Raw genomic sequence first — 144179 nt, 5'->3', positions numbered from 1 at the left:
TTATTCAATCTAAAGCAGGTGCCATATTATTATTTGCAAGTGTACTTTTCTTTCCTGGATAAGGAATTCAGCTAAGAGCATTAAATTCATTAAAATAGTTCTCTGTCACCGTGACATACTACTGATGGGTAAAACAAGCTGGTCTTTCCAACTAAAAGGAACTTTGTATAGAACACTGCATTATCATGCTAAATTATGGATTTGATGGGAAACAATAGGACAAACTCTGATCTCAGTTATGCTGCTGTAAATCCAGAGTCATTCCATTGATTTCAGTGGATTTTTCATTTTTTTTAAATCTGTAAGTTTAATTAAGAGCAGACTTTGGTGCTGAGGTGATAATCCTGTTCTTGGACCAGGAGCAACACAAAGTCAGCGCAGTTATACAGGTCTAAAACAGTGCTAAGGAAGAGTTAGTTACAAGGTAATTATTACTGCCAGGAATTCTTAATGCTTAAAGAAGGAGGTATAGTCACTTCTTTCAAAATAGCTTCAACCCAGCCCTCAGTAAAGTTAAGGAGAAGGCATGGGCATGATGATTATACATTCCATTCTTGTGTGTGTATGGTCTAAAACAGCTTGGGATTTGTACTGATGCAAACTTCAAACACATGGGGTTATTTTTTTCTTTGAGAGGGCATAAGGATGCAGATAGATCTTGAGTACAGTAAGATCTGAGACATCTCACTGCCTTCTAAATCTCAGTACACAAGAGAACCGAGTCTGCAGTCAGAAGCAGTTTGTGCTCCTGGATGGGTTATAACATGCTAAACTGAGCCACAGCTCCTGAAGGAGTGCAAGACAGGCTGCTCCTTTCTATGGGTTTTATGTTTTAAACAGCTTGGCTAATGGTTTTGCCAGGTTGAGCCATACATAGTTAATTACCTCACTGCTAATTTTCTGTTTCTTTTGCACACAAGCATCTTATCAAATGATTCAGACTCATATTGTCCTAACAGGATAATTAAATATTGGTGTCACTTGGTCTTTAAAATACAGTTCATGACAATTAAGGCTGTATGTGGACAGCAGGATTCTGGGGCCCTGTCCTGGTGCCTGTCCAGCCAAGTCACAACTTCAAGTCAGGACAAGACCTGGGTGCCTGTTACTATCCCCATTCCTTTTCCCCAGCACCCTTGTTCCTGTGAACGGAAACACATTCTGAACACCTCCCGGATCGGGGCCACAGGGGCCGCAGCCGTGGGCACACCATGATCCACACTTGCTACATATTTTAGCCATAACCTCCCCCAAGGCAGCGTTGTTTCCTCGTTTAACCGTTAGAAAAAAACTCTGTCATTTAATATGGTCTAATCTAATCTTACTGTATGTCAGGGAGTTTATATATGTGCATGTCAATAGCCATTATACTAGCAAGAGAGCTGCCCCTATGTATGGCCAGTTGCCAGCCTGGCGTTAATAGAAACTGCCCTTTCATTTTTGGATGCTGTTCTGCCAGTGTCCTTGTTAAGCTGTTTGCTTTTGATAGCTGGAAAGATGCATCCCTTCCTGTTAAGTGGTCAGTTTAGTCCCTGCAGCATAATAATGTATTCAAATTAATGTGCTGTCGTGCAAGAGACATATGTTAGAGAGCAGACTCTATACTGTCACAACATTGACTGTTGAGATTTGAGAATGAAATAGCAGCCCTCGTGATGGCCTTCGGGGAAAAGAAGAACACATCTGGTAGCCAGCTCATGAACCGGCATTTGAAGCACTCTGGAAGCAGACAGACACTCTTTGCATTAACTGCTCATAGATTTTGTATCACCATTACGTGAAGTTTCTGAGCATGCTTAAGATGGGGTTAGATCATCTGCTGGCACACACACTGGAAGCACATTGATTTCTTACATTAATCTTTAAATAGAGAAGCTTTTTACTTGATAGGCGTGACTTAGGGCTGGTTTACCTGTGCTATTCATGCTGCCACGGCTGACGTAACTGAAGAGCCCACACCACCAGAACGGGCAAGCGAGATTCGATGCTCATGGCGATACCTTCCCAAGGCCTCTGGAGCAGCGTAACTGCATCTGGGGCAGAAGGGCTTTTGGGACTTTTAACTAATTTGACTTCTAATACCAAACTACACGTCTCAGCCCCGATCAGATGGGAATTACCCCCTTCTCCGTTCAGCCCGCAGAAGGGAAGACGCGAGCAGTTCCTAGTCTGCTCTAAGGCTACAGCTTGAGCCTTCCTGGCAGGTGAACCCTGCCGACTTCTTGCTGAAGTGAGAGAGTAACACGCTGCCCCTTCCCCCTGCGCTGCTCTGAGAGCAGCAACATGCAGCTGGTGGGAAAGGGTAACTTTTGCTGTTTGTAAAGCAGATTCACGCCCATCCCTAAAGCTGCGCGGCCTCATTCGAGCGGACCCTTGGCTTAGCTGCGTCAGTGAAAGAGGCTGGCAGTCCCAGCCGCTTGTCATTGCCTTTTCCCGGGAATTAATGCCCTCTCGTGATGTGTTTGCAGAGATGCTTGTGTGAGTGCCCCTTAACCCACTTCAATCAAAGTGGGTTAGCAAAAACCTCCTACTTAATCCATTTAAGCTAAGTCTGGCTCAGGTTGACCAAAGTAGGTTAGGGGGTGTCCAGACGAGCCACTCTGCAGGCAGATCTGAAGAGGTGGTAATTTCCACAAGAAGAAGTAGGACGGGCTGAGCTGGGGGAGTGGATCTGATTCAGCAACTTCTCCCATCCCCTCAGCTGCGGGCAGAAGAGGACGCCAAGCCGCTGCCCCACGCTGCGCAGACACGCGGGCGTGTTGGGCAGCTCAGCTGGCAGGCAGAACGGGGGAAGCTGCAGCGGTGCAGCTGTTCTCCCGTATACCCCTTCCCGTAGTTACAACAGCAGAAAAACTTTGTGTGGAGCAGCTGTTGCCGAGAATGCAGAGCAGACTGAAGCCTCTGCAGGCTCCTCAAGATCTCCCGTTCGAACGTTTGTCCTTGGCCAAGGGTCGGTGCAGGTAGAGGTCCAAATTATGGTCAGATTGGATTCTCAGCATTTGCATCGCCAGTTCCTGAAATAACTGCAAGCAAACACGTTCCTTTGATGTCTACAGTATGGCAGCTTTCTACGAAAGATGTCTGACACAGAGCTTGTGTAGATTTTGGGCTCGCAGGCCCACATAACGCATACGTAAGAGCTGGGATCTGTGCTGGTGAGGGCTTCCTTACGTCCAGCACGGTGCTGCTGTTACGATCCTTGTCATGGAGGTTGCAAGTATTTACCTGGCCCTTTGGTTGGCTTGAGTCTGCAGAGAAATTTTAACCTCGTATCTCTAAGTTTAGCGTTTTCATAAGATTTGGAGTACATGAAAAATATGGGAGGAGATGTAGGTAGTGTGTAGGAGTGGGGGCAGGGAGAATATCTGTATAAATTACATGCCAGGGCTGTGACTTTATGTTGAAGGGATAACTACTAACGAGATTTGAAATGTGTCCTAACAATTGCATTCTTGCTGAGGTGTTTTTCTCTCTCCATTAGCAACTTCTACTGATCTCGTTATTTTTTTTAACGCGTATGAAGTAAGTTAAAGGTTCAAGAGTTCTTGCTACTTCAGGAAGAAATGACAAAGTTCCCCCTTCTTTCAGATGAGGCAGAAGTTTAGAGGTCGCACAGATACCAGAAACACAGATGCAAGGAGGAAATATTCACTGCTCTCATTGGTTTAGGGTCTGGAGAAAGATGAGGGGCCTTCAGGAAACTCCCAGCCTGATGCTGACCCTTCTTTCCTTGTCTCACTCCCTCTCACCCGCTCCTGGCTGGGAGGGAGAGGAACCCGGAACGGTAGCTGCATGTTTTCTGAGGAAAAACTCTGTACCAGATCTCTATTTATAAGGATTCAGCCAATCTGTGTCCCCCTTATGCAGCACAAAGACATGAGGCAGGGCAGTGCGTCTGCTCATACATATTTCAAATCCTTTTTATTTTTTTTTGCCTTTCTTAAGGTTGTTTTCACTTTTATTTTAAAACAGTTAGGGTAAATCTGAGTGCCCTAAAGCTGGCTCCTTTTCTATATAGTTTACCCCTATTGATTTAAAAACAAGAATCATGAGGAAGATTTGCCAGTGTAGAATTTGCTATGCAAAATTTACATGCAGCTGCTTTGAACTAGATTCCCAGCAGAAGTGAAAGGATTTTGAGGCTTTCAGATCTTAGCAGACTACTGTTTTTTGCAGACAGAAATCTGTATGATATGTACTTCTCCAGAGATCCCTTCCAGCCAGCTAGGACTGTACTATCCTTCTTCTCCCCCACTGAGACATATTATCAGCTTTTGGGAGGGAATCCTTCTGGACCTAGAAAGTTAATTAGCTTTGCTTGCAAATGTCTGCCACTGAAGTGACTGATTACTTTTTGGAGGGAAGGAAAACTCTTGTCTCTCGAGTTGAAAACAGCAAAACCACACAGATTTGTTTAAATCTTGATGGTTATTTCTCTTCTGTGAGGCAACACTCTTCTCCATATGTGGGGCAAATTTTCCAGCAGTTCTTTTTTCAGTTTCTGGAGTTGCGGGTTCAATCATAAACCTAGTCTTACAGATCCAGAATATGATCAGGAGTGTTTGGAGGCTGTTTGCAAACCAGATGCTGGTAATTTAGAGTAAGATAGTCTTACCCTGCCTGACTCCAGCCTGACCAGTTTCACAGAAGCTGAGAATCCGTTGACACTGATAGTTTTTTTGGGTAGTGAAACCATGATCTAATCCAGGGCCAGAGCGGTAAACAAGTGGTTTGCTGTTTAGACATGTAAGGTAACTAACGCAATTAAGGTAATGCAGGCCACTTACAGGTGAGGTGAAGATGTCTCCTGTGTTGACACAGGAACCTCCTCACTCCTTGGTGGCAATGCTAACTTTGGCATGTGGACACTTTTCTCCTCAGGAGCAGGATCAATTTGATGCCCCATAAATCTTATTAGGTATTCTGTTCATTCCTCGGAGAAGTATCATGAGGGTTAATTATTTCTCTGCTGTGACTCAGACGGTGATTTTGTGCCAGAGGATTCTGGCAGTAAGTATAATCCTAGTGATACCCTCAGTGAGGAAACCATTGTTAATGATGTTGATGAGGAAGCGCTAATGGAAGCTGAACCAGAGCCTGATATAGAAATTGAGAGACCTAAGGCAAACAAAGGAAAGAGGTTGGGAACCTTGCTGTTTGCTGCCTTCCGCAGCAGATCTTAGAAAAGTAACTCTTTGTCTTCTTCCCCCTTCCCTCCCATCCAAACGCAGGCTGCAGAATGGCTCTCCTGAGGCCGAGCTGCACTGGAGGGAGGGAGGAGATGCGCTGCTGAAGTGCTGGTGCTGATCGTCACTCCCTTGGGAAGACGTGCAGCAAGGAGCACGTTTCAAATAGAGTAAGTGTCTCTTCAGCAAACCTGGGCTGCCAGATGGGGGCTGAGGCCTGAGCTCTGCCCAGGCTCCAGCAAGGCATCGCTCCAGAGCTGGTCGGCACTGTGAATTATAAATGCATTGGCCATGTTACTCTATTTAGGACCGGTGCTCTGGAGTTAGATGTGGCATGAATAAAACATGTTTTCCATACTGTTTTTCTCTATCAGTATTTTATAAACCCATGATGAGAGACCAGTGATATCGACCTGCTGTGTAACTATGCTGTAAAGGGCTCCCCGTGCCAGCACACAGAGCTAAGCACAACTTAGCCCTTAAAAAGTTTCCCTTGTCCCAAAGAGATTATTTTGCTCTCCTAGTCTCGTGTGGTTTCCAAGGCCCAGTTTAAACACATACAATGACATAGGATAGATAGCTATTTTCCATACATGGCATTGGTTGTTCGGCAGGAAGCATTCATTCCTTTAAGACAGTACTGAAAGGGATTCTGTTCTGCACTCCAAAAGAGAATCGGGCAGGATTATCTTGGGTCACATCCTTCTTCTATTAGTCAAACGGTGAAACCAGACATCTGAGTTGTTTCAGTCTGTGACCTTACCCTGTGCTTCCTGACAGATCTCACAGCTTTTCAGTTGTCCCTAGTTTATATGCAGGATTCTTCAGTCCCCCTGGCAATCTGCATTCTTTCTCGAGCGTTTTCCTGGTATCTTGGGCCCTTGGGAGATCACAGCCTCGCCTTGGTTTCTATGTGGCTGCATAGCTAACCACTCCAGTAATTCGCTGCCTTCCTCTGGACCCCTCTGCTGAACAGGCTTAAAGGTATTCATGGCCTTCTCCAGTGTTTCGTGACGCTGTTCAACCTATACAGTGTTCTTTCAACTTGCATTTTTCCTGGATGCCTCCAGAAGCAGAACAGCAGGCTCCAACATTTCCTGACACTGTGGCCCTTTATAGCAACCGGCAGTTTACACATTTGTCATTCAACTCACAATCTGCTTCGCTGTTTCTGGCATCTTACGGTTGCTCTCTCATTCCCTAACATGCTATAGCCTTCTTCAGGCTCAGCAGCTGCTCCAAGAAGGTTCCTAAGGCTGGGGAGCTTTTTGCTGAAAACATTTTTCAGATTCTCCCTCATGCTCTCTAGCAATGATTTTTTTTTTTTCCTATTTCATGATATAATACGGTTTTCCTTGGCATATTTCTAATTGCTTCTTCATGGACTTTTATTGGTCCCTGATCTCCAGCAGCATGTGTTATTCCCCATAAAATCTGGACACTCTGTGACTCTATTATTTCAAACATCTTTGTAGCTGTAGCCAGCAGTTGCCTTTCTTGATGCGACTGAATTCAGTAACATTCCCTTGTGTTAGCTGACTGTCTTTTGTGTCCCCAGCAATTCTCAGCCCTCTCTGGTTTTCATCGTCATCCTGAGGCTTTCTCAGACAGCTCTGTCATGATGATGTCTCCTCTGGTTTTCTGCATCACCCTGGGACCTTTCTTGACACACATATCTTATTCAACTTCCCTTATGTCCCACAGCACTACACAGGCTTTTCCTACATCCTCAGCAACTTTCGTGGTACTCCGATGTCCCCTGGCTGTTATCTGGCTCTCTTTGATCTTTCCCAGCTGAATCGTAGCGTTCTCTTAATATCCCTCTCTATATCCTCTATGATCTTCACAGGCACCTCTGGCTCAATAATGGTTATTTCCATATTGTTTTTTAAGTTCGACTCAAAACATTTTCGCTCATCTAGAAATGTTGACAATCATGGAGCCAAAAAGAAATTTCTGGTAAAGTAGCAGTTCAAGCGTTCACTTTGGTTCTCTGACCACATTTTTTAAAATTAATTTTGAGAACAGGAGATGGTTACAGCAGTTGCAGAAATGTATATGAGCAGTCTGAGGCTCTTTTACTAAGTGACTAAAGTAAGGTCAAATTTTTGCTCTCAAAAATTTGATCCATAATAGCAGTGCCTTTGTGTCTCTTTAATAAGATGCATATCACTGTTCAATGCAAATTCACCCAGTAGTATTTGTAAAGTACTTGAAATATTTGGGTAATGGATACTGTGGAAGTTTAGACTGTTGCTGTTCTTACATTAGACATCTTTACCCATAATGATTAATAAGAAAATCCTGAGTTATCCTCATATGATAAAGCAATTTTTTACTTGCCTGCTAGCTGGCCTCAAAACCTGTTCGAGGCTTGAAATTTTCAAACAGAAAAAAGAAACAGACACTGAAGTTTACGAAGCTGTAGAATTGGCTTCATTCTAGTATCACCTCTTTTGAAAATATAGAAGCATGAAATAATGCAAGTTACATTTCTTACAAGCTATTCATGTTGTAGCATCATCATCATCAGACTCATCTCTGCTGGTAGAATGTAAGCCAACTGCATCCATTCTGCGTGGATATCATTATAGAGTGAATATTTCTTCTTCATAAAAATTCCAACTCTGAAGCATGTTTGTATACTTTGACTCTCTCCTTGTCCCCAGTGCTTTGATTGCAGTAAGAATCCTAAAATAAGTTTGTTCCTGTGGTTTGCCTTGTGCAAACTTGCGCACCCGTTCCTGACTTCCACTTGCAAAGATTGCAAAAAAAAATCCATGTGATATAAATCATACAGTAGCGCACTACAGCTTTATTTAGTTCCTTAGTCAACCATGCTTTTAGTTATACCCAGCAGTAGACGCCATGTTTAACTGTGCAGGGACTACATGCTTATGTGCTTACTTTATTTCCTTTACTGCTGAAGTTCTAAAGCAGTCAACAGCACTTTAAATACAGATTTATTACTGCTTACGTATCGCTGAACTGCAGGGGAGGGAGCATAAAAATGTTACCGAGTACAGTGGGGTCAGTTTCTTTTTGCATGAGAAGACTGTTTAGCAGAAGAGGAAGAGGCTGAACCTGGTGCCAGCTATTTTTGCACTAGCCAAGTCCTGTCATCAAAACTGCACGGGGGCTGTGCTAACTTAACTCGGCAGTAGGGTGAGGTTAACTTAAACTTCCAGATGTACGCTTCCGCAGAGCCCTGGTCCTTCCGTTCCCTCTCTTTGCTTCACTCCCTGCAGCCCCTGCTGGGCCAAGTGCAGAAGCCATCTCAGCCAGGTGGACATCATCAGGTGAAGTCTGGGACGGTTGCGACCGCTCTGGAGAACCTAATTCTGGAAGTGAGCCAAGTTCAGTCATGGCCTAACTGGGTATACTTTTTTTTAACATGAAAGCTGAACTAGACCTGGCAGCATTTAAAACCTAGAAGATATGAGGGGAAAGGAAAAACAAAAAAATATTGAATATAGTCTATATTACTTTTGCATCAGATAGATGTTTCTTTTATTCTTTTGTAGTAATTTCCCGGGTGTGAAGGATTCCCCTGTGGATGCAGAGCGGGCACGACCGCCTTCTTTCCAGATACACGCTATTGTCATGGAGGCTGGAGAATAACTATAGAGTAATTTAGGCTTGAATGGACCTTTGGAGGTAATTTGGTCCAATTCCATTCCAAGCAGGGCCAAATAGATGAGGCTACTCTCTGATAATCCTTCTCTGATAGATGGCCCATGGCGAAAGTAAAACTTTCAAGTTTAGTTTAGAAAAGCATTTTTTTAAACTTCTTGTGAGCATAGACCTCTCCTGAATCATTTGTCCTCCCAAGATTTTCCTGAGTGCCGCACTTCTGCCCAGGCTAGGGAACAGCTAACTTCCACTAGCTGATAGCAACAGCTCAAATCCCTCCAAGGTGAGGGAGTGAGAATTGATGATAATTTACTCATTTGAAGTGTGAAGATCCATTTCTTTGCCTTGGAAGAGCTGCACTGTGACGAGCAGTTAGATGAGCTTGCGTAAGTACTCATGCCCATATCCTGCAGGAAATGAGCAGCATCTAGTAAGTAGATAAATTGCTGTTCTCTATCTTGGTTTTTACTATATATATTTTTTTTTCTGTAATTTACCTAGATTTGTGGTTCATACTTCTTAGTTAAGAAGGAAAATATTTCTTCTCTCTCTCTTAAATGTTTCAGACTCCTTGTGATTCTGTTTGAATCCTTTTTCTTTGGAAAGGATACTCTGAGCTGTCTTTGGCCTAGCGCTGGGTAAGTACCAGAATCAGAGAACTGCTGGTTAGCAAGCAGATTGAACATGGGCATTGCAAAATTATGTTTTCTTTTGCTTTTGCCTTGTAGTTTGCCTCATGGTTGATGTAGCAGTGTTACCTCTAACAATGCTCATTCTCTCTTTAGCCTCTATATTGATATTTCTCCCAATAAGTGAGAAATCTATTTTTGTGAGCATCTTGTGACAACCGGCTCAAGTGACATAAGCCACTGAGCAGCTATTGAACAAATCTAGGCTAGATTCAGAATACTAAATTAGAGGGAGAAGTCTCCACATTCAAATAGCAACAAGAGATTAATCTGGACCAAATTTTTGTCCTTCAGCTTCTACTTTGTGTGACAACCATCCACTTAAAATAGCATTGAAATGAAAAAGAAAGGAAGCAACAGTACTTTCAGTCCCCCTGCGGAAGGTGTTGGTTTACCCCTAATGCATAATGCACAGCCTCTCCGAACCCATCAGTTCTCAGCATCTGCAATGTTATGAAGCGGTTCGGAAAAGAAAGGGAAGAATAACTTCTCCAAATGCAGCTAGAGAGGAGAAGTTTGAGAGAGCCCTGGATATAATTACCTGCGCTGGAGTCCAGCCAAGAGAATGCTGAGCGAAGGAACAGTAAAGTCCTGACTCTGCACAAGGGATCCAGACAAATTTAAAAGAAACTGCAATAACAGAAGTGGGATTTGAGCATCTGGGAAGACGTTTGAGAGAGTGAATGAATACAAACTAAGGCCTCTAGGGAGTCTGATAGGAAACAAAAGGAGCAAAATCAAGAACGGAGGAGTGTAATGGTAATATATGTGGCACTGACTGGCTTATAGTCCTCAGTCAGGGCTACCTGGTAAAACTGTATCTTGTACACGATCTAAGAGAACTAACTTCTCTGAGTTCATTTAAACCTCTACCCAAGACAAACTACATGAACAAGGATGAAAATAAGACAAGTTATCTCTGTTGAGTTCTTAAATAGCGATGAATAAGAACTGAGTCAGACCTGATAAATGTGGTAAACCTTTAACGTAACACCAGGTTAATTAGCCACCATGAAAGGAAAGCTTGTGCAGGAAGAAGGAGTTCTCTCTCCCCAGCTAAGGAGACCTGGTCTCAGCCTGGAAGGATTTTTACCTTTAATCCCAAATTCCTTAAAGGGTAGTTGTTCTAACACTTGGCCGCTGTTTCTTGCCAGCACCGGTGTCAAACAAGCGTTTCAATTTTCCTTCACTCATACTCTTTCACAAAGTCTTCACAACTCCAGAATCAGCAAACTGCTATACCCAACAGAAGGATGATAAGGGATCTACTATTGACTACCTTTTATTTTAAAATCCTATTCTATTTTCCTTTGTATTTGCTGGGAGCTAAAATCCTACTGAGGCAGCTACCATTGATCAGACCATGCACAAAGCTTTTGGTGCTTCTGAACTGTTGTCATTCAGGCACTCTAAATGGTTTATACGGTTTGTCAAAGAGAAGTGGTTTAAAAGAGAATGCAAATGAAAAAGCGGAGAGCTGATGGATGAGAGCAGGGAAGCTGGTCCAGAAGGCAATGTTAAAAAAGGGGAAAAAAAGGAAAAAAAAACCCCAAATGGAGGGGCTGGAGTGAAGGTGGAACATGAGGAAATCCAAGTGGGGTAGCGTCTGAGATTTGAAACTCTGCATTCTTCCCACTGGCAGGTTTTTTCTTACTTTCCCTTAGCTCTTTCTTTTTTCACATTCCTTTTCCCCCAGCTCATTTGTTTTATGCCAAGAGTCTTATTTGTCTTTCCTGGCTTATTTGTAGCGCATCTGGATTTAGGCATCCTGATAAATCAGTTCCTCTGCAGACTGTGATCTAAAAATGAATGTTGGGATGGATTTTGAGCTAATTTAAACTGATATACATATGATGAAGTGAAGTTTAGCCATGTAAAATTCCACTGCTTGAGCAAATGCATAAACAATGAACATTATTCCCCTTCAGTGTTTTCAGAAAAAGAAATTGTCTGCTCCTTCCGAAGAGATTATTTTAGATTTGAAACACATACCTATAAATGTCTGTATTTTGCAGTTTTGAAAATCTAAGCATGGAAATGTATTATGTTAACACATACCACACTTCAAGAGACTGTCTTCTACTGAACACATTATTTGCGAGAAGTGATAAACCTTTCATTAGTTTTATGTGCCTGAATGTATTGGTTTAATTGTGTTTCATTTGTTTCTATAATACCACGTGTATTACTGTGGTTTAGCAGACAAATGTAAGCTGGGGTCAAAGTGCAAGCTCAGACAACAGTCTGCAATTTTCAGCACCCTGCAGGATTCGGCATTTCATTAGAATTTTTTTGTTTTATTTTATTATTAAACACAAAATGAGAACACCATAGAACTGATTCATCTTGGTCACTGTTCTTATATGACTGGCTTGAAATCGAAAAAGTATATTTTAGAGACAGCTTTGCTTCTGATTGTAGGGAAAGCACTGATGGGAATTAGTGAGGCACTGCTACTTAAAAAAAAAAAACCAAACAGATAATTAGAATCCAAATTTTAATCATGCTGCCTTTGAAAGCAAAACAAAATCAGTAACAATCTGAAATCATGTCCCTTGCCACTTTTCACTTTAGTCAGAGGATGCCCAATTCCCACTAACGCCAAGAGCGTTACTCCATGTTGAGAGATGAGCCCTGGTGAATTTTGCTGCAGCAGGTACAGAAGTCGCAGCCCCAGGCTTCCCACCCTGCTGCTTTGCTGGAGGTTATCACCACCCGAGCGGTGTGGCAGAAAAAAGTATGTCACATCTCACTTTCTTCATCGAAGAAACTTCATGGTTGTCTACTTACATTCACCTTGACTGGATTTTAAACTGGATTTGCACGGAGGTGGAAGCACAGGCTTCCTGCTGCGCACTTGGCCATCAGGTGGAAACCTCCATGAGAAGGACAGGGCGGCTGAGAGTGGCGGCTCTTGACGCTACTATGGTAATACTCATTGGTGAGAGGTGATGGAGGCATCAGCTCACCAGTGTGTGCCATGACAACTGCAGGGCAACAGCAGATTAGGCAAGAAAAAGATTAGGGACTTGAACAGCAAAATAAACCAACATAGAAATAAGAGAAGGGCAAAATGCTTTAAGATCCAAACATGAATTCATATGATGAGTAAAATGATAATTTATTGCAGAGCTACAACTCAATGTCTTTTTTCTATCAAATATTTTCCTCTCACTTCAAGCTACAGTCTGTGTTCTGCTGATTTGCTTCATTAAAAGGGAAAAAAACCCCAAACCAGATAGCCACTGGATGAGCTGGGGGCTTGGCAGTAGGAAATGGAGACTTTCAGCCATGTGTCAGCAGTTGCAGTGCTGTCTGCATGGGTCTTGATTGGGTTAGCAGCTAATGCTGCTTAGCATCTTCTGTAAAACAACTCACTGATGTCGGACCTGGTCCTAGTGACAGCTGATGCTGCTTTGCCACCAGCTGGGCAGTCAGAGCGGAAGGGACAGAGGATGAGCAACCGATGGACATCGAGTTATAAAACTGCTTTCAAAACGGCACAAGATAACTTAAGTGGGGCCAATAATGAGGATAAGCAGAAAAGGATTTGTGCTTTTATTGTCATATGCACGAGGCCCAAGTGCCACCACACCAGCGGTTCTTAGGCCTTTCGTTCTCCCTGAGGGTATGAGAATTACACTTGGATTAAAAGTGCGAGGGCACTGTGGCCTCTACTGGATCCACCACCTGCCATTAGAGCAAAAAGCTATCATCAACTTCAGACGTTTGGAGTTCAAAGATACAGGCGCACCAGCCCTAACTAACAGATATTAGTTCTCATCCTTTAGTCCAACCAGAGACCCAGTGTTTAGACATCTAATTTCTTAATTCATTATTCACCTTAAGCCTGACTACAAGCAAAATACATTTGTCCAGAAAACTGCGTGCAATCGCTCTGGGAACTGCTGAGCTCCTGCCTTTTTGGTGTGCTGTTGAAAATCAAATTACATAGCTTTAGCAACAGAACTATAATTAGGGTCAATGGAAAACTGTGGGTAGGATAATATTGTGGATTCTGCAATTTTTGTCATGTTGCTCCATAATATGCCAGAACCCGGTAGTTTTATTGCTCTGCAGTGCATTAACACTATCAGCGAAACATCCCCTACCTCCTGACGTGGAACTGGCCCTTCTGTGAGCATGTTGCCAAGGCTGGCCTCAATTTACAGTAATCCGCAAACGGGGCCCGACCGTGCTCCTCCTGAGGGCGATGGCAGAGCTCCTGTTAACTTCTGTCAGAGCTGGGCAGGCCTAGGCAGAGAAAATAGGGATGGATAAGGAAGATGATAGAACAGAGCCAAGGAGAGAAGGCGGCAGGCTATCGTGTTTCATTATAATCTCTCCAGCTATCACTGGATCTCATACTGATATCACCAGGAGGTTTGTTCATAGATTAGAATTATGTTGTAACTAAAATTTAATCAGTACTTATTTTCCTGTTCTCCATCACACTAAGAAAATCTCTCCTCTAGGCTACTGCTGCTTCTGCCTCTGGGCTCTTAAGTTGCTCCTTTTCCTCCTCAGATTTTCTTTTGCTTATCCCTCATCGCCTCTGCACATCTTTCTTCCAGCCATTTCCAGATCTTGCCTCTTGGGGGGCTTCATTCTCTCCCCTGTACTGCTCCAGCCCCCAAAATAATCAGCTGTGATGACTGACTGTGGTGTGCCGTTGCTGGCCCCTTCAGCCAGGAGAATACACCTCTTGAGATCATTCTTTCAGGATGTCAGCAAACTCAGGCAAATGTTACAAGACTGATATCATAGTTGGAAGGCCGCCCAGAATCAGTTTTTATCAAAAAAATAATAAAAAAGCAAGTTTTAACTCTTGTGACTATAGAGGTGGTCTGAAGACGTAATACAGGTTCAAATAATTACAAAGATAGTGCAAGATCCAGGCTTGTGCTTCAATCCTTGTGACAGAAGAGGGAAATAAAATGAAGAAGAAAAAAGTGAGTTAATTGTGGGAAAGAAGCACAAAAACAGAGGAGATGGAAAGGAAAACAGAGATGAAGAAATATAGAATTCTCTCATTTTTCTTGAAAAAATGTGAAACAAACAAAAAAGAAATAAAAGCCTAAGGATTGAAGAAGAAATAAAAGGAGGAAGAGAACAAGACTAGCGAGGTAAGCTGGGGGTTGGTTGAATTCAATTTGAGCACTGCAGCAAAAAGTTCCAGCTATTGAATTACAGTCCAGATTCTTTAGATTGCAAAGTTGTCTGTGAAGAGACTGGCTCTCCCCTGTGCTTACACAACACCCACCGACTTAGGGACTACCGCCATATGAATACTTACTAGTGCTAATAATAAAAGGTTGAAGTAATTCCTGTGCACCAGATGACTTGGAGGAACCTCTGCATGAGGTGGCAGAAATAAAAGTTGTATAAAAATGCAAGTGATAAAAGCGGATGAACAATGGTTGCAAGGTCAACATCAATTCTTGTATTTCCTATTTGCTGAATGCATTGACATTACAAATTCCTTTCAAACTAGTTTATGTGTGTGTATATATATACAAACACACACACACACGTGCATATATATATATATATATATATAAAGAATTTTGTAGCTTTTTAAGGAAGGACAGTTAATCCTTTCACATGTTACCATGTTTAGTTCCCTTTGTTTCATTGGAAGGGTTGGAATTCCAGATCCACAGATTGAAGCAGAGGTCCATGGACGCCTCTTACTATGTAGAAGTGTATCATCCTCTGTGCAGGCTGCAAGGAGACAAGATACTAACTTTTTTTTTTAGTGGATCTCAGTAGGAAAAGGAGAAAAAATACCGCATATCAGAAATCCTGGGTTCTATTCCAGATTCTGGGAGGAACACAGCTAGGCACAGAGTCAGCTCTTAACACAGCTTTGCAGTGTTCAGCTCCTAGTCCCTCTAGCTTTTCCTTCTTACAGGCCCCATTTCTCCCCCTCTTACTGTTACATCTCCTTGTCTCCATCCCTGTTTCTCAGTTTCCCTTCAGCTTCACGTTGTAATCCTCACCACTGCCGTGTTCCAGCTGCCAACAGCAGCAAAAGGTGCCTCCTTGGTATCAGCATTCGCGATCCCTTCCTCCTTCAGAGTAAGGACAGGCTAGGATTTCTACAAAGGATGTGACTTTTTAAGGCAAAACAGTATCCTCCTTTCTTGCCAGGGTTACTTTGGCTAGAATTATCCAAAAGTATTCAGGTGAGGTGGATACCCAGCATGGTAACTTTCAGCTAACGTAGTTAGTACTTGCTAATATTGCAGTACTGTCATTCAGCCAGAACACAGCGACTTAAATGTAGAGCTTAAACCTCAGCTACAGGAAGCCTTATCTTTATTATCCATAATGTCACAACCGACTTTATAAAATAGCTACGTCTACTTTGAAAATTGCAACCGAAGACCTCAGTTCTCCTTAAACACATTTACGGTCTCTCAGCCTTCCTAAGAGGGGGAAGTTATTACCGTGTGCGGCAGAAAATGGAGGCGTCGGAGAGCAGTTTCAGAGTACCACGGGGGGAACAGGAGGGAGGAACAGATCCCGCGTTACCCTGAATCCCCGTCGTATGCTAAATTTCGTAATTCTCTCCCTGCGGTGTCAACTGATTTAATGAATTAACAGTAACTGAAGCATAGCGTGTGCATTACAGGTGTGCCAGGAAAGGCAGTCATCAGCGAGGTCTTCGTGTGTGATACACTGGACAGACACAAACGGTTCTTTTCCCAAAGACATTTACAATCTAGGATGCTGTTTGCTGTTGTATCACTTATGCCAGCAGTTAATTCATGCGTGACAGAGCCCAACCTACTCAAAGATCAGTATGACTTGCAGGATCATGGCTTAAGAAATAAAGTTAAAAATTAACTCATGACAGTTTTTGCTGACTTCACCTCACCGGCTTATTTATCATTTAGCACATGACCACGGCTGTGGCTGACTTTTACATATGAAACATAAGAAAGGGTTTTTTTTTTCTCAGATCCTGACATCCCGAGGCTATGCGTGTGTACATAAAACGTAAGTAAAAGAGAGGAGGTCTGTTTTCCAAGTGTGAAAAGGAAATTGTTCCAACGTGAGACATACGTCATTGGCATCCCTTTCCCTTTGTTCCCAAACATGGTAAAGAGCAGTAAAGCTTTTTGCGGACTATAATGTGACATCATGTAAGAATGCATAGTTCTCATTTTTTTTATGCATATATGTATATAACAGTGTGAGCATCCCAAGAATTAATAGTTATGAAATACTGAGCAACAGCAGTGTATAAAAGGTAAATGACACATAGCAAAGGAATCTCCCTTCAAATCACATAGCACATGAAACCATTCTGGTCTGTGACAACTGCACCACTAGATTTTTTCCATGTTTATCCAAAGTAGCTTAGTAAGCATATCATGCATGCCATTCACTAAGTCTGTGTACCAAAATACAGAGTATGATGACCCTAAGCAATGTCTGCAGTGCTTGTAAGCTTGTCGGAAGCGGGGACTGGCTGATGTTGCTGCTGCTGTAAAGTATTTATTTCAATTAATTTTTTGTGAGAGAAGCGATAGAAATAGCTCCCATTCTACTACAGCTATTCAACTGTTATTTTGGTGGAATTATACCTGTGTAACTTACTTATAAAAAGCGGCAGGAGTTGTGCACGTGTTCTGTGAGCTAATGAGGCTTCAGAAAAGGTTGTCAAGAATGGCACAAGGCGTATCTATTATTTTTGATTCAGAACCAACCCATTTATCTTTTCTGCTTGCTAAAAAGGGCAATTTCAGGGTTTTTCTGGTGACTGAAAAAAAATGTAATGCTAGATGCAGGCTTCCTTCTGTCCCATATGTCTTAAGTGTACAAAGCTTTTTTTTAGAGAATAGCTTTCTTTCAGGGCAAACCAGTTCTTACTAAAAATAATTCTTATGAGATCAGATAAAATGAGAGGAATGTTGCTGGCAGATCCTGGTGCCTTATTTACAAAAAATAAGGCTAAATCAGCCTAATCCGGGCCTGTAATACAAGGAGAGAGCCGAAGAACCTTCCCTGTTCCCCAGGGCCGTAGTTGATGGCCTGAGAGCTATTTTGGTGGTTGTGGTTGGAGGATGCAAAAAAATAAAAACGCATCTCTTAGATTAGTAGGACCTACCTAGATATGCATCTGTTTAATGTTAAAAATTCAGGTCTAGCTATGAGACACCTAGAAATACAGCAAGGCCTGGCTACATGCACAGAGGTGATTCTCCCTCCAGCAGGTCTTGAGGTTGCATCCAGTATGAAAGTAAAACTGAGATGAGTCTTTGGTGTTGACGTCCTCTTGACTTTGAACTTCATAGTTTTTGTCTCCTTTCCTTCATATCAATGTCTTCTCTCAGGCCTTTAGCACTGAATGGCACCAGACTCCTCCCCTAATTTCTGGTGTTGTGTATTATTTTCAGTCTTTTTAGCCCATGATTGAGGTAGACAGCAAGCCCCTGAGCCAGGGGCTTGCATCATCTATTAAAAAAAAAAAAGAAGCTCAGTAATTATTCATGATTCGTCTGTGGGACAAGATTGCAGCACTTGCGTACATTATTTAATAACAGATATGGACCACAACTGTTAAGGAGGCAGAAAGATACATATTGTCAGGAAGGACCGAAGGGGATTTTGCAGATTGCACGTCCTGTCAAATACCGACGTCAGTAGACAAATTTACTGCACATGTACGTTCAAATCAAGGCAAAGCATACGAGTCACCTTTCAGCTGCTTAAATATTTGTTCACACAAAACATTGTGAATCATTTATCCACACAGTTACTCCAAACTGCAATCAAACTAGCTTATGTGTAATTGTGTGCTCTGGTTTTGCATCTAGCTTTCTTTACTCTTCATTTAAGAGGAAAACTGAAAGGTCTGAGAGGGGCTGGGGTCTTTTTCTCCAAATAATGTATTTTCTTATAAAGAATTCATTGACTTACTGTGTTAGAAAACTGTCCCTCGATCAGGTTAATTTTATTTTTGAACTAGAAGAAGAATCCCAAGATCCGGTTGTTCATTTATAATTCAGGACTAAGCTAAAGAAGCAAGAGCAGAAAATGCATAGTTGTAAATCACGCTAGCAGCCACAGAACAACATAATGCCGAGCAGCCATTTTAGGTTTTCGGTTGCTTTCTACCCTTTCCACATAATGAAGCCTGTTAAATGAATCCTTATGGGAGTCGTTCATGAGGTTTGTGTTTTGTACATGAAATTCCAAGTACAAGAGATTAATTTTGCTGAGTAAATGGTCTGTATTCTGCAAAAATTAGTTCAAGGTACTTTTTTTTTTTTTTGGAAAGGCTTCTTGCTTTCTAGGTGTAACGATAGTATTATCCTGTTAATAAAATGTAAACCTATTCTCTCTGGAAAAAAAAAAGAAATTGATTTCAGTGGGATTATTTCAGTCAGAAGGAATAAAGATGGCAAATGCATTTCCTGGTGTATTTTATTCAGAAGGATTCCTAGATAGTCTATAGCTAGCTACATGGACCGGATCCTACCTTCTCTATTACAGAAATCTCTGAAAGAAACAAACTGTTGCTGTTTCATTTTGGTCTTCAAAGTAAAGCCCTAGCAGTGGATGGATAGAGGCTCTACCTAGTAAACGTGTGTAATTCTAGCCTAGTTTCTTTCTAATGCTTTGTTAATGAAATTACCACTCTTTCCAAAATTTGCTTGTGGATAGCTGTATTATTTTTCTCAGTGAGAAATAATCCAGGTTTCCAATCAACCCAAAGGTTGTGCATTCATTATTTCTATTTAAGTCAATTAGAACGGTGCAGATGCCTCTTCTATTTGATGATTTGCTTCCAGAGAAAGATTAGAGAATTAATTAAAATACACAATCGAATTGAACTGAAATCATAAGATTTTGTTTCTAGGAAACAACTTATGAGTACAGATGAATCTAAAGTTGTGCATTTATAGCTAAGTATAGAACGTATCATTTCAAGCTGCTCCACCAAAGTTTGAGTCTGAGGTTAGTTTTCAGACTGCGAGTCTAATTTAGTTTCAGAATGGAGAGTACAGCTTAAGATTCCCAACACCAAGAGACCTGGGTGGGGGCGTGAAACCATGTGATTTTGGTTTCAGTTAATTTTAGATTTATTTCTGTTTATGAGATCAGTTGTCTCTTTCTAAAAGTGTTTTCATTTTGGCAGACTCCTCAAATGAAAAGCTTATTTCGAGACATTTCCTGTTGAGTAACTGATGTTGCTGCTGCTGAGAGGTAAAGGAAGACATACACAATGCTGAAGGGAACGTATGGCAGTGTCATGGTAATGACAGGCATGAAACCAAAGACTGCCAAGGTCTTTCCTTCCATCACAGAGGAGCTTAACAGGCAGCGCAGAGGGAGAACACAGTATATAGCATTATCAGATCCATCCCTCCAACCTAGCCATGTATTCTGGACATAGATTATGATTTGTGTTTCATGTGATCGTCGCTTCTAACCTTTCCCTTTTCTTGTACAAAGATTCCCAGTCAGCTTTGCAAATGATCTGGTTTTGGTGAGCGCAAGGATTCTTCATCGTTTATTACTATTGTTCTAAAGACACCAGAATCCAGCAAAGCAGAATTCTGCATGATACTCTGTCCTGGTTCTGGCAAGGATAGAGTTAATTTCCCAAGGAGCCAGGACAGGTGAGCCAACCAGGACATACTCCCATTTGGACAAAGTCACAGTAAAGTGAAATAGCAGCAAAAATTCTGTCTTTTGAGGTGAATATTCAGAACTCTTGGCATTTTGATGAATTCTGGAAGACTACTGTTCCCAACTAAGCATTCCTTTCTGTCTTCCTCTACTAATGACCACCTCTGTGCAATTACTCTGTAGTTTCTGTACCCATCTAAAACTCTTAACTGATTTCACAGCTGTAGTAATAAATTTAACATTAAACAAAGAGTTTATTTACGTAATAACAGGAGAAGAGAGAATGAAGATGCAATACTGGGGAGTTAAGATGAATCTTTTTTTAATTGCATTGTGGATGTTCTGCTCTTACATTTAAGTCCTTGGAATACATGAGCCTTTCCCTGGTTCTTACAGTCAGTCAGAACTCCTTCATATAGCTGCTGTTCAGAATGCAGTAGCTGGATAGAAATCGTTAAATGAGTGAGGTCAGCATCTCAGGAGAGTACGTCTGCAGAACTGGATAGGTAAAAACTAGGTTATGGAAAGTTCTTAGCTTTTGAGGAAAACCTGTTGCAAAGGATTTACCAAATATACGTAGTGGGATACAGGAACAGAAACACATTTGTGACTGCTTGAGAGCCCTCACAGAAACCAGTCAGATGTGCAAAAGGTGAAAGTCAGAGAACTTGAGGGAGAAATGCTTACGAGCATTGTGCTGGGCAATTTTGTGAATTGCAGCTAGCTTCACAAAATTCTTAGACGGGGAACAAAAACTGCAAGGCAGTCTCATGTGCTTATTTAATGTAATTAATTAATGCATTTCAAACTACTTTTTCGGTGCAAAGGGATCTTAATTACAGCATAAAATTCAGATGTAATTGATGTAAAAGATCTTCATGTAGATGAAAACACGAGCTGCTGTTTGCAAGCAAAGGGAAGAGGAAATGCCCTGTTGTAAGGTCACAGCTTATGTGGGTCAGAGTCTCATCTGATTTACATGTGCTAAAGGTCCAACTCACACAGAAAGCAACATGCTCAGATAGTTGTGTAGCATATAAACCAGCATTATGTCGTCATGGGTGAGACCGTAATGCAGAGATAATGAGGATAATTTGCTTGTTTCTATTAGTTAAAAGATCCATTCCAAAAGCCACTTGAAAATACTACAAATGAAGAGCTTTATGGAGTAAGTGCATTCATTGAGCTGTGCTCAAGCAGAGCTCCTGTGTCCAAGACCTTCCTGCAGTATGTACCAGGCTGATCTTCCCGAAAAAAATCAACCGCTTCTGGCTTTCCTCAGGGATCCATATGTAAATGGAGGCAAGAACATCGCTTTCTTATTTAACGTATGAGTGCAGCCAATTATACTTGTTTACTAGGGTGACATTTTCTACATCTTCGCACAAGTCACAGGCAAGGAGTCCAAAGCAACGCTTTTAGTCTCATTTTGTTCAGGGTTGAAGGCATCACTGCTAGTGATGTGCTTTGACCTAATATGACCTGATTCATGCATAAAATCCCCCTAGGGCCCCTGGGGCTAGTTCATCTTCTGTGCTTTCTCTGGCTCCTCTCCCTTCCCAAGCACGGCTTTCAGCACCTTCCAGTCTGCTCCAAGTTACAGCGAGCGTAGTCAACCCGAAAGGACCGTTACGAAGCAGGAATCCCCGCACTTCGGTGGGATGGGGGCCACAACTCCCCTTTCAGCTGTCCTCTAAACACACCATCTCTTCCAGATTGCAGAGAAGCAGGTGAAATGAATGATGATTTTTGTCAAATGAACCTCTTCATGTGTCCTCTTAAAAACTTCTTTTGAGCTTCCATGATAAAGTTAAGAGGTGGAAGCGTGATGCAGAGCAGCTTTGTCAGAATAAATAGCTGGCCACCTTTGAGTTTAAAACAGAAATTAAAACGATAAATGCAAAGCCCACCTCTACAGAGGCAGACTGACTTTGGTATTATAGTTTCTCTGGGATCAGGCCAAGAATAATGGTCCACGAAACACTATTAATAGTATTTCTTTTAAAAAGAATACATTCCCTGCCTTTGCAGATCCATATATAGTTCTTTTCTCAGGAAAAGTGCTGATCAATTCCTACAGGGTTTTATCATTTTTTTAGCATTAAAACCTTGTCACCTTTTTGCTGAAATAACACTTCTTTTCCTGCTCTTGTTCTCAGCCATTTCTTCAAAGGAGCAGATGAGGATTTCTCTTGCTGCTGGGTCTTAGGAAGAGGCTTGCAATTCTTGCATCACTTCTCATTCAGTTTGGCATTTTTCACCCTATCAGTCACCTCTTGTGGAACGGGACAGGCTTCTCATCGTTCTAGCATTTTTTGCCTGAGCATGTTCTCTTACCATCACATCAGCTTGTATTACCGACGATTGCATGAACTCGCCAACCCTATCAGATGCTAATGGTTATGGTTGCTACCAGCTTAGGGTGGTTCTAAACCATGAACAGGTAAGAGATGGAAGGCTTTTTATTTCTTTGCAGATCTGCCAATATCCTAGTTGTACGGTTGTTTTAATAATAATAATAATTTCAAACATTACAAAGCTGGCACTTCCCCTCCACCCACTGGTGTAGTCACAGCAGAATGAATGGTTCATTGTTGTAAGAGTCATTTCGCTGCACAAGGCAACCTCTATTCACAATTAGAAGGTTAGAAATGTTCAGCCAGTCATGACAATTAAATGAAATGATTGTCTGAGCATCCCTTAGGGTTATAGATCAGTCTGTCTTCACACAGTTGGTGCTACCTGGTTTTTATTATAAATCCGCAAGAATTTTTTAGAGTGACAAAAACCCTAGTGGAAATAGTGTAGTGAAATGTGATTTCTGCTTCCATGTTCAGAAGCAAAGAGCAGTTGGCTGCACCTTAAATAAAGACATGAGTTTTGCACACCCAGCACTGCAAACATTGCAGGGAGCTTAGAACAAAGCCACAAAATGATAGTGGAGGCTTTTGAGAAACCGAGCTATGGGAACATTGAAAAATTTTCTTTAGTGACAGAGCAGTTGATGTTTTAGGGATAGCTGATGTCTGAAGAAGCCAATGATAAAATTTACAGCTATTTAGAAGAGAAAAATATACAGGGAAACTTATCTAAGCATAGTAGGCCTAAGAGAAACAAGGAGAGTTTTACAAAGATGATCTTCCTGACAGTGAAATGGATTCCAGATAGTATAAGGTTGTTTTTTAAACAAAACTCTGGAAACAGTCTAGTGAGGAACATTTCTTTTCCTACTTCGATTTCTTTATGTTCTCCAGAAGAGCAATGCTTTCTTACTAGCCAGTTAGAAACCCCAGCATTCAGCAAGTGTTCAAAAAAGGTCATATTCCTATGAAAACCGTTTGTTTTTGTTTTTTTTTTTTAAAGTAGAATCTCCAGCAGTACTTTTAGTGAGTGGTATGCTCGGAAAGCAGTTGGCTGACAGTAGTACCTAAATTCCTGGCTGCACCATGCCAGTCAGTGGCAAACAATCAGTACGAGTTGTTTAGAAAAAAAACCCCGTGAAATGGGAAATAGGGCACGAGACGGTTCTGTTCTGTCTGAGGCTGGAAGGAGCAGGAGAAAATCCATCACTGTTTATGGGCTTGTATTTGTGAAACATGGGAACTGAACTAACAGAGGAAGTGGAGAATAAATACTCACCAGACAGGGTGATTACTGGCGAGATACAGATCCCTCGTCCTGGAAGTGTGACTTAGGGCCAATTGAAAGGAAATCCTTCTCATTGATTTTGGAGCTTATATCTGAATTTTGAAATTGCTGCTAACTAGTTATAGTAATAATAATGGCATGTGTTAGTGTTGTAATCTCTTAAGAGCTCATTTCTTCACATGTCTTTTTATAGTAACATTAATTCATTTGGCAAACATTTTTGTGATGTTCTTTCTAAAATACTGAAGAAGAATATTTTTGCAACTGCTGCTTTGTATATTTTGGGTCTCATGCATGATTTATCACTTACTAAATTTGAAATCCAAATTATGGAGTTGGCTATAGCTATTGCCAGAAAGCAAAATCTGCAGTGCTGGAAAGGAGTAAAGAGGTTATCATCATCTTACTAAGCTTCTACGTTTATCGGAACAATATTTGTACTGTAAGTTACTTCCAGCTTTGCAGTCCCCAGGCGGTCACTCACAATAGCAAAAGCTTTGTCATTCATCTATAATCGGGACATTATTTTTATTGCAAGTTATTCCAACTTTGCAGTCAGTGGAAACTAACCAGCTATAGTAAAAGTGTTGTCATTCATCTATAACTGGGACAGTACTTTCATCGTAAGTTATTCCAACTTTGCAGTGAATGGAAACTAACCAGCAATAGTAAGCGTGTTGTCAGTCATCTAAAATAGAAGGGAAGAGAAAGGAGAAAGATGGTCAAACGACAGAACATCTTTGCAGTGGAGTCAGAGTAGAATATTCCCAGGCTTTCAAGGTGTCTTGCAATTGTTTTAGTTTGTTGGATTTTGTTTTGGTTTTGCTTTTTTTTTAATCCATTAAAGATAAATTGCAAAGTGCAAGGTAGCTTTAATTGGTGAAATTTGGTACAGGCCTCCAACCGAAAGTCTGCACCACCTCCTTTGGCATCTGCCTACCTTACCTCGGACAGAATGAAGGGGTATGGTACAGTGAACGCGCTCTGGTAAAGTCAAACCTCTGTCGGGGCCACGAAGCTTGATGAGCAGCCGCTTGCAGAGCTCAGTGCGGTTTCAGCTAGAATGTACCAGATAACTGGTACCAACTAAGTATTTTAAAGCTAGCTCAGATATGGGAGACTGCAGCATAGACATCCCCTTAGAGCAATAGTTCTTTTAGGCAAGAAGGCTGCCCTTCTTTATGCTACAAGTGCACTGTAGGCACTTAACAATTATTAATAATAACTAATTACTAATGGCCCAAATCCTTGGCTGTGGTTGAGAAACTTAAAACATAACTCATCTGGAGTTATAAGAAAAGATGGCTCAAAACAATCTTAACCAAATCCTGGGCCAGATTTGTGCCTGGACTTTCCTCCAGCATAAGATAAAGCAGCAGAGTACAATTTGTTCTAAGACATTAGCAAGGGAGAGCAAAGAACATAATGAATAAATTTTATTGGTAATGCATAAGAAGAATGCAGACTGGTGGCAAATAAGACCATTAGGGGATAAGAGTATAAAATTAGATGGAAAGTAAGAGATGAGATTGGTCTATCGCAGTGGTCCTAAATCAACATGTCATCTCAGAAACCACAAAAGTCAGCAACTGAGTGGAGGTGAATGAAAGACAAGGGTCAAAACAACAATCGTAATTTATTTGAGTGTCAGAAAAGTATTTTTACACTTAGTACACAATGCATCGATTTACACTTGATAGACAGTACTCACACAAAAAGAGACTTAAGTCCTCACTGAATAGCCTGCAGCACAATACAAATTGTTTTCCTGATAAATCTAGGGGGAAAAAACAATCCCTTTTTATTCCAGGAATTTTCACTTAAATATTTGAGTCTACTGGGAACAGACTGAAAGACACATACCATACGTCTACAGAGGCTTGTGGTTACATTTGCTGATGCTATTTGACAGTACGAGGGGCACGATTAGGAACCCTGGTGGAAAGACGCAGAGTGGAAAGCTTCAGCTGTGGTTTTCATTCCTCTTCGGAGGTGCATGATGGAAGACCTATGAATTGTTTACTGGTATACCAAGGAGCAGGGTATACTGGTAGGAAGACTGAGCTTCACATTCAGGACTCAAAGGACTGCGTTTGATAGGAAAAGATTTGCTTCCTTTTCTGGTGATGTTGTTTTGCCTTTTTTACAACAAAACAAAAATATTATTCTGTTAAGAAAAGACCTTGCTGGCTATTGTTGTTATCTGCTGAGTCATGCCAATAATTGTGCATTTTAGCTTTCTGAAAGAATTTTAGAGATAGCTTACTCCCCCTCCCGCAGAAGATGGTTGAGAAATACTGCATAATTTCATAAATAAAATAAAGCTAAAGAGTTTTTGGTTGAAAGCATTTCCTTTAATGGTCTGCTATGCAACACTTCAGCAGTCGGCTGACTCATGGCAACCTGAAATTGAAAATGACTTGGGGGTGAGGGAAGGAAAGAAGAGGACAAGAAGAATTATACCAGCCAGTATATTTTAACTATCTATATAGTAGTCTGATCTTCATCTTGTTCAACTAACCATGACCTCATGGAATTGGTTCAGGCATCAGCTCTGTGCCTGGTCCAGAGCAGAAGATGCATTTATAAATTAGATTAACGTAATTAGCGATGAGAATAATATGTTAAATTACTTAATTCACTTCTGTTTTGATAATCTTAGATGCTAACAGGAGTGTGCTGTCAAGAGCCATTTTCTTTTAGCCCACCATTTTTGGAAAGCCCTTCACTATCACCAGAGAGAAAGCTCACGCTTTGGTGTTGCAGTTCTCCCACTTCTATTACACAGTACGTTGCATTTTCTTTCTATACTAGTTCTACAGAAAATAATCCAAAGAAGTGAAATAAAAAAATCTTTTCCTACATACTAAAAAACCAAACTCTAGACACATTAAGTAAAAAGAACAATAGAGTCCAAGAAACCAAAACCACCAGAAAAACCCACTTCCCCCACTCCAGAAACCTCTCTAACTGTGTATCCTGCATTATGCTATTTACAGATCATCAGAGAAGGCCACAGTGATCTAAGTGCTGCTGTTCTAGGACACTAGCTGTTGTAAGAAAGACATATGAAGATCTCAGCTACTTTTTCCTCTTAAATACAAACAGACTTTCCAAAGAAACAAAGTGGGAGATTGTTTCAGAGAAGATTGGGGAAACCTCACTGTGAGGGGAAGGATTACTCTGCTTTTTGAAGCTTTTGGATTCCCCTAATGTCTCCAGAACATTAGTCACGCATCCTCCTCATGACCCTGCATTAAGGGTGATCCATGCTGATGGGATGCTACGGACTGGGCTGGGTTTGCTCAGGAGTAGCCTGCCAAGCCTCTTGCATCTGGCTGATACTAAACAGAAACACATTCTCTTCTGGTTTATGCCTGGGTGAGCCATTTCTCTAGCATTCAAAAAGCCTTCATTAGTCGGGTTGCTTGGAGAGGAGGCACATCATACTGCTCAACCTGGGCTGGGTTAGCCTTCGGAAACATCTGAACTCCGGTCCTTGGTTGCAGCCGAGCAGCAGAAAATGCAAGAGGGAGGGATGCAATGTGGCTTTGGGGTATTCTCAGCTGCTGGGATCCAGAGCAAGGAGGGCATGAACACGGTCCTCGGACACAGATTAGGAAAGCCATTACGTGGCTCTGCCTCTTAAATTGTCAGGGGCCTCAGGTTATTAGCGTGACACCACCAGCTACGAAGGCTTTCTGCCACATTGGTTTTGATACTGCCAGAAGAAGGGAGAGTGGTGGGAGGTGGTGCAGACGGCATTAACACCCATGCTGTGCCGCCAGAGGATCCCGTCAGCAAGAAGGGTAACAGCAGAATCGCACAAAGTGACTTGGACACATCGAACGATTACAGCCCGAGAACGCGCGGGCCCGCTACAAGAGATTACAGATTGCTCAATGCATAATTCAGTATCATAAACATGTACACAACACTAACTCATTCTTCTCCTAGACTACTTTAATTTCTTGACAGTAACATCGCTAAATTGACCTGGAAAGAAAAAGGCATTCAACATTTATAATTGATTTCTGCCCTATGTAATTTTGGCTCCCCTCCTTCTCATATAACTGCTAATATGAGTTACTGCAGATTTAGTATTTCGTTACAGATTAATTCAATGGGATTTTTGACTAAGCTAGCGTCCAGAATGACTTTGCACTTGGTGACATCTGCGGTGCCAGCATGCAAAATGATTCTTCTGGCATTTTTACAAATTCTATTGTACCACAGAGTATGTCTTGAGAAATCCAGCTATGACCATATCTGATTTGGCTAAGAACACCAAGTAATATAACACAAATAATGATAATAGTTACTTTGCGGGACTAACAGCTTCTGGCTATTTTCTTTCCCTCTCGGGCAGACTTGTAACCCAGGGACACTTTCAGTGGTTTTTATATACCTGTCACACTCAAACTTCTTTTAGATTTGACTAATATGACCAAACAGTCATATCAGAACAGTCACATTATATCCTGATTTTTTTTCTGGTATAGAACAACTGGGATCTTAGAACAAAATAATTCTTCTGTCTCTACCATTCCTTTTACTGATGTATCTGCTGAAGCCCATTAGATGTATATCTATAGAGATACTTAGATATTATCAGTTAGATATAGATCTTAACGTTTATGTTTGGCTGCCTTCAAGATACTTTTCACTCCTTTTATTTGGAGAATCTTCTGGTGATAGGAAGCCCAGATCTTAGAAAATTCCTGACTCCTTAAGAACTGAGGTCCACTGTCAGTCATTAGAGTCCTCAGTATTTGCTGAAAGCAATTAAGGTAAATTTATTTAACAGATTCAATTGTGTCCCCTTTTTCAGACTGCATTTACATTGTTGTCAAAGGTACCCACCTAATTTTTAAGAGTATGCTGCTGCTTTTCTTCTGATTACTCATCTGCTTTTTGTGATTCACCTCTATGGCAACATTTTCATTGACATCATCCCTATGCCAGTAAAAACATGTTAATTTTCTTACTAAACTGTTATTCATTAGCTTCAGTTTCAGAGCCTGTCCTTTTTCCTGAATTAGTATTTTCTAACAATTGACCATTTTTTTCATTGACTAGCTCGTCTCTTACTGCGTTACTGACACCATTAATTGATGGTAGATGACCCCGTCTCAGGTACTGTACTGATCAAGGAAGAGGTTGTACGCATAGTGTCAAATAGCTGAGATTCGCAGTAAACCCCCTAAGTTTGTGAAACCTAGATAAAAATATAAAGAAACTATATATATATTTCTAAAATTCTTTACCTTTTTATATCTAAAACTCTAGAAATTTATAAAGAAGGTATATATGGATTTATTTCTCACCTCCAATACATTTTAAATAACTCAAAACTAGAAAGCAATGGTATTTGTTAGAGAAAAATGAAATCAGAGTTGCAGAAGCACTAAGATGCCTTAATGTCATTGGAAATTGCTCATCACTTCTGTTAAGGGAGATGAAAGAGAACAGGTATTTGGTGCTTCACAGGAATGAGCTGAACGGGAGCTGGGTTAAAGTTACGCATGCCGTGTGTTGGCTCCGCTGGGAGTACCCAACGCAAAACGTACATCTGTATTCGGCACAGACGCGGGGCCAGTGAAAAATGCGAAGCTGAAATAGCCTTCCTGTCTTTCTGAAAGCGTGTCTTAGGCCACACGCTGCCGAGGGCACAGAGAGGCACTCGCAGAAACCCACAGCAGCTTACCAGCCGGGCTGACGCAGCGGGCTGCGCGGGTTACGTGATTTCTTTCCTACACCCGCTGTACCGGTTACCTGGGCAGACAGACCCCGGTGCAGAGGGGCCGGGGTGAGGAAGGGGGAGCGGTCTGCTGACGCTCGGAACCGGCCTTGGCGAGCACGAAGTCCCGAGAGGCGCCGAGCTCCGCCGGCCTCATCGGGAGCGCAACCCACCCCTCGCCCGCCCCGCCGCTCCGGGGCGTCTCCCGGGCGTCTCCCGGGCGCCAGGTCACGGTGCGGACCCCCCCGGCGGGGCCCACCCGAGGAGGGCTCGGTTCCGCTTCCCTCAGCCCGAGAGCGGGCCGATAGCAGGGTCTCGCCGCGGTGCCCTGCCTTGCCCTGCTTGTCCCCCGGCCCCGCAGGACAATGGGCCGCCGGGGAAGCAGCTGCCGCGGGCGACCGCTTCTCCTGAGGACGGGCTGAGCAGCGTCCTCCGGGGAGCGGCTGCCTCACCTGAGTAACGACCCGTCCTACCCCCGGCCCGCCCCCGCGCGGGGCCACCGAGCCCCATTCAGCCGCACGGGCGGCAGCACGGCGGTGGGTGCGGCCTCCGCCCCCCGCCCCTTCTTCCCGCCCCCCCGCCGCGCCCCCCGCCCGCCGCCGCTCCCTCAGCCCCGCCGGTGCCTCGGGCCTCCCCCGCGCTCCCCCCTCCCGCCCATTCTCCTCCTCCTGCCCCCCCCCCGCCCTTCCCGCGCGTTGGTTCGCTCCTCCCCGCCCCTTTCCCCCACCTCTCTCGTTCCCTCCCACCCCCCGGCTCCCCGCGGTGGTCTGGCCCGGCCCGGCGGCGGAGGGAGCGGCGGAGACGGGCGGGGAGGCGCTGGCGGTCGGGGGTCTCGCTGTCCGTTGACGCGCCGGCCCCTGCGGAGCGGCGAGGAGCGGGTCGGCGGAGAGAGCGGAGCGAGTGAGGAAGCGGGAGCGGCTCCCCGACCCCGAGCAGCACCATGAGGTGAGGGGCCGGTCCCGGAGCGGGCGGACCGGGTGTGTGTGTGTGTGTGTGTGTGCGTGCGCGCGCGCGCGCGCTCCCCGTGCCCCCCGCCTCTAACGGTCCGCAGCCGTGAGGGGAGGGGGGTGCTTGGCCGGCGCAGGGGGGAGGGGGCCGGGCTGAGGGGAGCCCCGCGGTGGGGGAGGGGCCCATTGTTAGTGGCGGGTGGGGGAGGGGCGGCCCCGCCGTCCCCGTCCCCCGCGGCGGCGGCGAAGTTGCGCTCGGGGGGCGGCAGCGGGGCCCGGGCTGGGGGGGTGGGTGGTGGGGGGTGGTGGTGGGGGTAGCCCCGCACCGGCGCATCCCCCGGGCTGGCCGCGGCAGTACGCGCCGGCACGGCGTGAGTCCCGGTCGGCCGTCTCCTTTCTTTCTCTCCCGGTGTTTTTTTTTTTCCCCCCCCCCCCTCCTTCCTCTCCGCCTTACCCGGCGCGTGTTGCATTGCAGCAGCAGCTGGGCTTTTCCCTGTGTAATCAATAAAGAGGGGGTGGGGGGGGGGATCCCCCTCTCGGCAGCCGGGGAAGTGCCGCGTTCGGAGGTTTCGGATGTAAACACTGAGGTGGACGCGGCTGGGGGCCGGGGGAGGCGGGTGCCTGCCTGCCTGCCTGCCTTCCCGCCGGGGACTCCCGCTCCCCGCCGGCTCATTCATTTGAAGGCGATTTTCTGCCTCCCTGGCCCGTCCCCGTCCGTTTCCCCCCCCCCCCCCCCCCCCCCCCCGGCTCTTTTAGTGCCTGCTCTGTTTCCATAATCTTCTTTCTGGATTGGTGCAGGACCCGGTGAGAAATGCGGCTCGGTAGCCCGAGCGCTGGTCGGTCTGTTCGGGGACGTTGTGCTCCCTGTAGGCCTGTCCCTCGGTTAAACAACTGGGGAACCGAGTTACTCTTCTTTTTTTTCCTTTTTCTTTTTTTTTTCCCTTCTTCCCCTGGAAGATATTGTCTGCTTGGCAGTTGGATTTGAACCTTCTTTGTCTTAAAGATGACCGTAAGTGGTGAGGTTCTTTGGAGCAGAGCTCGGCAAGATTTGTGTGATGAAAATCAGCAAATTCCTCTGCTGCATAAAACTGACAAGCCATTAGAATTCTCTGTAAATTACAGTAAAATCCTAATTACATTTTTTGAACTGTAAGGGTTCCCCCTGGCCGATGTGTGTGCACCTTCAATGGAACGGGTAGCATTGCAGTGGCAAGCATGGGAACAATCTCCCTGCTGTTTTGTTTAGAATTGTGCTCCTATATTTCCCTCTGCTTTTCTTTGTTAACCGTAGGTATTTATGTCCTACGTTATTTTAAGCTTTGTTTTGTCTTGTGATAATTTATTTTCACTTATTCATGTTGCTCATGTAGAAGTCAGATGCCCTGCAAATAAAAAGTTACAACTTAACAAAACTTATAGTTCACATCCTGATCCTTTAAACAAAGGGAGGGGGGTGTTTATTATCTTGCCAGTCTTTAACACAATGACTGCTCTTAATCTAACAAGATTTGGCACAAATATTTCAAGAAGCCCCGTATAAATTTGGTTTTCGTACTGGTGAAAAGTACTTTAATTGTGTGGCTGATGCTGAGCGAAGTAAGCTATACCAGCAAGACTACTCTTTCACTGATGTAACTGTATGTGTGCTAGGACTTCTGCCAGCTCGGAGGGAGCACAAATATTTCTCTTAACCAGCATAACAGGAAGGTGTCTAGGTTGAACCTACCCTTAGGTTGCTTATTTAGATGCTTGAACAGTTGACTTGAAGCAGTTAGTAAATATAGGCAAATGAATATATTACAGGTCTGAATCTTTCTACCTTTTTGTCAGCGCAGAGCGTTAAGGTGGTAAAAGGGAAATGTCGTTGCAAGTTGGATTGTCGCTTGGAGTGGTCGTGGGGTACTTCAAAGAAATCTGTGAGTTCAAGAATGCTGGGTTCCAAGCCTTTTGAAAAAAAGAAGCAAACTGTACCAATTAAACTACACAGGCTAAGAAAATGATGTGGTTATGGAAGTATTTTCTCTCTATAGAGGCACTATTAAATTGACTCAGTTTTGTTTAATTGGTCCGACTCCAGTACAATGGCAAGCTTTCACTGCGTGCTCTCTCTTTGGACTTGTTTAGACTAGGATTGACGGTATATTTCTGAAACGTGTTTAAACAGTATCTTCATGATGTATTTCATTAGGGCAGTGTCTTTTAATGTGTATTTGCTGGTCAAGGCAAGTTGTGATGGGGGAGGAGTGGCAAGGTAGATGGGACAAGTGACCAGCATTTCATATATAGCTCCTCTATGTGCCGGTGGCGTTAAATCTTAGCATTTAATACTAAAAACATACTTTTGACACGATATTGATGGTCTCCTGGAATGCATAAACTGCATTTGGCCACTGCTGTTCTGCAGGTAAGTATGCAGTTGGTGCTCCAAAGAATACAAACAGAAATAAATACTAGAAGTCATTCTGAGATGAGCTGGGGGGAGGACGGACGGGACAGTGCCCAAACACCTCACTTTCTGTTCTGTCCTTTGGCACATACGTGTGCGAGAGCCTATTCTTCAGCTATCGTGAGCCTAAACTAATTCTGATGATTTCGTGTTAAGATCTTGCATCTTGTCTCAGTGGTTAGCTGGTGAGTTACCAAAGAGCAAACTGGTTTTCCTTATGTCAAATAAAATGAAAAGTCATTGTAAAGAGCATCTTCATATTATAAAATAATCAGCAATTTAGTAAGACACAAACATCAGTGATACACAAGAATGAATTCTTGCAGAAGTCTATTTTGTATTCGAATTCACATTATATGCTATTTGAGTAGCATCTGTTAAGGGGTTTAGGTTGCTGATAAACTTTGAATATTAAATATCCCAGTTCAATGGTCTAGCCTAAGTATGAAGTTACTTGGTTCAGGAGCTAGCTTAGGGCTTGTGTGTATCTCTCTCCCCTGATTTAGGTAAACAGTTGATTCCCATGAACACCTGTTGCTTTTATTGTATTGTGGTTAGCTGACTAAGTACTGCTCTTAATATAGTTTCCTGAATGCACTTATAATAGGTATCCAGGAATAGGCATATTCAGTGAGGTTTCCATTTATTAGCTGACTGGAATGTGGTGGTGGGGGAGAAGGTAGTTAAGATCTAGGTAACAGCACAATTTGATGCCCCGGTTCTAGTAATAGCATAACTTCCCCTTGTATTGCTACAAGAAGAACATGTGTGAACAGACTTTTGTTGAAGCGTATGTTGAAATCTGTATTACGGAAGCTGATAAACGTAACTCCACTGCTAGAGTTGGGATTCTACAGTGAAGGTTAACTGACTTCTCTTAAATATTTTTTTTTTTTGGGTATCTAGCTCATTTTGTATGTTAACTCCAATAAAAATAAATGAGCTTTCCAAGATACTGACTTTTTTTTTAATCAAACCGTACAGCCTTCTCTTGGGATTACTACATCCATTTCTTTGTGTGGGAAAGAATTGTTTTTCATTAGTGTGCTAGTCAGAATGCAGACTGCTTAGTCTGGTTTCATTACCCAAGTTGCAGGAACTGGGAAAGAAACAGTATTTTTTTAGAATTTTAAATTCTAGTATTTCCAGAGCCCAGTATATTCATTTGTGTTTACAGTGGGCTACTATGCATATCATATGTGTGAATGTTCATTCTGTATTTAGATAGGGCAAGCAGCTAAATTATTATAGATTTTTGTCTTTAGACAATCGTGTCATATCCTCAGTTGTGTTTTCAAGATAAAAAGATAGCTAAATTTGTAGTCCCTCTAAACCATATTAAAATTTCCACTTATATTCGGCAGTTTTTCTGCTCAAGTATGTTGCTTTAGAATGTAATTCATGTTATCATTTAAAAGTCAGTGTATTTTGTGCCTGGGTTAGTAAGCCTTCGTTATGTTTTAGATGCTGTGCTAGGATATCAGATACCATACTCGCTGTTTTTTTACGTCTTTAATACAGGAGTGGAAGCTCACGACAGAAGTAACAAAACGTGTACCTTCGTTAGGACTAGGAATGCTTGAGGGAACCCACACACGTTTCCCAGGGTTTCCAGAAAAGTGGGTATACAAGAGCATTGTAGTATTAGTGACATTAGTATAGCTCAGCCGACTGCAATAACAGCAGTCATTTAAGGTAGTAAAATATCAGAGTAGCAAAGCCATTAATTTCAATGGTGGCAATAAGTTATTGTGTACAGCAATATGTAGGGTAACACTTTGGAATTGTGCCTTTGCTTTAGTTTTAATACTTGCAGGAATAGCATATTTGAAGTAGAAAGCTTAATTTAGTTGAGAAATATTTGACAAAATGTTGGAAGTGCAAGCAGGCGGCTAAATTAGACTGGATACACGTAACTGCAACCAATACAATTCCTAAAATTGCTCATATCTCAAGAGTAAAATTGGTGGTGTAGGCAGGTTTTTTTTTCAGGTGGATACAAGAATTCAGGTTACTTTCCTTGTTCTTAAGTAAACTAACAGATGGACTGAGTCATCTGTCTGATAGAAGTGCAGTCTTTAGCTAGCACTTTATTTGTGACAGTTGCAAATAATTTTTGGATGGGTTGTTTCTGCCCACCTGGTGTGGAATCTGGCAACTGTTTTGCCCTCAAGGTCTCTGGATAGTTTAGTAAGTTATTTTGATAGTAAAAGTAGAAGTTTTTAAAAGATTATTATATGAATGGAGGGTACGGGAATCAGAATACAAATTTTTTAGAAAAAGCTATTTATGACCATCTTAGCAATTATGTTGTCAGCCTCTAAAAATTAGAAACAGTCTGGGAGTGTGTATAATTCAGGAATGTTCTCTGGAAGGGTACGTACAAGTTTTTTTCTTGACTCTTGATTCAGGGCTTCATGTTGTTTGTTGTTGGAGGTCAGGGAACAAGACCGAGTTATTTAGCGTCCTACTTCAGACCACTACAGCGTGAAAGGCTTTTTTCTACACTACCATAAAAAGGAGAGGAATTATTCTTCCAGCACCTGTTTCAGTGGATGCTTTGCTAGTGCACTTATGCCCTGAGTGACGTATCTCGGCTCTGCCTTAGGCATGTGATTGGAAATACTTAGTAATGAGGACTGCTGCTTGCCATGCCAGTGCATTTCATGCAGAACTATTATAGAAGTAGGTTATTGAGCCACTGGATAGAGTCATTTGCTTTTGTTACTAGAGTGCAAATGTATTTTGTGAAAGAATTATTCCCTTTACTTTGACCTTTCATCTGGAGTTGCTCTTGACAGTTCATGCCTGCTTCCGCTCGGCAGTTTAGAAATACATGTGCCAGCTCTCTAAACACCTAGACATGTTTAGGTTTTAAGAGTGCTGTAGTGCTGAGAGAAAGCAGAAGATATGTGCTTTTTCTGTTTGCTTGAAAAAAACTTTGACTTTTAGTAGGAGCTAAAAGTAAATGTAGCAGAGACAGAAGTCACACAAGCCTTGTTTGAACAGCTTCAATATATTTAAGTAATTTTTGATGGTGCCTACCTCACTCTCTCACCCCACCCCTGCCTTTCCCTGCCAGTCCTTGTGAATTGTATAAAACTACCTTGTGTTCTTGGGCTGTTGACATCTCTCTTGGGATTAACACGGGAGCAAAGCCACTTTTGTATCTTTCAGTATTTAAACCTGCCAGATGAGAAGCCAGTGTTGTGTCCCTACTGTCCCTCCCCTATCCTAACTTCCCATGTGTTCTTGCAAACCTGGAAAAGAACGAGGTTTGTATATAGCTTTTTAGTTGAGTAACATACAGAATCTTTTCTCCCTTTTAGGAATGGCTGCACTACCTTATTTTAATTTTCAAATTTTCTAACTTATAACTAACAAACCTATATCTAAGTAACTGAGTCTGCAGTAGTTTTGCCTTGTTTTAAAATGCGCTATACTAATACAGGTTTTAGGGGAAAACATTGAGTTTTATTTCAGATACTCCTAATTAATTGTTCTAATAATAATTGATAACCCTCTCCCCTAGTATCACTTATTACAAATCCCTTTCACTGTAACTGTTTCATGACTAATGTTTAAAAAGTTCCAAACAAGAATGTGAAAATCATGCTTACCACCTTTTGACAGCCTTACGCATGTGCTGCTCCTAATGTTATAGTTCTGCAGACACTTATGGGTGGCTTATGGAACTGCTCCTTGGGAGGTGAGGCGACGTTTTTCTGGTTTTACTGCCTAAATGCTAGTGACAGCCCCGTGGAGAAAATGGGACTGTTCAATGTGACGTGAGGTGAATTGTCAGTCTACTTTGGATTAGTCTTTCCAGTTGAACTGCCAGTAATAAGCACGTGTTCTGGGAATCAATGCACAAGTTAATGTGAGGAATCGAAGTAAGATTCTCTTGCTCTCCATGAGTAATCTTTAGGCAGGGCTCATTAAAAGAAAACACAATCAGTATTAAGGCAAAAAAAAAAAAAATTAATCTGCTCATAGTTTCACATACTGAAAATTCTCCAGGCAAAGTTGGCTTATATAAGGGAAGACTAGTAAAAACTATTTGTTTAGTCCACAACTAGTATGCTTCTTTGCTAAGTGTGTAGGTTGATGTTGGATTTTTTTTCTTTTTTTGTTTTTTAAACTATGGTAAAGAAAGGTTCTGCCACTCAGTGAAGTATGGGGGAGAGAAGTGGAAACTAATTGCACTCCAGAGGGTGATACAAAAATACTACTTTGCTGGACTGGTGTGCTGCCAGAAATAACTCTCTAAACTCCTAGTTTGCAGCACAAACAGAATTGGAAGGATTTTGTTTCAAATATTCTGTCATTCTTTTGTTATTCTTCACAAATTCGAAACTTCTTTTCAGTTTCCTGAATCAGGTTACAAAGTAATCTATACTTACTGCAAATTCCATGAAGAAGGTGAGTTGTTGTGCGTTCTGGGTATACAAGTCACCTAGTTTAAAAAACAAAAAGTTTTAAAACTTGAATCAAGCAGAATAGTGAAAGAACAAGAGTAATCGTTGGTATAGCTAAAGCTTCTGTTATGCCTTATTTCTCTACCTGCTATAAAACTGCAACTATTTAATTTTCTTTCTAGAGGAAATAAATGTCTATGTATGTGTCATTCTCCTTAAGGCAATTTCCTAAAATATAGTTTAATACTTAAACTGACTGCTGTCACTTTATTGCAGGTTAACTTAACGCTGATACCAGGCTTTTAACTGAAACGCTTTGAAGGTCGTGTAGTTCAGGGAACATTTTATTGTGGTCTCATCACAGTTGAGGAGTTACTGGCAAATGCTTTAATATTTCAATTGTTTAGACCAGTATATGTCTTCATATATGGTCATATCTGCTAGTATTGTATATTTTGTGGAGACTTAGGTTTAAGTGGCATTTTTCTTATTTGTAAATGCAAATACTAAATGGGAAGATGATTAGGTTTCTCTTGTAGTTCATGTATTTCCAACAAAACTTCCAATACTGCTGTATTAGTGGTATTTTTACTGGCATTGGTGGAAAGGGGCGGTTGGTATTTTTAGGTTCCATTCAACTTTCTGGTTGGCTTTGCAAATCTGACTTAAGCATATGCTCTGAGTAAATCTGGGCCTTGAACCCAGTAGTGTTGCTGCTTAAAACCACTAGCTCTTGAAATAGCTTTTGTTCAAGATAAGTGTTTTTCAGGTACCAAGCTTCCAAGTCTAGGCTAGCAAGAATTTTTCTTTTCTAGCTACTGCAGATGTTCATGTCAATAATGCGTTACAATGATCAATATACACTGCTACTTGTTTTGAAAACTTCTTTTTTCTCTATATTTTCCTGTTCTATAAAAATACCTTTCCCCTTCTTTGCTTTCTTTTAAAAGCTTGGAGTCTTTTACAACAGCACATAATGACGTGTACACCTCTTATTTTCTCTCCTGTGTTGAACTCTTGTTGATATTTGAGGAAAGTATATGGTCCTTTTGGCAAACCTCAGTCCATTAAACAATGCTGACTTTTCTATAAAAGTGCTCAGTCTAAGTTATTGGAACAGATTTATTTTTTTTAAAAACTTGTTGGATTTGTACTTAAAATTGAACACAGTGAAGCTTTACTAGAAAACTTGTACAGTGTTCTTGAATGCATTTACAGAGCCCATTTTTAGAAAACTGCAATTGGCTACTGTGGATTAAGTTAAATGGACTTTACAACTTCAGAATAAACATTATTATCTATTGTCTGAAATAGATGGTGTGGCCAGACTGACAAAAGTGAAACCAAATCCAAATGAACCTAATTATGGCAGAGATAATAAATCTAAGTAGTGAATGATTGCACTGTTATGAAAATAATCGGTCCTGAAGCTCAGCATTTGTACGTATAAGTCTAATCACTGAACATTTTACTTAAGAGCAGGTATAGTTTGGTTGTAGTTATGTACTATTCAAGCAAAAATACTGATTTTTTTTTTTGGAAATTACATTTAGAAGTACTTTTTTTTCTAATTCAGAATACTCCTGGTTTTATAGAAGTCTCTGAATATAGTCAGAACTCAAGAAACTACTATTTTAACTTACTGTTTTACACTGGTGTATTAAGTTGAATCACTTTGTGAGTAGAGCAGGTAGATGGTGCAGGAAGTAGCTGATACTTTGTATCTCCATTCAAGGTGTGTATGTACATGAAATGAACATGTTTTGAACACAGGATTGCCTTCCTAGTCAGATATGAACTATCTGGTCTGAAACTGAGTATGGAGACAGTAGTCACTGTATACAGTAATCAGTACTTTTCTCTTGGCTAGAGCCTGCTGTTTGAGGGGTGAGTGAAGATGTGAAAGACCTACCCAGTGCAACGTTCTTCTGACCAAGAGAAGGCTGAGGAGATAGGTTAATCTTAGAAAGCTAGCAGGGAATCCATGTCAAATCAAGGGTAGAAGGAAGAGCCGATGAATGGCTAGAGCACTTGAATAGTAAGTTGTTGGTAATAAACTTAAGCAGAAGTCAAATCCAGTACTCCAGCTGCTTCTTCAGCATTACAGGTTTGGAGAATAATTGAGAATGAGTTTTCATAGCATTTCAGTGGTCTTGTTGGGTTTTTTAGCTGCTGAATAGAAATGCAGCAGTGGGTTTCAGATGAAAATTTTGACTTGAGATGGAAGAAGACGACCAAAGCATCAAATATGTAAAAGAAGTAAATTAAACAAATTTTGCACCCTAAAGATCTTGTGCTGTAATCTCAAAGACTGTGGCAATACTGTTGCTCTAGGTTCCACAATACGGTGTGACGAGTCTAGTAGCCTTTAGTTTAGTGATCAGCTTGGTTAACTGCATCATACATGAGTTATTCTCAGAATTATTACTGCTGAACTTAACATCTGAACTTACAACTAAGTTGTGAGGTGAAAAAATCTGGACTGCTGGGTTCAGAGACTTCATTTTGTATTGTAGCAATATCTTTGAGTAGTCTTTTCATAAAGTTTGGAAGAATAGTACGTCTCAGACTTCTTGGTTTGGCATACTATAAAAGCGACTTTAAAACCAAAGGGTATTCCTGTATGTTTTTTATTTGCTGTACATTTCTTAGTCACTGATAGAACAGTTCTGTGTTCCTGTAACTGCCACTGTTTCCAACAGTAGCTAAATCCGTAGCGGATGGCAGTAAGATAAACATAAAGGTTGCTTTGCAGGTTATGAATACTGTTGCTGTAGCTGTGTTGCTCTAAGGATATAAACAAGACAAAGGATTTATAAGGAGAGGCAATATCTTTTATTAGATCAACTGCTGCATTGGTGGGGAACAGGACACGGGTAAGCTTTCAGACATTCTAGTGTTGAGTTCCTGAGAAAGTTATTCAATTCTTTGGAGACACCATGTGGAGATTTTGTACTGTGTGGATTGTTGCAGACGTGTTGCAGATACAGGTAAATGTTGCTGTGTGTTTTATTTTTTCATAGGTAGCTCATAGTTTTGATGTCTGACCTAGTAGCAGTATTTAGTAGTATTCTTATTTCAAGGAATAAGGAATTAGGTGCTTGAAAAGGTAAGCAGCTGTAGGATATGATTTAAATTGCCATTTGTTTTTGCATTACTATGCAAAGATGATGTCTGCATAAAGGAAGTGGAAATTGCATTGCAGAGAAAAATGTCAAAAAGCAAAACTGTGAAAATACTTTTCAAATGTTACTGTTCCTGTGTAAAGTGAGAGGGTGTATTTTCCTTTGAAGTATCTGACTACTGGGAATCACTGGAAAAAATGCTCAGAGTGCCTTGTTTGAGGAGCCCATCTGTGTTATTTTTGTGGGGACGTGGTCTTGGTCACGGGTGTAACTTGTGTATAGTAAATCTGTAAGATGCAGATAAAAGTGGATTGCATTGCAAGGGTTGCATCTTTAGGCATGACTAATGCTTAATAATACTTAATAGTACGATTTTATTTTTGCCATGTTGAAGTCCTTAGTCATCACAGGATAGAAGAGTGTACAGTTATGCCGGTTCTGAATACTCTGAATATCTTGCCTTCAATTCATATCTATCCTTTTCTTAGGACAGATGGATGCAAAACAACCACTCCTCTTAGCCCCAACAATAAAAAGAAAACCTTGTTCCTGATACGTACTGTTAACCTCTGTGTGCTGCCTGTGTATGAAGGTGTTCGCTTGTTTAGGTTTCCCAATATTTGATGCACAGTCTTCACCTACGATCAGGTATCTGATTTCTCTCTGGTCCGTTCTGTGGCTCACCAGTTGTGAATAAAGAGGGAGAGAAGTGACTTTATGGAATGAGAAATCCTTAGCTGTTTTGAATTGGGAAGTGTTTGTAAGCTTGTTCGTTAATGGTATGCTTTATCTTATCTAGGCCTTATACAGTAAGGCCTTTATAACTTTTTTCCTTAACTTGTTCTAAGTAAATTGCACATATTTTGTAAGTGATGTTAGGATGAAGACTGAGCTGTTAGTGTAATGCTTAGGAATGCTTTCAGGTTTGGTGATTTATATGGTGGCAATCTCAGTATTCAACATCTACATATTTGAAATCTTGGTTTTTTTCCTTCTGAATTGAACTGAGCGCTCTGTCTTCAAGTATGTCTGAAGTTGAGGTGGATGTAGGGAGTGGATTTGTCCCAAAGCCCAGTCATTAGACATTTTGGTTGTAACTCTCGGGGAGCTTACCATGGTCTTGTCTGGGAATGGGGAAGGTGTTTAAAAAAACCCAAAGAAACAAAAAACCGAGAGAGGAATCTTCCCAATTTGGTGTTGCGTATTTACATATACTTTATGATGTATATGATATCATATATCAGTTTCCCAATCAATTGAGTGATCATAAGCTTTGGAGAAGGGTGAGAGATTGTATGCAATTCATAGTGTCTTACAAAAAACTTTCTCTCCTGTGAAGAGGAACACAGTTTAGATGTCCACGCAGTTTAGCTTCAAAACTCGTAACAGATCTTAAATTCGAAGTAGTTTGGGTTGATGCTCATTTTCATTGTTTTGTAAAGCAAAACCAACCCCCCAAACAGACACACAACACGAACAAGACAAAGCAAAACTATTTAGAAATAAAGCCATAGGCTTTTCTTCTAGAATTGGAGAGCTTTAATTTTTTTACACAGTATGACAAAAATCTGATATAAAATGATGAAAGTACTCTACACTTAAGAATGGAAACTTTATGCATCTAAGAACTTTTTCTTGGACATTGCTATAAAATTAAAATGCTGTTGGACATGTACACTGTAGCAATGAATTTTCTCTCAGCAGCACCATACCCTACGAGCATTTAAATGTACAGAATCATTTCAATGTAAAACAGAGTAAGTGTTGGGACCTAGCATCTTTGGTTAGATTGGTGACGAGGGTAATGTTTATGCTGTGGATGTTCTGTTTCTCAGGAAGACTGGGGTTAATTGTGGCTTGGCAAGTAAAAAAAAAAGTTCCATATTGTTTTTGTGCAGTAGATTCCTGTTGCTATGCAACAAACAGAATGTCACTTAGTCCAGGATATATTAAATTTGTATTCACAGCACGTATCTCCGCACGTTCATTTTATACTTTAGCAGGCGGGTATGGTTCTGACTTCCTGTAGGACTGTAGTATGGAGCGTATATTTGAGCTTCTATTCTGGTGCTTGCTGTAGCTGCGGTGACGTCAGCGTACTTGCAGAGCCTTTCTTTGTTTTCGGATGGATGGGACACCTGTGCAATGCAGTCAGGCTTCCAACCAGACAAAAAGGGGTGGTGGTTATCTTCCCCGAGATGGGATGGTATTATTGCCAAGCAACATGTTAAGACTTCCAAAGGGAGAAATTTCTTGTATGGAAAAAATCTTAGGCTATGATTTCTGAAAGCCTTTAAATGTGATGCAGAGAAAGTTAATGCAGATGGCACTATATGAATCTTTAAACCAAAAGATCCAGTTCATTTTTAATGATTAGAATTAATTTTGACATTTGAATATGTTGAAACCTCCCCTCCCTACCTCCCTGCTCTCCCCAGTGCTAAAACCAACCAATCCCAGCATCCAAATTCTTTACATTCGCTTTAGATGGATTCTGGAATAAATGTTTAGGGTGTGTTTGGGAAAATTACATTCTATGGCTCTGGAACCAGTAATTAATGGACAAATGACAGCATCTGGTAAGGCATTATCTTATTATCTAGTTAGACTTCCGTAGTGGAAGAGAAGGCAAAAATAATATTTGAAAGCTGGAAGGATGTTAATTTGATCTTTGCTTCAAAGGCTGTCATGCGATACAGATAACTGAAACACAGAAACTTGAAAGCTGTGGATTTTTAATCTTGTGCTTTTAAGAATAAAACGCATGCATTGTGTCTTATGTGCTATGATGTTTATCCTATATAACAATCGGTCTTATTTTAAGCAGTTCTCTGAATTTTGTTGTGGATTTTGAAAGCCAACTTACAAAATCTAAGCTGAAATTAAGTTAGATACTAAAATTAGCAGGTCAAATACCGTCAGTTTTTCTGCTGTAAGAATTGAAATATGCTGTTGTCTAACAACTCTTTAAAGTGTCAGTCTGAAGCAGATTTGTAAGTAGCTGGGTTTTTTAAAATGTTATTGTAAATTTCCCTATATGTGTGGCTGCTTAATAAAAAAGAAGTCAAAAGGAAGAGTCAAAATGAAGTTAGGAAAGATTTGAAACATCTCTCAGTACTGTTCTCTTGCTCGTTTTGCCAAGGGGATGCCTCTAATATATAAAGCATCGTTAAAGGAGCAAGCAGCCTTTAATAATACCATTTTCTTTCTTGTAGTCTGCTGCTTAATTCAGAGCTCAATGCCAGAGCATTGCATGCCTGTTCCCAGGCAGACCCAATAAAACCCATTTCTCTGTGTACACGAAGAGAACCTGATGCACCCTAAAAAGATTCTTATGACATTCTATATTTGGTGATATCAAACCTGAGCTCTGTTACAGAGAAATGTTTTAAAGATGTGGATGGGGATGCTTGGGGGCTTTTTGCTTTCTGTTTTAGGAAGATGAATCCTCGCTTCTGTTGCAGAACTGTTTGGCGAGAATGAGAGTACTGCCTATGGCTTTCAATGCTATGATGACTTGTTTTAATGGTATCTTTTGGCACAGGAAACAGTAGGAGTTTGTAAAAGTGCCTCCTCTTCTTGGGGGGGGGCGGAGAAAGTAATTTAATTGTGAAGCTAACAGTTTTATCTGTAACTCTAATGAAATGAACATATTTTAATGTGTAGAATGGAGAAGTTCTAGAATATGGATGGGAAATTGGGAAATTTGAGATGTAAGTTCCAAGTAGTGTGTTGGTAGGCTACTTAGGTAAATCTTAAGGAACTCAAAGCAGAAAATGGATGTGCTAAAACCACTCTGGTTGTAGGACAAAGAACATTTAAAATTTAAATACTTTAAAATACTAATCAATTTATTTTTATTTTCAGGTGTCTAAACTACCCCTCCACTTTTGTCTAATTGAACCCTAAATACAATTGTAATGTTGCAAGAGTAATCTCTTAATTTCTGTAACCGTGTAGTCCACCCTCGGCTTTTTCCTCCAAGTCTGGTAACAGCTATGAGTTTGCTAACAACATCTAGGGCTAAAGAAAATCTACACAGAATAAACCATAACTTCAAGATTTGAGAGGCAAACAATTGAGAACAAAAATTAACAGCTAGGAAAAAGCACTATTTAAAATATTATTTTCCTTTTGTTCCCTCCAATCTTTTCTTACCTTTTTTTTTTGAGGAGTTTGTATTGTTGTGCTTCATAGTGTAATGGAGTAGCAATCCAAAATGAGCAAAAATATGCAGCAGGTAAAGCAACAATACATTTCCATGCTAATGGTTGCCAGATGAAAGTAATCAGTGTATGGGTAGTGCATACTATTGTGATTTTTTGTGGGGTTTTTGTAAGCCCAGGTGCACTGCTGCTATAAATAGGGCTATTGCAAAGTAGCTTTTCACATTCATCATCTCCTACCCTCTCCTCAAATTGAAATTAAATTGGGACAAATCCTGTAGATTTGATACAACTAGTCCAAAGTTCTGTTTGGCTGTTGAAGTGAATAAATTCTTTATGTATGTGTGCTCAGTCACACTAGCCTACCAGTTCTTGGTCATTAATTAATAGTGGTGTGCAAAATGATGTAAAAAGGATGTTGAAGTGTGTGAATGATTATATGCTCTTTTTCCTCCCCTACGACAGAGGCTGGATTCTGGTTTGCAGAAAGAATTAAATTGTGGTTTGAAGGCTGCTTGTTTTTTGTTTAGGTTGTCTCTGTTGCAGAGGTTGGAAAATCTCTTAATGAATGAGGTAGGGAACTGCTTGAAGAGAAGATGATTTCATGGTCTCAGCTCAGTGTTTTCTGCAAGAACTGACTGCTCTTTATCTTTCAAAGAGTTTCTGTCCTTTGGTGCTTGTCGAGTTGTTCAGACTTGTCAGGAATGTTTATTAGCTATGTCCTGACTTGTTTTCTTATTGACTAGCTTAAGACTGTGGGCCTGATCTGTCAAAATATTAAATTATTTAGCATATACCTTAATTCTTTGAAGCACAGAGAACATTATATGGCTACTAAAGACAAAGGGCCCTAGCTCATCTTGGATTAAATGATCCACATCAGAAGACTTGGTACGCCAGTTATTGTGCTTCAACTCTCCAATAGAGGAAACAACTTTCCATCCATTTCTCCTTTAATTTCCAACCTTTGCTGATTTCTTAAAAATAGGTGTTCAAGTTTGAAGCTCTCAAGTGCTATATTTTATGACACTGCTGAAACTGCAAATAACTTCTGAATTTGGTATTCAGAACATGTTTTGATTAATGTGCAAAAAACCTCATTACACATTGAATAATGAGGACTCCTACTAGCTGTTCACTTATTCCTCAGTCCATCTATCCTAAGTCAGAGATAGTCTGAGAAAAACGGTGAGAGGATCGAGAGGAGAAAGTATATAACTAAGACTTTGTAATGGTTTTAAAATCACAAATCACTCCTTCCTCTCATATATAATAAGCAACCAGAACTTGTAGTTGTTCTCGTACTTTTTTTTAACTCTGAAAGTTTTGTGGGTTTTTTTTTTAAAAACCCCAATATTACAGTGTAATTTCTCAGGTTCTTTAAAAATTGAAATAGTAAGACAAACACAATGTGACATGATGTTTTAGATTTGAATATTAGGAAAAATTTCTTCACCAAAATGGTTTTCAAGCATTGGAATAGACTGCCTGGGAAGTGGTTGAGTCACCATCCCTGGAGGTATTTAAGGGACTTATAGATGTAGTGCTTAGGGACATGGTTTACTGGTGGACTTGGCAGTGCTAAGTTAATGATTGGGCCTGATGATCTTAAAGGTCTTTTTCCAACCTAAATGATTCTATGATATTTGAAATACATATAGATTTGGAACAGCTAGATTTTCAACCGCATGTGTGCACCTAAAATCAGTAATCTTCTCCTGCTGGTAGAGCATGCACATGAAAGAAACTGAAACTGTGATTATAACAGTGTGTGCTTACCAGAGAGGAACACCATAACTCCAGGAATCTACATTCTGCTCTTACTGTGCTTAATCAGAGTTGCTAACTTCAACCAAACTAAGATCGTCGATATTTATTCTCCACTTTTTATGCTAGGATGAGTAAGAACCTTGACACTTAGCTCATTGTTCTAGTGTTTTATGTGGGTTAGGCCATTTGGCTTTTTCTGAAGATGCCTTGAATTGGCCTGTCTTGATCTCTCCTTTACCATGTAACTAAAAGACAGGTAGTGCTTACCTGTCTTATATAATAGGATAGTCCACTTAGGTGACTCCTTTTAGATACACCTTTTAGAGGTGCAGTTGCTCTATCACGAGTGTTGGAATGGGCCATTTTTATATGTTTTGGCTACTTGGCAGGTGCAGGCCTGGTTATTAAGGAGGGAGGTGTTGTGGTACCCTCAGAGCAGCAAGGAGCAGGTTTTCAAAATATCTGTGCATGCTCTCTGGCTGTATCTTGGGAGGCTCTGGGGAAAAATGATGCCAGGGAGCAGTCTGGGCAGACAGATTTTTTTTTTTTTTTTTTTTTTCAGACTCTGGTCTGTAGACTGCAGTTTGGGCACCTCACTTAAATGTGTCTTTAATCTGAGGTGGTATCACCTCTGTCAGGAAGCTTACTCCCATTCTGAATTATCTTTGGAGTTTTTGTCTCATTACATGATTTAAATCTTTGTTTCTGCATATTAAGGATTCCACTAGCTGCAGACAGTAGAGTACAGTTTTTTCTCCTTTTGGAAGCTACCTCTAGTGTATGTGAGGGTTTATGTTTTTCCTAGGTCTTTTGAAGATTAAAAATTGCCAATTTCATTAATCTTTCATTGTGGGCTGTTTTTTGGACCTCCTGCTGGTTGTTACTCTCCTCTTGGTGTACATCGTTTGGAAGCCGAGGCTGATTGTTGTCTAGTCTGTCATGTACTGATCTATATCTGTTCAATGGAATATATCTAAATGTAGACTTGAACTTTTTTTTTCCTCCAGTCACTTTTCCAGTATGCTAGTGGTATTCAGAATTCTTACCCTATCTTCCTTTCTGTTTGCATCTTCTTCTGGGCCTATCTGATGACAGTAAGCATGCGTGTTTTTCCATCTCTATGGTTCTGCTGCAGGACAGGCATTGCAAAACTGCACTTGATATATTTCCTTTAAGTGTAGCTTTGATAGCTGCTATCTGAATATGGTTTTCAAAACTCCTTTCTGCTCTCCTTACAGTAATTTTTGTGTTTATCTGTCAAGAACCAAGTCATATTACAGCATCTGCTACTTCTCTACGGTAATTAGCACAGGAGTCCAGAAGACCTAGAGGAAATGAAACTTATTTGACATCATTAGTTCTTAAGTAATATTGAAGGTGTGTTTGTCGTCTGTTAGCAAGTTTTTACTAGTAGTTTGTGCTGCTGTTTTTCTTAGGATTCAAGTTAAACACAGGATCTTTATAAACCTGACAGCTTCCTTCCTTCCCCATTCAGAACCTTGCATCCGCTCTAAGAGCTAGCTGCTGGCCCATAGGCTTCTGTAGATCTGATCAACGTCCCTGCGTGGTCTGAGGTTTTGAACAGTAGCTGAAAATACAGTGGTAGTAATTTCAGGGAAAATTTTGCTGAGTCTCTCCTCAGCTTGGAGTGGAATGGAATCTGTTCAGTGTAAGCCCAACAACTGCAGTCTTCTGAAAACTGAAGTGTGTAGCTATGACATTCAGAGTTTTCTTGTGGGGATAAGATCCATAGTAAACGCAGACACAAAGTATACAAAGAAGTCATCTGTCGTGGTTGAAGCTTGCAAATTTTTACACAGTTGAAAACATGAGCTTTGTAAAAAGCAGTGTGGAGCAATCTGTTGCTACCATCACTAGTAGTATCGCAGAGAAAAGGCTAAAATGTTAAGAATAAGAATGGTATGAGATTCCCTGGCAACATTGGAGGCACTGCTTTGAGAAGGATTGCCTTCTTGGGATCCAAGTAAGATGTAACAGTTTATGGGGTAAGCTGTTGGGCTACAACCTACTGATAATAACCTAAAAGAGGAGAGGAGACTGGTTTTGCCAGGAATAACTCTTTTTACCCTAAACTCCTGTCTTGCTATAGTTACACGACTGCAGTATGCTTCAGATTTTGTTCCTTTACCCATGTGTCGCAGGTGCCTGATTAAAATCCTTTCAGTTTGACCCAGGCTGTTATTTGTTGCAGTGGGTAGTAGCCGGGTTCTGTACTGAATCTGAAATACTTGAGCTTGCTCTGACTTTCAGCAGAAACTCCACGTTTTCATCAGAATGAGGTATATTGTCATAATCTACAGTAATCTACATAGTTTTAAAACTTTCAAGGAAGTCTAGTGCATTAGAGAATGTTTTGTGACTTACTGTGTTCTTCTACAGTATATGCTAATTGTTTTTAGAGCAAAATGTTTCATTTGAAAATAAATCTCTGATTGAAACTGTTCTGTATTGTATGGTGAGAGTTAATTTTGCTGAGATGTAATTAGTAGTACTTGTAGCTTCTGCATTTAGCCAAAATACTACCTGGAAAGATAGGTGCTGTGCACCGCCTTTGTATATGGCTTCTTTGTGTTTCATAGCAGTCTGAAAGTGCTGGAAATAGTGCTACACAGTGTTATCAAGTACTGATTTTCTGTGTAGCTGGTTGGTACACTTAGAGGATAAGCCCTTAAACTGGTAATTATGGATTACTTGCTTCTAGAAACTTGCTGAATTTCTGTTAAAAACTGTCAGTATGGCAACTTCTGTCTGCAAAATGACTCAAAAACATGGAAGACTTTTCATTTTGCTTTCCTTTTGTCTTGCAACAAGCTACTACTTGTAGTTACAGTCTTTTCATGGAGTGCTTTTAATCTACTGTACACTGCTGACTATCTTTAGATTGAAGTGAGTAACTTCCTGCTGCTTGTCTCCCTATTGGACGTTAGGCTTAAAACGCTTCATAGATAATATGGAAGAACAGATCAAAAAGGGAACGGAAGTGGAAAGTGTGTCCAGTCTCTTTATCCAGCTCTAGCAAATGCATGTACAGAAAGAATTTAACTTACTGTACTAAGTAAAATCCAGAGGCGTGACGTAAGTGGCTGTTTTTCTTAGCAGTGCCATCATGTTCCTTTCAAAAAAATGAGTGCTACTTTTCACTCCCACCTGTCCATCTTAAGTAGCAGGGGCCAGCAAAGGCACAGATGAAAAATCTGAAATAGATACTTGCATTTTAAACCCCTGCCAGGGGAGTTCTTAACAAAACAAATGCTTTCTCTGTTCACTTGGCAGTCAGTGTCTTTCTGTTAGCTCAACCTGCCAAGTGCACTTTCCAGATGACTACTGTAGGGTTGCAGATACCTGTAGGTGCGATGATCAGGAGAACATCAACAAGGTAATCTTTATAACTTGGGTTTGTAGCCCAGACATCGTGGAGCTGCTACCAAACATGCAGTAGGGTAAAGAGGACTTGATTGGTAGTGGTGTTTTCAAACTTGCATTAATGTGTATAGCCATTCTCCTTGTTTTCAGTGTTTTACCTCAATAACTTAGCTCAGTTCAGGGTTTTGGAGCTTAATTATGCTCGATCAGAAGAAATATTGTTTATGAAGCTTATCTGATCTGTGCTTTGGCTAAACTTCAGTAAATGCTGATGAGCGATGTCTAGCATTTGCTAAAATTGTAGTTCATTGTGAGCTTTGTGGGAATTAGCAGTAGCATCACATTTTTTGTCCAAAACTGTATATCTGCTTTTTTGCTGTTATTCTTATCTTAAAAGTTTTGAAGTTGATTGAACATTAGCATTATAAAAAAAAATAATGTTCAGTAATAATGAAAACTATTTTTAAAAATGCTGGTTTATTCTTACAAAGATTTTTATTTTTTTCTTCCTGTAATTGAGATTGACTGGACAAACTTCAGCTGACCTATCAATCCTAAATTTAGTTTGCGTTTTTTACATTTTTTGATATGTCTTATTTGCAAAACAGGATCTTGTCTAAAACAGGAGCTTTTGTTTCCTAGCTTTAGAATGTCTTTGATCTATAGTTTAGGCAAGGCTTGGTCAGCTCAAACCACTTTAGAATCTACTTGCTTACACTCATCTTCAGAGATTATAATTTAAAAAGCGACTGCAGGCTACAGAAGCTCCAAGACTTCCTCTAGTATTTCCCCAGTTTGGGGAGAACTTCAGTGACACAGCCTGCATGCTCCATGTGACCATGGTGAAAAATGCTGGGATTATTTGCAGCTCTATTTGATCCGTGGAATGCACTACATCTATTGTTAGCTCTCCAGCTGAAGCAAGAGCAGGAGTTGTTTTTCTCTTTTGACATTGTCTAGCCAGACCTGCTGCACTGCTGTATGGGCTTGAGTAGTTAAAGGTGATAGTATTGGCAGACTTCCCATCCTTTTAGTAGCTGTGGGGGAGCTGAGATGCGGGAGATCGTAACTTGCGTGGTTGGTTTTGCTTTTAAATTCTTAAGATGACTGCAGGCAGTATATCTCTAGAAGCCTATGAAGTTCACTGTGTTCAGCTTTCCTGTTTGGTTTAGAGTCTATTGGAAGTACAGCTCTTCCTGGATAATTCCTTACGTGGAGATTCAACTCTGTGTGTTTGTGTGTGTGTGATAGTAATGAGAACAAGATTGTTCACATCTAGCCTGTAAGTACAACAGCATCACTAACCCACGTCTGCGTGCTTCTTTGCTGTTGCCTGTTGCAGAAGAGATAATCATCTCCTGGTTTTTGGGGTTTTTTTTTGGTGTAAAACTTTGATATGGCACTCTCCACAATTTCATCATGGAGCCCAAAGAACTGCTCATTTTCTAAAATTCACTTTGTCCGCATTGTACTTCAGCATGTCATCTTTTTAAATTTCTTACATCTGATAACATGCTGTTAAAGGGGCAAGTAGCAACACTTTTCTGATGCTTGATAACTAGAGAACAGGGCTGTTAGGGACTTGATTTAGGTTGAGTGTTTTGTTATGAAATATTAGATAAGAGTATATCAAAAGTAGTGTAGCAGTAGATTACCTATGAAATAATTCAAATAGGTTTGAAAGCTGTTATATCTAAAATTAATGTAAGATTAAAAATAGAAAGCTCACAAAGATTTCCCTGGTGTTGATCTCTGGGCAGTGTGGCTGTTTATTTAAACTGGGACTTCCTTCTGAATACTTAAAACAATAGAAAATGACTCTTAATCTAAAAGACTTTGCTTCCTATCTTACATCTAAGTTACATCTTAGATGTAACTCCCTTGATAACAAAACAAAGAAAACAGGATGTATAATTCAAACAAGACAGATTTCAGAGTTGCAGGATTCCCTGCCCGTAAAGAGAGTTAGTTTTTGTGTCAACTAGAGAGATTTCAATATTAGAGTAGCATTAAAAAATGAGACAAGTGTCCTGTTGGGGCAGATCAATGGTCAATCTAAGAACCTGTTATCCATGAATTCTTCTAATCCCTTTTTAGCTTGCTGATCTTATCTGCCTCCATAACTTCCTGTTGCAACACAGTCCAGCAATTCACTGTCTTTGTATGTAACTTTTTAACCTTTAGGGTGGCAAGGATTGATGTGAAGTCAAATCAAAAGTTCAAATTTGGCAAATGGCTTCACTTTACCCCCCTCATTGTGAGTTCTGCTTCTATTAAGCAGAAGTGTTTTATGGTATGTAGTACAGTATAGTGAATGTATTTCTTTGCAAGTGAAATGAAAAAGAGGAGCAATCATGTTTCTTTTGCTACTGTAAGGCCAAAAGGGCATTGTTAATGTCCCTTGGTGTGGATTTAAGTGGATATGCAGATGAAGTAGTTTAAACTATCCAAATAGCACCTTCCAATTTATTCCTTTTAGCAAATAAAGGTCTGCACTAGTAAGGAAAGATCTTTCTAAACATTTTGACAATATTTGACAGGTTACTTTAGTGATTGCTCTAGCAGTTTGTAATATTTTTATGAAACCGTTTCTATAAAAGTATTCTTTGTGTATGTAGCACAGAGGCAGTACATGTTGCATAATTTTTATGGCTGGAGGGAAGAGCTTGAAACTTGTACAGCTCCTGGTGTGATTTACACTCTGCAAGAGTAAGGCTTCCTTGCAGCTATTAAGGTCACTGTCCTGCTGCTGTACCTTGTTTGTTACTCATATTACAGGTTAGTGTTGTTTCACTTGTTTTTCTTTCTTTTTTATTTTTTTAAGCTATACCTAGGTGGCTGTATATAGAACAAAACACAGAAAAGTGAAGTAGAAATCCTATGATATAGAGGAATATTAAACTTGCAAGTTTAGACCTGTAATCCAGAAATGTTAGTACAGTCTTTTCAAACTTCAAATTCACAGATCCCTTGTAGGTCAGGAGAAGATTCAGTAGATTTTTATGGTATAGTAGTATCATTTGACTCTTACACATTCCTTTCCTCTATCTCCTTGTTAGGAGAGTTGTAAAACCGAACTGGAGAAAACACGGTGACCTCAGAAGATAGTTATGGTGGCAGCACTCTATAGAGTGTGACTTTTATCAAAGTGTTTTACTTAACACTTGAGGTTTTCAGTGTGTTTATTGCCTGGAAAAACCCCCACCATCTACAATATCACAGTTAAGATCTAGTGAAATGCTTGAAATTACTCCTCTTAAGTTGTATGCTAGCTATTACACTTTTGTTGCTTATATTTGTGGGTTAGTGTAGTTTGTATATTGTGAATGTTAGGGTTACTCTGGGAATTTTAACATAAATTTCTGGATGTTTTAAGTCTTAATCTGACACTAATGAGGGTTTTAGGCTTGATTTCTCTCTTGTATCCTCCATTGTCATGAACAGGAGTAGTACTTCAGTGATGGAAGGTGGCAATTTTGTGGGCTTTGGGTACTGAAGAGGTTAACAGTCTAATAGTGAAGTACAGGCAAGAAACTGATGAGTTACTCTTCCTGCTTTGTTCTGGGGAATCTGAAATGCTCTTTAAAAAAGTTCACATCTAGTGTACCGCACAGAGGGTGTATTTACTTATAGCAAAATTCTTGGGTTTTTTTGGTCTGACGGTTGCTAGCTGTAAAGAATAAAGGTAGCTGTGTGTAAGAAAACATAGTTGTGTTCTAATTCATTCAAAATTCACTTAAGTTTCCATGTCAGGACCAAAAGCTGTCTTTATTTACACTTGTAAAGCTCCTGTTGAAAGAAGTGCAGTTATATAATTTAAATTTGGGCCAAACTATGTTCTTTTCAATGTGTTGGCACAGTGAATGATGCAGAAAAGACCTTGCTTGTCTTGTGTATTAGAATTACGAAGAGCTAGCACCTAGTGAGACAATATCCTGACCGCAATGAGATGCCTTTGTAAATAACTTGCGTAGAACAGCATTTTAAGGTGGATAACTTTTTTTTTTAATACACAAAAGCTCTGCCTTTCCTTTAAAATCTGTTGTGAACTTGATGAATTATGTCTTTGATCCAATTACGATGCCAAACTTTGCATTTAACTGTTTTGTTTCTCTGCAGTATTTTTGCAGACAACTAGCTGCAAAAATTAGAATATACTTAAATGTTTTGAACGTAACTTCCTGTGCTTTTTGTTTGTCCTGGGAAATCAAACTTCTTGACTGAAAAGGTGTTCTAGGTTTGTTTTCTTTTTTAATAAATTAATGTGCTGTAAATGTTTGTTCTGATAATTGTTTTCATATACATATATAATACCATAACCTAGATAAAGATACAAGAAATAATGCAATAAATTGGAATTCTTACTAAAATTGTGGTGACAATAGATTGGTAATGAAATTCTGGTTGTAGCAACTTGCTATTATAATTGAATCATTTGGTCTGAGTTTTATCACTGGAGTACCCCAAATTGAATATTGATGAAGGGTGGACATGATTCTGGCTGGCGTTGCCCCATAAGTCTTGCAGCGAACAGCATTTCTTGGCTGTTGTGATTCTACATTGGTGTCGAGAAAAGAAACAAGAAAAAAAAGTGTTAAGCGAGAAGAAGTATTTTTCCAATAAAAATCAAAATGATGGGATTGTTAGTTAAGTATAGAGATTTCAGGTGAATTAAATCTAGGCTACATCAGGTAAACTAAACCTAGATGACAGTACTAATAATTACAGTACATACTAATTTCTTGCTATAGCTTTCTCTTACAGAGAGAAAGTGTGAGGGGATCTACACTCACAGAGAAAGTGCTGGTGTATTGAAATTCTCATTTTGTAAGCATTTTTAGGAAAAGTTTAAGTGGATTGTGGAATAACTTACTGTTTAAGTAGACGTTACTGAAAATGATATGAAATGTGGTGCGATGATAGAAGTCAATGCTTTGGCTTCTAATCATAAAGAAACTTCAGAGACATCAGAAACTGCGTGCAACTCTTTAAGGTATAGGGCTTTATGGAAAGTTATTTACCCTCAAAATCAAGAATGTGGGGCTTTGTAAGGCAGAGGGTTTTTTCCTGGCAAAGTTATATAGTTTTTGAGACTGGAGACTACATTAGAATAACATGATGTTGTTATATCAAAAAGTATTTGAAGTACTTTTCTAAGAGTTTTGGGAGAGAGAACTTTCTTTGTTTCTTTAAATAAAGATACATTTTTCCATTACAACTATGGTCATGTGAACTTAGACAATGTATTCACTGATTCAAGTTAAAAAATTGGTATGCAAAAAGTGAGGACCTGTTGTCTTTCAGATTGCACTTTGAGTCAAATGATGTGCACAGAGCAGGAATTTGAGCAGGCATTCTGCAGACAGACTTTGTGTATCTTCTGACAGGTTTTTTTTTAATTCAGTTTGTTAAAAATGTAACTTCTCCATATATGCTGAGGTCAAAACTTTCAAAAACATAAATTTGCTGTACATATCCTGATGACTGCAACTATTGCTGATATGTGCAAGTTTTAAGTCTGTCTAAGCTGCTGTTAGCCAATATTTCTAAAACTGTGACGTGGATGGCACCAACCTGACTCTAGGACAAAGAACATCCATGAAAACTTTCCTACGCAAATTTATTTTCTGTTTTCTTGCAGACAGATTCAGACCAGTCTGTTATAAAAAGCAGCAGAGAAGGTTCTGCATTTCCTCTTCATCCTTTATACATATTTATACACCTAGCTTGAAAGGTCATTCACAGTGGCTGGAGCTTTGGAGAGCAAATGGGAGACTTCAGAACCAACACCAAATACCACAAACACAAAATGCTCGAACTTTTTTTAGGAAGGGCAAGTTAATTAGATTCAAACAACTGACCTCTGAAGGTTGAATAACTATTATCAGAGTTGTCCCAAGGTGTTAGAATTTATCCAAATACCATAGGATTTCAGAGGAGGATGGATGCCCAGTGTCTCAGGTATGTTGGTAAGACTGATTGCTCAAGCCTTTGTTGTTACTTATTGCTATGGCAGTAGTAGCAGCTACAGGATAAACATCGGAAGTTATTGGTAACTGAAATTAGACTTAAATATGCAGCATCTGAGAAGCTATTGCATATATGCTTCTGCAGCTGTGACCTCTGGTAAGGTGGGGAACAGATACTAAATTGCCATAGTTGCAATTGCCAGGCACCTGCAGATGTTTGTGCTGGCTAACATCCTTGGGTTTCTACAATTCAAGTACAACAGAGTGTTTTGAGCATTTTGGTAGTAAAGTTGACAGTGCACTACATGTTCAGCAGTTTTGGAACCATCAATACCCTAGAACTTTTAAAACAAACAGACAAAGATCCAGCCTGTTTGAGGGAAAAATGGATTTTCTTACCAGCTGGAACACATACTGTTTGAATAACTAAAGTAGAATGAGTTTCACCAGGCACCTTTGTAATCTGAAACAACTGAAACTTAAGTAGAATAATGCTAAAATCAAAATTATCAGTTTTACTATATTAAAAATTGTTGGTAAGGGCAACTAAGAGTCTATGCCCTACACTGTTTAGGGATTGGTGGTTTCATTTGAAGGAAAATTGTTGCTAATGGGTTCTAGAAATGATAAAGACATAAAACTTGATGTTGATTATTCAGCCTCACTCTTCTCCTTTCCCAATCTCCCATCATTTGTGAGGGCCATCTGTAAGGATATATTATAGTGCTGTGTGGAGTATCTCCTGCTTCTCAGAACAGTAATGGGAATGCCTCCTATGAAGGTAAAGGAAGGATTTCTGTCTGCTTCTTCCCCCCAAAGAAGTTATCTCTACACGTGCTACCTAACATACATAATATTTGAAACTTGGAATGAGAACATCTGCCTCTGGTAACTTGTCTGAAATCTTTAGGACAAATGCTGCTTTTTGACCTTGAGAACATAGAATTTAGTCTCTCCATCAGCATATGGGAAACAATTAGTACTGTTATTATGCAAGTACTACCTCTTTTTTGGGGGGGAGGGATTGTTTGTCAGCAGCCCTGGAAGTCTTTGGTGTATCTTATGGAAATGCTGTATCTAAGGAGGCAGAACATTCTGCTTTAACCATAAAAAGCTCATTCTGTAATTTGTTATCCTGGGACTCAGAATTAATGAGGTGCCAACTCATAATTTAGCAGAAACATTTCTAGACATGACTGCATTTGAGGGACTCTTTATCCCAGGCAGATAAACCAAATACAAATCAATTGGAGAAGGGTGAGAGAAAACAGTAAGAAAATTTCTAAGGATATAAAATTACATCTGACTTGTGTTCATGAGGTATTCTGAATTCAGTGTGTGTTTTTTGAGAAGACTCTCTTCCATTTCCTAAACTACTAACGTAAGTGTGAGTGTTTAGATCCTCATGCAGTTGATTTGTTACATTTAACTTTGAATGTTAAAGGAACTTGAGATATTCTTGGCATCCAGATTTTTTACTGCCGCGGATATTGAGGGTTGTGATGCAGAGGCTCAAATGACACAGCACGGTGTTTTGGGCCACCAGCTGGTGCTGTAATTGCAAATTAGTTGAGCTGTAGCTTCAGATCCTAATAAAGTTATGCATGCTCCTTGGGCATTTCTTAGACATGGGACTGGAGCCATGGTCTGGGAACACCTGAGTCAGATTCATTTGGCTGATTGATTCTTACTCCATACCTTCTGAAACAGCAGCCTGCTGATCTGAAGGTGATAAGATCAGTACCTGGTAAGTGCTGTAATACATTCAGTAACTGCTGGATCTTGGCCTTACTTTGTATAGAGCCAGAGTTGGTCTCTCCTGTGGCAGGTTTCATCTGCAGCAGATAGATACCTGTGAGCCGAGTGTGCTGCGGTGGCGAAGTCACTGACTTGCATCACTGCCTGGGGGATCTGTACAACATGGCTCTGTCCTCCCCACAGACATGTCAAAGGGGTGCTTGTAATTTCTGCCTGGAAGCATGTGCTGGTGGTTGCGAGGCTCGAGGGCTGCCTATGCACAGGTACACTCCTAAAATACTGAATTGAGAAGCAAGAATCAAATAAACTTATCTTGACATGTCTGACTCTTTCAGGATCTTCCGTGAGATTTCATGATATTTCTAAATAGTCTGTTCCAGTATTTCTTTGCTGTTACTGTTAGGGGAATTTTCCTGTTACTCATTCTTGTTTAGGGAGGTGGTTGTTAGTACATTCCCAGGTTTTTTGCTCTGCATCGCACTGTTCGCTCTTTTATTTTGTAACCTGCATATCTTTTTTTGACACATTTCTGCCTTCCCAAGTATGTCTGCTGTAGTCCAAAGCGTACTACTTTGCGCTCATGTTTTTAGAAACCTAACTGAAGTTAATTTTTCCTTATCCTTTAGATTTTACATCTACCTCAATTTTATTAATTATTTATATGGTAATGTTTTAGATATCAAAACCGTATAAAACCATGTACTTATTGTGCAGTGCTTTTTTCTTTTTTTTAACACCCCACCCCCTGCGTAAGTTGGGTAATGATGAAAGGTAGTGCCTATCTCTTCTACGTAATCTCTTGTCCTTCCTGGTAGCAAGGTGGTACTTTGCGTGTAGTCTTGTATGTGCCTGTGTTACCAGAGCCAGATTATTACAAACAGTTCCCAAATGACCGTTATCAGTTACAACTTTTTTTTTTTTGCATGCACTATTTCATGGTAAACTACTCATCAATAGATTTGTCACAGAAAAGGTTGTAAAGTGCTAAATCTTACATTCCACAGATAACTGGGAATCTCAATCTTTTATGAGCATGTTGTTCATACTTTGGGATAGATTTGCCTCTTGATAGGAAGTTCTTGCTCTTGACAGTAATGAAACTATTTGAATTGTTTTGACTAAGCCAGTATTGACATCTCTAGATCTTACAGTATGAATGTTGGTTACTTAATGGCGAAGTGAAAAAACTGTTTTATGCATCTGTGTTTTATACAATTATTTTAACTTTGTGTAAAGGTATTACCTATTGGCTTATGCTGCTATATAAAAGACTTAATTTGTATTTTCATGATTCTGGTCCATAAACTGAATGTCTTTACCTGACGCAGCACTACTTCTCAGTAGTTCAGGATGCTGCTTCACCCATTTGAAGGCTTTTCTAACTGTTTCTTTAGCTGTTGAGGTGAAGGAAACACTGGTGCTCATGGTGGGTCCCTCTGTATGCTGTATTTTGTGAGGAATTGTGGATAGTATTTGGTCCCTGCTCATACCTTTCCAGTTGTTGCTTTGAATGTTCACTTAAAATGTATTGAACTAATTTTCTTTTCTGACCACTGTTAGGCAGGAAGAGATAAGACTGCATGCTGGTGCTTGTTACTATATTTTTTCATTTGGATCTTTTGTTTAAAGTGACTATCAAAGTTTTGGGCTTTTTGTGTTGGTTTTGGGGGGGGGGTTAGGGTTTTCTTGTGGTGGTGGGTTTTTTTTGTTTGGTTTGTTGGTGGTTTTTTTTTTTTAGAATTCTTGCTTCTGTGAAAATCTGTGTGCCTCTACTTAAATTAACAGATACTAGTTTTTAAAGAACACTGCCCAATGTCCCTGCTAGTGGAGGGAGCTGTGTTGCCATATCTAGATTTAAATAAACTTTGTGTCCTGCTTTGAGTGCAGATGATGCTGTTAGTCTGGTCAAGTATCATAAGGGAAACAGCTACTGACATTCGAACTACTGTTTTTAACAAGGCCTGGATGTGATTAGGCTGCCTAGGTCACTGGCAGCCTTTGATAGCTGGAATAAAAGCTGAAGTAACTGGTTTCTAAACCAAACCAGAACTTTGGATTATTCAGTGGATTGTGCTGACGGGGTAGCTAGCCAGTTTGCTGGGGCTTCTTTTCTCCTACGGTCTGAAACAGCCTTTCTGTAGCTTTCTGCTTTGTTCGCTCACTGCTGGCAATCAGAACCTTGAGTCCCCCCTGCTTGTTTTTGCTTCGTATGAGTCCATTTGTCTTAATTTTAATTTTGTAAAAAGCCATGAAGCACTTCTGAAGGAACTTGCATGAGGATGCAGGAGCAGAAGAGCTGCATGGAGTAGCATGTGCTTCTAGTAGTTTATGCTTACATTATCCTAGTTGGCATGCTGATAGATGGATTCAGACATAGTGTGCAGTCTGACAAATATGATTAGTCTGCACTTATTGGTACACGTAGTGTCTGGGAAACCCTGATGTAAGTCGTGAAAGGCTTTATCTCAACAGTCTTGCTTGATAGCCTGTGGGAGCTTTTTTCCAAAACAAATGACTCACAGCCCTTAGGTACTTCATAGATGCAGTGAATGCTGTTCCTTTGTACATAGGAGGAGGGAGAAAAACCATTTTACCCTTTTGCTTTTAAAGATAATTATAAACTTTAAAAATAAAACAAAACCCCTACAACTAATATGCTGATGTAGGGGAGAAAAAAGGACATAATGGAAAAAAGTTTCAAGTATATAATTTTCTAAAGTCTATAATAAACTCATTAGTGTTTTCTGGAACATTATGTTTTCATTTTATGCATACAGATGTGTAAACTATGTTCTGTTGACTTTGTTTCATGTTACATTTCATAGCGTGCTTTTTAAAAAGTGGATTTGGACAATTGACTGTGCATAAATGGAAAATGGATTATACTGTATCGGGCACCAGCCAGCTGAACTCTGGTTGTAGCATATGCCCACGTGTGGATAAAACTGATAATAAAACTACTTCTCTTTTCTCTGCATCTTCTTACAAAATATATATTTACGGTTGGTAGTGCAGTCTGCCTGTTTTTGTTTGCTTGCCTCAAGTTTGCAGCTGATCACATTATATATATATATAATTCCAGAATGTGAATGCTTAGCTAGTCTGAAAATGCATTATTGTCTTCAGCTGCTTGTCTTGTGCAACGCTCACGGAAAAGAGCGCTTTTGTGGGGCAGGTAACAACTGAAGATAACCAAGTCTTGCTAAATATGTAGCTGATTTACCAAACTGATGTGTGCACTACCGCATAGTAGTATATGACTATAGCCTGCGTTAAAAATATACCCTGCCCCAAAAATCAAACTAAAAACTCCACCAAAAAAAAAAAAAGACAGGAAAAACCCAAACTGTCTCAGAATCTTTGTTTGCAGGCAGAACCTGCTAACGTCAGTGATATTGATGGTGAGTAAATGCAAGAAATCTTCTGGAAGACCCTGGTTAGAGAGTAGGATTCCCAAACCTTCTGTGAGAGGGAAGATTAAAGACACAACCTGTGTAGTTTAAGGATTAAACTTCTGAAGCACCTATTAGAAGGGTGTCATGACACTGGAAAAACCTAGCCTGTAGTAAATGCTGTAAATAGCAGAGCTTTGTCCTGTGGCATGAAGCTTAAGATATCTTAGAACTTAAATGACTATCATAGACAGTAGCTTAACAAATCAAAATGCTGATTAAAATAATGCAAGACTGCCTGGAAAACGTGGTTTCTAAAATGAAGTTATAGTTGGAGAGGAAGGGTGATACAATGGTTGGACTGTTGATCTAGAGTAAAGAAAGCCACATTAAATTTCTAGCTCCAAAACAGCCATCTTGTACAATGAAAGAGGCCCGTGGGTTGCCAGCTGGATTGTGCTGCTTTTATACTTTGAAATAGCATTTTCCGATAATTACTGCTGGATTAGCTGAACTAGTGAAAATCCTTGTTCAGATAAAGCTTTCTGGCACTTGCAGTTAGCACAAACCTAAACAATAGATGTGCTGATAAGGAGTCTTGATTTTCTAGTGTGAGCAAAATCGTTCTTCAACTCACCTTTGCATTATAGTTAATCTACTAAATAATTTATTAGCACAAGTAATCAATGAATACATAATTATGCTTTTAAATATTTTTTTTCCAGTTAGAGCTTACAAATGATTTTTTTTTTTGGAGTTGGAAAGTAGTGATTAGTATAGGTCTCTAGCTTTTTATTCCTCTGATGTATTTTTAATACTTTTAATATTAAAAATTGCAGAATAAAAGCCTAAATTGGCTAGAGCTGCTGTTCTGTTTGGGCTGTTTGTATTGGTGCTTTTTGGACTGAATTTATACTTTCAATTTAATGAGAAGTATTTGCTTATGTAATGATTCACTGAAGAAACTTAGGTAAGCAAAGAAACAGAAGAATTAAGTACATAGTAGTAGCAACCTATGTGCTACTTTTGGTTTAAATACTGGGCTTTCAATGTGCAATAATGTTAAGGAGTTACTCTCCTTAAAGAGGAGGAGATAGAACAGCTGACATCTGATTATAACTAATATTAGAAAAAAGTGTCTAAACATCTCTTCCAGTTTTGATAGTAATGTAATAAGTGCACTCTTATTAGAACAGGTTTTGTGATATTACTGCTGTTTTGAAAACTTTATTTTCCTGTTTTTCTAGTAAAGGAAGCCAGTAACTACTTTTCTCCCTGCCCTAAAAGGAAAAAAATATTTTTGTCAGAACTTTAAGGGACTTCCCGAGTAATACTGATAATACCATTGTGTATAAAAGACTTGTACAATGGAATTTTTATATAATGCATTATTTATACAGTATAACATATGAAAATATAAAAATCCATATGCTTTTTTCTTTTGAGTCATGTTGTCCACAGATCTAGCCCACTCTGGAGCAAATCTTGTGCCCAAAACCAAATAGAAATTCAAATGCGGAGGTTTGGATCTGTTGAATAAGTATTTGTGCTTGTTCATGCAGATATACTTGAGAGGTATGAGTTGTCCTGTCTGGGAAAGGTTTAAATTGAAAGGTCTCTGGGGAAATATGATCTTTTTGCGGCTATCACCAGTAGATGTGACGCAGTTTGTTCTAAAACTTGAGGGTAGAGGTAGGTGGTATTGTAAGGGAACAGAAGTTCTTCAGGTGAACATGGATATGTCTCTTTTACTGTAGTAACTCGTTGTTTAATAGATTAACTGATGTAAAATTAATATTATTGTGAAACAGAGTTGACTTCCCAGTCTTAAAATTCAGGTTTTGTATTGAAATGCAAGCATTTGCAAAGCAGAGAGAACAACTGGGGAGGCAGCTGAATCGCCTAGGAATTGAGACCAGGAAACCAAGGCAAATGTAGTTCTTCACCATTTAACTTGGTTTTTAACATTTTAAACATTTAACTGTTTTTCTGCTGTGAAGGTACTTCTTGATGACAGTGTTTAAGAAGCTAACAAACAAAATATTCTAAAAGGGGAGAAATAAAGTATTGCAATCTTAGACCATAATTACATTGCGAAGAGGTTTGAAATACTAGAAGAGCTGCTCTCCGGAAAAACAGTGTGTAATGTCATGATAAAGGTGATCAATTTTATAACTTTTATTAACTTGCATCGTAATTCAGTGATTTTGTGTATATATGTGTGTTGTCTGCTCTGGAGTAAGACTTTGGTTGTTTTTTTTTTCTTTTTTTTTTTTCCCCCACAGGGTAACCATTTTTGTAGAGTTTTGATAATAGACCTATTTCAGAGAGGCAGGATATGTTGAAAAATAGTTTTTGTTTTACTCATTGAGATGACAATTCAAATGTTTGTTTATACTAGCTGCTCTGCATGGATAAAACTCCTTCAAAGAAGTGTTTAGGGCACACATCTACATTGACACGCTTCTCTTCAAGGGCTGTGTGCTTACTGCCACTTTAGCTGCTTAATTTTTATTGCAAGAGATGCAATGAAATAGCTGACATTGTGAGAAAATCAAACAGCTTCTCGATGGTTCATGGTGCATCTGGATCATCCCTTTTTCTAGGACAGAATACTACATGTAATGAATGCACAAATGTTAATGTTAATTATTAACTAGATTGAATTAGTTACTGCAATCATCTGTTGGTGTTAAAAGTGGGTCACTGAGACTCAAAACACTTCTGCAATGAATTTTAGCATTGATTTTTGTATTTCTGCTTACGCTGTTCTTTGGCTACTGGTTTTGCTTATAGCCTCATCAGTGTAAAGGTAACCTCTCCCTTCTGTTAGAGTTACAGGACAGAATCATGTGAATCCCTCCACCAGCTCCTGAGAAAGGATCTTCTTTTTAAATCAAGCATGGCTACCATAGAACAGTGGTAGAATTTTTAGAGCAAATCACATTTACTGTCTTGTCATCAAAATCATTAAATGATGAAGCCAAACTTCAGACTGTGGGAAATGCAAAATTTTTTCCTGGTTGTTAAGTGACACTGTATGAAGGATATTCAGAGGAAAAGTGATCACAAGTCTGAATGATTATAGGTTAATTTAAGCTGCATTTAATATAAGAGTGTATAAAAGTGGGCTTATACCTAAGGGACTAGATTTTAAAAAGATAAAACTTAGTAACTTGAGGGAAGTGTGTTAGTAAAAATTGCTGGAAGAAGTAAGGAACTGGGATTGTGTGTAGGGTGGAGTCAAGACTTTCTTCAAGTTAGAGGCTAAAATCTTGACTGCCTTGAAGTCAAACTTGGAAGAAGGGCTTCTGAAATTCCTGTGTGAGTAATCACTTCAAGAAGGATAATAGTAATAAGTGGGGTATAGGAGGAGTGAAAAAAATAATAAGTTGTTTTAAAAGTTTTATTTAGACATTAAATGGTATGGGAAAGAAATCAGAGTTATTCAAAATAAGGCTGAATTAGACTTGCCAAAAAGTAATTTGGATCAAGGAAGAGAAGAGTGAAAGAAAAATGTGCTATTCAGTGAGTAAATACAGTAGTTTGGCATGAAAGTTGAATTCATATTGTAATATAGGTGATAACTTTGTGTTCAAAGGCAAATGTAAATAAACTGTAATTGAAGTGGAAGCAGAATGCTTCCAGATTGCATCAACTTGATGATTATAACCTCTCCTTGAATTGTGGTGGAACTCGTATGTGGAAACCCTTGTTCAAACAGGAGAGTAGAGGTCTACTGTAGATAGGCGTGTAAGTGGAAATCTAGTATTCCTTTGTTTTACAGATTATCACAAAAGTCTATACTGAATACACAACATGAGAATGCTCATTAGATCTTCCTGTACAAGGAAGCAGTTGTAGCTAGAGTAATTTTTACAGATCAGTGTTTGCTTACTACACCATGACTGGTCTTGGATTGCTTAAGAATTCACTTGTTTAGAGTGGCTTGAATAAGGCCTATAACTTTGCCTGATCCTGGAGCCCGCAGAAATAAGGACAAGATTGCCAAGAGGTGTGCTTGTATTTGAAGTACTTTGTAGTACAGACTTGTTAAGACAGTTCAGAAACTCATGAATCAATTTTACGTGCGTTGTTGGGAGGAGAATATGCAAGAAGCAAGGTTTATTGCACAAAAGGCTGCGTATTTTTGTCTGGTTGACTGACCATAGGTACTCTTACCACAATGTTTTTCACTTTTTGTTGTCTCAGAAATAGTTATTGAAAATAGTATGATACTGTTTAACGTGAATTTAGCCTAATTTTTTCTATTTAAGAGATTTCTACAACTTGTTAATTTAGTATTATTGGTTATTCTTATTTCTAATGTTTCCTGGGTTTTTTAAAGGTGGTTTTTGTGTATAACTGATATAAAATCTAAAAATGTGAAGTGTGTGTATTGAATGTGTGTGTGTATGAGAGAGAGAAGGAACTGGATTTACTGAGGTGCTGTGGTAATGTGCCAGGTTAGGAAACTTATTTGTCTTAAGTCTTTCAAGTAGAGAAAATTGTTGTCTCTTGTATATACTTTAGAATATATGTATTGCTTTCTAAAGAATAAGATGGAGTAGAACAAATATGGCACAAGACTAAGCTTTTAGCAGTACATTTATTTTAGGGAACAGAAAGTATTTCAAGATTGACTTGAGAAAATTGAGGTGTTACTTTGTTGCTGCTGCTTTTTGTGAAGAGTAGAAAATAGCTTTGCGCTAAGTACAGTATACCTTTTCGGAATATTAAGATTACTAACATGATGCATGCTTCTCTGGTTTTGCAGCTGCCTATAAAATGTTAGTAAACTTGTTTTTTCCCCCCAGTAACTTAAAACTACCCTGGGTTTTTTTCTTCTAATTTTACAATGGCTTTAGAAAATGCTAACAGTCTTTAGGAAGGATTCTTGTCATGGTCGTAAGCACATCTGTAATGTTTAGTAAGTGTCATCTAGCATCATTGCTTGGAAACGAAATCATTTGTGTAGAATAGTCTCTAATTTTGAGGTATTCACAGGGCTGGTTGGTTAGGTGGTGGAGACTAGGATGTTTATCAAGCACTGCTGTTCAAGCTGAAAAACTGAGTTTATTTAGTGGAGGGTGGCTTCCTAGGTGAGCAAGGTGCATCTGTGCTGACTTACCAGGCACAATATTTGTGAGCGCTGAGATATTTAGTTGCACAACATGGTGGTGATGAAACTAGGGTTTTTAATTGGAGATGCAGGGTTTTTCTTTATTTTTAAACAAAGTTAGTAACTTTTCGGTATCTCTGTATTGTGAAAAGGTATGCCATCACCTTTCTTCTGCAATGTTTAGTAAATATGTTTTATCTAGAAACTGCCATTTATAAGGCTAGTATAAGTTTGTTCAGTTTTTAATTCTTCCATGGCTTTCTTGTGACCTTAATGATAAATTCTGTGCCTATGAGCTACTTCTATGCAAAACCACAGACTAGTCATCAGTTTTTACAGTTCTTTTTCTGGCAGGCCATAAATCAGGTGAGTGTTTGAAGCATACAGAAAAAGAATACTATTTTATGAAATGGGCCTTTTCTTGTCCAGTGTTTCTAAACCAGGGAGAGGCATCTCTAGTGAATGTCTTCTCCAGGCACGGTCTCCACGTTGTCTGTGCCTCTAAGGCCTGTTGCTGGTTGAGAATAGCAGTATAGGTGTGGCTCATCTTAGTGCTAGTTGGTGGTTGGGGTAATGTGTGATGAGATGGAGAGAAGTGAGATTGGGAAGCAGTGACACTGGTGAGGAGCAGGAGTTAGTACTGGGGTTGGTTATGGGGAGAGGTGGTCTGACATGGAGGAGTGAGAGTGGCACTTGTCTGGGATTAGGGGATTTGAGGAGTCAGTCATGTTAACCGAGGGCTGTGGAGTGAGTGAAATAAGGGGCCGTTGATGGGGCAAGGAAGCATAAAGTACAGGAGAGACGAGGTGAAAGAGTGGAGTGGTTGCAGCAGGTAGCACAGTAGGCATGAAAAGGGAAGGTATTGCATGAGGATAGAAGGAAGGGCCGGATGCAAAGAACTTTGGCATACAGGAAAGCTGGACTGATCAAATCAATTAGTGTTCTCTTGGAGGAAGGAGGTGAGTAATACTGTAATCAGCCTTGACAGGTGTTTGTCTCATCTCTTCTGAAAAAGAATCTCAAATGAAAGGGGATTCTAGCAACTCCTTTGTTAACTGTCCTGGAGCACTGCTACTGTTATAATTAACTTCTAAAATTTGACCGAAATTTATTCATAAAGCTTTTTTTTTTTTCCCTTCCTTTTCCTGTACATGGAAAACAACTTATCACCTGCTTTTTTAAAACCACATTTTACTTCTTCTGCCTTACTCTAGTGGGAGTGCTGATTTTGATTCCTGTCTATGCATCTGCTGGGTGCTTTAAAAAGGGGGGTGAGGGGGCCACATTAGGATTGTGTAAGTATTGCCTATAAGATGTTTGCAGTAATTCTACTTTACTCTGAGCAGTGTCTTGGTTGAAGTAATGTGCTCAAATTTCTCTGTCTCACTTCATTATACCTCTAACAGTTTCATGGGGTGTTTTGGTTTTCTTAATAGTAGAAAGAATTATGACAAGCTTAGGAAGAGCTACACATTGGTTAAGACTGCAAACTTGGTTGGTTTGATCTAGAAAGGAAGATACTGAGGGGTTTGCTTTCTCTTGGATCTTTGCTTGTCAAATCCTCGAGTTCAACGGTTTTTGTTTTGCTCTCACTTGTTCCATCCATAGTTGAGAACTATAGTGTTTTGTTTCCCTTTCACAATCAAATTCATTGAGTTACGCTGCTAATCAGAATAATCTAAAATAGCTTAGTAAGATGTTATTTTAAATATTCAGACATTGATTTAGTAGTACAAGTCAATGATATAAATACTATGTAGTTTATTTAAACCTCTTCAGACATTGAGCATTAGAACTTACTAGTGTTTAAGATCTTTATTTGTAGGGTACGGAAAGAGAGGCTGGTTGAAACTTCACGTGTGAAATACATGATGTTATTTTTGGGAAGAACATTCCAGTAAAATGAGGTGCTAAGGCAGTTATTGTCATAAATAAGGTACTTATGGTATGTCCACAAATCAGTGGGACCTTCTGAAAGGAATTTTATTTCTTCTAGAACCATAGAATGACTTAGTCAAGGTGGGAGTTCTCTGAGTTCATCTGCTCATGTCCCCTGCTTGGAGAGGGCCATCGTCTAAGTTCAGTTGGGTTGCTCGGGGCCTTGTCCAGCTGAATTTTAAAGTCTCCAAGGATGGAGATTGTACAGCTCCTCTGGGGAGCCTGACCCGGTGTTTAACTGCTCTCTTGGTGCAACTTTTTCTTATCTGGTTAAAAACTCCTTTTCTGCAACTCTTGACTGGTACCTCTCATCCTTGTGTACTTCAGAGAAGATTCTGACTCTGTGTTCTCTATAATGACCTATTGAGTAGTTGAGAATGGCAGTTACGTTCCTCCTTAGCTTAAGACTGAACAAGCACAACTGTTTCAGCCTCTCCTCGTGCATCTTTTTCTCTAGCCCCCTTCATGGTTTTCTGTTTGATTTGCTCCAATTGGCCAAAGTCTTTCCTTCTACTGGGGACCCCAAAGCTGGGCACAATATGCCAGATATGGTCTGAATAAAGGGGAATAATCACCTTCTACAGCGCAGTGATTTTGTTCCAGGTCCAAGGTTTTGCTCTTGCCTTTGAATTTCTTGAGGTTTCTGTCAGCTGGTTTGTCCAACCTGCAGTGACTCCTCTGACCAGTAGCTCTACTGTCCAGCGTATCAATCTATGCCAATTTAGGGAGAGCCATCCTCATACTTGCTGAAGTTGCATTCCATCCCATTTTCCTGGTAATTAACAAGGACATTAAACAGTATCAGAGCTGGTATTGACCCCCGAGAAATTCACCAGTAATAGCTTATCAGTTAGATGTCAAACTGCTTACTGCAACCCTTTGGGTCTCCGTCCCCCCAAACCTTGGTTCTTGCACTGCTGGAGGATAGTCATGACATTTGCCTGTTTCCAACTGTCAGGAACTTGTCTTGATCACCTTGTAAAGATGTTAGTGGCCTCATGATGTCACCACCTAGCTACCTCTGCCCTTGTTGGTTGCATACTATTCAATTCATTAGACTTTCTGTATCAAATTTATCTAGCTGGGGCCTATAACTTAAATTTGTTCTACAGCAGGGAGTACTCCAGTACTCATGCAGACCTGGGAAGTCTGAGAACGAAACTTGCCAGCAGAGACAAGGCAAATACATGTAGCCTTCTCTGTGTCCTTTGCTGCTAGATAACCTGCCTCATTTCTGCAAGTAGACCCACATTTTCCTTGATTAATTCATGTTAATGTTGGCTTGGTGTTTAAAAAACAAGTACTCAGTTAACAAAATATGATTTTTAATTTCCTATTTTTTAGGTGAAATTAAGGTTTAGAAAGACACTTCAGATAAGAATCTTTCTTGTAATGAACTGTGTGAATTGCATATTCATATATTGACACTGGGCCTATAATGTCTCAATCAAAGATCAGCTACGTTCCCTTTACACAGCCCTCTACATCAGAGGCAGCCATTTTATTAAATAGGTGGTGTAAAAATGCTACCATCTCGCTATTCCAGGAGGAGTTGGGCATTCTTTATCTGAAAGTAAAATGAGTTACGCGATCTGCAGCGATGGTAATGTAATGACGGATTCTATTGCATTGTGTGTTCGGGAACTCAGATTGCCTGGGGAATCTGGGCTTGGAAAGCTGTGATTTGTACCATGTGTTGAAAGCTTAAGAAATAATGTAATAAGGTCACTTTTTGTTAAAGTGTGTATAGAAGATAGGAACTGTATGTTAAGTGGTTTTTCACAGGAAATTATCAACTGTCAGTCTAGTCGCTGAAGATGATGATGTTTTTCATGCCCACTTAAAAAGGCTTTCCATAGTATGGCTGAACTCCGATTCATGGAACTGTAGCAAGGAAAACAACAAACCATCAAAAATAGACTATTTGTAGGAAAAAATAGCTAGCTTTTGGCCCTGGTCTTTAAGACCTTTAAGTTAAAAGATTTGAACTTTTAAATGTCATGATTGTTCCTATTCAGTAAAGGTATTGATTTTATGACTGTTAGCTATGTTCAATTACAGCGTACCCTGGTGCTTACAAATTGGTTCATTCCCAGATTGCGCTGTAGAGCTTATTTTCCATTAGCTTTGTCAAAAGGTAGACAAACTGAGAAACTGATTTTTTATAAAAATCTGTCTTGAGATGTATGAGAGATCATGGTAGGAATCTTCTGCTCGTGTTTCACTATTGAGTAGAATCGCTATCCAGGCAGTATTAACCTCACTGGTGGCAACACCTGTGGTTTGCAATGCCACTGTAATGAATCTGCACTGAGGAAACATAATCTATTTAAATTACTGCATAGATTCTGCATAACCTTTTAGTATAAGTAAAGTAGTAAATGCCCTTGAGAAATATGTTTGAAGAATCAGTGGAAAAAAGGATTTGATTATAACAATGCAGTATTTTCAGGAAAAATATCTGGATAAATTACCAAAAATGCCATGTCTAAGAGAACACCCTGTGTAAGAGGATAAAAGAAAACAAGAACATGAATGAGTGCGTGGAGGAAGCGTAAACTGAATTATCTTATTTCATGATTCTATGGAGTCTAAATGTAAGACTTTATTATACCAGTATAAAAATAATTGCTAAAAAGATTTCTGTCCCTGCCCCTGAGTGCAAATGCATTATAATGAAATAGCCACTGTGTAGTTCTGGTTTTTTTGTTGTTGGGTTGTTTTTTTTTTTTTTTCTTTCTTAAAACATCTGTTGGAAACATTTATTGAAAAAAAAATCTTCATGATTCTTTGTAGGATGAAAAATCTATAAAATTCTAAAAGAAACTGGGAAAATACTGCTTTTGTCACTTGTGGGTTGTTTCATTGGAAATGTTATCTCAAAGCTAAATAACAAAGGCTTTTAATAAAGTATTTCCATGAAGTTATCACTAGGTTTACATACAAGGCAAGGACTGAATCTTGTGTATAAAATTCTAGTATATCCAAGCTCTTCTCTATCTCATAACTTGGAATTTTAAGTAAACTTGGTATTTTTTTGACAGTAAAGTTCAGACAAATTTCATGATGTCTGACTGTTCAAAGTAAATTCTTCGCTGAGATTTAAAACCTCACATTTTGGTTCAAACATGCAAAGTATTGTCTGTATCAGGGCTGAGAATGTTATACGTGTCCAAAAACCATGCTAGTGCTGCATTTTTTTCAATCCATATTAGTTCTAAGGAAAAACTTGAACCTGAAGTGCAAGCTGTCAGGCTATTCAAAAATCTATGGTTTTCAGTCTGCTATTGTTAATTCCTGTATATCCTTTGTTTTTATTAAGGTTCATCTCTGTAGTGTGGCTATTTCTTGGTTTGACTGTTGTTATATTCTTTTAGATATCCCTGATTGTATTTGAATTTGAATAGATTAGGGATTAGCACTTATTGATGTCAAATTACTATGAAGTCCACCTATCACTTTGTTGCAGTGGACCACCAATACAACACCGGTTAATATGTTGAGATGGTTCAAAACTGTACAATACTCTTCCTCTATTGAAATGTTCATGTAACTTCAGTGGCTTTTGCCACTCTCTGCACTGTTTGTGGCTAGAAGTGTTCTCCTTCCCAATTTCTCAGGTCTCTGTTCCAGATTGTTTCAGGTTGTCTGCTTTCTCTGTTATTGTCCATTTAAAAAACAAATTATACAGAAATTTTAACATGACGAGTGTTTCTAGAATATTATTCTAGATTGTGTTTGTCTGATTCCAGCATGCATTTTCAAACTGAAATAACATTTCTTAATGAAAACAACAGGTGAATTTTTATGTGAATTAACATGTGGCAAACTTAGAGACAATATTGAATTACGAACTCAAAATTACTTTGTCTGTTGTATGAAGTACTCATGTTAAATATGCCATGTGAAACAATGTTGAAAAAACATTCCCGGGGTTATAAATTGGTAATTCTATGTGAAGCTCTTCTAAATAATATTTCTTTTGCTGCCTGAGTGTCCTGCAATGATTTCCTTCACCTCTTTGATACTCACCTGCTGCTATGGAGCAAGGTAAACGGCAAAATTGTGAAGGAACAGATTTATAGCAACAGGAGAAATTTATTCTGTAAATTGCACTTGCTCCAAGAGTAGACTACTCTTAAATCAATGTTAAATGCTTTCATAGATGAGATGAAAAGCAATTTGCAGTGGAACGTGCTCATTGAGCAAAGAAAGTTTAGCTTCAAGAAACTATGTACCAACTAAAATTCTGGAATGGAGTGGTGCAGAATTCTGTATCGAAAGCAAAGCCCCTTTCCTTTGCTAGCTATTAATGCCAGTGTTTAGATTATTTCCCCGGCTCCTCAGCAGTAGTAGTTTTATTTCTAGTTGGGACTTTCCTATACAGGAATTCCTTCTGGTTTCTGGTGTTGCAGCTAATCTGTATTCTCAGTAGCTCATGAGAAGAAAAAGTGGGAGAGATGAATGAATCTCTTGGTTATCCATCAAAAGTTTTCTAGGAATAGGCAAGTACTAACTCATTAGCAGGAGAGCTGTTAGTGAAGGAATCTGGAACTACTCCCTCCACATTCACCTCCCATTTGAACAGCAACTCTTGTTTGAGTTTGACCTGCTGGAAGAAATCAACAATCACTCTTCTTGAGGTTCAGATGTGTCAGAAGAATCTGCATGAAAACCAGTCAGATAAATCAGCTGTCTCACTTGAATCTTATTCTAAAATCTCAATAGCAACTAAATTCTGTACTGGCTGAAGTCTTGGAGCGGCAAGCCACATCATTTGAAGCTGGGTGCAAGTAGCATAGCACGGTGTAGTTCCTTCTGCTGTACCAAGACCATCGTGTTCCCCTGCAGCAGCATATTCAGCTAGGTTTCAGGGCAGAATAAGTTGAGGTTCTTACCTTTCAGCTGAGGATGAGTTACAGAAAAAAATTATTTTAAGAACTACTGTGTTAACTGTTGCTGAGCCCAAATGGATTGTATTTTTTCATGATGTCCTGTTAGTGGCGTGAACGCCGGCCTACTTGGCAGGAGGAGATGGTAACTGTTACACTCAGCTTCCTCTCTGATTTGCTTTTGGCTAAAGTGCTAGCGTTCAAAAGATGAGTGAAATTAAAGCAGTGGATTATGAGTTAAAAACTTAAGTGACCCAAAGTTCTTCCCCTGTACCCATTTGCATCACTGCCCCCAACAAATCCAAACCCCTTCCCCTACTCTCAAAAGTAAATGTTAATCTGTGTAGTTGAGTTCAGTCTGGTTCTCAGCAGACCATGATGTGAGGAGCATATTTGAGGGCATTGGAAACATTTTTATGTTAACTTGTAAGATGCTAACAAGTAGCTTAACTGTTGAGTTGAGCCAAATGAGCAGCTTGGAATACATGACAATTTTCTCTATAAAGGGTCTGTTTTAGTTAATAGAAAGTAATAGTACAGTACACAGTATGTTGTGGGGTTTTTTGTTGTTGTTTGTTTGGTTTTGATTCTTTAATAGTGAAGCAGAGAACTCAACATTTTCACTGTGACATGCCAGTCAGGGTTCAGGAACAAGCAGGGAAAATCGTCTTACAAAACATCACCGCCAAGATATAAAACTTGATATCTGGACCAGCACTTAGCTGCTTTTTAAAAATGTGTATTTTAAGATGTTTGTATTGGAAATGTTTGAAGTTTCTTTCTAGCTTTGTGCCACATGGTTTAAAAAGCTTAAACAGGCGTTTGATGAATCAGCGTCTCTTTCCATTCCTTCTGCCCCACAAAGACTGCACATTTAAGAACATGTTGTTATGTTTCTGTAAATTGAGAACATAGCAAAAAAAAAAAAAAAACAACAAACCACCACAAAACCCTGAATCATCAGAAGAAGCGGTAGTGGGATACGATTTTCAAAAAACCCTTGTTGTTACATCACTGACAAAATTACTAAAGGTTTGAGAATCAGAGGAATCACAGCTTTTCCTTGCTTTTGTTAGTATATTTAAATAATCTTTTCTGTGGCTGCAGTCATGCTGTTTTCCATCTGAGTTTGATCATTTAAGTCTGTTTATCCTTTTTAGTTCTTGAGAGAGGAAAACCAAGCATCCACTTTTTGAGGAGAGAAAGAAAAGGCTTAGGTCAGCAGACTGTGCATTGGTGTCACTGTGCGTTGGGATGTGAAAGAATGAACACATTCCATCTGGGCGAAAGAATGATGTCTGTTAGGGTTCAGTTTGCTATGGTTTTTGAGCTTTCCATATGATCTCATCACTGGAGGAGGAAAGTATATTCTCCCATAAGAATAATCTCATACTTATGATTCATTACTACTGTGTTTTTTTGTGCGAGCCTTTTGAGTGCCAGACCTCCCCCCACTCTTCCACCCCAAATAAAAAACAACCACCCTGTCTTTGGCTTTATATGGTATTGCTGTAGGTGGACTTATCCAGAATAATGGTTGGCTTTAACAATCAGAGCCTTACATCTTTGTCCAGAGAAGAACTCCTCCTAACATATATTTATCCAGCTATTTGTCAAGCTTTACATTTTGGGAAGAGAGCTTTTACACTTTGTTTCCTAAGGTTTGGTAAGCACTGTTTTGCATGAGTGTTCCCTTTTATGAATTTGCCCTTTTCTGCATATAATTTCATATACTTAGTGTAGTAAATTTACTTGGGAACAGACAATTTCTTAATTTTTCTTAGTTAATATTTAGATTGTCACTTTAATTCCCCAAGCCACTGCCCTAATAAGGTAGCAATCAGTTCTTTGAGCAGCTGTGCCTTTGGCAGTAGCATTTGAAGCTGGAGATGGATCCCTTCACTCATTCTCCCACATCCCCTAACGAGCTCTCATGTTGGGAAGGTGAAGGCTAATCCAAGCGTAATGGTTGCTGGGACCATTACGCCAGTATAACACACCAGAAAAAGGAAAATCTGTAGACAGGCAAGTAAACCCTGTAGGATGCTTTTGAAGGCCTAATGACATGGCAAAGAGATGAAAACCCTTTTCCTTTTCTCTTGAGACATGACTGTAGGCAATTTATTTATTTCCCACTAGTGCTAAAGCAATGTTGTTGGTTTTTTTTTTTTTAAATTTAAAAAAAAAAAAAAAGGCATTTGTGATCAGACCAAAGTGATTCTGGTGCAGTAAATGAAGTCAGTCATCTTCTAGCATCTTACGGTCAGTTCCTGCAGTCTAAGGGACACATGTATTGCAGAAAACCCTGTGGACTCTGAAGAGCTCACGTATAAATATTGTCATCACTGAAGACCTGTCTCCTGTTAGAAGTACAGCAGGGAAGTGTAATAAGCTTGAAGAGCAAGAAATATGATAAACAACACTGTTCTGATTCACTTGGCTCCTGTTCCTTTGAATTGAAGTTTAAGTTCATATATAGTAGACGAATACAAAGGGCAGTGGCTCAAGTTCTAGTAACAGCCTGTATGTTAAACTCAGCATTTTTCTAGGAGAAGGTGGATCATGGAAAGAAAACTAAACCTGTTTTTTCATTAGACCTGTCAAAGATAGTCATGAGCTAACAGCATGGGTTTTCGATTTGGTTTGGCCCTTTGAGGTTAGTGCAGTTCAGGTATGCATCTTATTTTTAAAAAATGAAATTTTTCTGGGGGACTTATGGTGGCTAACTGCTGTAATATAGTATATACTGTATTCAAATATGAAACTATCAAAGGGTCACTGAAGAGCAGACATAAAGGTGGTTCTTTGCTAAAGCTCCTGCCTCCATGCTTTTCCTCAAAACAAAAAGTAATCACTTTAGAATGCAGAACTTCTTTCTCAGGGAAAGAAATTAAATTAATCTCCCCTATATCTAGTAATGTGCAATTATTGAACCCTGGAAAAAAAATAGCGCGGTGGGATGGTTTAATTTGTTTCTGATAGTGATAGCTTTATTTTTCTATCTTACTGCTGCAGTCTGATAAACAAAGTGATGGGTGGTGGGAACTGTTGGCAGGAGGGGAGTGTGTCACCTGCAAATTGGTACCTGGATATGAAAATTATAGACCTGGAACATTAAAATTTTAGTTGTAGGATTTGTATGAAATAGAGGTAGAAGGCTTATTGTGTAATGATTGAGTAGGTCAACTGGAAATTGTTTGTATTTGTCTTTTTTTAAAGTATGTGAATCATCTTGTATCTTTATATGGTTAAGAATAATCCCCTGCTATTAAGAAAATTCTTTTACTTTAAATGGAGCATGAAATATTTGAGATCTAGACTTGGGTAATATTTCCAGTTATAAGGCATAGCCTGAGAAGTGGAACTAAAATTAGTTGTTAAAGAAAAGCTAGAAATTCTACTCAAGGTCATCTTATTTGTGCTTATGAATTGTGCCACTTGAATACCAAATAGTTCTAGAATGAGTACAGTTTTATTCTTGTTATGTTAAATAAAATCCTGTAAAACCAGAGGTTTTGTAAAAACTTCGGCCTGTGGGAGGCCATGGCAGGGCAAAGAGTGAGAACGCTCTGAATAAGAACATCTGAACTTGATGGTCTGTACTATTAATTAAGTCTTTTAATCACTGTACCATTACTCAATCACTCTCTGGTTCTGCCTTCATTGTAATTGGAACATATTAGCTTATACTCATAGTCTCAATTTTTAATAGAATCTAAATGATTTTCTTATCTGCCTGACACATGATTGAGATGAAGTTATTTTTTGCCAAGTACCCTGCAAACCACATGGCTTTGCTTCCATATCAGTATCTGGGTCCTGTCACCTGTGGTTTAGCATGCCTGTGATTGATCCAAATTCAAATGTAGCAAAAATTTGTTTTGTGTTCAGAAATTTTACAGAAGTTTTCTGTAATAACTGTTATGCATTTTAGAAAAACCACTACTGTTTGTTCTGTACTTTGTGAACAGTACAGAATGTTTCTAGGTTTGAACTTTAAGATAGTTGTGTACCAAAATAGTCTTTAAAAAAAAAAAAAAAAGAAAAGAAAAATCCAGTAGGTTCTTGCATGGTACTCTTGGTGTGTTTTTAATAGGATTGTGAAACACCTGAAACTTGTAACTAATTTTATTTTCTTTGCATCTAATCTTCATCTTTGATCAGATGTGGTCCTTTTGGTCGAAATTGTAAACTATAAGGTGGACTATGTTTAGAAAAGAAGCACTGTATATATGTATATTATAATTTTACTATCCCTATATTGAACTAATTTCTGGCTAGAAAAAAGGTGGTCTAATTAGAGGTTATCATCTCATTCTGATCTAGTTGTTGAATAGGTGACAAGACTAGAACATGTGCATTTTTAAAATTAAGAATATATTTCCTCATTTTGAGTCTCTCACATGCATAAGAGACATGATGTCAGTATTCTCTCTTCTCCCCTAGCCTTGAAAAGCATCCCAGCATTGAGCACTTTTCTAATTGTTGGAGTGCCATGGAAAGTGTGAGAGAAATTGGTGCTGTGTTTTCTCAAAAGTGTCAGTACTGAAAGTTAACAAAACAGCTGGATACACTGCTGAATTTTCTTGTGGTGGGAGATAGAAATAAGACATTGGGAAATTCAGCATGGTGTTTTTAAAAAATCCCCCAACGAACACACACAACGTCTGTCCGTCTCCCCTCCTCCCCAACCAACCAACCAGTAAAAACCCAAGAAAGGCTGGGGGAGAATTGTCTTCTCTCTTCTTTATAAAATATGAAGAAATATTTCATTACTCTTCTTTTGTAATTCATGGCGAATGCATACCTCTTCAGTCTTCTCAGTTTTCCAAATGGCAGGCCACATTCCTTGCAAGCCAGGCATCATGTGCTTTCTATAATCTTGGATGTGCTGGAGTGGTATGTTCAGAGAATTTGACTTACTGATAAGAAATCATTCCTTTCTATTTTTATTTCCTGTCTACATCTGGACATTTCCCGTAAAGACAACTTGCGTGGTATCACCTGCTCCTCTCCTAGTAAATAGTGTGTTTATGGTATGTTCTGCTTTCTTGTGTTTCTAATATGATGACATTCGTGATACACTCCCTTTCAACTTTAGGCTGTACCTTAGCTTCCAGATGACTGCCGTAATCAGGATTAGCTACTGATGAAATTGCACTTTTCAGTAATCAATAGAACCTTTTCTCAGGGAGAAAATGTTACATCTAGGTGTCAACTGTTGTAAAATATGTCAAAACTAAAAAGCCTTTCATTTATGAGCAGGTGAACTTTTTGTGCTGAACTTTATCATGTGTGTATGTGTGTTTTCTTCTGTGTATGGTTAAAAAAAAACATATCCTCATTTCTTGTAGAAGTAACTGTCACTGGAAAATGTAAACTGTATGAACTAGTGCAACTCCAGATTCTTTGTTCTCCAGTCTTTGCAGAAAACTTTGTATATAGTTAAGGCATTTAATTAAACTTAATAGTTGGTGGTGAGGAGAAAGGGGTGTGGGGGGAACCTGCAAGGGGGGAAAGGTGAGGAAAAAAAAAAAGTAAGTAAATATCTTCTTGATCTCTTTCATTAGTAGTTAGGCCTGTTCGACCACAGTTTTTCAGAACACCTTTAAGCAAAAGTGAAAGTGCTAGCGGTTTTCTGTTTAGAAAGGTGGATGTTTCAGCAAGTTGCAAGGAGTATTACTTTAACATTTTGAGTTTAAAAAAAAAAGTTAACTGAAAAGATGATGATTTGCTATAAGTAATTTTATGTTCTACTCTAAAATACTTGTATTTTAACAGTGAACAGAGTATCTGCCAAGCACGAGCTGCTGTAATGGTCTATGATGATGCCAATAAGAAATGGGTTCCAGCTGGTGGATCAACTGGATTCAGCAGAGTTCATATATATCATCACACAGGCAACAATACCTTCAGAGTAGTGGGCAGGAAGATTCAGGATCATCAGGTAAGCAAATCTCTGAAAATTTGGAATAGGAACCTTAAGCTATTTCTTGTGATTGTTTTTAACATTGAGAAATATGTCTTCAGTAAAATTATGGGAACAGTAAATAATGAACTTTTATTTTTATATAAAGTATCAAAACTGTATTATGGCTTCCCCCCCCCAATAAATCCAGCACTTTACCTACATCCAATGTGATAGTCCTTGTGTGCTCTTTACCATTCCTTCCCGCAGACGGATATGAAGGCTAGTGGTGTGTACAGAAGTCATCTGATTCTCTTTAAGGCAAAGTGTCAGCCTAAGAACTTTTCTTCTTCCCTACTCTCTGCTCTTAGCTGCAGTCTACATCGGTACCAGCAGTTCTGTTGTGGCTCTTCCTATATTATGAAAAGTTGGATGCATTATTTCTCATTTCCCCATATCAGTTCATTCAAAAAATAAAACCATCTCCTGACATTTGGTAATGCTGATCATCTCCCACTTTGAGAGGTTGAAAAGGGAGCAACAAGGATTACATCTTAATTTCCTTGATGAAGAATTTATTAGATCTTGATTAAATGGCAAACTGAGCACTCTGTCTTGAGATATGCTCTGCCTTGTGATACTCGGGGTGGAGTTAAAGATCTAATCTTTTTGTTTGAGGAACGCTTCTACATGTTTTGTTCTCTCCCAGCATTTCATAAAATTCTTTTGGTCTGTTCTTGGTCATTTACCACACAACTGAAGCATAGACTGATAATCTCTTGTGTGATTTGTCATTAAGCACTTACTCCACGAATAAATGATCTCTGTGCATTCATCTGAGAACAAACCAGTGGTTTTTTTTTTCTCCCATTATTCAGTGAAAAAAGGTGAGAGGATATAGTTATCCAAGTGCAATGAGAGCCTCTTAGTGGCTAGCTTGTAATAAACGGTTGTTCTACTAGCTAGAATTTATCATCTTTTGTGTGAGCCATAGGGATCTTGCAAAATGCTACCCTGAGATGCATAGTAGAAGTCCATGTAAACTGCTACTGAAAGCATGGCAAACCAAGGGGTGCAGCAGCCACAGTGAGAAGGTGATAACTTGCTTAAAAAACATAATTCTAACAAGTACTCTGTGAAGTTAATGGAAAACTGAGTTTCTGAAATCCAAACGCATATTTGCATCAAGTATTCTGCTACTAAAAGTCAGAACTGTTGATATTACTACATTGCTGTTCTGAAGCATCATTGCATCATTTGAAATGAGAATGCTTGAGCTACAAAAGTTAATACAAAATATCTCAGTAGTCCCCTTGTGTATTCTCATCACTGATTTCATGTGGTATTGGAATTAAAATTGAAATGGCTATGTGCTTCAACATTGATCTTGTGGATTATGGGGATGGAATTAACCCACATTGCTAAGCAATAAAACCTACACGAAGCTAAAACTTGTGATGAAACAGCAATTTTAAACATCAGTAAATTATTTTTTTTATGATTATAGGTGGTAATAAATTGTGCCATTCCAAAAGGGCTGAAGTACAATCAGGCTACACAGACCTTCCACCAGTGGCGTGATGCTAGGCAGGTGTATGGTCTGAATTTTGGCAGCAAAGAAGATGCCAACGTCTTCGCAAGTGCCATGATGCATGCCTTAGAAGTATTAAATTCACAGGAAGCTGGTAAGAGTCTCTTAACTTTTTTTTTGAAGATGGCTCAAATACAGAGATGGAAAAAATTCAAATGTTTATGCATAAAAGTCCATAAGTCTTGCTTCTAATCATGATTCAGCCTCTAGCCATTTTAATTATCCGAGTGTTTTGTCTGCCTAATTGCTGCTGCTTAATAGTGATTCTCAACTTAACTGCCATCTGTGTAAATGCAATTCCTAACAAGTAAACCTGTTTTCGTGTTATCTATTACATACAGAAACTTGCTGACTTTGCTTTTTTTTTTTTTAGGAAACAAAACCAAAACACCTGACTAAAAAATGTGTAGCTCATAATCAGGGTACTTTTCAGGATTTCTAGAGATACCTAGTGTTCTTAATGTGTATTGGTATTTTTCCTTCTCATTGAATACTGGTTTATTGTGAAAATGTAAATTTTTTTTTTTCTCCTCTGAACTTTGGAATTCAGGTTGTCTTTGGCAGTTCTTACCATACAGAGTTTTCTACCTTGGAGACCTTGGATCCAGGACTAACATTCAAATGAACACATAATTTAGACAACAGATCTATCAATTTGGAGAATAGGATGACATAGAGGGTTTAAAATATTGGTGGAAAACATAGGGGCTTTCAGTCTTCAGCTGGTATCTGTAATATATTCTAACTCTACAGCAAATTGACCAGTATAACACTGGGACACGCACAGAGGGAGTTTTTATTTTAAAAGACTTCAAGAGACTTTTGTGTTCTTATAACCAAATAGAATTCTTTTGTCCTCATTAAACTTTAAAGATTGCCCATGTAACAAGAGATAGTACTTTTGTGCCAGTTTTCTTTCTCTTGTAGAGAGAAAGGCTGTAGATAACCTTACTAGGGCTGTGTCGGCTACAGCAAAAAAGGGTGACTTTCTCCAGCTGCTTTTCATTCTGATAGCTGTTTCAAGACTTAACTTTTGAAACTAAACCATCTAGACAAAGAAGGATGATACATTCTGCAGTGCTTATGCTGTTCTGCAGCATATGAGGCCAAAATATAAAGGGTAGCTAGAGGTATAAGGTGTCTTTTTGCAAGCTAAAATAACCTAGTTGTGTATCCTGTTCTCCTGCCTCTCAGTTAGACGTTTTCTCCTCTAAATCCCTCAGTTCTCCTTTTCCTAAAGGTTACTTGATTGTATGTATGCCTTTCATGTGCTCTGACCGTTTATCACCTCGCCAAACAACATTTGGGAACACGAGTTGGTTTCTACTCATTTGATGTAAAGTCTGAAAAGGCCTGATTTATGGTAATCACCGCAATTTGAAGGGTTTATGTTGTTTCCTGTTACCTGTACTTGAAGAATTTGGTACAGCATGTTTCAAACAAGTGTGTGTGTGTTTATATGCATATATATATATTTTTTATCATTTAATTTAACTCCTCCTCCTGACACTAAAACTGAGCTACTGGAGAGGCTGAAATGATGGGCAGGCATGACAGTGCTCATGTTTTAATTGGTCAGTGTGTCTGATTTTTCATTTCACAGATCATTGTGATTCATCTAACGACTAGTTCTCTTGCTGCTTTATGCAAAGTATATGTGGGCTAACAACTATTATATTCTTCAGTAGTAGAAATTTTATTGAACTAAGATGCCATTTCAGTTCATAAAGACAGATTGTTTAGACTTGAACAAAACTAAAATTGTTTTTAGATGGTTCCTTGAATGTGACTTTAATAATACAAAATGTCATTTAAGCAATAGCTTAGAATCAATGTAATTCCACAGGAGCAAACAATTCAATGAAAGTAACTCTTCTTTCTGTTGTACAACTTCAATAATTTCTTAAATGATGGGGGGGAAGAGGAGGGGAAATTAGCTTTGCAATGAGTCTAAAAGCCACTGTGCTTAGAATTCAGTCCTCTGCTCATCCCAAATTGTGAATTCTTCCAAATCATTCTACCAGAAGCCTCTTCATTGATCTCTGAAGTGGCCCTTCAGTTTGTCTGCTTCATTCAATTTAATACCAGTCAATCCATGATGATTGGAGGTTTGTTTTGGTTTTAGGTGGATTTTTGTGTGGCTCATGAAATGAGTATGACTGTAATATCATGTAATATCATATCCTGGTTCCTGGCTATGGTGCTGTAGTCTACCTAGTTTGTTCTTCATGGCTTTGAGAAATAGATCTGACAAGAAAATGAATTAAGTTGTGTAATTATGTTTGATAGCGACTGGTTGTAACCTTTAAGTTTTCTGAATTGTAAGATTGTCGCTTTGTTTCTCTGTCCTGTGATTTCACTTGGTAGTAGTAGCAGGTATGAGTCAAAATGCATTAGCTGCATCACAAGCTAATGGTGGACACCTTTGGCACAGGAGGAGATAACCGGTCTTCTATAACTTCTGTCAGCCAAGAAATACTGTGGCTGTTTAGATTAGCTGTCACCTATTTCACAGACATAGAGGTGCTCTAGCTCCCATCGAGATGAAATAAAACCAAAGCTTAATGTTAGCAGCATCACTTCAGCAGATGTCTGAAGATGAGTTGTTTTGTACTGCTGCTTGTGAAAAAATTCATAATTATGCAGAATCACTTTATAAGCCTGCTACCATTTCTAGACAGTGTTTAAAGAGAAATGTTCATAATATATCTGTGTTAGAATACTGTCAACAGGTGTTCTTAAGTTTTATCAACTGGGAGGTTTGTCAGTGTATGATCTACTTATTACTTAATTTTTTCTGACCTGTATCAGTGTAAGAAATAAAAAATATCAAGTATTTTTCTGAACGTGCCTATTTCAGTAATGGCAATAGAATACTAAGTAGCTTGCAGTTTAGAAACAAACTAATTGGACTCCTTGCTTAAAGTTAATGCATTTCTTATCTCTGTGGTTGGTATAATTTACTAAAAGTACAGCTAGAATAAATCCTTGGTGTTAAATGTGTTTAGGTTGGTGGGGGTTTTTTTAGCGTCTCTGACATAGGCAAACATTTACTTAGATGGGTCACTGGCTCTGAGGCTCTAATGTTAGTTCTTCATTTTAAGAAATGGTTTGCAACTGCCCCTCCTTCTTATTATACAAATCAGCCTTTTTTTTTTTTTTTTTGAAACAGTCTGTTAAAAGTCCTCAGGGGATATAAGTTACAATAGGAATTTGTGCTAATATGTAAAGATCGATACGTTATATATTGATCATTCTGTTTCTTCTTACTTATCTGCCAGACTTTCAGAAATTTTTAATACGTGCAGTGCTAGTTGCTATTCTGACAATATTGCTTCAAAAATCTCTACCTAAAGAGGACAAGTTGTCTCTAATCTATGTAAATTGCTGTTTCTTGGTATATCTAAACCAGCATATAAAATCTCCATCTCAAGTAAATAAAGAAATCCCATATAGATAACTTCCCTTTTACTCCAGAATTGCTTACAATTGAAGTTTGATTTTTGCAGTAGCCTTATTTTCTGCTGTGTTTTCTCATTTTGGCAATTTCTTTTATTAGCTTGGTTATTTAAGTTGTATTTTATTCATAAAAGGAAGGCAGTTTTAATGCTGGCTGAGCCTACTGTTCAGAAATTCATAAAACTGTAGATGAATTTTAAACTTTATGCAGGGGTTCACAGCAATCTGAATGATTTCTGAGGAATATTAGAGATTACTTTGTGGACATCCTTTTGGTTTGCAAGTCAGCTGTTACGGCTCTTTCTCACTCTTTATAAAGAAAAAAATCCTATAGTCTCCTTCTCTTGCATATATTTGAAAAATGTCATTGATCTTGCTTGCAGTTGGCACCTCCACCTGTTGTATTGCTGGCATAAGTTGGGGTTGTTTAATTTAGGATCTCCCTCTAGTGGATCTACAGAAGTAGAGGCGAAGACACCGGGTGCCTGTACCACTGAAAGTGTCTGAAGTTGGAATAGCGTAAAGGCTTTACCGCAACTGGCAATTTTCTTCTGAAAAATGGTACAGGTTTGTCTCGAAGGGCTCTGAACTGATGGCTTGACTTGTCAGTGAAATTGTCTGAAATATGTTGTCTCTGGCCTTTTTTTTTTTGTTCTCTCCCTGATTTGCAGTGCCAATCATGCAATCGTCCTAATTTCTCTTATGCTGGAACTCTGTTTATTTAAATCAATGTAAAAGTCAAAGTGTTTTCAGTCTGTTCTGGTTTGAATGATTGTATTAGCTAGTAGCTATTCAGCCAGACCCTATTTTCCTGCTGGCTGGTTGAGCAGATTGTAGGCCACCTGCAAATCTAAAGGGAAAGACAACAATGCAGGACTGCGCTTTCTCCTGAATTTTTAAGTTAGGCTACTAACGCTACAAGTTCCTGCCCCATACTGTTTAGAAGATGTATTAAAAATGAACCAGGATTTGTTTCTGTCAGTCATTTGGGAAAACGTTGAAAGACTTACTCATTTCATTAATTGTCTGAGGTGGTCAAAAGTTACACCTTCATTAAATGACAAGTATATATCATCAGTTTGAGGTAATTTGAAGAGGATTTCTGGCTTAAGGCTGTGCACAGTGTGTTCAGATATTCAGTAATTGGTCTTAATTGTCTAGAGCGAAGACGACTGCTTTCTGTGAAGTTTTTGCATTGCATTACAAAGAAAATTTTCATATCCGCATTAAGTAGAGCTCAGTCTTGCAATCAAAGTGACTCTGGAATGAGAGAAAGGCCTCAACGAAGGGAAATTATATGGCTGAGCAAATTCTCTGATGTGTGGGAAAACAGATTATTCCTTTGAAGGAATATGGGCAAGTAAGGGAATTGTGCAATGGAGATGGGAGGACTAAAGGGGTATCACACTCAGTTTTGCTGCAAAAAGCACCTTCCAGTTCAGCTGGAATTGGCGCTGTTTTGTGTGGCATCTGTCTTCAATCCCAGCAAAGCCTCACTAAGAGAATAAGAAACTAAGTATGAGGTTTATATATGTGTAATTTGCATTTGAGGAGGTATTTTGAGTTGTTCATTGCAGAGGATGACAGCAGCAAAAGACAAACTGAAGGATGTCATACAACCATAAATAACTGTATTCTGATTCTAATAAAATTATATATATGTAAGATTAATGATGATTTTTGTACTAATCTTTAACAGTTATATATTGCTTTGTGAAAAGATTTTTGAATATTCTGGATCTAAAGACAAGGATAAGAATGGCTTCAGTGAAGCTCTTCTAATAGTGCCTTAGATAACACTTTAATTCATAGGAAAACGTGGAGGAGGAGGAGGAAGGATCTCTTTATTTTGTTAGTCTAATCTTGGGAAAAAAAACCTTGAGGTTAAATTTCTTTGAAATTATTTGTAATCTTAGAAGTGAGGTTGTCCAGTTATTAAATAATCAAGCATTTATGGGGAAAAGCATGCTTTTTCCACAGCTGTATACTGATGTGCAGTCCTTTATCTTACAGTGAAGATAGTTCATTAAATCCTTGCTGAGAGGGGAATGTACTTACTCATATAATAGATTGAATAATTCAGTATCTCTGGGAAATGCAAACTGAAACAAAACCTGGGGTTAACTAATTGGAATATGTGTAGAGGCTATAGGAGACTGAAATGAGAAATTTATATACAGGGCAGGAGGAGATTCAAATGCTTCTCCTTGTACTGTTGTGCTTCATGTCATGCTAAAACTTGTTTTGAGGGAAAAAAAAAAGATTCTACTGCAATGAAATAATTATGCTATACCTGTACTCATGGCAAGCCTCTGGAGCAGTGCTGTTAGCACTCCCTGTCAGAATGGGAGTAACATGATGGGGTATTACCTCTGTTGTCAGAAGTCAGATAATATCTCTATTTTTGCTAGTAAGCTTTTTTCTTTTCCTTTTAAATGTAGGATTGATTAAAGAAATTTTTTTTAATTACTAGATTCTAGAATGGCTAATCCTCATTAACTAATCCTGATTTATATGCCAAAATATTAACCTAAAGGAAGTTTTAACTGTTTATTGGACAAAATACTTCTGTTTTAATTGCGCGTAAGAGTATTGAAAGCATCGTTAGTTTTAGTTGTGGTATTTGGAGGTGAAGGGAGAGTTGCTAAGTTTTCAGAGTTATACTCACTTTTAAGTGTTGCCTGTGTGGTGTTTCTGCTTTGTGTGATTCTTCAGGATTAGTGTTGTATCAGGTGAAAGCATTAAAATTTGGGTGGGCAACACAAAGAATGTCATTAAAATTTAGTCGTTGGTCTTAACTGCATGGGAAACATACAGAGAAGTATATTGATTTTGTGGATAAAGTTTTGTTTAATAAACATTGGGGAATGTTAATTTATTTTTCTCTTGAGCGTTCATATTGTTGTTTTAAAAATATTACCAGTAGAAGTTGTAGCTATATTAAATCTGCTGTCTTTAAGAAACAGGGTGTTGTCATAGAATCATGAGCACAGTTTTGGAAATACAGCTTTATTAGGCTCATTTCTTCAGTGTGATGTGCAAAAGGTGACAGTCATCATCTATAACATTGCTATTTAAACAAATTTTTACAGAACTGGAAAAAAATAAATAACCTGTAGTAGATGATATTGATATATTTAACTTCCAATACTTGCCTTTTTAAGATTGTGATATTCTAGTTTCATTAAGCAACTGTAGTAATCTACTGTTGAAGCTTTGTCTGTGTCTCCCCCTGCATAAAAGGACGGCAGAGGGGGAAACCACAAGCCTGCTCGAGATCACCCGGCAAGCTAGTGCTGAGCTGAGCCTAGCACCAGGTTATCAGCACCCGCTTTCCAAGGCCCTGCTGGCACTGATAGGAGGCTCTGCTGGCACTGATAGGAGGCTTATCTCAAATTCAAATGCATTTTAATGAATATTTTTGTTATTCTTTGTTCCCTTTTATACCTTGATCAGGTAGAAGTGCTTGTGAAGGGAAATGGAAAGTGTTTACTTTTAGTATAGAAAATGCAACATAGTTACCACTCTGCTAAAATAAATGGGAGTGATGAGTAAACTAACTCAGCTGAAGGTACTTAAAAAATGGTAGCTGTGTATGAGGAAGTAGATATTTGAAGGAAAGAGAAGTTTTAGCTGGAAGATGATTTGCCTGAATAGAAGTATTAGAGAACAGTTTTGTCACTTGTTAATGCCCTAATTTTTGACCATTGTAGTCCTGCTTATAAATCCATAATACAAGTCCAGGTCTTGGAGGAGTGGTGCTGTTTTGCTTCTGCTGAAGGCAAGTCTCCTCAGACTGTGTTCTGTAATGTTGTAGAGTGGGACAGGCTCTGAATGGGAGAAGGAGCTAGAGGTAAGTGGAAGAGCTTCCTTCACCATAGTCATTTTTCTTATTACTTCCTAGCATAGATCTCTGAAAAAGCCTGCTTTCCACGCATTTGGCAAACCACTCTTTTTAAGTTCTTATATTCTATAACAGAAATACATCTTTTTACTGTGGTTTTAAACTCATACCTGGGGTGTGTTCTTTGCTTACTAGGTATACTCAAGCTGTCCTTAATGAGAATCTTTTCTAAAGATTGTAGTTAGTTAGTACACTTATCTTTATAGCATATGCTTATATAAATTAACTTGCTGTCTGCTTTCAATCCATTCTTCCTTTGAAAAGTCAGTCATACTTTGATTTGACTGTCAGACTATATAATTGGAATGTTGCTTAGTTCTGGTAGTAATATACTGAGATATGAAAGAGTGGGCATTCTTAATTACTGACTTGTTTATATAAACTGTTTCTCGGGGGAAAACTACAATTCTTATGTGTGATAATTGACCAACTTTTTCTAAAAGTACTAGATTTTTTAAAAATCAGATTTTGTCTTTTAATGCTGTACTCTGAACAGTACAGTAATTGCAGGAGTGGGTTTTGTGTGTGTTTTGGGCTTTCTTGAACCCTAGGGCACGTGGGGTTCTGAGGCAGACTTCACACGAACTGACTGCCAGCAGTCCCCCCAAAAAACCACTTTATAAATCCTTACATTACCAGCTCCCGAACAAGCTTCTCTGGCTAAATGAACATACACATTGTAGCTCATTATATAACCTATAGTATGTGTATTGTTTCCATCTTGAACAGTAGATTATAAGGATGTTTTAGGGCTATTACCTCATAAGAATGTGATGTCTTTGGTGTCAGCCAGGTGCTATGTCATCACTGCTAGCGTAAAGCAGGTGACATTAAAAGGAACGGAGCTGAGAGTTTGGTGTGAAACCCCGAAGCAGACAATGTAATTGCAAAGATTGAAGGAACTGATGAACCAAATAACATTGAGGGAGGAGAAGCCATGTGTTTCCATCTCCAGCTTGCTAATTATACTTTCATAGGGTTGTGCAGCTGGAATTAATTCAGCTCTTGAATGGAGACAGGGAGTTAAGAAGTCAATTAGAGGTGAAAATGGAGTTAAGGAGTTTGATAAACTACAACTCTGGTTGTGGTTTAAAAAGGTGATGTTAGGGGTGCTTAATTTGGCTCAAGCAGACCCCAGCAGTCTGATGTCATTCTCTGAGCTATGCCAGCATAGTGGTCTGTGTGACTGCATGAAGAACCAGAACTGGTCCTGATCTTCTTGTAGGGCTTTTTCCCCTGGGATTTTTAAGGCATTGGATTTCCAGTCCATCTCTCACTACACAGTTGCCTGAACTGTCATAGAGGAAGGGTGATGCAAAGGTGAGAATAAGCTGAAAAACAGAAAGCATTTAAACTGGAATGGCTGCTGAACAAATTAGTATGAAATAATATCCTCTGTCTGTCAGAGTGCGCCACAGAGTGCACCATCTGTGCTTTCTTTAGAAAAAGAAAGATGCTAGGCTTTCCTTAAAACTCAGAATGAATAGACCATTCAGCCTTGTCTCTTACTTGGCTTGTACCAGTCTCTGAAGATAAAGTGATCCTGTAGGATCAGACTTTTTTTCCGGGCAGTGTCTGTGAATATTTCTCTTGGGGCTTGATGTTTCTGAAGTATCTTGAAGTGTTCAAAAGCCTCTGAGAGAGCTCTTTATTAGCTACCTCCTGCTTGCTTATTTATTATACCATCAGCCCCACTATCCAGACAGTTATATTTTAACAATGAAGTGGTGGTCTTAGCTTGCTGTAATAACTTTATTTTATAGAATGAAACATACTTTTCCACCTGGTATGTACCTCTAACTTGCCAGTGTGGTTATTAAGAGTCTGTGCTTGCAGAGAGGGATTTGTCGGAGAACAGGCCAAATGACTCGGTAGCTGAACTTTACTTGAAAGTTTCTGGTATACTCAGGTTGCGTTTCCTAATGGCAAAAAAATATAAGAAATACTAGGACCATATTGTTAGCAGGGGATTGTGTTCGGCTCTCTTGCACGTACAGCTATGAAAGAAGCACGTAACTTACTGGAGTAGGTTGGCCAGTTTATGCTGGCTTGGCTTGCTGATGGTTATGTTCTGCAGAATTTACAGACAACATGATTATTTTTTTTCTGATAGCTGGGCTGGTTTGAATAGCCAGTGTGAGTGAAGCTAGATGGTTGGTTTCCAGTGGTGCTACCAAAAGTAAGAGTTGGGGGGACACTGGCAGAAGGATTATAGAGTGGCAGTCCAAACTCAAGTACAGCGTGATAATACCTTGTTCAAAAAGACTGTTAAATGTGCTTGAAGATTAAATGGGTGGAAGTTTGAAGTTTTTGTTTCTACTATACTTTCAGTACGATATAGTTCCAGTTGGTAAATGGCCACAGTATGACCATTTCTTTTTGGTTTTGTTCTCTGTTATTAATTTTTAGGTCAATGTTTTTCATACTGAGAAACAGCAGATCTGAGGGAAGGGAGTATATGAGATATGGCAAGCAGTAATGGTGTATAACACCTTTAAGCAGCAACACAGCTGCTGCTGGATTGTGTCTACTTCTAGAAGTCCATGAAAGGTTGCAGCATGGTGCAGACAGCAAACAGCCCAGCTGCTGGGGAGCTGCAGTCATGGCTTAACAGGCATAAAAGCCTACCTACCACCTGTCACGCAGGGGAGATGACAGAGGAGGACGTGTGACTTCGGAAGTTTTAAAGCAGAAAAGTTTTCCAGATGAGCGATATGAGAGATGTTTCTACTTACTGATAATTATTAATTATTACAGTTAAATCTTTTGCATTAAAAATGATATAAATTTGTATCTGTGGGTATGTCTTGGAGATACTCCAAGCAAAAATAGTACATCCAGGGCAACATCCTGTACTTAGGTATGAAGACCTGACGCTTGTTGAAAAGAATAAATAAGGAAGACACAACCTCTGCTTTTATCTTCTAGAAGTAAGTTCTTACATTACTTTTTAACTGTAGGGTACAGCAGCTAGTATACACTTCTATAATTCTCAGGATTTGTCGTCTTAATGATCACAGCATGACCACTGTGCTGTTTTGAGTAAATGAGCCTTTGTGTGTAGTCTTTAAACAGGGCACTTTGCTTGCTGAGTCTGAGGCAGATCGCCTGTCCTTGATGTCTCAATATATCACACATGGTGTCTTCATGTTTTTGGATGACTTTCACAAGTTCAGATGGCAAACAACGTTTACATTTTGATATTTGAGATGGGGGAGATCTCAGTACAACTCCATCACTCTAACTACTGTGGTGGACTATCAGCAAGAAATTACTGTTTTGCTTCGGGACCTTTTCAGAACTGGATACGTTGTTTTTAATTGTACTTGCTTATAAATTCCATAATTTCAAGTGTAGCTATGGTCTAAATAATTTCACAGTTTACTGTTCATTTTTACAGAAACAGTGCATTCATGATCTACTGTATTCTATTCCACACTTCTCATTCTTCCCTTCTGTTAATTATTTTTTAATAATTTTGTGCTGTAAATATATTCATGAGGAAAGTGGAAAAGCCTTTTTGTTTTTAGAAGACAGATCTAGCATATACAATTATTTGAAAGATGTATGACTCAGAATTGCCCATCAGCAAAAGTCAAAGATGAATTTGCATGTCCTTCTCTTTTGCATTTCTTGTGCTTAGCAGAATGCACAGTTCGTACATTCACTGTATGCCTCTGTTCCTTTGGACACAACGCTTGCCTGTCCACAAAGGATGGTCTTTGATCCAAGTCAATGAGCTAAAATCTGAGTAAATTTTGGTGTCACCTGTAGAAACATACTTTATCTTCCTTCTCCTGATATGGTGATAAGGTTCTGATGTTTGTTTTTTTTTTCTCCTCTTCTTTTTTTCTTTTTTTTTTCTTTTCCAGTGTTCTATTTAGGTGAGTGTTTTAATTTTCTGAGCCTTTTCTGTTTCTGCAAAAGTACTTGTTCATTGTTTTAAGAAAATCTCAGACTTGGAGTGCTTTTCAAAGTTTTTGCTAAGTCCCATTATATATAAAATTTATTTTGCATTTCTGTGAACTTTTTTCATCCATGTGAAATAATTCCATTCTGCCAATATATAAGGTAACATCTGTTGCAGTTTTTATTTGCTGTATTATGTTGTGGAGCTTGTTTGGCTTAAAAAGCAGAAGTAAACAGTTCCTATAATATCATGTGATGGCTGGCCTTTTTCCTTGATTTTGTTCTTTTTTGCAAAGTGAAAGTTCAAATCATTAATTCATGGTCTGTCTTCACTTTTAGGTCCTACATTGCCTCGACAGAATTCACAGCTTCCGTCTCAAGTACAAAATGGTCCATCACAAGAAGAATTGGAAATCCAGAGAAGGTACAATATTATAAGTGAACAGCTGTTCAATTAAAGAATGTAGTAACTCCTCACTAATGAGAAATTAAATGTTAAGGACTTACAATTACTCTCTTGCAATAGGGCAGCATTTGTATGCTTGCAGTTTTCCTGTGTAAATACTTTGATTGTAGCTAGATCCCTTGTTCGTGATTTCCACCCATTCGAACAACGCAAATGCTATTGTCCTGTCATGAAAGAGCTGAAGATCAGATGGGAAGCCTTGGAAGATTTCACTGCTGTCATTTTCAACCAGACTAATTAATTTTCCAGTGATTGTTGTCTCTTCAGTTTTTGACACGCTTATAAAGAAGAAAGCAGGAAGCAAGGAAGGAAGTTTTAACCTTTAGAAGTAAAGAATTAAATCATCATGGAAAATGACAATTTTTCTTCCTGAATGTGGATGCACTAGATCAAAATATTGTATTGGAGAGCTATTTCACCTTTATGCTGTATCTTTAGCAAAGAAACCTTCATTTTCTGCTTTTACTGTATACATTTATGGAACCTTTAGTAGTTTAACTTCCAGCTGTAGCAATACTGGTTATATCTGTGCTGTCCTCAAGTAGTTGCTGATCCCCTGACCAGTCGACACTCGTCCTAGCTAAGCTGTTCTCTTCCATGTGAAGCCACAGTACTCTGTCCCATGCCCTGTGGGATATTTTTCAGACCCATAGCATTTTTAACATATGGGTTTTTTTTTTTTTCAGGTCCTTTTAATAATTGGTATGTATCAATGATGCGCCCAAGGTCTGGGAACAAACTTTCTAGCTGCCATATTCCTGCTTTTGTTGCATGGCAAAATATGGGTTAGTGCTGTAGGTTGAGTGTCTGGGATATGGGTATATGAAATGGCAAAGTCTTCTAGGACAGTGCTATCAGACTGGGTTAAGTGAAAAAAGCAAGGCCTTGGGCTGTCTCAAGCAATCCTGGATTATTTTATTATCAAAATATTCCCAGGAGATTAGCTGTTCCCTTCCAGAAGGGATGCTGGAAGCAATTTAGGTCACATGCACTACAGATGCAGGGAACAGGATCCTTGAATAAATAGGAAGTGGTCCAGATTAATGGTGTAAATGCACTTCATAGCTTTCAGTGGTCACTGGAAAAATAATTTAATGTTGGGTCTAATTGTCACCAAAATTTTTTTTCTATTTTGATATTTTTCATTTAGTTTGTTTAAGTAAAGGTGAGCAGAACCAGATTGCTAATTTGGGAATAAGTCATATGTTTCACAAACTAGTTAGATGTATTGAACAAAGTATTGACATTAAAATTGGTCATATTTGTCCCATCTCTTTTCTGCAGTATTTTCTTAAATCTGAGCAGGGAGCACTGGATCTGAAAACTTTCCTTTTTTAAAAACAAATAGCAGGAAGCTCATTACAAATCTGTTTGTTTGATGTGTTTACGTGCAAGTCTGCTGTCATGATAAAGGTCTTTTATATCACTTCCTTTTTGACAGACTTTTTAAAATCTTTTTTCTTTTGGTATTTTTTCTGTTCTACAGTAATGGCTTTTAATATTCTTATTTTCTGTCTGTTCCTTTAGAAGGCTGTATGAATTGAAATTTATAATGCTGAAATACTTTTCAGGGAAGCATTGTAGATAGACGTCTCTAGGAAAAAAGTTCTGCCCCATATTAAGAGTTCTGAAAGTCCCTCTTGAAATTTTTTGTGTGTAAAGGACATATTATCAGATGGCATTCTTATGGCTTCACTTTCTCATTCAATCAGTGTGCTCTGCTTGTTTTCATCTAATATAATGTCCTCTTTGAAGTCTGGTCTTGGTTTTGATTTGTTTTTCCCATAAAAAAGGATAGAGAACTGGAATGAGTGTTTACTTGTGTTGCTAGCCAGATTGTCTGTGGAAAGACTATTGCTGTTGTGTCATTAAGCCTAAGAAGAACATGTAATTTTGTTAAAACACTTCACAAATGCTTCTCCAGTCTCTTTGCTACTGTAACTATATGGCTATAATACAGTTCAATTAACTCTAAGCTAGAACTTCACTTCTGTAGTAGCTGTCTTTAAGCTTTCAGACTGTAATAACAGTAGTCTTACCTACCATAATGTAGATAGTATATAGTTGGGAAGAAAAGGTTTAGGTATATCTTTTAACATATCTACAAATGACATTTCCAGTCTCAGTAAAGGGTAAAGGCAGTGTGGGCAGAACTGAATTCTGTGGGGAGCAGTAAGAATGCTACAGGGAATGCGAGAGAAGGGACTAAATGTTACTGTGTAGGAAGGAACACGGGGTTTGTGATGGATCAGTAGAAAGGCAGGCTTGGCTAAGTCTGTTGCTTGTGAAACGTGTGTCTGTGGGGTGGAGGTTTAGTTTAAGATGTGGCTTGATACTAGTTGTCTTTAAGTGGTGGTCTCATATCCCTCCCTTTAAGTGTACCCAATTCAGTAATGTTTGACTGACTCTCCTGTTAAAGTAGTTCAGGAAAATATTTTTTAAATTATTTTAAGCCTGAGGGGAAAAAAAAAAATCTGCTTACATAAAAATAAAATGTGAGAAAGGGACCCTGTGGAGGTCATCTAGTCCAACCCTCTGCTCAAAGGAGGACCAATTTCAAAGTTAAATTATGTGGCTTGTAGCTTCAGGGTTTTCCTGGGCACAAATAGAAACATTTCCTCAGAAATGTTTTACCAAAGGAGTGACTGGTGAAGAATGGCATATTAAAGAGAGCTTTTCAACTGACCTGATGTTTTCCTTTACTTTTATAACTGGTGTTCAAGAATCTTGGGGAAATTGGGAACTGAGATCATTGTCAACAAAAGTGTATTATTTTGGTTCAGAGATTTTTCTCTATTTTAGAAAGGATTTAGATGCCTTACATTTTGAGTAAAAGTGCTCAAGTAGTAATATTACTTTGTTTTGCTGCAGAGCTTGTTACTTGAATATTTGCATTGTTCACTGTGCAGTGATGACAATCTGTAAAGTCACTAAGACCAGATGTACAATCTAAAACACTGAGGTTTTCATGAGGCCAAGATTACACATAAGGCAGACAATGAAATCATTTTGTCTGGTGAATTGATAACTTTGTTACTTTCTTTTAAGAAACCTTAACATATGGTGTATGTTTTCCCTTTCAGGGAGTACTTGAAGATAACTAATTTTCATTAACCTGCACTCATTTAAGTACAGTAATAACAAGCTTTTAAACACTCTAGCTTCCATTTTCGATCCTCAGAAATGAAGGGATTTTTTTCTTATATGGGTTATTTTTCACTTTGTCAGAGTGGTAGTCAGGCAGTGTTTATAAAATCCACTGTTTGATAATGAGCCAACTTCAGTTGACATACATATTTGTTAATAACTTCAGAGTTACTTAATGTCAAATACCATTTTAAAATATAAGATTAGTTCATTGCGTGCCTCTGTGTGCTACTCGTGCATGTAAATTTACCTTCTCTTCCAGCCACGATAAATATATTGTCAGGAATATGAGTCACTGAGTTGGTATCTAATATGACACTAGGGAATTTAATGAGTTAATGTTTATAAATAACTTCAAAATCATCGCTGCTTCATAAATAAAGAGACCAGGAACCCCAGAAATAGAGAAAGCGTATAGATTGTAAGGAATAATGAAGGTATACAAGCCACCTGCCGTCCTTCAGGGGCGTAATGGACCGAAACTTGACCGACTCCTGTCGTAAGTACTCAATGTTAGAAGTTCGCAAAATACAACAGTAGAATATTAGGGAGTTTTGTAATTGTTAAATACTTCGAGTTTGTTTATAGTTTTAGTTTATATCATTGATTGGGATGATAGCGTTAAAGAAAACTTGATGCGTGACTGTGCTAGAAAATAGTAGTGATATTGTAGATTTTTCATAACATCTTTTGGGAGGCTTCTTAGTTTTAGATAGTCCAAGTTCAGAGGCTGACAAGGGTAGCAGTTTCTTATTTACCGATAGACTTTAAGAAATGCTTTTTATTTTACAGATTAATTTTTTTTTTCTGAGACATTGCTAATCTTAACTAGGGCTAAAGAATTTATGTTTTTTCCCCTGTAATTATTGCATAGTAATTCCTGAGCTGTTTTGAAAACGTGGAAATAGAGAGAAAAAAACCTGCATCCCACAATTCCGTAGCAATGCAGCTAAAATAATTTAAAAGAAAGTTTGCCTGTCTTTGTGTCCCTAGTAGCCTGGTTTCTACTGATTTCCCACAGCCTGTGACCTTTCCCTAGTTAGTAGTCAGATCTACTGTTTGCAGTTTTCCTTGGCTTTTGAAATTGTGCCATTTATCCAACAGCTTATTTTGAGGAAGCAGCATTTCTTTAAAGGCATATGAATTGAGTAGATCATAACTAAGCAAACAGTTCTAATCTGAGATAAGCATATGAATATAATGTAAGAGTTGGCTTTTTGGGTTAGGATGTAAGAGTGGTCAGTAGAATAATGTCATAAGATTGTATTGTGTGCTGTGCGTGTTACAAAATCTGGGTGAAGTTTGTATCCCAGAGACGTGGTTTAGATGGAATCCAAGGGGGTTTTTTAATGCCTAAGATAAGGATTTCCAACAGGTCAAAGTTACATCAGTCTAAACTTTTCAAGTTGAGCTTGCTGAGGTAGTTTCATGGGACAACCTGTGGCCATTTGGATCTTTCCTGCCTCTGCTTCACATAGCAGGACGGGAGACAAAAGGAGACAGAAGCAAAAAGGCCCATCAGTGTTGTTTATCTCATCCTAAAGACTCAGGTTTTTTTCTTGCCCTCAGAGTTTCTGGAAAACAGAGTTCTAGTATAATAATGACTTTGTTTTTTTAGTGTTTCATATTTTCTTTCCATTCACAGTTTCTTCCCATTCACAGTAAAGTTTTCCTTAGTTCTGTCAAGTCTAGCTTTCAGAGACTTAATAACTGACTTTATGGAGAGGTAATGGGTGCTGTCTGGTTACAATACTGAATAGCTATAGATGTTGGGTAACACTGGTGTGTTTAGCAGACTGAGAAGAGCACTCTTCCATTAAGCAGTCTTTTGACTACATTGGCAAAATTGCTGCCTTAATTGCTGCAATTGAATATGGATGTTGTTTGAAGGATGGTTCTGACAAGTATCTTAGCTAACACTTTTTCAAATGTCTCTTTGAAATCTTACCCTTTCTGCAAAATTTTCAGCTCTGTGGGGTTTTTTCTGTTTAATGTAAAACATGAAATTGGTATTAGAAACTGTTTTACATTTTCCCAGATTTTTGATTAATGTTGTTCCCTTTTATGAAATTAGTTCTGTCCTGACCATACTCACTAGAATACCGCTAACGGAGTTGCCATTGGAAGTAGATTTTTCTACTATTGAGAATCTTATTTTTTTCTAAAATTTGGTGTGCACAGATGACTTCCTGCAATCTGGCTTCTGCCAGATACGTAAACTAACAGAACACTTGAATTTAATAAGTTGAAAAGATGAAGGTGAGGAAAACTAGGCTTGATGAGGTTTGATCAAAGAGCATTAATAGATAGATCCCTTTCTCTACTGGAAATCTTGTATCTAATAACCTTTAGGTTTATAGTTGCCTCTTCATGTCTTTGTCGTGGTGGGTGGTTACAAGTTTTTGCTTGACTGATAAAACCTAGTTCTTTCTCTTACTTTCTTATTTCCAACTAATGCGGTTTGAGCTTTTAACATAAAAGCTTGTTGTTAGACCTTAAATCCCTTTTGATCGAGGAAATGAAAGCCTGTTAGTTTGGTCTTGCTAGTGTGAAAGGCTTTAGAACTACTTTTGAAGAAAAGAATAATTAACCACATAAAACACAGCACAGTAAACTGTACCCAGATAATATTTTCTTTTGGAAAAGCAGAGAGGCTGTTCATGCGGTGTTCCTGGGCTTTACTAAAGTATTTGACAGATACCAAGAGGGAAGTTCCTAGTTAAGTTGGGAGAGAGGAGGATTGCTGTGGAAGTGTGAGGAGTGTAGGAACAGGCAGTTTCTCCTGCGTCATTGGGATTGGGAATGATCAAATTTTATTTGGTGTTTTGCTGAACAAAGCAAGTCCCTTGCTGCTGATGCGAGTTGAGATACATGAGTACAAAGAACAGTTGGATGATGTTGCAGATCTTAATGATCAGAATGGAATGAGAAGTAATACATAGCTGATGTCCTGGTTTTAGACATTTTTAGAGGGGGGAAAAACCCAACCTGTAGATGAAATACTAGTCTTTAGGATGTCTTAATACTAGTGTACAGGGAAAATCAAATTGACAGTGGAAGTGTTACGTGCAATGGTGATCAGTCAGGGGAAAGCTGTTTGAACATTGGAGATGGCTGTAATGATTTCTAGATTTGCGTAGTGTTTCATAATCATGATACACACAGTTAAATGCCTTTATAATTTTGCATTAAATTAAGTGTAAAGTGTTCTTTGATACAAACTTAAAAAAAAATAAAAAATTAAACGGTCTCACCTTTCACTGCTGTTTAAAGAACCAAAGGTCCACCACTGTTGAAACTGGAAGAAATTGCCAGTTCCAGAGCATGTACATAAACTCGACTTCACAAACCTCTTACCTTTGAACAGTCAAACTTTGCAGATCTTCTAAGTGTCTGTCTCTTGCTCGTTTTATCAAGTTGACTAGCTCTACTCTGGGTTTCTCTCAAACAATGTACAGTATGCTCAGAAGCTGCCTGGACTGTCTAGCACTTAAAAATGTTTGTTTAATAGTAAATAACTAAATAAAGCTAACTTGGTAAGAGTTTTTGTGAGAGCATACAGCAAGAGTTCAGTTTAGATGATGCAAAGTGAAGTTCATGCAACTTGAGAGAGCTTAGGAAGTTGCAGAGGTTAAATCTTGATCGCTTCTGCTGAGATGTGTTATTGGTGCATCAAATGTACTTTTTATTCATGAAGACTCTCGGTCTCAGTGGAGGCTGCCTGTGTTTGATGGAAATTTGCAATCTATATTGGCATGATTTAGACTTATCTTTTCTCTTTGCAAATTAATTATGAAATTTGGGGGAGGGGGGTGTTCGTTCCGTGGTACAGACACATTAATGTGTAGGCCTGGAGACACGTATTTAGTAGGTTTACTTTTTTATTTCTTTCTATAAACAGTTGTAACGGGGATAAAGTAGGTTGACTATATCTAGTTAAATTGATGTCCATAGAGTGCATGCAGTTCCTTGCGATCACAAGGTAGCTGCTCTTCCGTAGATGACAACGTGCTTCAGATGGAGCTGAGGTCACCCTGCATCTGGTGGCGGCGCCTTTAGCTCAGCCGCGCATTGTGTAGCCTGTTCGCAGCCAGCTGCTCTATTTGTTGCAGTGACTCAGTGGTGGGAGGAGGAGAGCCATCATGTGAGATGTATTCTAGTAAGTAGTGACTGTTGGATTAGATAATGCTATCTATGCCCACACGCTGGAGCTTTCAGCATTTTAGAATAAAATTCCAAACATTACTGTCTTGTTTATTGCTCCATAGATTGAGGCAGGGTTAGAGGAGCTGGTGGGAGAGCTCAAAGCAGCCCTGAAAGCCTAGGCATACCGAGACTCCAGGACTGGAATACTACAGGTGTCTTCTCGTAGTGCCGGTCGTTGCAATACAACTTTTTAAATTTATGAATGTACCTTAATGGTTAAACATATTTTAATAATTATTTAATTGGTAACTGTAAGTTTAATGGCCAGATCAACACCACAGTTTGAACTCCATTGGTTTTTAGTGATGAATCCAGGTTTAATTATAGTTGATACTATACACTTACCTTTAGAACTTTGACATAGTAGTGTTATTCCTAGATTTCCTGATATGTTTGGTTATAAAACTTACTTTTTTTAAAAAACCCAGCGAAGCACAGAATGAAGGATGCATACATTGTTGAATACTTTAGTATAATCACATTTGGTTTCTTGTACAGAATGTCTTAGTGGTAACTTTCAGAATAGTGCAGGATATATTACTGCAGTGTTTTAAGCTAGCAATAGTCTAGCAACCTTCGTGTTGCCTTATGTGTGTCATCCTTGTGTCTGTCTTCTGCCATGCAACGTTTTGTTTGTTTTAGATTAGGCAACAGCAAAAGCAAGAAACTATTTTTCAAAAAAAGCAAAACACGTGGTGTGGGGGACAGATCTGAAAATCTCCCCTGAATAGAATCTGTTCTATGATTTTTAATTGCATGTTATTTCTTTAGTGGCTTTAGGGGATTTTATTGGGGGGGGGGGGGGGGGGGCATCTTCTTTCAATACACAATACATTAGTGGTCTTACCCCCACGTGTGCGCGCCCCCCGTTGTTGTACCTTTAAACAGACAAAACAGGGCTGGTATTGATCTGAGTGATTTGATGCCCTGTTTTGACACCAAGTTTTTCAGCCAAGAATGAATTGGGCTAGTATTGATCTGAGTGATTTGATGCCCTGCTTTGACACCAAGTTTTTCAGCCAAGAATGAATGGAATATGAAATTGGTGTGTTCATAAATGATGACTAACAGCTGTCAAATATTATGTATTATCTGCCTGCAGCTGACCTCTTCACTCAATGCAGTAATTACTTCAGTGAAGTCTGTTCCTCAAGATATTTTGTTTTCTACAGGCTTTGTCTTGGATCTTTGTTTCCTACAGTGAGTTTTAAAGCTAAATAGTTCAAACCAGTTTCTGTTCATCTTTGGAATGTCTATCAGCTCAGTGCCTGTTGAATTTGGATATGATACAAAGATGCTTTTGTCTGTACTGTTCATGGAAATACCTCTGTTTTTAATGTATCTGGCTTCATGACAAGAAGCCTTTTGGGTTTGTGGCTGAATTCTGTTATTTGGGTTGATATATGGTCGTCTTGGTGCAGTTTCCTATCATCTTTTTAGGAAAAAATTTAATGGCTTGATCTCACGTCCAAGAGCAAAGCCAGCCAGTGTTCAAATCCTCAAGATTTATGTGAATGTACAAAAAAACTTCCACCTGAGGAAACAAGGTGACCTGCCAGAGCGGACAGCTATTTGCTTTCACAAACAGTTTTAGCAATGGATTTGTTACATGTAGGTTTTTTCCTCGTGGTGCCCTTGTGACAGCAGCTCTTGTTTTTTGACAGAGTGAGACTTGCTGAGAGATACTTTCTCTGGTGGAAGGACAGTCTTTCCACAAACTGAGCCACTTGCAGTAACTCTTCTGCAGATGACCAAGATAGGGGCTTAAACGTGAAGAGTGTTCCAGAAAAAGACATGTTCTCTCTGGCTGTTAAGTCTGCTCTGACACAGAATATTGTTTTACCAGTAAACATTGAAGTTTCTTGACCTAGTTGAGATCTTTGTCTTCCCTGTGGTAATGGTCATGTTTTAAGAAAATTGATTGAGGCTTCAATTCTTTTGAATGACTATGTTAAAGCCCTTAGCAAAGGGACCAGAGGATCACCATCACTCATTCACCTCCAGAAGCAGAAGCTAAAACAACCTTTTGTTTTTGTTTTTTTTTACCCCCCTCACCAAAATACAGATCTAAAGGTGTTGAATAATATTATTTTGGGATAGCTTCCTAGTTGCTGCATGTGATGATCTGTTGAACATAGTGATGTTACCTACTAGTGAAAGGCATGATAGGAAGTGATGTTGGTATACATGAGGTGTATTGGCTTGTTTCATACAACATCAAGAGCTGAGGTAGTAGCATGGCTTCTTAATTGTTGTTCCCCTTTATGCTCTGACTCAGAACAAGATAGGAAGGCTTTGTGTGTACCTGGGTAAGCTAACAGCAGTTCTGTTTTGCAGTTGTCTTGTAGGAGAAGTTCTAAACACCTTCACCATTGCAAAATGTGGAGTTTTTTCAGCAGGCATACAACAGTGTGTACTTTGACTCTGCTCATTGCATTTTTCTCCTTGTGTTATTTCAAGAATGTGGTCGTGCTCCTGATTCTTGGCTGCTCAAAGAACTGGAGGATTAATGCTGATAGAGTTCAAAATCACAAGATAGTATTGCAAATTTGATTCTTTCTTCATCCTCTGACTATACCTCCTCATACCTCTTCAATTGGACAAAAGTATAAGGGCAAGAAAAAGAAAGGAAATAACTTTAAAAGCTGTTGCAATATTAAAGTAAGTTAAATTAAAACCAGCAACAACAGCCGAACAATTCCTGCCCTCCTCCCCCTTAACACCCTGAAGTGAAGCTTCCTAAGATGCTTTTGGCGTAGAACTGATTAAAATCCAAAAAGAAAATTTCATGAGTAGAATGCATGATAAAGCCAGCAGCTATTCTGAAATTCTGAAGTCTACTCTTTGAATCTAAAACCACATGTAACAGTACCTATGTTGCATGTAACTAATGTGGGATCAGTTCTATAGCACTGTCTCAACTATTCAATGTAAATTACCTCTTAGATTCTAGTAATTCACACCATTAAAATAATTAGAATCACTTTGCCTTAGCACAATTAGCATTTCACTAAAGATAGGTTTCTGGGGCATTTTTAGTACCTCTTTAGGTTTATCAGAAGTTGTCCTGGTAGCTAGATGCTGTGCTTTCTAAGGCTGAAGAATTTTCATGTGTTGCTTTCACAATGTTCTTGAATGTTCCCATGCTTTAGAAAAGACCAAAGTCTTGCAAGTTCAGAAGTGCTTTAATTGATGTGTAGTGACTCTTCTTAATCCACTAATGCTTTTGCATAATACAATGTTGATCTCTGACAAAATTTTCAAATAAAATTACATTATCTAATGCTAACTAAACAAAACCAGTGGTTTTAATGCAAACAAATTTATCCTCTTTTTTTTAATTAGCAAAATGGGTTCTTAATCTATTTAAGCTACAACTGTTACACTTGTTAAGCTGTAGTTCATTCTTAGTTTATGAAATTCATCCTTGCTCGTTAAGTTGTTGAAGCAATTTGATTGCATTACTGCATCCTGATCTTTTGACCTGTGCTAATTTTGGTTTTCTATCTGAAAGGTTTATTAAAGTAGTTAAAACTACTGTAAAATGTAGTGGGTTGTGGTGTGGGATTTTTTGTTGTTTTGGTTTATTTGTTTTCCTTCTTCGTATTCGTAAGGATGGTGTATTTCATCTCATATATCTTACTGCATGGGAATTTTCTACACTATAGGAAATTTTTGCAAGGTGTTTTGCTGCCCTCTCTTGGTAGAGCATTTGTATCGTAAGCATAGTGCTCAACTTGTTCATAGTTTTTATTTGTACCTTTAAAAATTTCTGAGTTTATTCCTTTATTTTCTGAAGAAACGGGAAATGAGGATTCTTTTGCAAAAACAAAGCATAAAATACTGAATCACTCAATATTTATTTAATTATGAGAACTTTTTCATTTAGGTCCTGTGTAGGTGAAAGTGGTTATCTCACTGCTGTTTATCTATGTCTTAGTAGACAGCCACTGCAGTTTGATAGTGTTGATTGCTGACTGAAATAGTTTTTGCTTCAGATAAAGATTAAAGCATATAAATGCTTAGGTTCATTTTGTTACCACACATGGGTGTCGTGTGTCTTTATAGCTCTCTGAAGAGGAGAACAACCCCAGGGAAGCCTCAGGAATGTGTTCACACGTATTAGGAGAACTAGTCAACCCCAAACAAACAGTTTGACTCAGACATACATCTCATGCTTTAACTAAAATTGCATGTAATTACATGCTCTATAGAGACATAGTATATGTTGATATACAGTCTCATCGTCTGTGTCTCCCTCCGTGTATGTAGTATATACATACATACATGTGGATATATCCCTCACAATAGTTAGAAAAGCTTTAAGTAAAAACTAACAAATGTCCTCACCCTTCTTGGCCGGGGCAAATACCTGGAATACTTCCCCCTGCTACTCTCCAATCCTCTGGGCATTTTTGGTTCAGCAGCTTCTTGTGCATGATGCAATTTCTGTTTTTATAAATGACTTTCCATGTTTGTTTTTTTTCTTCTATGGGCTTTTTCCTATTCTTTCTTTGAATCACTCTGGCAAGGAGTTCCACAGCGCATCTGCCTGATGTGCAGAGGTACTCACTCTTTATTTTATTTTATTGAGCTTTGCTATTATTAGTTGCATTGATTCTTTCCTCCCAGCTGTTGTATCAGGATGTATTCATTACTCAGGATTTTATAGACCTCCAGTTGTCTTTTCCAGAATGCAGAATTGCAGCTTCTTTAGTTATTTTTTGAATGGACACTGGTACCTTTTGAACCTTTTCAGTTCTGCTGTTTTCCCCCTTTTGAGATGGGAATGGAGATGCAGGATTTATGAAGCAGGATGGTGGTATTTTCTATGCTGCTCTGTAATCCTTTCCTAATGTGTAGCATCTGGTTTATGTTTTTGAACAGAACAGATCAGTGAAGGGATATTGTCATGGAACTGTCTGTTGTTACCCTAATATCTCACTCCTGAGTCTGTAGTCAACTTGTAGTCCAGCATTTTATATACGAATTTAGCAGATTTCCCCTCTCTCTCCTGCATCACTTCAGTTATATCTCAGTTCAGTTTTATTTGCCAATTTTATTGCCCAGTTACTCAGAATTAGAAGATCCATCAGTAATTCTTTATGATCGGTCATCATCCTTGCTGTCCTAACTAACTTAATATTAAGGAGCTTAGTCAAGAGCACCTCACTGTTTTTCTTTTCCACGTTGCTTATGAAAATACGAAATGGCACAGCTCTAGCTATGGCTTATTGCAGAACTGCCTCGGTGACACTGCTCTTATGTGAGAAGTGACCTATATTGATGTTCTGTTTCTGTAAAGAATTGAAGAACCTAAAGAAAATTTAAATATCTGGCAGCTGCTTGATTTGTTATTAAACGCAGTGAATTGATACCTTCTAGTTTCATAAACTAAATATAACATAAAATGTTTATAACCTCAAATGCCTTATCTACATTTTAGTTTTAGGGTTAAGTTTGTACGTTTCTAGGTAGATTATGCTAGTTTCTGGCAAATGAATGAAAAAGAACAAAACAAAAGGTGCTTTGGTGTCTGTAAATGTTGACTCCTGCTCTCAGTAGCCTTTTAGGTACAAACATCTGTGCATCCACCTCTCCTTTACAAAAAAAGAGCCTAAGATGATCAAGCTGAAGTTATCCATGATGAAAAACCTATTTTCCTCTAATAATAGATTTTTATCTCAGGGGAAAAGAGCACATAATAAAACTAGTTTTGTACAATACAGAGCAAGCAAAAATGTAATGCCAAAAATATTTTTAATATCCCCTTTAGAGCTTAAATTTCTGTGGTTTATATTGTATTCTCTTGATATTTTGTGGAAATCCTCTACTGGTTCCAAATATGTATCAGTCAATTAACAGAATTTTTGGCGGACTTCAGACCTAAAACTCAAGCATTTAGCAAGCTGAGCTGCGGCCCTAATTTCTTAATGATTCCTATTACAACTTTGTTATATGGGAGGGTAGGAGCTGATGGAAGAACTGATACAGGAACAGAACTATTTTGCAGCTTCGGAGGATCTTGAGTAACAAGTTCAGTAGAGAAAAGTCCTTTTGCTGTACATAACTGGAACTTAATTGCTTATAGCAATTATGAAATTTCAGTATTTTACAGGGTGTTTTTTGCATTTTAAAGGAAAAACATTGTTCTGAAAGAGGATGACCTTCAGTAGTAATGGTGTATGAGCTGGGGTTTCCAGTTCTGCCAGTGTTTTCTGAGCATGAATAGGAATGAAATAGCTCAAGTTTCCTTCATTTTCAGGCTTCAATTTTACATGGCTCTAAGCATATAGTATAGAATTACTCGTGACCTTTCCAAATAAGATTGCCCAGTGGCAGTCTATGGAAAACACATTATCTGGTAGCTTGTGGTGTCAAAATTTAGGTCTCTTTTTTTTGCTTTATAGTTAAAAGCTGCCTGTGCTTTGTATTTGTTGAGAAGCTATCTTCAGTTTGTATCTGAAGCATGGCAGGAAAAAAAAAATGGCTGCGTGCTTTACATACAAGTTTTAATTTTTAAATGTCATAATTTTTTTTAAAATAAGAATTCAAATAGAGGACGATAACTAACAACATTTTCAGTGATAAGTACTGACAGAAACATACTGGCCACAGCCTCGAGGAGGATGTGCCTAATTTCTGTTTTAGTAGTGAGCTCTCCCAAGAAATGAAAAAGCTTTGAAAAATCAAAAAGGTGTATTTTAGCCAACTAGAAACATTTAGCTTTTTTAAATATAATTAAAAAAACCCCAACAACAACCACTAAAGAAAATATAAAGCAAGATGAGGGAGGAAAAAAGCAAAAGGGTTGTTTGCAGCCTTTCCTACTATATTTTTGCAAGAACGTCCTTTCTTTCAGCCAGCCTAGTGGCTTTGGCAGCAAGTTTTGCATGATTCCTACCCTTAGGAAGTTTTATTTCCTCTGTCTTGTTTTTACTTGTTTTCCTCCTCTCCACATCTTCCCCCTCTCTGCTTTCCTTTGCAAAGACTCCCATGAGCTGGAAGTCCTGCCAGCTCCCTGCAGCATTTCCCTGGCTGCTGCACCCTGGATTGTTTTCTCACTGTGTCCAGTTTTCCCCTGCCTTCAGAGTGTTCTCGTCTTGATGCCGGTTAAGTTGTATGTGCGTGTAGTAGTATGCAGGTTGAGAGGGACATGTATACATTTTGATACTTCTGTAAAATTTGGATAAGTACTACCTGACTAGTTTATTTGAAAAATGTAATTTCTTTCGGAGTGGGTTTTTTCATGAGTATTTGTAACTGCTATTTCATAGTACTTTTATTCACTGCTTTGAGTATAAAATAATGTGCAAAGAACAAATGTAACTCCGTATCTTAAACTGGGAAGATTGCATCAGTTAGTAAACTATCAGCAACAGCTTTCTATTTTTACGTCTTGAAAGCTGTCTCTCTGAATGTTAAATTAAGAGGAAATTGGATATATGATTTTTTTTTACTGTAAGCATAATACAACTACTATCCAGCTCAGAAAAATAACACGTAGAATTAAGAATTGTATGTTGGTACAAATGCTGTGCTTTTCTTCTCGCTGCTGCAAAGATTGTTGATTAGTTTATCTCTACCTTGTCCTCTAACAGTTGCTTGATATTTTTGGTTTTCACTTTGCCGCTTAGTCTTTTTCCTTTTTTCATGATTGTAGACAGTTGCAAGAGCAACAGAGGCAGAAGGAGCTGGAACGGGAGAGGCTGGATCGTGAACGAATGGAACGGGAGAGGCTGGAGAGAGAGAGGCTAGAAAGGGAAAGACTTGAAAGAGAGCGCCTAGAACAGGAGCAACTGGAGAGAGAACGGCAAGAAAGGGAACGGCAAGAGCGCCTAGAAAGGGAGAGACAAGAGAAGGAGAGGCAGGATCGAGAGAGACTTGAACGACTTGAACGGGAAAGGCAAGAAAGAGAACGGCAAGAACAGTTGGAAAGGGAACAATTGGAATGGGAAAGAGAGAGAAGAATATCCAATGCTGGTAAGAATTTAAAACCCGAGTGCATTCAAGTACCAGACTATTCTTTATGTGTTTGGGTGACGGAGCGGGAGAGAAGCAACAAAGGGCAGTGAGTACAGCTGTGCAACAGCAGTCAGTATTTCAGGCTTCTATTTGCTGGAATTGCTTCCTTTTTATGGCAAGAAGTCCAAGATCTTTGACTTTTCTGTCATAATTTTCCATTAACTCTGAAATAATTTTTTTTTTTTCATTATTTGCTCGCTCCATTGCCGTACTTTGCTTGAAAAACTTGAATCATATTGGGCACTTCCAACATTGGTTAAAGTATGATGAGTTAAAATTTCTAAATACCTTATCGTTGTTTGCTCTCTTCAACAAGATGTATTCTCATTATGTAATTTGGAAAAAAAACCCAACCCAAATACATCAGGCTGAGTATGTTTATGTAGAAGGTATGTATCTACATAAGGCAAAGTAATAGTGCGAGTAATGGTGCCTTTCAGCATGAAGTCTTGCTTAATTTATCATTGTAGTAACATTTCAGTGAAATGTATTATATGTATTTGTAGATAAGTTAATGCACTGCCTGCGGAAATGTATCCAATGATAGCTGAAAGCTTTCTCATTTTGGTAATATAATGGAACATTAGTCAAGCACTTGGTTGTTCTTTAGTAACAAACTCAATCTACATAAGAAGTCAGCTCATGGTAAAATTTGAGGTATACTATGTGAGAGCTAGTCACTTTAGAGCAAAGGATTTTATTGGTAGTTTTATTCCCAGTACTTTCAAGTTTGCGATGGAGCTTTTTCTGGGGAAGAGAAAGGTGATAGCTACTTGCTGCCTATGGTATGAGTTTTGTTAGTGGAGTTGTAAAAAACGTTAAGATCACTACACTTGCTTACAGTTTGCAACCAAACAAGAAGATAAAAGCTGACAAAAGGCTGATTAATCAACCCTGTATCTAATTCATCTCACAGATAGGATTTGAGAAAACTTGCTTTGGAACGTATTTGTGAATTCAAATGTTGGCACAAAAATAGTTGGTAAAATTTAAAAGCAGCTGCTGATAATATGTAAAACTTTCCTAACAGTATTTTCACTTGTGCCTAATCCTCTGGTACTAACTGTAGTCTGCATTTATACATTTTGTTTGAATGCTGGTTTTGTTGCTTCATTAGCTCCCTTTTTCTCTTTCTCCTTTTTTTATCCTGCCTTTGCTGCTGCTTTCCATCTTCTGTCCAGCTCCATCTTTCGACAACTCCCCGTATAGCACTCCACTTCCTGAATACTCCAGTTGCCAGCCTCCTTCAGCACCTCCTCCATCATATGCAAAAGCAGTCTCAGCACCAATGTCAGAGGCCACACCGGAGTACGCTGTAGTGACTTCTGCACCACCGACTTCCACTCCCCCTACACCGCCTCTAAGGCACTCTGCATCACGTTTTGCTACATCTTTAGGCTCAGCTTTCCACCCTGTTCTCCCCCATTATGCTACAGTTCCTCGTCCGCTGAACAAAAGTTCTCGGCCCCCTTCTCCTGTCAATGCCCCAGCGACTTTGCCTCCAAATACAAAGCCTGTTGCCTGGTCTGCACCCAGTTTTGCCCCTCTTCCCCCATCTCCTCCAGTAATGATAAGCAGTCCGCCAGGCAAAGCTACTGGTCCAAGACCTGTCCTCCCAGTGTCGGCTTCTAATCCAGTGACCCAAATGTCCACGTCTCCCACAGCTCCTAACGGGCTTCCTGAAAACCTGGCTTATCCGGTTCCTTCACCTTCTACCTCAGGTCCAACTCCGCCTCCGCCACCTCCTCCCCCCCCACTGCCTTCCTTTCCACCTCTGTCACTCTCTGGACCTCAAGCTTCTCCTTCTCCCAACTCCCCAAATGCCTCGACTCCCTCATCCAAGCCTAGTGTTCTCCCTTCTCCCTCTGCAGCTACCCCTGCCTCTGTTGAGAACTCTCTAAACTCTGTGCTGGGAGACTCCTCTGCTTCTGAGCCAGTCTTGCAGGCAGCCTCTCAGCCGATTGAACCTACGACCCAGCAGGGTAAGGCTTTCTGTTATTGCTATTAATGCACTAATCAGGAATGCAGTCGAAACCAATTGGTATCGAAGCCGGTAACTGCCCCAAAGAACTCATACAGTGCTTCCGAAGTTGCAGTGATCTTAATACCACAATGAAATACCGTTTGGAAAACTGGGGTAAGGGAAACTATAAAGGTCTGTGGATAAGAGCTGGTGTTCTGTGGCCTGTCATAAGTAAAATTCTGATTTCTTAAGCTCTCACTTGTTGAGAACAGAGCTTGTTGAATACTTGCTTGGTAAATCGTGTACTGTTAGTTTATTTGGAACATGGAGTTAATAGGCAGCATCGTTAGTTTCCTAATGGCAGCCAACATGGAAGAACAGATGTGCGGCTTTGGACATGTGAATGACCTTAAACGAGGAATAATCTGAACCGCTTTGATACTCCATGTAGTTTCAAATTTAGAAAGTAACATGTAACACCTACAGCATTTCTTTCTGTACAGTGGTCGTATTTTGATATATGGCTGTATGTGCACATATATATGCTGCAGAGGGACTGTTTACAAGGGCATGTAGTGATAGGACGAGGGGTAATGGCCTTAAGCTGAAGGAGGGTCAATTTAGATTAGATATAAGGAAAAAATTCTTTACTGTGAGGGTGGTGAGGCACTGGAACAGGTTGCCCAGAGAAGCTGTGTATGCCCCATCCCTGGAAGTGTTCAAGGCCAGGTTGGATGGGGCTTTAGGCAACCTTGTCTAGTGGAGGGTGTTCCTGCCCATGGCAGGGGGGTTGGAAATAGGTGGTTTTTAAGGTCCTTTCCAACCCAAACCATTCTATGATATAAAGACAGGTCTTCCTGTGGTATTCTACCAGCGTAGCTAAAAAAGACTTCAGAAGAAAAACTTGGTTAAGCAGGTGATAGTCTTAATGGACACTGTACCAATGTGACAGAAATGTGTTTGGATGTAGATGTCTTTGTTAACTTGACGCTTTTATAGCGATTTAATAGATTTAGCTCTTTGTATGTAAGTCTACAGTAGCTCAGCTAAAGGTGTGGGCAGAGGGGCTCCTGGGGGATGAGCAGGCTGTGGCTTCATCACACATAAGCCACGCAGAGTAGATCCTGTGTACACCCTCTTGTCTTAAATGAAGGTGTGAGCTACTCCAGGGTGGAGTGGAAACAGGGTGAATGGCCTGACTTGTAGTATGGAATAAAAGTGTGCACTTGAATGGGGAGTGATGGTGAATAGCAAGAGAGTTTAAAAGGCTTTTAAATTTACACAGTGGCTAACAGGAGTAGGAAACCAGGAAGACTTATGTATGAAATTCCTTCCATAGGGGTTGCTTAAGGTGGTTGCGTAGCACTTTTAGTAGCTTATGGCAGTTTGGGCGAGGCGGGGGGAGGATGTGTGGGACTGTTTTCTTAGTCACAATTTCTTAAACTGTTTCTATATTCATAAAACAGTAATCATCAGAATATTCTTCAAAACGCATTTTGTATTGCATATCAGGGTGAATTTAAAGCATTAGAAGAATCATAGCTAAAGATGGAAGAGCTTGTTCCCATCAGCTTAAAACATGTCAGTCTTCTAAGCTGCTAATTAGTGTTCGGTTTAAATTATTGAAGTTGATTCCTGGAATGGTTTTGGGTTTTTTTAGAGAAAAGATTTTTATACAGCTTGGAAATTAGCGTTGGAACTCAAACATTTCAAGGGTTCAGATGTTTGGGTGGTGTGTTAAATGCTTGTCAGTACAATGCAAAGCCACTCTGTGTTTAGCACCGTTTTGAACACAGTATTGTTCCTACGAGGTATGACATTCCTGCCTTAATTGACTCTTAATAAAAGCTTTGCCTGTTTCCTGGCGTAAGAGTCGTCTTGGTTGCAGCACAGAACCTGACTGAAGGTGTTTTGTATGTCAATGTCTCTGAAACTCTCTGATCTCTCATAGTGTACTATGTAATATTTTTAGTGCGTTTAATAAGAACATTTCTCTCCTGCTGAAACTTGCAGTGTTTTCTTGCCTATAAAAAGGATCCTTACCAGTATTATCATACACTGAGCAAAAGAACCAGTATTTCAATGGAAATAAGATCTTTCTTTTCTAAAATCCTTAACATAGTCTATTTGCTTTCTTTTTGATACTAGGTGTTGTCCAAGGACCACCTGCACCACCTCCCCCACCCCCCCTACCCCCTGGCCCAGCTCAGTCTTCAGTAGCAGCCCCACCTCCTCCTGGCCCACCACCACCACCTCCACTTCCACCTTCAGGGCCTCCGCCGCCACCACCACCGCCTCCTCCACTTCCTAGCCAAGTTCCTCCCGTTCCCCTTCCACCTCCTGCTCCCCCCCTCCCCACTTCGGGATTTTCAGTGGGATTCGTGCCCGAAGAAAATCGCCCTTTAACTGGACTAGCAGCTGCGCTTGCTGGAGCCAAACTTAGGAAAGTCTCACGGGTAAATACGACTCTAGTTTCTTTTTTGTGATTCCTGTCTCTAAATCCCATTTTCCTGAACTGGTTGTAATTTTTGTTCAAGATTAATAACAGTATCAAGACTTTTGGGGTAGGCTTTAATTAATTGATAAAAAAGTGTTACAGGATGTACTACCAGCCCATCACACTCTTTATACAGTTGCTTCTTTCTCATGTGTGAACTTTGCTGCTTTCATTAAGTCGGCTATAATTTTATTTGCACATCTGCTGTTATTTTGTGTATTATGAAGGGTGAAGACTCCTCCAGTTCAAGTGGAGGAGGAGGCGGCTCTGCTTCATCTAAAACAGACAGTGGCCGTGGAAATGGGCCACTTCCCTTGGGAGGCAGTGGGTTGATGGAAGAGATGAGTGCCCTGCTGGCCAGGAGGTAAGGAGCTGTTTCTGCTGTGCTCCAGCTGCTTAGTCATTGCAGAGGTAGGATTTTGGGTGCCTGTTTGCAGCTGGCTAAGGATCAAATCAACATTGGGTTGCTCATGTGGTTGCTTTGTGCAGTTGATAACGTTTTATGAATAGCCTTTTTTTTTGAGTGTAATTGAGTACTTTTCTTCTGTGTAAGTCTTTGTGCAGCAGTAGAGGAGGGGATACAGACTTCAAGAGGAGAAAGAATTTGCACCGTCGCTTTGGCAGGAGGGCTTTGTCCTTGAAAGTATTTTGAAAGTACTTTCTTAAACACTAATTTTCAATTATCTAGCTCTCAAGCTGTATGTGTCTTTAATTACACTAAACAACATTTTTCCATCTTAAAGCCATGATGATCTTGGTAACTTTTGTCTCTGCTTATAGGAGAAGAATTGCTGAAAAGGGATCAACAGAACCAGAGCAGAAAGAAGATAAAGCTGTGAGTTGAGAAATTTTATCTACTTCACATTATTCAGTACTAGATTATCAGAAAGACTCTAATGGTGTACATGGGGTTACTTATACTTTACCATATATATATACACACACACACACACAACCACTATTTTGTGAAGTGTGTAGTGCTTGCACTTTTTTTACATACAATTGAGCAGAACAGTTTAAAATTATATATAAGGTGAAATAAATATTTAAACAGTTGAGATTAATCTTTCAGATTCAGAAGAGTCAAAAGTGTTTTTCTCTCTTTTTCCTCTCCCCCTTCTTCTCTCATCCCTTTTAATCAGGAAGAATCAGAGTCTTCAACTTCTAAGGTTTCTTCAACAAGCACACCTGGTAAGTAGCAGAGGTTTGTGAACTCTGTGACTCTATAACGCTAAAACCTATTGATAAATCTCCATCAGCTGTGCTGAATTTTGGAGCCTGCCTCTTCTCCCATCATTACAGCCTGGCATTTTGCTGTAGAACAAGTACTGGTTCAGAAGTCTTTCAGAAGATGAGAGAAAAAGAACATCCACTGGAACACCATACTTGGTACAGGGCCCTCCTGTGTCGAACCTATGGGGCTCATGCATGGAGAGCAGTTGGTAGTGAATGCGAAAGCAAATTGTCTCAGTCATTGCAGGACACAAGCTGGGACAGTAGCTTGTTTCCTTCAAGGCAGATGTACAAGACTATCAGAGTTAGACAGAAACAGTTGCCGCTTCGGTACTTTAGTAAAGATTCCCTCACGTGCAAGTGTCCTTTCTAAATCACTGTAAGTGCATGGAGTAGAAATTCTTTAACCGTGATTCCTCTGCTGAGGTATGCTTGTGGCAGAGTTTGGAACTGCACAGCCAACATTGCTGCTGCAGTCAGTAAGGAAAGCTTACCTCTCACCAATTCTGTAGTTGGCCAAGATGTATTGTCGGCATGCATACATGTTCATACTGTAAATGCTTGTGTTACAAGGTCTCAGATGACGCTGAAGACTTTCTTTTCCTGTCCTTCAGTAATACCTCTTGTACCCTTAGCTTCCCTGGCTGCCTCCCCTTATGTGCATACAAAAGGGGGAGGATGTACCATATAACCTGCAGTTTGTCATCTGAAAAGATACTGGGGGCAGAAGGAAAACAACTCTGTAATGAATATACCAGTCTTCAGTATGTTCTATGTTTCTCTGTTGATTGCTTGCCCATGTGTATACTTCTTCACTACATGATTCAGCCACTTGATGGTTTGCAGGCCTTAATATTGAAAACCACTGCTGTAGGGTGAACAAAACCCAGGTAGCCACTGCCTCTGGGATAAAAAGGAGAACTAGGAGCTAAGTGTGTCCGGATCAAAATAACTGGAAAACTGTTAGTATTGAGATACAGCCAGTAGTCTAAAGAAATTAGACCGCAAAGCAGTAAATGACTTGATACAAATTGATTTTTTTCATACACACACCCCACCCCCCCGCCCCCAGCTTAGGAGTTTGCTTTATTCTGTTAAACACAGAGATGATATTAGCCTTGAGGAAATGACTGCTTTTGGAACACTTTTTCTAATAATACAGGCCCAAAAGAGGGAAATCAAAACTAGTGGAAGTGGTTCCATTAATTGGTTGTCATGATAAGAAGCCTCATAAAACTTTTTTTAAAAAGTCAAATGCATCCAGAGTTTTGACTGTTTCCTTCCAATGGAGAGATTTTACTTCATTTCTTGATGTAAAATGCTCTGGTAATGCTGTGCCTCATTATTGGAACACAGCTTTAAAATGTTTAAGAGGAATGCTTGGCATACTGAGCAGAGGCCAGGTCAAAAATATGTGCAATTATGTCTAATTTCCATTAGTAATATAACTGAAATTGTTATACCCAGACTTGCTAGCATTTACCTCTTTGGCGTTGCGCTTACCCGACTGATGTGCTGACTGATGAACTATCAGAGTTCCACATTCTTTGTCAGGAGGAGTATGATGTTGAAACGGGAGACATTTCTTCTGTCCTGAGCTGGGGTGTCCTTGCATTTATTTTGATATATTTCAACTGTGTTAAGGGGCTATATGCTCTCTCTCCCTCTCCTGTTGCTTACAGGGAGGGTTACACCGTGATTACTTACAAATATTAATCCATTTCTGTATATAGTATATTCCTTTTAGGGGAAGAAACGTGCAGTCACATAAGGCTAAGTAAAACCTAAGTTAAAACATGTAAGATAATAATATAAACAAAACAAGCTCAAACCCATGGGATAGGCAACAGATGTATGGCCCTTGGATAATGTTGCTGTTTCACCTAGATAAGGCTAATCATGTGGTCCTTGAGCAAGCTGCGGCCATAGCAAAAGTTACTCAATTTTGTAGATACAGCTAAAATCCTGCTGGAATAATTCCTATGGCAGGACAAGTCCTGAAGCCTGGTATATCAAATTAAGCTTAAGACTTATTACTAGCACTGGTAACCTGTTGTTGGCCAAGTCACAGGCTATGCTAGCAGCCTTCTGCAAATCAGATATTCTTAGTATCTTAACTGCATCCTAGAGAACTTCCTGGCCAATATGAGACTCTGAAAGGGCATTTCTGCCCCGCAGCTTGCCCAGTTTAGCAGAGCTGAGCAATACAAAAGAAAGGGAACAAACCAAACAAACCCCAAATCGGAAATACAGACTGATAATTCAGTGGCACATTAAAGTCCTGAGTAAGTAATGACAATTCACACTACAGAAAGACTGTTCTAATTTGTGCAGATTGTAAGGAATGAAAACCTGATCTGTCAGGAATGAAGCATTTGTGGTTGTAGGTATGTCCTGAGGAAGCACTTAGGTGGAGACCACTAAAGGAAAAAAAATCTCATTCACCATGCAAGAACACAAAATGAACAGTCCTTAACTGAACTGTTTGCCCTGTTTTGGCTGTGATTTCTGTCTGTCTGCTGTTGACAAACCAACCTGCACAATAAAGTTAACTTTCACGTGTGACTTTAGATCACTGAAATAAACTCAGGATAGCAGGTCGAAGTCTGTCAGAGCAGATTCCAAGCAGAACTGAGATCAGGCTCTATAATGGAAAGTGAAGCATGAGCATGTATAAAGATAGGTTGGGCTTTTTTTTAAACTTGGCTACAAATTAGACTCGTGCCTGTAGACTGGGCTCAGAAGTCCTTTTCTGCAGTGCTTGCCCATAGAGTATAAGCTGCTCAGATGGGAGAAAAGACGCACAGTAAAGACGCAAAGTAAAACTTTTGGCAGGTATCACAGGTGGCAAGTAAACTACAATCACTCCTGGATCCCAGGACAATGTACCTTTTAGTTTTGAGTCTGTGTTATTTTGAAAGGGGGAAATGATACATTGCAACTTTAGAAGTATCTTTTTGGGAACAAGACTTTGGGAAATAGCTACTTTGTTGCTGAAAGGTATTCTAGTTGTGTGAGGTGGTATCATCCCTGCTGTCACTTCATTGAAATTGGCACTGAATTCGTTTTATATAATTCATTAACAGCTCAGGAAAACTCATTTATCTTAAAAACATCTTCCCTCAGTATTTGAAGCTGACTATTTGGTTATAGTTCCGGAATTCCATGTTTCACAACTGAAGCAATCAGATACACAAAGCGTAGGTAGACCTTCCAGTTGGATTAAGAATCAAACAGCATTTACAATGTCTAGAACAAAAGACTTTAAGATGCTATCGCAACATAAATAGTAGTACAATTAAGATGAATACTACAGGAGGTAGCTTAATATGAAAGAACTAATGCAATATAGTAACACACACACACAAAAAAGGCTAACTTAAGTTGCCAGGTACTTGAAGTTTCCTCATGTAAATTACACAATGGATAGAAAAAGCGATTTTTCATCTTCTCACTATGTTTTCCAGAACTAACAAGGAAGCCTTGGGAAAGAACAAATACAGTGAATGGAAGCAAGTCACCCGTTATCTCCAGGTACTCCCTTTTGTACCAGCTATCTTTTCCCTACGTTTGCTGTTGTTGCTAATGCTGGTAATGGTACCGGACTAAAATAGCAAAAATCACCTTAACAGTATTAAAAGCAAAATGTATGGGTTTCAAATTGCTGCTGTGAAATTGTGTTTGGCAGTTTTAATTAGGAATGAAGAGTTGCTTTTGGAGACTGGTAGTAAGTGAAAATTTTGACAGTAAAATCAAAAGTAAAACCCAAAAAGATTCCTTAAAAATTGCTGGTGTATAACGTCAATTATTAAGGTGTATGTTTGCCTACAGCAATGTTTAATTCTTTCTATTTCTTTAAATTTTAAAGTCTGAAATTTGCTGCAAAGGAAGAACCAAATTCAGTGCTGGGATTCATATATTCAGTAGTAAATCTAGTGAATAGGTTTTCTTCTATTTCTGTGCTAGTCGTAGAATGGTTATCTAGATATTTAAGCCATCTTGGTAAGATTTGATTCCGTGACAATTTTCAGTAGCTGTCTCATACCAAACCAAGGAAGCCCATCCTAAAGAAGTGTAGAAATATTACACATCCTTCAGTGCATTAACCAATCTTTGGTAACTTGTCACCTGGAACTTTGATAGGCAGTGGGTGTTTTGGTAGGCATTTCAGTAGTGCAAAAGAATGAAATGGCTGCTTTAGCATTTTTTAATTTATTTTTGAGGTATATTTAATTGCCATTTGCATTAAGCAGAAGGCTTGTGGTTCAGTTTAGAATTCCTGTATATTCTGTGTAATGAATACTGACCTGTGATAATCTGACAAAGTTATCTGAATTTCTTGAGAGAAAACAAAAGAACATGTTAAACTTGAGAATTATGTGTTTGAAATTACTTGAATCTCCTCACAATTCTGGCCTGTTGGATACAGCTATGTGAGATTTGGTGATTAGAGAAGAAGAGACAGTTGTTCTTTAAGTGGCATTACTTGTGGTTCGAGATTGCCATCGAGGTTCTAAAATGGAGCACTAAGCACTCTTAGCCTGTATCAGTATCCTTGTCTATCATTCAGAAATAAAGTAGTCCAGGAGCTTAAAATGTCTGCAGCCTTGATTCTGGTTGCTTGCTTTGTTTTTTGTCAAAAAGCAGGTGATATTGGTGGTGATGTCCCCTCTGCTATCCTATCAGTGTAACAAAATACTGCTTTACCTATAGCCTTGGCTTCCCCCTACTTTCTTCCCCCTCGCCCCCCATAGGTCTCACCTGCTTTAACAGAGGTCTCTTCTTTTTAAGCAGATTGAGGTATCAATACATGGCATTGAACTTGTCATAGAAATAATTTGTGTAAGGAATCCTAAAGAGCATTTTAGATTTCATATTGTTTAAGATAGTTGCTGGCCTGGCCCTTTGGCTATAGATGCCTTATGGATAAGCAGTTGAAGAAAGGAAAGTGAAGGGATTAATAAATAGGGCAGTTCTCCATATCAGACTCCTTTGGGGAGTCTGGGATGTCCTTCAATCTTCATTCTACCTGTCCCTACAGCTGTAGCTTCTTGTGAACTGTTTTATGCATCCTGTCTCATTGCTCTTGTTTCAACCGGTGAAATTCAGAAGTTACTGAGGTCTGTTTAGAAATGTTTTCTGACCTAGAGGAGTTTTGAGACTTCTCTTGAGACATAATTGAGAAAATCTCTCCATCAAACTTTTGTCTTCGGTCATCCAATGGAAAATGTTGATAGGATTCAGCTTTGAGAGCCTCACTGGATGTATACTCTAAAAGTACTTCCAAAATAAGAATTCCGTGATTGAATGTCAGTATTATTTTCTAGTGCTGTCATAACCTGCTGGAAGGTGCCATAGCATATATTTTAAGACTGCTAGTACAGTTTTCTAGTCAATGTTGATGGTTTGAGGAATGTTTCATGGACTGAGAAAGAAAATGTATTAGAAGAAGTCTCTCTTGAATATCCTTGCATTTTCCTTAATTCTCACAGTTGCCAAGTTGAACTCAGCAAGCAGCTTGTTAAGTAACTTTGAGTGAGTTAGTCAAAGGGTGCTGCTGTTTGAAACACTAGTACTGTGTTTGCCAAAAGGGGATGTCTTCCACCTGGTAAGGCTCGAGAACCTGCTTCTGACCTCTACAGGGAGGATATGAGTCATTTACAGAAATTAAATAAAGCATGCCTAAGAAACTGGCAAGTAAGCAAAACTTTCTCTTCAGAGCTTCTGAACAGGTAGACAATAAGGAGTTTTTCAAAATGAGTGTTCTAAGCGTTTTACAATAACTAGTGTCCTGTTTTAAAATCAGGCCTTTTTTTGTAGCAGACTTTGAAAAGACTTAAGCTGCTTGCTTTTAGTATTTCCTGAAACATTCAAATAGAACTCGTGGAACACAACTAGTTAAACTCCATGGTATTTAAGGTGCTAAAACTGAACATAATTAAGACCTATTATAGCTTGTTAAGGTAGTGTTTCTCCCCTTCGTAGACGGGAATCTCCGTGGAAAAATCTGCTTGCTTCTGAAAACAGGTTCTATGATTCATTAAACAGGTATCATCCTGTTGGGATTTGAGACTTTGTAATAACCATTTTGACCAGTTCAGGGTTGGACTTTTTCTACATGGATTGGTAATCACCACACGCACCACCAAGTTCCTCTACACGTTTTGTTTGTCCAGTTGAGCCTATTTTTCAACTGGTTAAAAGCAGATGGTGCCAAAGGCAAATTGAGACTGCTTAAGAACCAGCTATGAATTATTTCGTATTAAATACTGGTTTTCTGGCAGACATCACCTGCAAAGGTACAAATTCCTGTTGGATATGCCAAGATTTAGTGAAACATTTACAGTGTTTTGAGAAGCAGGTTTTCAAAAATGTAAGTTTAAGTACGCAGGAATAGCAATTAATGTTCCAGGTGAATTTTCACATCTGCTTTTCACAAATTAAGTAAAGATAACAGATTTTGTCTGATTTAAACATCAGAAAGTCCTTTTAAAAAAAAAAAACAAAAAACAAAACAAACCTAAATCCTTGTCAAAGATAAAGAAATGTTTCTGTTGGGAACATATTCACAAATTAGAATCAAAATCATGTGTATTTTAACCTATAGATCTCAGTTTCACTCTCTGTAGTGGTAGTCATAAAATACATCAAAAGCCTTCAGGTTTTAAGAGCTTCTGCAGGTAAACAGGTTACAGAGCCCCTCAGAATTACCGAGTCAAATTCCAGCTTTGTTTTTCATGAAGGCAGTCATTGTGGTGACTACTTATTTTTGTATGAAAAGTTCCCCTTTAGCTACTTACCTTGGGTGGTGTATTCTGCATGTTGGCATGGATAAAATCTTTATCTTGCATGCTTGATTTAAGGTGCTTTAGGGCCTGTTGAGGTTGCCTCACTGTCCTGTTAGGCAATGCTATGAAAAACCACACGGGAGAGCTCTTTAGCCATGTTAGGTTTGAATGGTTGGGATGTTTTATTCACTAAATTTCAGTAGTTAATGTTTTCCTTAATGGCAACTGCATTCACCATTAATCTTTCTTCTGAGCGAGCTGAAGAAGGAAAAGGGATAATTTTGAAGAGAAGAAAGCTAGATTTGACTGACATCAGAAATTATCTAGTTTACAAATTACGGTCTTTAATATTTGACTGAATGAAGAATGTTTTGCATTTCAGAAAGCAGAAATGGAATACATTCTTAAGACTGAGTGGTAGAGTTTATAAAGGGGCTTTCCTGTTGAGATTTTTGACAGGTAGCAGGTGTATCTAGTGTACGATTGGTAGAGTTGTCTTTAGAATATAAACATCTGAAGCAAAAGAAACATGAAGCAGTCTGTCTGTGGAGAGCTCTTCTTTAAAGCAATTTCATTAAAATATATTCTTGTTTGGGGTCTTCCATTAAGGCACGTAGGTGGTCCCTGCTATCACTTGCCAGGAATTGCATTTGAGAGGGATGCTGATTCTTTTTTTCAGTCACGCTGGGTAAATGCTGTAATGCCATAGTGTATGGGAAACAAGTGATAGTGGAAATGATTAGAAACTGTATATGGAGAATCTGAAAAACTTATGCTATTCTACTTGGAGTAAGTCATGTTCACAGTTGGAGGTGTAAACTGCAAGTAACACTTTAAATACCAGATATGTGATGAAGCCGCAATTACCAAAGATCTCGTCTTGACGAATGTTTTTTTGAGCAAGGAATTCTTTCATAAGGAACTTAAGCACTGTCGATACCTAAAGAGTTTTGGAAAAGATCCCAAACTGTGGTTTGTCTTCATAGCATTAGCGCATGCTGTACATCTTCTGGTGGTTACAAGGTGAATTCTATTTTCCGGCTTTTTCTGCTATCAAGTTATTGAATATTTTGTCTTCTGTCTTACTCATTGGATCATGTATTTCATTTTGGTGTGTTTCAAGCAATACTAATGTTAGCAATTTCTTTCTTGGAACATACGTTTAAACGGCTTTAGACTTACGTCTAAGCAGCTGTAGCAGTTGAGCAGTGTGATCCCAAGTGAAGAACCGAACTGGTTTAATAACATAGGATGTTTGTGCACCTCTCTGATGCGAAGTCCAGCAGCAAAGGGACAGTTACACAATCCCTTCTGCTGACACTGTTTTGCATGGCTAACTGCTGGCAGTTTTTTCCTAAATGGGTGCCACTAGGCTTGACGTAACTAACTTGTCAGTGCACAGAAATAATCATGAAGTGTTTAAAAAAAAAAAAACAAAACAAAAAACCACCCACAATTGTCGAGAGGTTTCTACACCACCTAAATCCACCTACAGAGGATTTACCGCCTTTTGAAAAGATGAATGGACTTGGATGTACCAATTCAAAATGTCCTGTCAACCAGAATTACTTGGTAGCTATGAAGTTTTTAATAAAATTTTTTGAATGTGTCAGGCTCTTCAGTGATACAGGCCATACGCCCTATTACAGGTTAGGAGGAGGAAACAGGCAAATCTTGTGTCCCATGTTGTTTCTTAACATTTTTCACCCTGGGAACCTACAAGAGTTAAAAGTATCTGCTGGAGAGCACAAACCTGGGGAAGTTTGTGTAATATCAAAATGACATTTTAGTGTGCATGCCCTTTTCTGTTGGGAGATGCATTTTGAGTGTTTTCCTTCAGTTAGCAAATAAGAAAATAGTCCTGTCATGTTACAAAAGTCATCAAGACAATCCAGTATGAGGCTTATTCTACTTGTACTGAACAGAGACAGTGTAATCAGACAATTTCTTCATGCATGAACTGCTGTCTTGTAAGGCAAAATGCATGAAAGCTGAAGGTAGTGGTTTTGTAAAAACAAGCAAATATATATAGGTTCACTATCCTTTTTCTTCTGAGTGAGAACACATCTTTTTTTTTTGTCAGCTAAATTAAAATACATAAATGGAAAAATTAAAGCAATGGATGTACTGCTTGTGTCTCTCACATGTTCTTCTTTATTCTGAAAAAGATAGTTTTATACTATGTATTTGAGAGAAGATAAAGCACAGAACTGTGCTTTTCCTGCTGGTTTGTCTTTTTTTTTTGTTGTTCCTGGCCACCTTCCATTGTAATAAATAATGCTGTACCTTCAGGTAATGACTCCAGAAAAATGCAGCATTTAATGAATTCATCCTGTGTAAGAATTCTGAAGTGAGACACTGAATTTAGGCCAGGCTTTTTTGTTCAGTGATGCCACATACAAGGACAATGAAATAGAACCCAATTCAGACTACTGATACCCTGCCCTTCTTTAACATTAGCATACTGTGATAATTGTAAACAGTGGGGAAACCTCTTGACATGAACTGCCAGCAATTTTATCAACTTCTTTGGGCTTAACATTTTATAGAGTAATGGAGGGAGAATGTTAGCCAAGATATAAAAAGTAATTAAGAACAGCAGAACATTCCTCCCTCTTTGTCCCACATTATCCATCCATCCCTGCTTTGGAGAACCGTTTCTGTGTTCCTGCTGTTAGCATCTAGGTTCTGTCTCTGCTCATAGCTGTAGGTATGCAAGGCCCTGTGGAAGCATAGTAAGTACGTGAGTCTGAGCTACACCTTGTACAAACAGGGGATCAAAAAAGAGAAGTGAGAATGTAGAAAACCTGCTTCTTCTGGAATGTGTATTAAAAATGCATGTTAATCTTGCTGGGTAAGCAAGTTTTCAATGTCTTCGAGTATTGCGTAAACAAACATTGAACATGACATAGTCCAAAACACCAGAACTTCTTCTCAAGTATTATTTTATAAATCCTTCTGCTGTTAAGTATTTGCTTTCAGTAGCTTGAGAAAGCAATTGACGGAATGATTTAGGTTGGAAGGGAGTTAGATAAGGTCGCTCAAACATTGAAAATCTGCCAGGGTTATTCCATAGCATTCAGTTACAGCATCAACATGTAGTCATTAGTGGGAGTGTTGCTTTCAGAGCGCCTCTTTTGAAATGAGTAAGCAGTTGAAAAGGGAGAAGGGAAAGTGTCTGACATTTGAAGGTGTTCAGCTTTTCATGCCCATTATGAAAAAATCAGAAACCACTGACAGTGAAATCTGTTTCTTGAAAAGTTCTTGTTTTGAATTAATAACTCTCATTCTTATGGTAATTAATCTTTCCAGTGTGTGGAAAATGTTCTTGGTTGTTGCTTTCTATTGTGTGGTATTTTCGGTCTGGCTGATTTCCTACCCTCCCACTCCCAACATTTATTTTTTTTCTTCATTTTGATTCTTTACTATGATTTTAATAGATGAATGTTAGCAAGTTTGATGGGGAAAGTCCTATTATCCTGTAATAATGAGTGACCAGTAATTCATGGATGTGTTTTTATACTGCAGACCAAAATCTACACCAACGGGGCAACCCAGTGCCAATGGAGTACAGTCAGAAGGTCTAGATTATGACAGATTGAAACAGGTACGTATATAATGTTTTGACTAGAAAACCTTGGGTATAAGGACTTGTAGCTGTCCAGTATCAGTTTTTAACTGTTTTCTTAACTAGTTCCAAACTTAAATAATGATTTAGTAATTATTAGTCATTATTTTTCCCCAGATGTGTTTCAGTATTCTTAAAAGCCATAACAGTAGGATGGCGGCTTACACAGCCCCATTACTTTCTCACAGATGCTTGTTCCTGCGTTTCGCGTTAGACAGCACACACAAGATGATGTTGATACTATGGATGGAACTGGGAAACTGGTTTGCCTGGAAAACTTTTCCTTCTCTTCTCCTCTCCACCCAAACAAACAAGCACCCAAACAAACAAGCAAACAAACAAACAACAAACCCTCACAGCAGTTCTAGTAGAACAAGCATCACCATGTTTTATATCAGATGTGAGCACCCATGGTCATGGTCTGGTTGTGAAAGAGCATCCAGTGATGCCACCTTTTGTGTAGCTATCCTGGGTAAGAGCAGAGGAGAGTATTGTGGGAAGAAGGCGGCAGCTGCCTGCTGTTAGATGAGGAAAAGACTTTATGGGTTGCTTTGGAAATGGTTTGGTAACAGTTAGCTGTAGATGACAGGCCTTTGTCAAGTACACTTGCCAAACAGACAAACCCGTGCAACCAGAGGCTTGGCGAGGAATCTCTTTTGACTGGTATGAAGAGAGGAGCTATCACTTAAGAGCTTTACTGATCTGATGTTCCACACTCCTAGAACAGGAGCCCCCAGAGGAGTAAGTGGGTGTAGGGTATGTGTGTTCCTCCAACTACTGAGAAGTCCCCATTTGCTGAGGAGGCCCTCAGATGATATCTTTGCTGCTGCTGGTAGGTGCTTTCAGTGCAGATGTCCTTTTGAGAGCAGTTGGTGCCTGGGGAATTGGGCTGATGCCGACCTGAGCAGACTTGTGTAAGATGTTTGGCGTCCATGTGTGAGAATGCTGCTTTGTATTTTTGCCCTATTGTGCTTTGTGGTGTATCTAGTAATCTTTAGGGTCTTTGGGAACGGTGAGGACAATGTGCAGCAGGGAAACCTGATTCCCGTAGGTGAGCAGCATTTCAGCATGGTGTCCCTGGTATAGAGGGGTGGTATGGTGGGGGTCGCTGGCCTGCTGGTGGCTTGCTGAGTGAGGCTTGGGCAAAAACAGTAGTGTACTTTCTTGAGTGCCAGTCTGAGTTGTGTGGTGTGAGGAGTCATGTTTGAGGTCTTGGTGCTGGTTTTTGGCCACATTCATCCATACTGAGCTGGTGGAAGCTCCTTTTCTTGGGGAGCATGTTGAGATGGTGCTAGTTACTTTTCTGACAGAGAATATGAGCACACAGTGTATTGTGGGTGTGATCCGCCCCTTTTCCAGGCAAGGCTCTGCTGAAGTTGGATCCCTGCCCTTGAAAAGGGGAAAGTGATGTGCTTGCTGTTGCCAGAGGGCTCTACATTCAGGAGTCTGTAGAGCAGTGGTTGGTAGTACAGCGGGTGGGTTCCAGACTTGGTGGGTTTGGGGGTTTGTTGTTTGTAGGGCTATGGTGTTGGCAGCAGTGTTTTTCAGAGGGAGTGTGAATTGTGGAACTGGAGGTGAGTGATCTTCTTCAAGTGGCATTTGGATCAATGGGCTGGTCCCCGAGTGGGAGGGAGAGTTCTAGAGTATGGTCCAGCTCGTGGTTGGTTCTAGATCAGCTTGTGAGTCAGAGATCAGCTCTAGAGTAGAGTCTGTTTTGGTGGTTGGTTCTAGATCGGGTTCATGTCCAGGAGGCTGTTCTGGCTCACAGGTTGTTCTCTGTGTGTGTTCTAGAATCTAGTTCAAAGGCATTCCTATTTTGTCATTGCAAGAGGATGTGTGGTACTTTTGCTACAGCTTCCATGAAATGCTGCTGATGACAGCAGTCTGGCTGCTGTTCTTTTTTTCAGTTGTGGGTTGTTGTGTTTTTTTTTTTCTGGAGTGCTTTTTTTTTCTTCTCTGGTTCTTTTGAGTTGAAGGCACAGAGGATTGGGATCCTATCATCCCATAAAGCACAGCTCTCCCGATTTTCCAGCACACTGACTATCGCTGCCTCTGTTGAGATTCTTTTCTTTGGAGGCAAAATTGTTTCACGCTCTATTTCCACTGGACATGTGGCAAGCTCTTACTTGCCGTTGCCCTTCCCAGCAACTGGTGGCTGTGCTCCTGCTTTGAGGCTTCTTGCCGCTTGTCCAAGAGTCTCATCAAAGACTTAGCGAATTGGGAGATGTACCTCTGCAGCTTTGGTATGCACTATTATGCCAGGAATGACTTTGGGCAGGGAAGGTGTGTCCACGCATGTGTCTTCCACCAACAGCTCATAAAAGACTCAGCAAGTCTAGAGTACACTAGAGTTGTGAACAGCATGCTAACCCCAAAGCTGAAAAAGAAACAGATGAAATCTGGATGAGTTTCCTGCTGACTACAGATTTGGCCAGGAGGTGACAGTCTCCACTGCAGAAACAGGCACTAACCCCCATGCTGCTTGTAAAAATATTGTCACCAAATCATCCGTTAACATCATTTGGATGAAAGGCTGGAGAAAACAGCAAGCGGGGGACAGCACCTCACTCCATCACCTTCATTCCCTCACATTCAACTTAGTGACTGGGAATACCTTGATAACTTGATCTTTCCTTTTTTTTTTCTTATTTTCTTTGAATATTTTCATGGCTTGCGGTTTTTAGTTAGCTACTTTTTTTTTTTTTTGCATTCCACATCACATTCCATCTGTAGCAAAGCTCTCATTTTAAAGGGATGTGCCAAGTATTTTTTTTAATTTTTTTTATTTAGCAATTACTTTAGTGCAACATTCTAGTGTCAGTATGTCCCTTCTCTCATAAGTTCCACAGGAATCAATTTGTAGGATTTCTATGGAAGGTTTTGGGTTTTTTTGTTTGTTTGGGGTTTTTTTGTTTGGTTTTTTTTCTTCATTGTACCTGCATTAAGAATGTTTTAGGGATGCTTTAGATCTGGGGGAGTAACTTGGAAGATAAAGGCTGCGTTATGCATTTCAGAAGTGTTAAAGGTTGATTTCTCTCAGCAGAAAATTACTAATCTGTTCATGTTGCAAAACTAATCTATTATTTATGCTCTGACACCATAGGACATTTTAGATGAAATGAGGAAGGAGTTAACGAAATTAAAGGAAGAACTCATTGATGGTAGGTATCAATCTGTTTGCTGTTGGTGTTCAGTCTTAGAAAGTAGCTACAGGTGCACAACAATGTAAATATAATGTCTTTCTAGCCTGAGAATGAATTATTGGTAAAAGTAGCTTTGTTGTTAGTCTGGTGGCATACTCCATTTGTGCCAGACCTGTTCTGATTGATGTGCCCGTATTTGTTTTCTCCTGTGCTTTTTATTTTAATAGCACATTGACACCAAGTAGTGTCTTCTAAAAGTGGTTGGAGGGATGCTGTATTTGAGTGATTTGTAGTTATCCTTGTATCATGTGGTGGCAGGTGGGTTATTTTTAAATAATCCAGAGCTGCTGAGGTGCATATTTTAAAACTGGTAATATTCAGACTAGGATTGTGCTTCCAGTTTTCAGTCATAGGGAAGTCATATTAAACTGATACCACTGCTGGTAAAATATCAGATGTCATCAACTGATGTCCTAGAAAGCGCTGACTGGTTTTTGGCTGCAGAGAATGCAGTACTCTTCCCTGTATTTTGACCATGCTGTGTACCACAGCCTTTTAGGACAGCACGATGCAAACAAGGGAGGGCTCTGAGGCTGCTCTTAAACAAACAAAATTAAAAATAAATGAGCCCACCCATATGGTCCTTAATAATCCCAGTGTCGGTGATTATCATCAGGTAAGGTCATGGACTTACTGGAGATGCAGAACTGAAAAACAAGATTTTAACAAAAATTTTACAGCAGGAAAAAGGGTACTACTGCCTGGTTGAGAATGACACTTGTCTGAAGCCACGCAAAGCTATTTTACGTGCAGGTTATTCATGCTCTAAGACTGGTGGAGCAGGGTGAGCCTTCTTTAAGGGGTCAGTTGTGTATTCTGGCTTTCTGCCTTGACTTTGACTATTTGATTTGTTAACTTATCTTTCTCTTTCTCTCTCTAGCTATCAGGCAGGAACTCAGCAAGTCCAATACTGCATAGAAAGACTAGTACTAAGCCGATGTGACTCTTTAACTTGGTATAAAACTGACTACGTTTTGTGAGCTGTTAGAAGAAAACGGAGACAGACAGAGACACACTTGGAAGGAGGGAGAAACAACCTATTCTGAAAAGCTTCAGACACATCACTCTGGTGATATGCTATTCCCCTCCTAGTTTGCAGCTTTTTTCTGACCTTTACAGCAGGGTGGAAAAGACTCTTAAAGTTACTGTAATGATTATGCAGAAATTGCTACACCTATCAGACAAGATCACAGTGCTTTGAAGTCTACTCATGTCAAGATAAAATTGCACATGTTTCAGAATTTGTTAAGACAAAAAACAGGGAAAAGCTTGGGAAGGCTTTTCAGAGAGGTTTTCTTTATTAATGAAGGAGTTAGCAAGTTATACTGTTGTACTTCAAATGTATCTCAGGTTTGTCTTCCTATCATATCTGATATTTCCATGAATAATTTAAAAGATCAGATGTGTAGAAGTTCAGTTCACAAAACATGGAACAATTAGAAATGCGTGCTTTTAAAGGGCAATATTTGTAAGTGAATGACCTAGACAGTGATGACATATCAAGATTTTGGAATTTTATGATAGGAAGCCTCTCTAGTTAGCCTTCATGCAATTTTATAGGAAAATGAAAAAAAGCAAATACAGTCCAGAGTTAAAAGATGTAGATGCCTTCCTACATTGTTACAATGCTTTACCAAATCTAAGACTTCTACATAATGCGAATCAGCAGTCAAATGTAAATCATTAGTATGTTGTAGATTTACAGTAGATTTTGGGGCTTTTTTTAGATTTATGCATGTGGACATTTTTGTAATGTAACACAACACAGCCAGCTTTTTAATTAAAAGAAAAATTGCATGTCACAGAGTAGCCTTTTCATTTGTAAGGCTTAATTTATGCCCAGAAAGATGTGGGATGAGGGAGGGGGAAGGTGACACATTTTTATTACTTTCTACACTTTTTCTTCATCTTACATGCATGTGTAATAATGAGGAAAATGTGACTTTTATCAGTAACCATGTTAATGGAACCAGGTACTTAATCCTTTTGTATCTTTTTTCAGTTTTCTATTTGAAATTCAGTAATACTTCCATAACGGTTCTGAAACTCCCGTGTGAACCTAACTCATTTCTCCGTGAGAGAACAAACATGTAGGCATCTGAGTTACTGAGGATGCCCCTGTGTAAGTGCGTTGTCCTTCACCTTTTTACCATGACCCTCTGCTTCACTCTTTTCTGAGACTCCTTTTTTGATTGTTTGATGAAACAGGACAGCAGTTAGTTACCTTAGAATGATGGAGCATCAGGTCACAGAAAATGTCCCCTTCTCCTCCTAATTTATCTGCTGCCCTCCTTCCAAAAAAACTCAAACCCAACAAAAAACCCCACAGCTCCACACAACCCAAACCCTGAACAACAGCAATGGTATGCCATTGGTTTTGGTCAACAATTTGAGAATCATTTTTGGGGGAGATGATAGCTTTCTGTTTCCCAGGGTTTTTGGATTTTATGCTTGTAATTTAAATTTTTTTAAGTTTTTTTTGAATGTGGTACAGTTAAGTGGGATAGAAATTTTGTGAATTGGATCTGTAGTGCTTTGGACAAGGAATATGGATCAAAATCTTCCCTTTTCCTTTTCACTGTCAGTTTTTCTGAGCCGTAACAGTGCCATGTTTGCTTTGGCATCTGTGCTGATCCAAAAGAAAAGTTTACTTGCAAGTTTTGGAGAGATTAATCTTTCAGCTTAAAAGTATACGCAGCTCCATTCGTAGGACAAATGCTTTCAATAACATACTGTCTCAAGTGCTGAACACCAAAGCAAAACAGCACTTACAGCTTTGGAAAGGCTTCAATAGGAAATTTTTCTCCAATTCAAACATTTCCTGTTTCTATAGGTTCAAATTCTAAGAGAAGTCTCCAGTGGAAATATTGCTTAACTCCATTTATTAATCATTTTTTAAAAAGAAAAACAAAAGCATTTTTCTGCATGCATTTATTGAAGGCATTAAAAAATTAATCTGTAGTAAGCTTGTCAAGTACTGTTTTTCTCAAAACAAGAGGAGGCATTTTCATCTTTGTTGATGTAACTTTTTGTTTTACACGGACTTTTTGAGCATTAAGGACGTTTACCCTTGTCAGAAATCATGTTTGATTTGTTTCTAGGAGAGTTCAGGAGTAGCATAGTGGAATAGCATGAATGGGTACAAGTGGTCCAAAATTAAAGGCTGAACTACTAGATTGTGCAAGGAACTGGCTTATGCACTAAACGTTTTGTGCCTTGGTCTACAATTAACATGATTTCTGTTTAAAAGAAAAAGGAACAGATGTCGTCTTTTGTGCTGCTTCTACATACGTACTTTCTGTAATCCCAAACTGCCGAATTGGTTCTTTCCAGAAAATCGGATTGAATTAAAGATTACTGTAGACATTTCCTGTCCTACTGACAGTCGCACCGTTTCTAGAGATTTCAGTATTGAAAATGAACTGCAGAAGCTAAGATTATTTTGCCTACTGGTAACTAAGTTCTTTAAAAACCATATTGTGGTGGTTCTGTGCTTTTGTACAACGGATGTCTTAAGCTGAGGGCAGTTTAAGGGATCCTTTCTAATGCCAGGAAGGCATTGCTTTCCTCAACACTGTGATCTGACCTGTGATAAACCTGTACTATAGACAAGTGGCTACCAAGTCAACTGCAAACCAACTGAATGTAAAAATCTTAGTGCTGGTGCTGAAATCTCTTCAGATAGTCATAATGATTTCCAGTTCATTGTTTTACAAAGTTATCGAGCATCAAGTGTCAATCAAAGACTGAAGATGATCACTAATGAATGTTGACTTTTCATGCATTTAGGTTTACCTTCTTTTTAGTTTCTCAGTTCATTCTCTGCTATTTTTATCATATTGTGTCATTTTAAATTTCTTACATGCTAACGTTTTGTTTGAGCGAATGAAATAAAATTGCAATATATACACATTGCCACCATTTATTTCTGGAACTTCGTAGAAGACTCTCTGAGGTTTACTACTCGAATGCCCAAAATTTGTAATGACTGTGATCATTCCTTACTCCTTGATTCCACCCCTCCTTTCTGCTTCTCCATCAGAAGATTCAGTAGAAACAAGTGAAGACTTACCTTACAATGAATGTAATCGCAGGGACTGTGTAACATTCATGAATGGTAACTGCTGTACATAAATTAAAATCCATTTTAAATATATGATTTGATTTACATTCTCACACAGCATACACTTTGATCTCTGTATCCACTGAGAACTTGGAAGGGAGGGAGAGGGAAAGACCGAGGGGAAAAAATAATTACAGTTAGTCCAACTTTTTCTCTTGCTGCTTTTATGTTCATGACTTATTTTCAATACTGGTAATAAAGAAAACCTACCATGAAAGTTTAATATAGCATTCTGTATGCTACGGACAGTTCCGCTCAATTTGTCTTACAGCCAAATATTGAGTGTAGCTGTTTAAATGTCCTTGACTTAGCATCCTGAAAGTTGTACTTCTCTGCTTTTGCTTTGTTGTTGAGAGAGATGATGGGATAATCCAGCTTTGGCAAATCATTGGTACCGGTGCCAAGTTTGGCACCAACCTTAATGAGTTATAAAGGGGTTTGTAAAATAAAATTATTGCTAGATTATAAAATGGTCTGCTATTATTTAGGTAGTGTTTAGGCAACAAGTATAAAAAAATTCTGATTTAAATTTCTGAACAGTGATACACAATCTGTCCATCGCTGTCAGGAGATGTACGGTTGTGTATTTTTAAAGTTGTGTATTACAAAAGTGGGAAGGTGGTCTGCGGTTGATCAAACTGGTGATTATCAGCACTTCATATAGGCTCTTCCTGAAAATGTTGTAAGTAGGCTCAGTTCCGGTGCTAAATATTACTTGCCAGCATGTCTCTTAGGACTAATCATACAAAACTTCCAAAATCAAGAGAAGATTCCCTCTGTTTTCAGTAGGTGAACAAGACTGGAGGAGAAGAAAAAGTTTCCAAAACTGGCTTGGTACCCAGGACTAAATTTTCCTGACGGTGTAGGCTATCGCTGGGGGGGGGTGGGGTGGTGATAGAGAGCAAGTGAAAGGGGAAGGAATCAGTGATTTCAGTGGATCTGGGGCCAGTGCAAAGTACTTGAAGAACAGGCTAAATGTACTTCAATCATTTGTTTTAAGGGATTATTTTGGGGAATGGAAACACTGAGGTTTATTTCATGCTCAGTTGCATCCATCTAGGAGAGTCTTAATGAAGGGAGAGAATAAGTTTGTTAAATGAACTGTCACAATACATGTATTTTGCCCATTCAAAAGACTTACTTCTTTAAGTTAGCCCATATGAATGCCTGACAGGACTTAAGTATTTAGTTCCTTGGAGATGGTCACCTAAGACTGTTGAAATTGATACGTCATGTCAGGAAATCTAGTTAAGTTGATTTGGTTTTATAATCTGAATTAAAAAAAAAATTGTTACTGGAACTTGGCATAATTGTCCAAGATATGGAAAAGGAGGTGTAGCTCTAGATGTTGGGAAAGCTCAGCAAAACCTTAACATCACAGCGCTAGAGTCTGCATCTGACCTGGTAATTGGCACCTTCATTCATTGCACAGGGGGTTCTTCAGGTTGTCACAGTGATGCTGAAAGTCAAGGAGCTTTGTAAAATTACATCCATTTTATAAATGGATCCCAGTTGAACTCTCAGTCAATAAATGCGTTTTCTAATGTTTATTTTATGGAGCTTGGTGTCCTGAATCTTACTCAATGAGTATTCTTTATCTGGTGTCCTACCTTGATAAACTTAAATGGCAAAGATATGGAGCACCTCTTGCAGAAGAACTGTACTGCTGCTCTGGCTGTTGCAGCTCCGCTGCAGGCTGACAGTTTTCTCTGTTGAGATGCTTAACTTTGCCGTTGTTGTTGTTCAGTTATGCGGACCTTCTCCTCCTCCCTTCCCAACCTATTTTAGAGCTGTTACCGGTGTGACATTTTCACTTCTCTTTGCGACTGCGGGTCTCCTCTGCAACTGCTCAAGCACAGTAGAGTTCAAAGTGATGTCCCATCATCATCCTATGTTTATCATCTTAAATTTTAAGTGTAATTTTTACCACCAGCCAGCTGGAGGCACTTAAGTCCCTACCTACTCTCTGAACAACTTTCAACTCAGCAATGAAGTTATCTATGCTAACTGTGCTATAAGTGTGCTGAACTATATCCTGGTTTTCTTCGCAGAACCTCCAGGAGTTGGTCTGCTAGCCGCTGACACAGGCAGGGAAAAATGTAAACAGTAGCAAGGCAGTGGGTGTAAGAAGAGAAAGTGCAAGGGAGTTCTGGAAGTGTTCCGTGTAGGCTGGTACAAGCAATCCCAAGCACAACTACAGGCTGGGCGGAGAATGCATTGAAAGCAGCCCTGGGGAGAAGGACTTGGCGGTGTTGGTGGATGAGAAGCTCAACATGAGCCAGCAGTGTGCGCTTGCAGCCCAGAAAGCCAACCGTGTTCTGGGCCGCATCAAAAGATGCGTGACCAGCAGGTCAAGGGAGGTGATCCTGCCCCTCTAGTCTCTTGTGAGACCCCACCTGGAGTACTGTACCCAGCTCTGGGGGCCCCAGTACAAGACAGACATGGAGCTGTTGGAGCAAGTCCAGAGGAGGGCCACGAAGCTGATCAGAGGGCTGGAGCACCTCTCCTATGAGGACAGGCTGAGAGAGCTGGGGTTGTTCAGCCTGGAGAAGAGAAGGTTCCAGGGAGACCTCACAGCAGCCTTCCAGTACCTAAGGGGGGCCTACAGGAAAGATGGAGAGGGACTGTTCACAAGGGCGTGTAGTGACAGGACAAGGGGTAATGGGCTCAAGCTCAAGGAGGGTCCATTTAGATTAGATATTAGGAAGAAATTCTTCACTGTGAGGGTGGTGAGGCACTGGAACAGGTTGCCCAGAGAGGTTGTGGATGCCCCATCCCTGGAAGTGTTCAAGGCCAGGTTGGATGGGGCTTTGGGCAACCTGGTCTAGGGGAGGGTGTCCCTGCCTGCAGCAGGGGGGTTGGAACTAGATGGTTTGTCCCTTCCAAAGCAATCCAGTCTGTGATTCTATACCTGCAGGGAAGGAAGTAGCTAGAAATGAGCAGGTCTGCAAGAGGCCTGAAAACACAAACAGGTTTTGACCCAGCCTGGATGCTGCTGGAATCCACAAATTGAGATAAACAGTCAGCAGGGGTGGCTTTCTGGGCAATCTTAAGGCTTCTTGCCCTTTGTTGTAGGCCTAGCGCATTTGAAATAAAGGGAGGGAGATAGAAAAGTAAGATTACCTCTGTGTTGAAGGTAAATCATCTGCTGCTTGGCTTTTTTTTTTCTTCTTCCCAGTACTGTATTGTAAAACCAGTTTGACCTGACGTAGCTTGGCTAAGTCCTGTGATGCTGCAGAACCAGCCCCAGCAGCTGATGTGTAGCCCTGAGGAAAGGGGGAGGGCGGACACGCTCATAAATGCCTCCTGAACGTGGAAGTCTGTCACTGCCACAAAGCCTTGTGGCTGCAACAGATGAGAATCAGAAGTTTATCTGGCTCTTAGGCTGAAACCTTTATCTCTGCCAGTGAATGGTGCTTGTATGTGAGACAAAATTGGCCAAAAATTTGCCTTATCATCTCTGCCCAGTAATCGTTGCCCCGTTAATGAGAAAAGCTCTCGGTCTCATGGGCTGACCGCATGCTACAGCGTTAAGAAGCAGAGAGGGGCCCGAGGGGAGTCCAGTCCCAGTGGAGCTCGTCCATCAAGGGACTTCACAGGGTAAGTGAAAAATCCTTTCCCTTGTTCAGAGCGAGCAATTACAGAGACGCAGCCCTGAGGAGTACTGGCTGAGGCTGCCCAGTGCCCGCCATGCTAGAAAGATGTTGGCATTCGTGAAGGACTGTTGTCACGTACGCTGGTTTTGTCAGCAGATCTTCTTTGAAACAATCTGAGCTAGTGCAGTGCTCCTCATAGCCTGATGCTAAGGTTCAAGTTTTGTATTCTGCCTAGAACGTGGCCTTAAACGTTATTTTCTTTAACTCAAATATTTGCCAAAGCGTTTGTATTGTCAGAGGTGAGAACCTTTTTGTATCCTGCTATCCTGCTACGTGGTGTTAGTTGTATGGGAGCGGATCTCTCGGTAACGGAGCCAGTTTACATGTTCAACCTCCTGAAAGTGACTTTTGAAGTAGGAGTTAATCACCGAGATGCAGAGGATCAGGCTTTGTCTGATGATCAGGAGGCTTTATTCCAGCAGTAAAAGGAAATCAAATGCTAGCTGCCTTTTCTTTTTTTTTCCTTAAAGTCTTTTTTTTTTTTTTTATTAAAAAAGTAGGAAGTGACACTGCGTGAAGCTGGAGAGTAGAGTATCTCCCTAACGTGGCAGGGCAATGTGTGGTCAAGACATTTTTTGAGGTAGCGCTGCTGGGTGAGGCCCCAAAATCTGCTTTGGTTGTCCTGTTTCTAGTTGGGGGGGGCGGGGGCGGAATCCTTCCGAGATTAAATACTCTTCTCAGATACTCTGGAGTCAAGCAAACATTTCTGATGATGTGTTGACAAACTTGTACCATCTTCACAAGGCCACATTCCCACACAGATCTCAAACTACCCGAAAGGGGAACACGCAGGCTGCATACTAGTGACAGCTTTCAAGTACTCTAAGTAAATTATATATATTAAAGAAAAAAAATAAAGCACACTTCAAAGATGACTTAAAAAATGATAACTTGCAAGCGGAAAATATCCGGGTTCTGTTATTCATTTGTTGTGTCTTCACTAGTCGTCTTTTATTACTTTTATTACTTTTATTACTTTTACTTTAGAGCCAACCCCTAAACCACCAAGTTTTCAGTTCTTTACTCAATCTGTTAGTTTGTATTGCTTTTCAAATGTGTTTCCCTTGATTCACTTGTGTAATACTTGGTGAGCTGCTACTTGCTGTCATAATCTATCACAGAGTCCGTGAGATGCTCCGCGCTCTCATTCGGGAGTGAACAGTTTCGTTTGAGTTCTGCTGAACGGCTGGGCTTGGTTGTCGCTCGCAGTTAGCGGCACAGGGTGATTGGAAAGGCAAATCCTCACGTGAGCCGTTTGACCTGACGTAACGGAAGTGCATCTGAAAGTCACCTAAAGGTAGAGGTGTCCAGCGATGAGCTTAGGGATGGGAATGGGGTCATGCACCTTTAGGGAAAGTAGGTAAAGAAATCACAGGTCCACAGTAGTGGTAGGCAAATGAGAGGACTCCAGAAGAGAGTCCAAACATGCAAATTCCTTCCTTGAAAATGAAGGAATAGAGTTGTAAAAGGCTTTGAAGATGGTGGCACGTTTAGCATGGCCAAATAATGAGCGTTGGTTGGAGCATCTGGGTTTCATGTGTTCCCAAGCGTTGCGTGTGAGGGAAACCAGAGGTGATGATGTCAATTCTTGGTAATCAAGGGGAGGGGAGTGAATACTGCATTTTCTTGCTGTATTACTTTTCACTTAGATGGTTTTATTTTTTCATTGATGGCATAGAAACGTTAGGTGAAATATATAACCAAAGTCGTGTCTTTTACGTATTTGACTAATATAAAGGCAGAGGAGTTCAGATCTGAAAGACCGCTCCCTGAGTGCAGAGCCTCGCAGTCTGAACGATGTGCAGGCAGACCCAGCACAGCCTCTCTGAAGACTTGAGCACAGTCTTGGCTTTTTCGTTGCACAATAAATTGTTAATTACACCTTACATATCTGCTGAAGGACAACTTCATTGCCGTGAAGTCATTGCTCTCGTTCTAAAGGCAATAGGTTTCGTGCTTTGTTTAACTGGACCCTAATTGCATATGTTTCTCTATATGCTCTCGGCTGTTATGAATAAAAACGTCACACGTCTTCATGCCCTGAGTCTTCTCAGCTTCTCTGAAGTCAATACACATTGTATTGCAGAGCTTGGTCTTTTTAGTCTGAAATGTTTCCAGCCATCAGATGTAATTGTCTTGCATTTATACAAGCTAGTAAATACCGCCCTGTGTTTTTTAAATGTCTATGAAAAATATGTTAAGCAATAAAATATAACTTGAATTACAGGAAATGGCTTTTTTTACTGGAAGTTGGGAATCCTGCTTCTAATACTATCAGGGGTGCCATAGAATGGCTCACACTATTTTTAATTGCTTCCTTCCAAATTATATGCTCCGGAACGGTGTGCCTTTTAACGCACAGTGTTGCATGTTACGAATGGCCTGTAACTTCACATGCTATAACATGACTACGGTATAGCACCTGTAGTATGCTGTGAGTAAAGAATAAAAGGCATTTGGTAGTATTTCTAAACTAAAATTGATTTGCTAAAAAAACTGAGATACAGATACTGAAAAATAAATAGCAATTACTGACAAATAATGTCTCCTTTTTCAGTAAGGAGCTGGATGACATCATCAGCTGGTGCAGTTTGGAGCCGGAGTTACAGGGTGATGCAGCCATTACAAGTGCTATGAGGTTTTTTCAAACTCTTGCTCCTGAGTTTCAGTAGTACTAAATTTGCTAGAGCTAAGGAAAACAGCTTTTTCTGGGGAAGTTCCTCACTAATAATTCAGAAGTGGCTTGAGGTCTGCTTTAATAAAAAATGAAAATGCTTCAATTGCAGAGTTATTTCAGAGTCTCTCTTTTTTTTTTTTCTTTTTCCTAGATGTCATTGCCAAAGGTGCAATGCAAATTGCTGCAAAGGTGCATCACAGCTCGCTTGAGATTCTGCATTGCAAACAGTGACTTAAAAATGGTCCTTTTATATTTTAAGATTTCATGTTCCCGTTAATTTCAGCTTTTCCTCTTGAAAATATGTTGGTTTGGAAAGAGGAGAAAAAAAACCCCAACCTTGTGTTGCAAGTTTCTCAGTGAAAATGGGTTAACTTTTCCTTTCCTCCTGATAGTCATGCTTTCCTGGTTAGAAGAGGTGCTATTTTGATGCAGCACAATATCATTTTGCTTTTTGAAATACATTCATCCCAAAAAATCAATATTTAAGATGTGTGGGGTTTTTTTGTTAGTAATGGAGTACTGATTTTTTTTTTTTTCCATGTTGTAGAAAGGTAGCTCAAGTGCTCGAGAGAGGACAGAAACCAGAAAAGTCTCAGCTCTGTGATGGCTTGCTTTTAACAAAAGGATTTAGATGCTCAACGAGTAGAACAATGAGGAAAATCAAAATAGATTTGTTTCATAATCATCATAGTTTCAGCCTAGGGGATATCCTACGGTGCAGCTGAAGCATCGCTGATCTATTAGTTGCACTGTTCCCATCATGATGTGGAGAACAACTTCCTTCAGCTGTTTTTAGCCTTAAAAGAGTTTCAGAAAAGGCAGGGGATGGCTGTTCAGCCATGGTCTTTTCAGGCTTAAATTCATCTTTAAAGGTAGACACACAGATACAGATTCATGTTCTTCCTTTGGGCTTCCCAAAAACTTCGCCCTCAGCAGCCTCTCGCTTGCCTGTTGACCACGGCTGCCCTCTCCTACCGCACGCATGGCAGAGCCTGAGCTGGATTCTGAGGCAGGAGCAAGCCAGTTCAGTTTCTCTAGCCTATTTATTTTTTTTTTTTTACCTATTTGCTGTGGCAATTGATCCGCCCAGACTGCCAGGAGATGGGAATAATCTTCAACCTCTTTGTGATCAGGCCTGGGTTTATACAAATGATGCCCTTGTGAAGCAAACCTTAACCTTCCAACCAAAACCTGAGGCCTCCAGATGCCTGATTAAATGCTAAATGTGAAAAATGCTTTCCTTCCTTTATGAACTTTTACATCCTTTCTCATGTATATTCATCACATAGAGCTTATTTCAAGAAGATACAACTTATTTGCCCCATACTACTGAGGGAACAACTCCAATTTAACCATAACAAGAACGTAAAAACTGAAATACTGTTGCTGAAACTTAATTTCTGCTTAGGTTGCAGCAGGAAATAATTGTAATGGTCATTCCGGTGCTGCCATACTGAGCTCATCGGGTCTTTTTCTTGAGCCTGCCATCATCCAGCAGTTAGAAACAGCAGAGCCAGGTTTAACAAAACCCTGTTTGTCTAGTTAAGCACATTGTAAAAGTTGTCTGTCTTCGCTTTTAATAAACGTACAGCGTGTGGGAACGTACAGGCCTAAATATGCTCAGAGTGGGGACTGGGTTACTTCATGTTTGCAGGGTTTAAAGCAACTTTGAAACTTACTGTTTTCCACTGCTCAGTTGTCACAGTCGCAGTTTTGTGGTGTCCTTTACTGATTTTATCCAGATCTTCATCTTCCCAAATAGAATCAATCGGCAGCAAGGCAAAAGATACGAAGATTTTTAGAGGACAGGGTGAGAAGCGAATGTGAAGTGGGTCAAGTAAAACTATTTTATTGCGAGTCATGCTGAAAATTGATCACTCTTGCCATATGTGAAAAATGCAAAGCTTATAGTAGGGAACACTACAGAATCAGACACCTAAATTTCTGCCAGGTGCTGTGAAGAAAAGGATGACTGTTGTATAACAAAGCACAAAAGTCCTACATGGCTAATGTATCTTCAGCATTTTTTTCTTTCAAAAAAAAAAGGCAAACAGAGCTTGCTGGCGTAGGGCAGGTCTTCTGCTGGGGTGTGGGCCTTGTTCATTTGAGATCTTTCAGTCATTTTGATTTCTTTCCCTTGCAATGCTAAGGCCTTGTGGGTAACAAATTAGGTAATTTTCAAGTCAGATAACTGTGAAAATAGTAGACTAAACCCTAGAAATTGCCACAAATCACGCGAGTTCATTGCTCAACTATCAAAATTTTTCCAAAAGCGTTTTTGTAGCTTCTTGTGAACTCAAGATTCAACAGTTTTTGTTGGAAATACAAAGTCAATATCACAACAATTTCCCAAAGCATAAAGTCCATCCAGGCTGCTGAACTAAGCAGTTACCAAAGTTTCCATTTTCTTGGACCTAGAACCTCCCTCTGACCCAGAACGTGTTCCATGACCTGGTCTAGAACCCCAAACCCATCTAGAACCTGACCTAGAACCTCATTCCCCTACACTCGGTGGAGGGCCACCAGTTCACCCAAACGCCGGCTGATGGACAGCCCTCACCTCCAACTCCATCCGTCGGGCTATGGAGAATGCGGTGCTTTTCCCTAGGCTTCAGTCAGGAATTGTCTCTCTACTAGCAGCGATTATTTCTCAATTACTGTTCTGACCGTGCAGCCTTCCGCGGCCTTTTAGAACAGCACGATACAAACGAGGGAGGGCCCCCAGGCTGCTCTCGAGAAGGACACTTGTCTGAAGCCACGCGAAGTGATCTTACACACAGGTTATTCACGCTCTAAGACTGGTGGAGCAGGGTGAGCCTGCCTTAAGGGGTCAGTTCCGTATTCCGGCTTTCCGCCTCGACTTGGACTATTTGATTTGTTAACTTCTCTCTTTCTCTCATTTACGGTACTTAATACCATTAAGTACCTAAATACTGATTATGGAGTTGCATTCTCTTCTGCTGATGCCTCAATTACCCTTCTTCCATAGCATGGTATTTCCTTTGTGTGCTGTAGGTTTAAATTGCATGTCTGGGGGGATAAAGGGATTCATACAGCTTTGTACAAAGATGGGCTCTTCGACTCAGAGTTTAGAGACACTTCTACACTACCAATCATATATATGACCTACAGTCTCTCTCCCTCTCTCTTTTTTTTTTTTTTCTTCTTCTTCTTTAAAAAATGTACTCTGGTCCAGAGTTTAGTATTTCAGAGATACTGAGCTTCCAGGGCTACAGCAGATGAGATGTCCTGCTTTGTTCAGGGCAGAGCTTGGGATTTTCTGGTGTGCCTTATTGGCCAAAGAGTCATTCTGAGCCCCTAGGTATGGAGCTGCTTTGCAAATCTTTGTTAAGGTGACTTTGGTTACAGCACTTAGTAATTAAGTTTAGGTTCCAGAAGACCTGCACCCCACCATATTTCACTGGGGTTTTATTGGCAGTCATATACCAGTCTTGTGTTGGTTCCCTACAGCCAGAGTCCCACCATATCAGGATCTTCTTCAGTTCTATCCAAAAACAGTGATGTTGTAATGAATGGAAAAATAGTCTGGCTGCAGTAATGGAGGAGGGGGGAGGAGGCAGGTGATGTGGGCTACGTTGCTTCGTGTAATGCTCTTTGCCATTAAACAAGTTAAAAAAAAAACCAACACAAAAACCTGACAAGCCTCAGGACACAATAGTACAAACACCTGAGCATTTACTCCAGTATCAAGAATGCAATTTAAAAATAAAAGCCTATGAAATACCCCCTAAGAATTCTCAATCTGGAGTGTTATTCACATGGCTGTATATTAATGAGCAAATAATCATTTGCTGTGATGTCACCCAGCAAAGGCAGCAGCTGGAGTAAATCGCAGGGCAGTTCCACTCCAGATACAATGCCCAATATTGTGCCATGTCATGGGAAACGTGTAAAATAGCTGGAGCCAATGAGGAGGAAAAATAAGGTCTGAGGGAACAAAGGTATTAAGCGTAACGGGGGGGAGGGGAGGTGTTTGCACTCTGCTAGCTTCAGCAAATATATGAGGGGGCAAGGAAGGGAAGACGTTCTTACATATGATCCCTGCTCCTAAAGATTTAGTTTATAATGGGGAAAAAACCCCCAACAAACCCAAACAAACACCTGAACAAAGGTATTTCCAAGATCTCAGGCTGTCATGGGGTTCATGAAATGACAGCCTGTATGGGATGTAGCGAGACAAAAGTATCACTGACAACGCTGGAGCAAGACAGGGATAAGGCAAAACAAAGTCATCAACGGCAGAGACAATCTCCTGAAACAGTAACTGGGAAGCAACGATGACAATGTTTGAGAGTTGAAGAAAGGGTTGTACCTGTGTGGGGAGAAGTCGGAGGAAATAAAGGTCGGTTCTGTCCTCCCAGCCGACGTGCAGCTGCTAGGACTAGCAGGTGAGGAGCAAGCGGCTCCTCGCTGCCAAGGGCAGGCTTGTTGATCAGCGCCGTTCTTCGTTTTCAGCAGCAGCCCTGGAGTAAGGGCTGGGTATTTTCATGCCTGTTTAATTCCTCTGTTTAAAATGGCGAACTTCTTACCAGCAGATTCTGACTTTTTTAGTGCTTGCATCTACGTTCATAATTTTAGTTTCTTTTCCTGAATGTAAGCAACAGTAGAATGTTACACTTCAAATGCTTCTGCTGGCTTTAGGGAGGACTTTTTAAAATGCCTGTTACCCCACAGAGCCAACGATGTCATGTTGAACTACACTCTGGTTTCTGCATTGCCCCCAGAATTGTTAATTGGGGTATTTCCAGCTGTGGGATCGCTACTGCTACTAAAGGTTGATTGCTGTTGATAGCAGTGGGGTTCCCAGGAAAGAAACAGCTGACTTCCAGAGCCAGGATTAACGTTTAGGACTGACAACTGGAAGAGCTGCCTCTGAGTTTGTAAAATGAACAAGTCATAGAAAGATTGATGCCAAAAGCATGATGCCTTACAATGCTCTTATAAATCCCTTTTGCAGAACAACTGCACTTTAGGCAGCTGTAAAACTGCATGGAAAAAGAGGTTTTGCCAAGGGATCTTTGTCTTACGATTTGCATTTGATGGGCTCCAGAAATACGTGGGTTTATGTTTGAACATAAACAATTGTTTAAAGCTTTGTCTGTACCTGCTCAACAGGGTTGAAAAAAGAGGACTGGAGAAATTGTGGACACGTCAGTATAGCTTTGATCCTCAAAAGATGCTGAAATTACTAAAACATGTGATTGTAAGTACGCAAAAAGTAATTTGGCTTAGAAAGATTAAAAAAAAAAAAAAAGCTATTGTGGATGTGAAGAGAACAAACCTATCCAAACCATTTCCTTGAATGAGGTCATCTGCTTAGTTGATAAGGAGGAAGACATCAAGATTGCATCTTAACTTTAATGATGCTCTGAGAGTGTCCCACAAGACCACATAAGGGAGTAGAAAGGGTAGTCTAGAGCTCGCTACTGTTATGGTAATGGCTGAAACTGGTTTGGAGGAAGAAAGGAAGAAGATACTTGCAAGGAGTATTTGTTTCCCTGCCCAAATGGAGAGGGAAGGAGACGTGCTGTCAAGTGGAATCCAGATGAACATCTGTCCTGGGCTCACTTCTTCCAGTCATTTATTTGAAATGACTGAGAGTTCAGAGTAAGCCCGCTAAATTGAAGAGATGGCCTAAAATCTAAATCTGACATTCAGTGCAGGTGAACTGCAGAATACCTGAGTGCAAGAGAAACACACAAAGGTGGTTGTGTTATGTTCACCTGGTGCTGTGGGTGTAGAGGTGGGGGAATGGGATGCTGTGGGGGAAACAGGGGCGGTAAGGTGGGTGTCACACCCGATGGGAGCCTATGATGTAATATTCGTTGAAAGCCAAAAGAAAACACCCATGAAATAATAGAGAGGTATTAAAAAACGTAATATATGGGTGGTATGGGTAGTATTCACTCCATCCTACCTGCAACTGGGGAGGAGGGGAGTAGATTAATTTAATTTGGTCAAGGCTTAAGAGAGATAACAAGCAGATGGGAGAGCTAGAAGAACCTTCATGGAAAATCAGAAGGAACTGGGTATGCTGGTTCTAGAAAAGAGAAGACTGAGAAGGCACACTGGTCTTCCACCATGAAAGGTTTGTTTATAAAGATATGAAGATCTATGTTCTTCATGGCTGCTTTTCAGTAAGATAATCATCTTCATTAGATGCAATGAAGACCTGCTTTATTACAAAATGTCTTTAAATTATTTGTTAAAATTATTTTAAATTAAGTATAAATTACTTATTTAAGCTTTAAAATTATTTCACATGGTGAAAGCCTGCATCAAGTTACAAAAGTCTTGCATTCTTCTTCACCGGATGATTTTACAGTAAGATCTCAGTGATGTTGACTGAGGCTTCCCTAATCCCATCTCATCACAAGAGTTTCACTGGATGATGGCTGGAAGTCCCATCCATACCCACATTTCTGTTACATTTATAGAGATTTTGTCTACAGAAATTCTATGCAAGAATACAAAGTAGCCTGTAGCAATAAAAATATTTTGATTAGAGGATCTAATCTTTTAGATCTCATTCAAAACTGAAGCTTTGCTTGCGTGAGGACTGCAAGATTAGACTTTTTAAAGGGAGTTTTTCATACTCATGTTAAATATTCCTAGCAAACTACATAGGGGATATCACAAGAAAGTTGGGGTCATTCCTCTCATTAAATCAGCACCTGCTATTTTCATAGTCTAGCAAAGCTATTTAATCCTTGATGGGCTTTTTGTCCGTAAATCTTAACTCTTACTTAACTTAATCCCACAATTACAATGGCTTCCGCTTTTTGCAAGAGCAGAAAAGATGCAGATGAGTGGACTTCATGTTTCTGGGCAGCAAGACATACTTTGTGTATTTAGTCTGCTTTGCCTGTGGCCCAAAATTTATATTGAACATGCACAAATAGCAG

General features: G+C 39.4%; 1 protein-coding gene and 1 long non-coding RNA gene across 11 annotated transcripts; both read left to right on the top strand.

The window, feature by feature from the left end:
• The first annotated feature begins 8205 nt into the window (after positions 1-8205).
• LOC142601120 (uncharacterized) lies at positions 8206-10059 on the top strand. 2 transcript variants are annotated; one of them, XR_012834726.1, is made up of 3 exons: positions 8206-8351; positions 9386-9457; positions 9803-10059. It is a non-coding gene; the product is annotated as an uncharacterized LOC142601120 (long non-coding RNA). The 2 variants fall into 2 exon arrangements; XR_012834725.1 differs by lacking the exon at positions 8206-8351 and adding an exon at positions 8441-8563.
• A 20288-nt stretch (positions 10060-30347) lies between these two features.
• ENAH (ENAH actin regulator) lies at positions 30348-130707 on the top strand. 9 transcript variants are annotated; one of them, XM_075749363.1, is made up of 15 exons: positions 30348-30488; positions 78652-78817; positions 80286-80463; positions 91981-92065; positions 107124-107443; positions 109357-109467; positions 111597-111904; positions 112173-112309; positions 112726-112780; positions 113088-113136; positions 116646-116712; positions 119164-119226; positions 123495-123573; positions 126698-126755; positions 127678-130707. In XM_075749363.1, exons 1-15 carry the CDS (start codon positions 30484-30486, stop codon positions 127713-127715), a joined length of 1719 nt encoding a protein of 572 aa, XP_075605478.1. In that variant the 5' UTR covers positions 30348-30483; the 3' UTR covers positions 127716-130707. The 9 variants fall into 9 exon arrangements, with proteins under 9 accessions (XP_075605478.1, XP_075605472.1, XP_075605480.1 ...); XM_075749357.1 differs by having other exon boundaries at positions 108667-109467; XM_075749358.1 differs by lacking the exon at positions 30348-30488 and adding an exon at positions 31314-31499 and having other exon boundaries at positions 108667-109467.
• Positions 130708-144179: the final 13472 nt, after the last annotated feature.

The sequence above is a fragment of the Balearica regulorum genome, chromosome 3, assembly GCF_011004875.1.
Source record: "Balearica regulorum gibbericeps isolate bBalReg1 chromosome 3, bBalReg1.pri, whole genome shotgun sequence".
NCBI classification, from domain to species: domain Eukaryota; kingdom Metazoa; phylum Chordata; class Aves; order Gruiformes; family Gruidae; genus Balearica; species Balearica regulorum.
This window is presented reverse-complemented; position numbering and strand designations above follow the sequence as displayed.

Coding starts and splice junctions, on each gene's coding strand:
- ENAH (XM_075749357.1), top strand. Junction 112,781..113,087: donor AGCAGAAAGAAGATAAAGCT/GTGAGTTGAGAA, acceptor CCTTTTAATCAG/GAAGAATCAGAGTCTTCAAC. Junction 123,574..126,697: donor ATTATGACAGATTGAAACAG/GTACGTATATAA, acceptor CTGACACCATAG/GACATTTTAGATGAAATGAG.